The sequence below is a fragment of the Oryza sativa genome, chromosome 2, assembly GCF_034140825.1.
Source record: "Oryza sativa Japonica Group chromosome 2, ASM3414082v1".
Taxonomy (NCBI): domain Eukaryota; kingdom Viridiplantae; phylum Streptophyta; class Magnoliopsida; order Poales; family Poaceae; genus Oryza; species Oryza sativa.
The window spans coordinates 617,083-755,519 of record NC_089036.1 but is presented as its reverse complement, the minus strand read 5'-3'; the positions used below and the strand labels follow the sequence as shown (position 1 = coordinate 755,519).

Here is a 138,437-nt window from a genome sequence, read left to right as displayed (position 1 = left end):
TGTAAAGGGCAAACACATTTAATCTTGTTCTCTGTTGACTGTTAAGTAGCGCTCCATCCAACTGGAGATGTGATGGCGATCTCATGTCATGATGATGTAGTTTAGTAGCCATGGAATGAAATGAAATGAAGCTGAGCCGGTTATAATAGTTGTATATCTCCATCTCTTTCTTGACTTGCATCATGCTGTCTGCTATGTTACAGATGGCTCTGTCTGCTACATTACAAAACGAGACTACGTTTGCTTGCATTGTGTGACCAAAATTATTATTCTTGTACTTATCATCTAATAATAACGAGCTGGCCCTTAACGGCAGAGGCATTTGTATGCATACATATACATGGACTAATATAGACATGCTGCTTCCTTCGTCTTACCAAGGAAGTAGGAAACATAAAAGGAAGAAATGACTCAGGTGGTATTTGGTTGGGGGGACTAAAGTGGGGCTAAACTTTAGTCCCTCTCACAAAAACATAAGTCCCTACCATAGGGATTTGTACTTTTGTGAGAGGCACTAAATTTAGTTCCTAGTTTCCAAACACTCCCTTAGGATTGATATGTAAAAACCAAATCCATTACAGAAAGTAGCAGGTCTTGAACATAACATATTAGCCATTAGGCAGGTAAATCATCCAGCAGAATATCACTGATAAAAAAAAATTAAGCGGCTCGTGAATCGCCCAATCTCTGCAGCTTGTTTCATCTCTTTCCCCCTGGCAGCCTACGTGATTTCTTCTTCTTTTTTCTTTTCTTATTAGACTCCATGGCGCCAGTTCTTACCAGAGTTCCTGTCTCACCTACATCAAACACACAACAGAAAGGGTTACACCTTTTCTTGCTCCCTAATAACTAGGGCAACATAGGGGGTGTTTAGATCCATAGGTGTAAAGTTTTAGCGTGACATATCGAATATACGGATACATATTTAAAGTATTAAAAGTAGATGAATTTATTAAGCCTAATCAATCTGCCATTAGCAAATGTTTACTGTAGCACCACATTGTTAAATCATGAAGCAATTAGGTTTAAAATATTCGTCTCACGATTTACACACAATCTGTGTAATTAGTAATTTTATGTGTCTAAACATTCGATATGACAAGGTGAAAAATTTTACGAGGGGATCTAAACAAGCCCATACAGTACCGGATCATTAAACAGAAACTAGTACATTCTGACAGTAATAGAATTATCTTTTTACCTAGAAAAAAAATACCGTTCGTATGCTTTTCAAATACTGTTTCACTTCAGGTTACTTTTGGTCAGCATCTACTAATTACATAAAGCCTAGAGGAAACTGTTAATCCTAGGGGTGCTCCCTGAAAAACAGTCATGGATGAACTCTCTCCCCTCCCCCCACCCCCAAAAAAAAAAAAAACAAGAGTCATGAATCAAAGTTTGTAACATGTCAACTTCTAACAGTAGTCAAAATGAACCCTTCTCCAAATGAACAAGTCATGAACTATTGAACTTAACTCGAGTATAATAAATACAGCAATACCCCATCAACACAGGTCAACTAGAAATTACCTGTAGCGTTGATGAGATATTTGGAGATCTCACTGGTAATGTAGTAGCGCATGAAGCTGGAATTCTTCCTGTGATCAAGCTCAGTCACACCTTGCAGTGTCTTATCCCTCAGATCAACAGAAATAACCCATCTCTTATCATCACTGTAGCCGATCTTGGACAGGAAAGAGATGACATTGCCATCCATGCCCAATGTGGGGTGACCTGTGAGCAACCTCCTCAATGTTTCCTCTGGATCATTGCAGATCTTTGGCAGCAGCTCACTGTACCTGACATTGTCGACGACGGCGATGTCGGTTACATCCACCGTGCACTCCCTGTGCCAATCCTTCCATGAACCAGCCGGTATCGGCCTGCTCCATATGTTGGCCTTCCAGTAGTAAGCAACATCCTCGTCTGAGCCGTCAGAAGAATCCGAGTCATCAGAATTATGTTCAATCAACCGTCGTCGCCGCCGAGGTGGTGGATCACCGGGGCGTGTCACCATCTCGACGTACTTGATGCAGGAGGGAGCAGAGTCCTGCACGACGACGGTGATGTCACGGTAACCATGTGGGTAGCCTCTGCAGAAGGATTTCCGGTTCCTCCTCGCCGGCTTGGGCAGCGGCAGGTCGCGGAGCACGGGGTGTTCGTCGAGCACGTCGTCGCAGAGCAGGATTCCCCTCCAGAGATCCACCCAGCCGACGGCCATGGCGTGGTCACCGCCGGCGAGCGTGATGACCTTGGTGGTGTAGTGGAAGAGCACCTCGGTGGCAGTGTCCGGGATGGGGAGCACCCTGTCCCTCTCGGCCGGCTCGTCGACGGACACCGCCGTGGAGGTCCAGCGGCCGACGTCGGAGTCGAAGCGCTGAAGCTTGAACTCCATGGGGCACCTGATGGTGGGCATGAGGCCGGCGATGACGTAGCGTGCGCCGCCCGAGCAGCGGACGATGGCGACCGCGTCGCTGCTGAAGGGGGAGGCGTGCGGGTTGGGCAGCAGCCGGAGCGACGGGCGGGGGCTGGCCGTGTAGACGAAGTAGTCGTAGGATCTGATGCCGCGGTAGAGCTCGTCGTTGGGGTGCGGGACGAGGAGGAGGGCTACGTCGGCGTGCGTGCTGATGACTCGGGGATCGACGGTGAACCGGTAGGCCTCGCCGTGGCCGGCGCCGGGGCGGGGGCAGTGGACGCAGAGGTAGGAGAGGCGCGGCGGGCGGGCGAGGCAGAAGGAGACGTGGATGCGTACGCCGGTGGTGGTGGTGGAGACGGCGGTGGTGGCGTTGGAGACGGCGTCGGGGGAGACGTAGGCACTCGCGTCGAGGTACACCCAGCTTGGGGTTGGGCTCACGCCGCCGCCATCATCGTCGTCGGCCGGGAGCGGAGGCGAAAACAGCAATGGCAGGAGGAGATCGTCATCCAAGGGGATGGGCTCATCATCATCCATGGCGAATCACGGAGACGATCCGATCGGAGATCGACGAACGCCTCTTTGGATTGGATTGCGCCCACCCCACACGCATTCCGAGCTCCCGCCTATCTCGCTCGCTAATTGCGATCAGGGTGAAATTTCGGACCGAATTTCTTACGATATTACTTCGACCGAATTTTTTCATGAATTTTGGTAGTATTTGTTCAAATTCAACTAAATTTTGTTCAAAATTTCGGACCGAAATTTCGGTGAGGCCCAATCAAATCCAACGCCGGCACGCGGGTGCCTCCCTCCCTACAGCAGCCGGAGCTCCGCCGCCGTTCCTCGCCAGCCGACGGATAGTCCTCCAGCCAGGGTTTTCCCTTCGGGAAACAAGAAAATTTCGGTGGGCACCGAAATTCCGAAATTTCGGACAAATTCTGATATTTCGAACGAAATTTTTTGAAGAAAAAAAATTCTGATTTCGAATGAAATCTTGCTTTTGAAGAAAACCCAAAAGCAAGAGAGTTCATTACAAAACGAAAGGTAAAACACGAACTCTAACGATGGGGTCGCCAGCTTGACATTTTATTACAGTATAATAACCGAAGAAAATTCCTGAGCATCCATTTCAGGCCAATCATCAGGGGAAGATAGCAGTTTAACTTGGGATAAACAGACGAAAACCAAATCCATTACAGAAAGTAGCATGTCTTGCACAGAACAACTCTGATAATAGCTCATTACAGAAAGTAGCTCATGAATCGCCCAGTCTCTGCAGCTCGTTTCATTTCTTCAACCCAGGTAGCCTACGTGATTCATTAATTAATTCCTACTTCTTCTTTTTTGAGACTCTACTATTAACCCCAGTTTTTACAAGAGTTCCTGCCTCACCTGCATCAAACACACAACATACACAGAGAGGGTTTAAGTGGCACTTCAAAAACAAATCCTAGGAGTGCACTCTGAAAAACACACTCATGAATCAAGTTTCTAACCTGACAACTTGTAAACAGTAGTCAAAATGAAGAAGGTTATGAACTATCCATTAGATTATTTGACTATTATGGTGCAACAGTTATAAAACAAACCTGTAGCCTTGATAAGATATTTGGAGATCTCACTGGTGTTGTAGTAGCGCTTGAAGAGGAAATTCTTCCTCTCATCAAGCTCAGCCACGCCTTGCAGCGTCTTACTCCTCAGATCAACAGAGATAACCCATCCCTTATCATCCAAGCGATTGATCTTGGACAGGAAAGAAATGACATCCCCATCCATACCCAATGTGGGGAAACCTGTGACCAGCCTCCTCAATGTCTCCTCTGGATCATTGCCAATCTTTGGCAGCAGCTCACTGAACCTGACATTGTCGACGGCGATGTCAGTGACATCCACCGTGCACTCCATCTGCCAATCCTCCCATGAACCAACTGGTATCGGCATGCTCCATATGTTAGCCTTCCAGTAGTAAGCAACGTCCTCTTCCTCATCAGAGTCAGAGTCATCAGAATGTTGCGGCGGCTGTCGTTGTCGAGGAGGTGGCCGATCACCGGGGCGGGTCACCATCTCAACGTACTTGATGCAGGTGGGAACAGAGTCCTGCACGACAACGGTGATGTCCCGGTAATGATGCGGCGGCCCTCTGCAGAAGGATTTGCGGTTGCTTCTCGCTGGCTTGGGCAGTGGCACGTCGCGGAGCACCAGGTGTTGGTCAAGCACGTCGTCACACAGCAGGATCCCTCTCCAGAGATCCACCCAGCCGATGGTGCCGCCGAGCGTGATGACCTTGGTGGTGCAGTGGAAGACCATCTGGCTGGCCGTGTCAGGGATGGGGAGCACCCTGTCCCTCTCGACCGGCTCACTGATGGACACAGCTGTGGATTTCCAGCGGCCGACGTCGGAGTCGAAGCGCATAACCTTGAACTCCATGGGGCGCCTGATGGTTGGCATGAGGCAGGCGATGACGTAGCGGGCGCCGCCGGAGCAGCGGACGATGGCGACCTCCTCGTTGCGGAAGGGGGAGACCCGCGGGTTCGGCAGCAGCCGGAGCAAGGAGGCGCCCGGGCCTGGGCGGGCCGTGTAGACGAAGTAGTCGTAGGATTTGATTCCGCGGTGGAGCCCGTCGTTGGGGTGCGGGACGCGGAGGAGGGCTACATCGGTGTGCGTGCCGAGGACTCGGGGATCGACAGTGAACCGGTAGGCGCCCTCGCCGTCGCCGGGGCGGGGGCAGTGGACGCAGAGGTAGGAGAGGCGCGGCGGGCGGGCGAGGCAGAAGGAGACATGGATGCTTACGCCGGTGGTGGTGGTGGAGAAGGCGGTGGTGGAGTTGGAGACGGCATCGGGGGAGACGTAAGCTCTGTCTTCGAGGTACACCCAGCTTGGGCTCACGCCGGCGGTGGCGTCGTCGTCGGCCGGCAGCGGCGGCGGAAACAGCAAGGGTAGTAGCACACCCTCATCCATGACGTAGGGGACGGGCTCATCACCATCATCCATGGCGAAGGCGGCGAGGGATCCGGTCGAATCGAATCCTAATCAGCGATGAGGAGGAGGAGGAGCTAACCCTAAATCGGAGTTGTGCCCCAAGACGAGGAAGAATGGGGAATTTGAGGTTTCCTTTTTTTTTTTTTTCTCTCTTTCCCCCCTCACCCGCCTCGGGAAAGACGGGAGTTGGATTTTCACCTAATCTGAACCGTTGTGTCTTTTTCTACGCATAGGATTAAGCCACGTCTCTCTTCTTGTTCCTTGATCTGTCTCCAGGGAGAAAATGGATATTTAGCCATTCTCAAAACACTGGAATGCTATTCTGAAACCGCGATTGTTAAAATGCCAATATGGACCGCACAACCATAGCCACTTTTCCATTTTCTTTATTTTCGATTTCATTTTCGTTGGGGCAGAGCTTGATGAGACGATTTTGCCCCTCTCCCCACTCTCTTCTCCTCTGCTCGAATCGGAGGGAAGAGAAGAGGTCGCCGCGCAGCGATGCCGTTCTGCAGCTTCTACGCCTCCACCTCCCTCCAGCTTCGACGAGGAGGAAGAAACGGTAGGGCCCCACATGTTCGGCTGGTGCCCGGTGAGGTCACGACCTCGCCACCGCCTGCGCGAGGCGCTGGACCTTCGCGGCGATCCCTGGCGGCTGCGGCCGCTCACGGCCACCGCATGGTTCCCAACGATCCTGCCGGCACTTGTGCTCCGCCGTGGTGGCACCGTCGTTTCCTCCTCGCAAATCAGTCCCCATCTCCCTTTGCTCTTCCTTATTTTTTTTTCAATATCCACATCACCTCGCATGGTTATTGCTCTCTTGTTTGATTGGTGTTTCTTTTGTCTCATTCAAAGAAGCATTCATGTTGGGGATCGATATGAACGGTTGTGCTTGCTTTCTCTGTCCCTGAGATGGATACACGCTTGTACTAGTTTGCAAATCTTGATGGTGCCGGAGGAGTATGTCGGTGTCTTGCAGGTGTTTGGGGTGAATCCTGTCAGGATGCATGCGGTAGTGTGCAGTAGGTCCTTGTGGAGGAGCCGGCGACCCGACGAGGCATGGGACAGCGAGGCGGTGGGACGTGGTCGTCGGCGAGCAGACCAGCGGGTAGGCGTCACTGTAACGCCCTGAAAATCGCCCTAAATTTAAATCGTGCTTTAATGCATTTCTAGAAATTTTAAAAGCCTAAAAGAGCCTCCAACAATTAAAATTCACCAAGATTTATGTCAAATTGGCTTGTGGGTATTTTTAATAAATTCCCCATGCTTAAAAATGTTTAACCAATTTTTACTTGAATTTTCAGAGCATCCTAAATAATTTTAAGGCAACAAAAACAATTAAAGAATTTTACAAAAAGGAAAAGCTAAAAGAAATCATCTTCCTCCTGTTGGGCTGTTTGCAGCCCATCTCTCTCCCCCTCCTCTCAGCCCAGCCCAGCCGCCCCCTCACCCTCCCTCTCTCCCCTCCCCCTCCCTCTCCTTGGGCTGGCTCAACTGCTCCCCATCTCCCTCGGACAAAAGTCTGCTTCACCTCCCCTGCGCGCCCAGCCTGACAGGCGTGCTCCTACTCGATGACAGGTGGGTCCCACTCGTCATCCCTAACCTCCAGCCATCCTCTCTCTCTCCGGCCGAATTCCAAGCGACGGCAACCTCCGATTCGCCTCCTCCACTCGCCGTTTCATCAAATTAATTGAGGGGAATTAATTCCCACCTCATCCTCTCCAATTCCCCCATAATTTCCCACTCAATCCCACATTATTCGTGGTGGATTTTGATGATGCTCATCAATGGTGAGCTCCACCATGCCCCGCGTCGATCTCCCTCCCCGGCGCCTCTCTCCCTCCCCTCCGGCCTATAAAAGGGACCCCCGACTCCCTCCTCTCTCCCCTCACACCGCTGCCCTCTCCCTCCTCTCTCCGCGGCCGCCGCGCCGCTCTCTTCTTGTGCCGCCGCCGTCGCAACTCCGGCCGCCCCTCGCCGGTGGTCGGGACCTCGTCGGAGCCCGGCGTCGCCACCATCCGCTTCGTCGCTTCCTCCTCTTCCCCGTCCACCCCTCCGTCGAGTACAAGGACCGCGGGAACGACGCCGACGCCGACGACCCGAAGCTTCTCGTCGTTTCTTCCTCACCGCCGGCAACACCGTCGACCTCTCGCCGCCGTGTCTGCTCGGTGAGAACCGTCGTCTCCTCCCCTTTCCGTTTTTCCCCTTTCCGCTCTCCGTCGCACTGCCGCCGCGCCGTTGGCCGTCGCCGGCGAGCCGCCTGGCCGGGTGCTGCTCCTGCCCGGCCGTGTCTGTGCCTCGGTGCACCGTGAGCCACCTCGGTGCTCTCGGCTCACAGTGGACCGAGCGGCTGCCAAGTGGGACCCGCCCGTGGACCCCTCTCTCTCTTCTCTGTGCAATAAATCAATTTCCTTTAGAAAAATAATTCACAAAATTGCAAATTTCCATTTAAACAACACCTAAACTTCAAATGGCCATATCTTGACCGTTTGAACTCGGAATCGACCCGTTCAAATCTCTAATTTCTCCTAAAAATGAGTAGAATCCATTTATGTGCTTTATTGCTTCTGTTCATATGGTTTTTATTAGTCCTTTTGTATTTCTTCGCGTTGGTCGTGTAGATCCTGCCGTTCCGGAAGATCAGCTCTTCATCGCCGTTGACGCCGAAGACTTTGTGAGCGATCAAGGCAAGTCATATCTACCTTGAACATGTTGAATCCCATATTGTGAAAATTATGTTGTTTTACTTATATTGCATTGCTTTATAAATTATACCGTTCATTATTAATATTGTTTTATTAGTTATTCCTATGCTCTTGGTTATGGCCATGATGTTGATTTGATATCCATGATCTTTGTGAACCCTAGTAAAATTATAACTTGACTAGTCTAGTACCCTACATGATGGACTGACTAGTTGCTTTAGGTAAATGCTTAGTCATGCTTAGTTCCAACCTAGAACTTTTGGTTAAACTAGACTTTGGTGGTTAACAACTAAAATTGGATTAGTTATGGACTATTGACTGGTTTGTCAATAGATGGGTGATAAAATGATTTGTGCAACTAAAATATATTTTTTTTGGGCTGGGCTTGGGGTGCAAGCTAGTTACTTTGGTAGTCGCACCCCGGCTAATATAAGGACCGGTCTTCGGGCCTCTGTTGCAAGGCATCTTCGTGCAACCACAAGTCTAGTGGGTAAGGCCTGACTGGAAATTTAGATCTTCTCAAAACAGAGACCATTGGTTGGAAGGGTGTGGGGCCAGGATTAAGGCCGTTTTTCACCCGGCGCAAGGGGGGGCCTGACTCGTCCCGGGGGATCCGACAACCTTTACCTTGTCGGGGACCGGCGGGCGGCGAAACCTCAGCGGGTTCTCCTGTTTTGGGTAGACCTAGATGGATAGTCTTGTCACGACCTCTATCCGAGTACCGTGGTGGTACCCGGCGCGTGGCAACGCGTGTTGAGGTTGTGTCTTGTGGGTAAAGTTGTACACCTCTGATCAGAGTTAAAAACTATTCGAATAGCCGCGCCCTCGGTTATGGGCAAGCTGAGCAATGTACCCAAAGTTAGTTTTGTTTTATAAAACATTGGAGGGTGAAATCATGATGGTGTAGTCATGTGGAGATTAGCCTGGGTTAAGGCAGGTTCGCAGGCTCATGCGACCTTGATGATATTAAAATATTGGCTTAGAACAGGATCGTGTTTTAAAATGAGCTTTAACTTGATTAAAATGTTTAAATTATGGCTTTATGCAAAATAAACCCTATTAGGCCATTTCCTTGTTTTCCCTACGCATTATTGTTGCATTTCCGGTGTGACTTGCTGAGTACGGTGGTGGTACTCACTCTTGCTCACAAAAATAATCCAGAGGATGGACCTGAGGAAGGTGAAGGCTTGGATCTCTAGTTCGCTCCGCCGTCGAGTGCCTGTGGCTGCTGCTGTTCCGTAGTCTTCCGCTGTTTTATTTGTTTATCTTTGAGTGTGAGGGCCTAAGTCGCCCATGTAATCAAGTACTCCTTTACGTTTCCGCAAGTGTGGCATGTAATAATCAACAATGTCTATGTGTACCTCGCCTCCTGGGACGAGGATTAATGCACTGAGCGTTTGGAAATGGTGTATATTTCCGGGCGTGACAGTCACGAAACATGCGTGCCGCTGCTCACCGGCTCGCTGCCTCCATCCCGCGCCCCAAGTGAGTCCGAGCAGGCGAGCACCGGTCCGTTTTTAGGAACAGCGCACGTCGGCGTCGGCTGGGGGTGCCTCCTCGCCGTCGAACAGTCGAGGATGGGGTCCTGAAGACAGAGAGCACGGCCGTCGTGAAAGCCAAGGCGGCAGAGGTAGAGGAGCGCCGAGCGGAGCTGGTCGCGGACGCTGCAGGCGAGGGTCTGGGGGCATTTGACGACGACGCGGCGTTAGGTGGTGTCCGGGACGGCGAGGTCGTCGGTGAGGAAGGCGAAGACCGGGCGGAGGTCGGCGCGGACGCTGGCGGTAAAGAACCGCCAGGAGCTCCGTCGGGATGTCTCTGTCGCTGTGGTGACGAAGCAGCAGCAACTGGGTGAGCAGGGGTAATTTGGTCTCATCAAGCCACATTGCAGCAAATATGGAATTGAAAATGGCAAAATGGCTGTGATCACGCGCTTCATATTGGCATTTTAACGAAACACGCTTTTGAGATGTCATTCCTCTCCTCTTGAAGCCAACTCCCACAAGCACATGATCTGAGTGAGTCTTGTGCATACGAAAAAAAAAAAACTTTTTCCACCTGCACCAAGCACCATATCGATTGAACCACGGGTAAAAATGCTCCCTGCTCCTATATTCCATATATTTAAATCCTAATTTCAGCTATTTTTAAATTGTATTTATATATAGACTATGTATTTTTAAATCTGAATTTCAGCTACGGGGAAGAAGAAATGCCTTCCACACGATGTGGCGATGAACGGACTGGCAAAAAATCCTGCGTACAAGTATTAGTAACGTCCGTAATCTATCTATCTATTAATCAGAGAAAAAGAAAAGAAGAGTCCAACTAGAAATACAATTTTAAAATAGCTGAAATTCGAAATTAAAAATAAGCAATATTGAAAGAAGTTTCCATATAAGAACCCAATACGAGATTAATCAAAATTCAAAATAAAAATAAAATAAAATCCAAAATTAGAAAATGAAATGAGAGTCCAAGTAGGAATACAAATTAAAAATAGCTGAAATTCGGAATTAAAAATAACAAATATTAAAAGAAGAGTCCATGTAAGAACCCAATACAAGATTAATTAAAATTCAGAATAAAAATAAAAATAAATCTGAAATTAGAAAAAGAAAATAAAAGAAGAGTTCAAGTAGGAATACAATAAAGAGTAGGCCGCGGACGGGCTATAGAGAGGCATAATGGCATCGTTTAATGGGACTTCTAAAAATTATAAAAAATGAAACTACAAGTCTAATTTTTAAAGGTTTGGAACTTCTAAAAAGTAAAAAAAAAAGCAATGATAATCATGTTCGATATTAAAATCTCAATGACAATAAAGAAGGGAGGCAGCGGGCGAGCTATAGAGGAGTACAATGGCAAAGCCGCTAACGGTTTGGCAGGACTTCTAGAGAGTAAAAATGAACCCAGACAATAATTATGTTCGATTTTTAAAATCTCAATGACAATAAAGAGAAAGACAGTGGATGGACCATAGAGGAGTATAATGGCAACGTTTGACGGGAAATCTAGAAATTATAAAAACGAAACCCAACGTGACAATAAACTCTACAAACTATAAAAATCCAATTTTAAAAGATTTCAAGAAGAATAAGTAGAAATAGTGGTAGATCGAGCAAGCAAATGAAGAAGGAGATGACATAAAGGATAGCAACTGGTGTGACTTAAAACTATATAATTAAAAACACGAGGATGATAAGGTTTGGTCTTTCAAAGTCTTAAGACAATGAGATAGCTATTTAATAAATTTTAAGTAAAATTATACTTAAAAAATATGATTTTGTTTGACACAAAATAAAATAAAATCCGAAATTAGAAAAGAAAAGGAGAGTCCAAGTAGGATTACAATTTAAAAATTACTGAAATTCGGAATTAAAAATAAGGAATATTGAGAGAAGAGTCCATATAAGAACCCGATACGAGATTAATTAATATTCGGAATAAAAATAAAAATAAAATCCGAAACTAGCAAAAAGATAAGAAGAGTTCAAGTAGGAATACAATTTAAAATTAACTGAAATTCGGAATTAAAAAAATAAAAAAATATCCAAAATTAGAAAAATCAAAGAGAGTTTAAGTAGAGATGTAATTTTGAAACAACTGAAATTCAAAAATAAAAAATAAATTTAAAAGAACACTATACTGTATTAATTAAAATTTGAAAAAAATAAATTCTGAAATTAGAAAAAGAAAAAAGATTTCAGTTAGGAATACAATTTGTAAATAATTAAAATTTGTGATAAAAAATAAAGACTATTGAAAGAAAAGACCATCTAAAACACATGACGAGATAAAATAAGTAACATGCCTATACAGGAGTAGAGTGGTGGCGGTTGATCTAATTTTTAAAGGTTTAAAGGAGAATGAATAGAAATAGTGGTAGATCAAGCAATCAAATAAAGAATGATATGATAGAAGTAAGGGATAGCAGCTGGGTGTGACTTTTAAAAACTATATAATTAGAAATACGGGGATCATAATGTTTGGTCTTTCAAATTCTTAAGACAACGAGATAGCTATTTAGTAAATTTTAAGTAAAATCATACTGAAAAAAATATGATTTTGTTTGGGTGCTAGCCGCGCAATTGCGTGGGCCACCCGGCTAGTTATATTATTAACACAGCTCAAAAAGAAGGCACCATATACGCTGTGAGGGCTAGAAATTCACACATTAATTGAAGAAAAAGAAAAGAAGAGTCCAAATAGAAATACAATCTAAAAAAAATTCAAATTCGGAATTAAAAAGAAGAAATATTGAAAGAGTAGTCCATATAAGAACCCAATACGTGATTAATTAAAATTCAGAATAAAAATAAAAAAATTGAAATTAAAAAAGAAAATAAGAGTTTAAGTAGGAATACAATTTTGAAATAACTAATTCGGAATTTAAAATAAGCAATATTGATAGAGGAGTTCATATAAGAACCAAATACATAATTAATTAAAATTCGGAATACTAAATATATAAATTTCTGAAATTAGGAAAGAAAAGAAAAGTTCAAGTAGGAATATATATTTTTAATAATTAAAATTCAGCATAAAAAATATTAAAACAACAATTAATCAATCAATAACATAGCACGAGATTAATTAGAATTCGAAATAAAAAATAAAATAAATTCAGGAATTATAAAAATAAAAAAAGAGTTCAACTAGAAATACAATTTATAAATAATTAAAATTCGCAATAAAAATAAAAATATTAAAATAATAGACCATATAGAACATGTGATGAGATTAACTAAAATTCAAAATAACAAATAAAATAAATTTCAAAAATAGAAAAATAATTATAAGAGTTCAAGTATGAATACAATTTACAAATAAAAAATTATAAAAATGAAAAATATGGATTTTTCGAAAAGAATAGTTCAGACAGCAATATCGACAATGAAGAGGGCGAAAAACAATAAGCCTGCATAGGAGTAAAGTGGTGGCAGTTGGTGGGACATGTAAAAACTATAAACATATAAAGAAAACTCCAAATAGAATCCCAATGACGATTAAGAGATGCGACAACGAACAAACCATTAAGCAACATGATCATGGCAGTTGGCGGGATTCTAGAAAGTAGAAAAATAAATCCCAATAATAATCATGCTCAATTTTTAAATACTCAATGACAATAAAGAGGGGAGGCAACGGGCGGGTCACGCGCAGAGGAGTACAATGATAAAGCCACTGACGGTTTAGCGGGACTTCCAGAAAGTAAAAAAATAAATAAACACAAACAATAATTATGTTTGATTTTTAAAATCCCAATGATAATAAATAGAGGAGGCAGCGGAGGGGCCATAGAGGAGTATAATGGCGGTGTTTGACGTAACTTTAAAAAAATTATAAAAACAAAATTCAAAGACAATGAACTCTAAAAACTAAAAGATCTAATTTTTAAAGGTTTCATGGAAGATATGAATAAAAAAGTGATAGATCGACAAGTAAATAAAGACCTGAGAAATGAGTAAGGGGTAGCGACCGAAGTGACTTTTAAAACCTATAAAATTAGAAACGCGCGGATGATAAAGTTCGGTCTCTCAAAATCCTAAGACAACGAGATAGATATTTAACAAATTTTAAGCAAAATCACATTAAAAAATAAATAATTTTGTATGGGTGCTAGCCGCGCAAGGCCACCCAACTAGTTATTAATGAAATATCAATTGCGGTGATTAATCCCTCTCTCCGTTATCCTCTTTAATTACATTGTAATTCTCCATCATCAACCCTAATGTGGAGTGCTCTTTATCAATCGATTGGACCACAAATGTGAGTGGCCGCGGGCTTTCTTTTTTAAAACTAATGGGTAATACCTGAATTCTACATCTAAATAGATATACGCAGCCAAGGTAAATCGAGTTATCAAGCGTAATGTAACTGCAATATCATCTTTTTCTCCCTCTTTGGTTCTTGCTCACATGTTAGCACTTAGCATCCAGTTTCCGAGCGCAGCATGTGAAATTTCATCTGAGTAAATGTTAGATTTGTTGATGTACAATCAATTATTTTACTACTTCATCCAAGTACTTTCTCGCGGATAGCTACTGCTGGTTGCTTACCTAGCTACCGTACAGTTTCACACTTTTCCTAGCTGAATTTGTATATGTTTTGATTTTTACTATCAGCTCCACACCTCTATAGCTCTCTCTCTTTTGTGGACTTTTGCTAGCATGTAGATGTTACATTAGCTTTATTCTGTATGTATCTTTTCCTTTGGATTACATGTGGTATTGTTTGTTCCAGAAAAAAGATGAATAACACCAATCCTCTAAATTGTTTGACAGACTATCAGCTGGTAACATCAATCTCTTACTATCAGATTTTGTTATGATCATCTCTCAAACTGTGCGTTGAGATTGTTTAGCCAATGGGCTCCTTATGCTATGGATGTTGAGCTAAAATCAGGCAACTATTAAGGTTAAAAAAACCAGGTAACTCTTCTACCACTTCTAAAAGAATTTTTCACTATTACTAACTTGATACTCCTAGAAAAGCATACACCAGCCTTATCAATTAGTACAACAAACAAAATTAGCAAACTTTGAGACATGCACATGCCTATATAAAGTATGAAATAATTATCCCGGTCCATCCCAACTGATTAATTTTGTATTACAATTCACAGGCAATCTATATAAGACCACTTTCACATCTATCGTGATACATTCCTCCAGCCTCCTTTGTTTGGCTAGAGACCCCATAGAATTTTGGCAATTTTGGCCATCTTACCAAAGTATTCTATATTCCATTGATTTAAATTGCTATGGAATTATATCTTTAAGCATTATTTATGGTCCAATAATTAATATTTTATATGCTAATGTAAAAGATCGATATTTCCATGAGGGTAGCATGACAAGAAATAGCCAACAATAAGAAAGGGGATTAAAATAAACATTGCAGACCAACCGACAGAGAACAAACCCCCCAAACAAGGGCTGTAATCCAGGTTATGCTGATTTCCCTAGCAACCTACCAGTCCTCAACAGTCAACACGCTCCAAAATCATCCCCAATGTGCGCGTCTTCCTTCTCTGTTCACCAGCTCCGATCCATACGCACGCCGGGTACCAACTTTACAGGTTAAGCTCAAAAAGACTGAACAACTCCCAAGTCCCAACACATCACACCAAAACTACTCTCCTGGCATAGAACTAACAGTCAGGGGTCCTTACTGGAGAGCGGGGGGTACCTCACCTGGCCCAACCTCAAAACAAGAAAAAGGAAAAAAATATGAAGCATACTACGCCAGTAAGCAGGAAACTCAAAATTCTAACCAAGTTTGGAAGCTAAACACCTACACCACAGACTTCAGCTAACTATGATTACTGAACGAGGCACTCTCAAGTCCTTGACGGCACTTTGAATACAAGATATGCAGTGGTGCCTCTCTTCTCCAACAAGCGTGCTAACCCACCTGCATCAACAGATATAAAAGGATTACTTCTTCCACACCAAGGGCAAGCAGGAATTGGTTGGGGCTGGTGATTTAAGTCTTTGATGCTAAATACGATCGATGTTCCCCACTCCCATATTGCCAATGATATAACCACTATTTTTTGTCAATTCTGATCTTGTAATCTTCTTTGTATTTTTTTAAAAATATTATCCCTATTATGATACAACACATAAAGCTTTGGGCTTGCCAGCAAAGTTCACGAGTATAAACTAAAAAGTCATAGGAAGGAAATGGATCATCGGTTTTTGAACTCAGTGTCTATGGAAAGCAAAATTCAAGAGTACAAGGTTTACGTAGGTTTGGCAATGGCATTCAAACAAATTATTCGCATGTTGGTGCGCTTTATTTTGTTAGATATCTGAAGGGTGAGCTAGTCATACAAATGTTTGTTTCATAGATATGATAACATTGTATCAGTGTAGGTTTCACATGTTGGATGTGAATTGGGATTTCATATAGATGAAGCTTTTGTAGTTGCATTGCTGTTTGTTTCTGTTTTTGGGATGATGGTGTTAAGAAACAGGGTTCAATAATATATATGGTTGAAATTATAACTGGAAGCTGGAGCTATTCATATTCACAACTGATGGCATCAGTTGCTAGGATTATAAACCTTAAAAATTTTATCAGAATTGATCCTTGCCACTAATTCTTTTTAGTTTACTCTTCTTTTTAATATAAACTACCAAGTAACCCCACAGATGATAACCCCACCCCCCGCCTTTGGCATGGAGGCACAGACCATGGCACATCGTAGAATTTTTTTTTTTAAAAAAAAGAAAAAACAACAACTAATTTAATGAAGGCTTTTCAGCACGGATAGATTCAGCAAACCAGAACATGTAAAGTAAACAATTTAAACGATTCCTATCCACATACACATTTGTGCTAATAGTACAGAGTAGTACAATAAGAGATAAGCATAAACCACATATGTAAATGCATTTGTAATACACATCTAGACACATAACACAATTTATTATTCAGGAGTGAAAAGTTTTAACTAAGTACAGGCATAAGGTAGTCCAAAAGATTCAGGCCGATTTCACTCCCTAACTTCTGATTATCCTTAGTGGCTATATGTGTAGGAGTCTCGCCTGCTGTTTTTTGTAAAAAGAAGGGTATAACCACTGTTTTTTCAACTGGGATAAACATATGGTACTCTCCAACTGTTTCACTTAAAGAATCAAGGCAATTGTAGTCGGCAACTATTAACCATAGATAGGACCCAGAGGAAAACTTTTTTATGTCGAGTCTGCTCGGTTATATGATATATCACAGATTTCCAAAGCCTAATATTAGTAGGTTATAGATCCAAATTAGCGTGTTGTCTCTTCTCCACAAGAACAACAAGAAGAAGAAGAACAATATTATAACAACAACAACAACAACTAAAAAGGAGAGTGATCAAGCGCAAGACAAACCAGTGATAAGCTTGATGAGAAAGTGGGGGATCAGAGAAGAGTAGAAAGCGGTGATCAAAAGACAGCAACAGGCACAAGGCAAGGTACTTTGAAGCGTATAGCAAGGGGAGAGGGCAAACAAAGGAGTAAGAGGAATGCTGACTTGATGGAGGTTGAGGTAGAGACAGGGTTGTTAAAGAAAGCAAGAGATGATGGGGAGGATGAAAAAGGAAGAAAACACCACTTTAGAAATTGTAAAGTCTGGGCTGCAGTGACAGGCCAGCAAGCCAAAACGAGGATTAACAGCTTGGAACTGCTGGGAATTGGGGAATGTCCTGGCAGTTGAGGGCTTCTGGACCTCCAGAAGCAAGAGGACCTCAACATTTTATATTACCAGATACTAAACTAAAATAGATGAGAAGAGGACGAGTTGGTTCAAGTACTTGCTGGGAATGTCAAATATTGAAGTGGTGGGCTTGCTCTATTGTGGAAGAAGTGGTGGGCTTGCTCTATTGTGGAAGAAACATGTAAACATTGAGTTCACAATTATTCCAGATATCATATTAATGTGGTGATGGTGGAGCAGGATGGTTCACATGCTCTTATGGGAACCAGAGACAGATAAGAGAGAGTAAGACTTGGAAGCTCTTGAAAATCAACATCAGCAACTTCCATGGCTTTGTGCCAAACACTTCAACAAGGTTCATGATCTTGGTTATTTAGGAGACAAGTACAGACCTGGAGGAAACAACAGCCATGAGGCCAACAAATATGTAAAAGACAGACTTGATAGGGCTGTTGGGTCCCAAAATTGGTGACAAGGTTCCCGTCATATAAGGTGATACTACGAGATCCAAGATACTCAGATCATAAACCTGTGACCATACTAATTGGAGTTACAAGATTTCTGTGATGTCAAGGGGGCAACAGTGGCTTCAGGTTTGAAGCAAAGTGGTTGCAGGAATAATGCTGTGAAGAAATTGTTAATAGTGCACGCATGATTCGTTGCTTCCTTTCAGGTTGAAAATGGTCTGTCACAGAGGCTAAGAAGAAAGTTCATCAACGGAGTATTACACCCCATGGGCCAACACCTGACGGGAGGTTATCTGTTTCTTCAGCATATGAGCTGTTCTTCATGGCCAGGGAGCTCTGTGTCTCCAGTGAGCTGATCTGGACCACCAAGACACCTTCCAAAGTAAGATTTTTCTTGTGGCTGGCTGCAAAGGGTCACTGTTCAACAGCCGACAATCTTGAAAAGAAGGGATGGCCGCACGAGGAACATTGTGTGCTATGTCAGCGTGAAGATGAAAGCTGCTCACATCTGTTGCTCACTTGTGATTACACCCAGAGAGTCTGGCTACTGATGAAAAAATGGATTGGAATCAGCTTCCCCGTGTCTGGACATGAAGAAGAAAACCTAACAGATTGGTGGACGAACGCAAGGAGGTTTTTTCGGACCGGCTACAGGGACATCTTTGACAGTGTTGTCGCCCTAATCTGCTGGTCTCTGTGGAAAGAGCGTAATGTTAGGATCTTCGAGCAGAAAGTGCGCACCCCTGAGCAACTAGTGGAGGATATCAAGGAGGAAATCCTAGTGTGGAAGACCGCAGGAGTTATCCAACCATGTAATAACGATCATCTCTGATTAGAGTTTGCCTTAGGGCATTGTACTTTTTTTTTCCTCTCCAGCTTACGGGATGAGGGCCTAGCCCTTCTCCATCTCGACAGCGTACTGTCGTTGTAAGCTTCTTTGTAATGTTTTCCAAAATCCTTTTCCTTAATGAAATTGGTCGACCGAATCTTTTGGCCGACCTGGCAAAAAAAAAAAAAACCTATGGGCCCTGGGACAGTAAATAGTGTGTAATATGTAAGTAGTGGACTCACAGGATATTGTTATTAGTGCTAGCCACTATTCACGAAATGCAGCGGATTTTCATATATAGTGCGGGTCAAGGTATTGTCGGTGACAGTAATCATTATGCAACTACTTTGTTATAGTAGTAATAAGAAAGTTGACCCGCAGATGCAGAATATGGATACTATGAAATTTACTAGAAGATCAAATGGCAGGAAAATAAGTAAAACTTTATATACCTATTAGGAAGAATTAGAAAACGCATTCCACGGGTCAGAAAACCTGCAATATGGAAAATAATCATTTCAACAAATATATTTCAAGAGAAAACAAATAAACATACAAGAGAAGAAAAAGTACGTGTCTTTTAGCAAGTCACTCTTCACCAAAGCCTTGATAAGGTCTACAACAGCAGCCGAAAGATACTTAGCAATTATCAAGTCAATTTCAACCAAACTCTTGAGTTTTTGCTCCATGTTATCATCCTTAAAGACAAAGTTTTGAACACTTGTCAGGAAATTGAACTTGCACATATATGAAATGAAAGAGAAAATTAAGATTTCATATGCCCGTACTTTCGTGTGATCCGCCCCGTGCTCAGTAACGTGGCGGATAAACACCAGCAAATCTAAAAGATCGCCACTGTATGATCTTTTCTTCTTCTGATCTTGACTGTTGGATGCCTTATCTGCGTCACCTTCCACGATGCCATACTCAGATACTTTTATAAACATTTGGTGCTTGTCTACTTGGTCAAGCCATTTATCTTCTGGAAACATGGATCCTAGAAGGGATATCAAATCCTTCTTTGCAGTTTTCCCAAGTAGCTGGTACGCTCGGAACAAATCCATAAACAGGTGCCTCCTTGACATCGCAGACCTGAGTGCAAGATGCGAACTCAGATACTTATGGAACTTCCTGGTTTTCTCTGAGTTGTACTGCCCGAGCTCTCCTGCGCTCTCTTTTAGTTCAGAAAAAAGCTTAATGAAGTAGCCAGGGACCTGCCCTTGAGCTGTGCGAAAGTGTTTCTCTAGTATCTTTGCCAACTGTTTCAGATCCTTAGCCATTGCTTTACAACTTGCATGGGAAGAAGCTGCCTTCGTGATTCCAAATGTTGATTCATTTCTGACTAGTAGATCATCAATAGAAAATTCACCACACCAACTGCGTCCATCTTTATGCTGATTGATGATATATATGAGGAACCCTAGGAACACTCTCCTTCCCAGCTTAGTACTATCAGCGACTAAGCTACCATTGGGATCATAGATGCGTGCAGTCTCCACAAGTTTGTTATGTGCTTGTCCCAGGAAATATTGAAGTGAAACAATGCTGCATTAAAATGACACAGTTAGTCTTTACTCAAAAGACAAGGCGCATAAGACTTCCTTTTCTCTTTTCTATCTCATGTAGAGAGCAAACCTTCCAGCTGGGGGCAGGGCATCAATATGAATCTTTGGGGGGTCATTTGATATTTCTCTCCATTGATCATCAAGTTCATATTCGGTGATGAATCTTCCTATAGCACTTCGCAAGAAGCCCACGACCCTGTTCAGAATGAACGCACAGTTACAACATTTGCAAAAGATAAAGATCTGTCTATACAACATACGCCATAAATTTGAGGTATAAACTTAACTACACAATCCAAAATAATCTGATAAATTCCAACCACAGTATTTGGCAGAATACATGTTACTGAGATTAGTAAGAACATTTTGACCACAATTGGATTTCCTAAGAAGCATAGGAAATTATTCATACACTTTCAGTTGACATTAAAAGAAAGTTACACTCTCTAGTCATTCATATATTCTCCTGTCTTCAGTCTGCTCTCTATTAACTACTTTTGCTTCTGACTTCCACATGCATGCTCTCTCTATATAATTGTGTCACCATAAATTAACAAATTCGAAAGGTAATGGCAGGAATTTGTAAAGCGATTCATCAATATTTTCAGCTGATATAACATTTGGAAAAAGGCAATGTAAATAAGTAGCAAGTCGCACCTCGCATATGAGTTGGATATTTTTGTACCCAGGTTTGCATATTGTCCTTGGAAGTGCCCATAGTAGACACAAAAAGTTTTGCTGTTCTGATAGACCATACTCTTTAGTTCCCCAGCATAGAAAGGCCCTTCTCTGTGCTCTACTGTGAAGCTGCATGAGACTATAATGTCAAAAAACAAATTTATACATCCTTCAAAAAAATTATAATATGACTAGAAAAAGTGCCCGTGCAGACCCCACATGATCATGAAAAACTATCACGAAGATCATGAAGTTGAAAAATATCATCGTATATGTCATTAACATGTGGGTCCAGACCCCACATGATCATTCTCGTATACGATAGTATTTCACAACTCACTTATATTTATGATGGCATTTTATGAATTTTCTATTGTATGAAATCATTGGGATTTAATTTAGACATATTTGCATTATTGCAGGGAGCAATCCTGACATGTACTCATAAACATGTCCATATTTGTATCAGAGAGCTTAATTGGATGTGCATGTGTAGGATGCTCTCCTACGGTAGTTTCCCTAAAAGAAATGGATTTACATGCATATGCATATGGAGCCATGGAGACGAGCAGACTACATAAATAGCCAATTAGCAGAAGAGCATTGAGGCGATGATACACCCAGCATACATCTTCTTTTCTCAATGGAAGGCCCAAAAAATATCTCAAACCAGTCTTTAAAAAAGAGAGCCCGATTCAGTTCTCTGCTTTAAGCCCATCCCAAAACTCCTATTATGATTACTGGATTTTACGTAGGATCTTCACTTATGTGCACACATGTGTCGGAAGAAGAAACATAGTAGGACAGCTATGTCGTTCGTAATAAGAACTTGATCTGATGAAACACATCTTCAATTTTTATAAATCACATTGGGCTAGTCTTATGCTCTCTAGGATACATCAATCCAAGAAATAGTTGATACCTTCGAAGGAACTGAAGGAAGTTGTAGCCAACTGTTTCATCTTCTCTTTTGTTCACCACTGCAGCTGCATAACTTCGAGGGCTTGGTGTCTGTTGGGACTGGGAGGCCTGCTGCTGCCGCTGGCCGTGTTGGGCTGCCTCGACGACGTCAGTGGGCGAGGCCAACGTTCCCGAGCGCTGCGGCTCGACCGCCGTCCCCACCTCCGCCTCCGCCTCCACCTCCGCCTCCTCCTCGACGCGGACGGCGGGCGAGCTGTCGCCCGACCCGACATTGGCCTCTCCGCGGTCGTCGGTCTTCTTCCGAGGCTTCCCCTTCCCACCCTTGTTCTTCTTCTTCCTACCACCATGATGAGGCATCTTTAGTAGCCTAGCGGGGATGCTTCGCTCTGCGATCCGCGGTGGGGCAAGCCGAGGCAGCGGCGGGAGGTGCGCCCGCGACGTGCTCGACGGAATGCGCACAAGAGGGTGGGAGGGCAGGAGGGGGAGCAGGTGGGAGGGCAATGGGTAAAGTAAAAAACCCCTCGGCCTCATCCGCACTGAGGCCGGCGTGGGTTCTTATATACTTCGGATAGACGTGTTGAACCACAAGCTACTAGTAGTACTAAAGTTGAACCACAAGCTAGGAGTACCGTGTATATAGGAGTATATGGCTGTGTTTAGATCAGTTTGGATCCAAACTTCAGTCCTTTTTCATCACATCAACCTGTCATACACACATAATTTTTCAGTCATATCATCTCCAATTTCAACTAAAATCTAAACTTTACGCTGAACTAAACACACTGTCAAGCAGGTGAGTACGTTGGTCCAAACAAACCACTCCCTTTATTATTTCTACCACATTTTATTATTGTTTTATTTCTTTTTCTTGATTACCCGTCGACAGCAACACGTTCGTGGTAACTTCACCAATATCAAAGATGCACCGACCTAATCTTTTATGGGTACTTATAGGAATAGGGTATACGTGTGTGTATTTATAGAGATAAGTATACGTGTGTTATAGACAACTACGTTTGTACTATGTTTTTATAAATATTAGTAAGAGGGTTTGCGTTTTCTTTATACAGCCGAAAACAACAGCCAGGTGGCTCAATTTGAAAAGATCTAAAGATGCAGTCTCAAAACATTAAATAGCTAATCGGCTGTGTGGTACTGGTAACATATAGTACGTATATAAACTCTTTTTTTTCTCTAAATAAATACTAGTAAATTTACGGTCCTCGATCGAATAGGTATAGAAGGTAAAAATTTCTTATTGCCGATTCAAGTGGTGGCGTTGTAACTCAATCTCACTACTATTTTTTTTTTCTCCCAAGCGTAGAGCCTATACCATAGTTACAACTGGAGTCATATATTGGCCGGTATACTGGTATAGTACAAGGTGTGCAGGTGTTCAGGCCAAAAAAAATTAGGACCACAAGTCTATCATTCGTAGTAATTATCTATACTTAATTAGCATCAAATTACAAGGCTTAGTAAACAGAAGAAAAAAACAAACCATAAAGATTACAAGGCCCATTTACCCAATCCCATTGATGGGTTGTGCTTGATGATTCGTTTCTAATTATGGGAAAGCATGCTTTGGTTAAATTATACTACCTCTATATTTTAATTTATGACACCGTTGATTTTTTTCTAACGTTTGACCATTCGTCTTATTAAAAAAAGGTTATGTAATTGTCATTTATTTTATTGTGACTTAATTCATCATCAAATGTTCTTTAAGCATGACATGAATATTTTCATATTTGCACAAAAATTTTAAATAAAATGAATAGTCAAACATTGGTCAAAAAAGTCAACACCGTCATCCATTAAAATACGGAGTAATATTTAATTTTAGAGTCTCATTATGTGTTTCGCAGTTGGACCTTCAATCCCTAGGTACGATATTAGTTATAACCTCAGTATATTCTAAAGCTGAACATGCACACAAGTTATATCATTACCCAACAATTATTACTGATTTTAAAGCACATACAAACATACAATATTATTTACAAATTAGTGTATAATCTAGATTTTAACATGCAAACGTATCAAAGTCATCATCACCACATCATTTTCACATATTTCAACATATATCGATATACCATTTCTATAATATTTAACATATATTTATCTATATATTTTCATCTAGTTTTTTTTAATGTCATGGAACCATAAACGAGTGGATAAAAAAAGACTCGAATATTAGGAAAGGACCTAATATCAAATAATTAGAAATGGTGAGGCTTTGAACCCAGATCATATAGCCCACCACCTTATGGAGTTAGCCAAAAGACCCCTGGGTATTTCTCGTTAGACGAGTGGATGTCTACATTTTTTTTCTCAACGTAGAATTTTTTCTAATTTCATAGAACGCCGAACAAACAATTAAAGGCTATGTAGACTCTTCTATCAAAACCCCACCATCGTGATGCAGTTATAGAACGTTCGTAACCATGCATGCAAGTGTACGTAGCATCAAATTAAGCCGTGCTAATGCAAGTGGTTTCCCTTTTTAAAACAGAGATACTACACGACCAGGATCAACATCAACTAACCGTGCTAATTAATGCAAGTAGGGGTATAATTTTTGCATGCGTACAAAAGCACAAAAGCACGTATGGTTTCCCTTTTCAAACACAAAGCAGGAATTAATTAGTTATTTGTGGGTAGGGGTGGAAAAAAAGCTTGGGCTCGTGAGCTCAGCTCGGGCTTGGCTCAAGCTCGCTTAGCTCAGCTCGGCTTGAATGCCAAACGAGCCAAGCCCAAGCCTCCTTTTTAGCTCGTTCCTGAAACGAGCCAAGCCCGAGCTAACTCGCGAGCCGCTTGATTTGGCTCGTGAGCTTAGGCCATCATATATTTATATGGATGATTTTATTTTCCAATAGAGTTATTATTTGTCAATATGTAATTTATTATCTATATTCTAATGAATTGAATATATAAAGTTATTTTAATTTTACATGTTGATAATTTGTTATTGTTTTCCTTAATGATTATAAATTATGTAGCTTCAACAGAAGGCTCGCAAGCCAGCTCGAGCTGGCTCGAGCCAGGAAACAAGCCGAGCTGAGTTTATGTTTTAGCTCGTTTCCCTAACCGAGCCGAGTCAAGCCAAACCTACCTTGTTACGAGCCATTGCAAGCCGAGCCGAGCCTGGCTTGGCTCGGCTCGTTTCCAGCCCTATTTGTGGGGCACCACTTAAGTCCTAGCTGCATGCATGCTTAACGACTAACGTGGTATGATCAGCTAGCAATAATTAATACTCCTAGAACAGTAAGCTTTTGCTACATGTACGGAAAAGGATATACTATAGTATTAGAGCAAGTTTAATAGTATAGCAAATTGCTACCTTCAAATTATTTATAGTCAACTTAATAGCTAATTTATACAATAGTTACCTATAAACATATACTACATAATTAATATTTAGTCCCACCTGTCATACACTACACATGTATTTTAAAGTCCGTACTGTAGCTGGCTACAAATCTGTAGCCCGCCGCTATTCTCTCACATCTTCTATCTTCTCAAAATGAGTCTATGGCTAACTTATAGCCTGCTATTGTACCTACTCTATTGTACCTGTTCTTAGGGCATGTGCAATGGTAGTCTCTTAACGTTACTAATTAGAAATGTTTGCTAAATGATAGAGAGAGAGAGAAACAAGGAGAGGCAAACATTATTTTTACTATGGTTAACAACTTTTTAGCGACGACTTTGAACATCTATAAAATGAAAACTTTGCTGCATAAAGATGTGAACAAGGAAATAATAGTAATAAAAAATAATTTTGTAGATTAATGGTTTAGAGTGTTTGCTGTGTTCACCGTTGTAAGGACATGGTATCTAAGTAAACATATGTTACTAAACCCTTAAATACTACCTCCGTCCCAAAATGTAAGTATTTTTAGCTAGTGCCCAGATTCATAGCTAAAAATGCTTATATTTTAGGACGAAGGTAGTATTTAAGCGTTTATATATATATGGGCTCTGATTTGAACATGCCTAACAACGGCTTTTAGCCTTCATACAATGAAAACATAGTTGTATGAGGGTGAAAAAAAAAGGAAACAATGGAAATAAAAGAATCTTATTTTTAATTAATGGTTATATTAGAGCTTTTATCATCTCACTGTTGTAAAGACATGGTTTCTAAATAATCTTATATTGCCTAAGCGACCATACTCGTCTTTACTATTGAACGTGCCTTTACTCTCTCTCTCTCTCGCAATATATTCTTAACTAAAGCAAGTTTAATATATATAAGAGAGCTAGCGGTTGTCTCCAAAGTTGTTCACATCAAAGGTAGGAATTGCTAATATATACAATAACTAGCTATTGGATTACTATACAAAAATTTCCAAAAAATCTATCATCCAACTTTTAAATATAATCAAATTTAGGCCCCCACCACTTTAGGGCTTATTCGATTTTGAGGAATTTGAATCCATAGGAATAGAAAAGGTGCAAGAATAGGAATGTTTGCATACATCAATCCATAGGAATTTTTCCAACATGTTTGAGTGGATGGAAAAATTCCTATGTTTTCTCTATACAACTTGTAGGAAAGGAAACTTTCCTTTGATTTTCCTATACCTCAATCCAACAAATGGAATGACGCTCATAAAAATTAATCTTATGAATCCAAATGCTTTGTTTTTCTCTAAAACGGACAAGCCCTTAATCTGCCTTTTCTCTCACCCACCAAACTAATTTTTCTTCCAACCTATGGAAGGCCATGCAGTCCCACAAATAATGCATGGTATTGGCAGCACCAGCCGCATGCAGGCGCTAAGTACTTTCTCTTTATCTTGTGCTATCGCCTGGCGACTGCATGATTAGGAGTAGATCAAACGGTCGGAAACTAATTGATCCTCTCTAAAACGTTATCATGACAGACACCACTGTGATTTAGTAAAGTGCAGTTTTTAGTTAAGCCCTTAACTAGTCTGTGAATGCAGTCAAAATATCTAATAAACACTTTATTTTTGAAATAATTACTCTCCTGATGGAGTAATAATTACTCTCTCTGTTTTTATTTTTTACGCGTTTAACTTTTGGACGTACGTTTTGATCATTTGTTTTATTAAAATTATGTAATTATTATTTATCTTATTGTTATTTGTTTAATGCCTAAAGAACTTTTAGCAGAATTACATTTTTAATATTTGCATAATATTTTGATAAGACGAATGGTCAAATTATATCCAGCAGTAAACGGCATCAAACATTAAAAATTGAATGGATCATAAGTGGCGCTTCTAGAAATAAAACAGTACTAGCAGAATGATGTTTTTTACAATAACCCTGGGTGACGTACCGTCAAGACCCAGCTGATGCAGTTAAACCAAATCGGCTGCGGCTTTATGATAAACAAGTGACAAACTCTAAATAATCCCTCTGTTTCAGGTTATAAGACGTTTTGACTTTGGTCAAAGTCAAACTACTTTAAGTTTGACTAAGTTTATAAACAAATATAGTAATTTTATAATATCAAATTAGTTTCATTAAATTAATAATTGAATATATTTTCATAATAAATTTGTCTTGTGTTGAAAATGTTATTATTTTTTCTACAAACTTAGTCAAACTTGAAGTAGTTTGACTTTGACCAAAGTCAAAACGTCTTATAACATGAAACCAGGAGAGTAGTAAGTCTTATAACCTGAAACAGATGAAGTATGTCCTATCGGCTACAATACTACTCTCTCCGTTTCAGACTATAACACGTTTTGACTTTGGTCAAAGTCAAACTATTTTAAGTTTGACTAAATTTATATGCAAATAGGAATAAGTTCACTTGAGGTCCCTTAACTTGTTAAGGAATCCGATTTTCGTCCTTCAACCAAAAAGCCAGATACAACGGGTCCCTCAACTATCAAAATCGGTGCAAAGCAGGTCCCTCAGCGGTTTTGATGGTGGTTTTAACTGATGTGGCGCCTACGTGGCCGGTTCGACTTGGTCCTCGTCCTATGTGGCGGTGACGTGGCACTAGAAGCAAAATGTAAAAATATAAAAATTATAAAAATTAAAAAAAAATATGGGGCCCACATGTCAGCTAGATAAATAGGAAAAACAGTGGACCATCCTCTCTATCCACGGACGACGGGAGAGGGGTGATCGGCCGGCACCTCCTACTCTCTCTCCCTCCAGGCCATCCTTCCTCCCCGGCCGGCGCCTTTTTCCCTCTCCGTGCGCGCTCGCCGGCCGGGGAGGAAGGATGGCCGGGAGGGAGAGAGAAGGAGGCGCCGGCCGGTCGGCCCTCTCCCGTCGTCCGTGGATAGGGAGGATGGGGTGGGTCCCACTGTTTTTCCTTTTTGTCTAACTGACACATGGGCCCCACATTTTTGTTTTATTTTTAATTTTGCTTCTAGTGCCACATCATCGCCACGTAGGACAAAGACCAAGTCAAACCGGCCACGTAGGCGTCACATCAGCCAAAACCACCATCAAAACCGCTGAGAGACCTGCTTTGTATCGGTTTTAATAATTGAGGGACCCGTTGTATCTGGTTTTATGGTTGAAGGACGAAAATCAGATTCCCAAGTTAAGGGATCTCAAGCGAACTTATTCCTATGCAAATATAGTAATATTTATAGTCAAAATTAGTTTTATTAAATTAATAATTGAATATATTTTAATAATAAATTTGTCTTGGGTTGAGTACAAATTTGGTCAAACTTGAAACAGTTTGACTTTGATCAAAGTCAAAACATTTTATAACCTGAAATGGAGGGAGTATCTCTTTTGTTTTTATCAATCGCTTCTATACAATATTATAGAAATAGCCGATAATTCAGTATTTAGAGCAATAATAGATACTGTATTGGCTATTACTCCAATACAGACTTATATAAACAACTTAATCGATATAAATACATCAAATAACAGTCGTTCGATCAGGGCGGAATAAGGCGGCGATCCGATCGGAGATCAGCTACGAGGGGGCTTGATTGGATTGAATTTCGTCGTTCGATCCGAACTCCGGCCTATCTCGCTCGCTAATTGTAATTGCCATGACGTCGCGTGAAGCCATTATGCTATTTCCACGGATCGCGGGGCCTCCTCGCCGACGCCGGCCCGCGGGCGCCTCCCTCCCTACAGCAGCCGGAGCTCCGCCGCCGTTCCTCGCCGGCCGACGGATGGTCCTCCAGCCAGGGTTTTCCCTTCGGAGAAGCAAGAAAATTTCGGTGGGCACCGAAATTCCGAAATTTCAGACAAATTCTGATATTTCGAACGAAATTTTTTGAAGAAATTTTTTTGCTGATTTCGAACGAAATCTGGCTTTTGAAGAAAGCCGGAAAGCAAGAGAGTTCATTACAAAACGAAAGGTAAAACACGAACTCTAACGATGGGGTCGCCAGCTTGACATTTTATTATAGTATAATAACTGAACAAAATTCCTGAGTATCCATTTCCGGCCAATCATCAGGGGAAGATACAGTTTAACTCAGGATAGATAGGCGAAAACCAAATCCATTACAGAAAGTAGCATGTCTTGAACAGAACAACTCTGATAAAGTAGCTCATTAATCGCCCAGTCTCTGCAGCTCGTTTCATTTCTTCAACCCAGATAGCCTACGTGATTCATTAATTAATTCCTACTTCTTCTTTCTTGAGACTCTATTAACCCCAGTTTTTACAAGAGTTCCTGCCTCACCTGCATCAAACACACAACATACAGAGAGAGGGTTTAAGTGGCACTTCAAAAACAAATCCTAGGAGTGCACCCTGAAAATTAAACACACTCATATGAATCAAGTTTCTAACCAGACAACTTGTAAACAGTAGTCAAAGTGAAGGTTATGAACTATCCATTAGATTATCGGAGTATTATGGTGCAACAGTTATAAAGCAAACCTGTAGCCTTGATAAGATATTTGGAGATCTCACTGGTGTTGTAGTAGCGCTCGAAGAGGAAATTCTTCCTCTCATCAAGCTCAGCCACGCCTTGCAGCGTCTTACTCCTCAGATCAACAGAGATAACCCATCCCTGATCATCCAAGCGATTGATCTTGGACAGGAAAGAAATGACATCCCCATCCATACCCAATGTGGGGAAACCTGTGACCAGCCTCCTCAATGTCTCCTCTGGATCATTGCCAATCTTTGGCAGCAGCTCACTGAACCTGACATTGTCGACGACGGCGATGTCGGTGACATCCACCGTGCACTCCATCTGCCAATCCCCCCATGAACCAACTGGTATCGGCATGCTCCATATGTTAGCCTTCCAGTAGTAAGCAACGTCCTCTTCCTCATCAGAGTCAGAGTCATCAGAATGTTGCGGCGGCTGTCGTTGTCGAGGAGGTGGCCGATCACCGGGGCGGGTCTCCATCTCGACGTACTTGATGCAGGTGGGAACAGAGTCCTGCACGACGACGGTGATGTCCCGGTAATGATGCGGCGGCCCTCTGCAGAAGGATTTGCGGTTGCTTCTCGCTGGCTTGGGCAGTGGCAGGTCGCGGAGCACCGGGTGTTGGTCAATCACGTCGTCACACAGCAGGATCCCTCTCCAGAGATCCACCCAGCCGATGGTGCCGCCGAGCGTGATGACCTTGGTGGTGCAGTGGAAGACCACCTGGCTGGCCGTGTCAGGGATGGGGAGCACCCTGTCCCTCTCGACCGGCTCGCTGATGGACACCGCCGTGGATTTCCAGCGGCCGACGTCGGAGTCGAAGCGCATAACCTTGAACTCCATGGGGCGCCTGATGGTTGGCATGAGGCAGGCGATGACGTAGCGGGCGCCGCCGGAGCAGCGGACGATGGCGACCTCCTCGTTGCGGAAGGGGGAGACGCGCGGGTTCGGCAGCAGCCGGAGCGAGGTGGCGCCGCCGGCCGTGTAGACGAAGTAGTCGTAGGATTTGATGCCGCGGTGGAGCCCATCGTTGGGGTGCGGGACGCGGAGGAGGGCTACATCGGTGTGCGTGCCGAGGACTTGGGGATCGACAGTGAACCGGTAGGCGCCCTCGCCGTCGCCGGGGCGGGGGCAGTGGACGCAGAGGTAGGAGAGGCGCGGCGGGCGGGCGAGGCAGAAGGAGACATGGATGTTTACGCCGGTGGTGGTGGTGGAGAAGGCGGTGGTGGAGTTGGAGACTGCATCGGGGGAGACGTAAGCTCTGTCTTCGAGGTACACCCAGCTTGGGCTCACGCCGCCGGTGGCGTCGTCGTCGGCCGGCAGCGGCGGCGGAAACAGCAAGGGTAGTAGCACACCCTCATCCATGACATAGGGGACGGGCTCATCACCATCATCCATGGCGAATCAAGCGGCGATCCGATCGGAGATCGGCGACGAGGGGGCTTGTTTGGATTGGATTGCGTCGTTCGATCGATCCGAATTTTTTGGAATCCCCGCCTATGTCGCTCGCTAATTGCGATGATGATGTCGCGCGAAGCCATGACGATGCTATTTCCGCGGATCGCGCGGGCGCCTCGCCGACGCCGGCGGATGGCACCTCCCCTCCAGCAGCCCGAGCTCCGCCGCCGTTACTCGCCGGCCGGCCGATGGTCCTTCTCCAGCCGCCGGAGCTCCAACACGAGTACTGCGTATGATGATGTGTTCCTTCCATGGATTGCTCTCCCTCTCTAGCTTTTTCGGTTTTCAATATGAAAGTCTATTGAATGGGTCAATTTTCCTTACAATCATCACATTGCAGGTTTTGAAATATGAAAACACTGCAAAATTAGTTTGTTTCTGGCGTACAGCTACAACTTACTGCTAACTCCGTCCTAAAATAAGTACCGTTTTACATTGTTTATATCCAACGTTTGACCGTTAGTCTTATTTAAATTTTATTTATTTATTATTATTACATGATAAAATATAAATAATACTTTATGTATGACTAATTTTTTATTTATAAATTATTTAAATAAGACGGATGATCAAACATTAAACACGAATACCCATGACTTTTTAGAACGAAGGTAGTAGAACACAAATCAACCCATCAATTTTATGATTGGCCTGTCAAAATGGTGCACAGAAACTACATGCCCGTCACAACAGTCGAAATCAAGCCCCGAGGGACAGAGAGATAGACTAGAGTGTAATTACGCTGGCGGATTTGCTATAAAATTTCTGTAAGTACTCTTTTCATGTATTTTTGATAGGCATATTTTTAAATCTGAAAAATTTACTTGATAGTTATATTTCAATCCAACCATCTATTCTCTTAATGACTTTCTCGGATTTAATGCGTGACTCTCTATTTTTCAACATAAGATTGGCTACATGGGCATCGAGAAATGTAAATATTAATGAATCGCTTGTTTACGAGGAATAACTAGTAGAATTATACCAAGATGAAATATGACTATCAAAAGTAAATAGATTGAGTATTTTTTTTACCCCTTTTATATTTGTGATCATCGGATCGCCTCAAGATTTGTTTATAAAGAGAAATAATATTATAAAGAAAATTTCACACATGTCACGCGTAAGATCCTGGTGCTAACAAACCAAACCATAGTTGAATACAAGTTTTATATAAGTTATATCATAGTTACAGTGCAGTTACAAAGTGTAACATCCCGATTTTCGCCTCCATTTAAAACCTATTTTAAATACAAAATTTATTTTCAAAATTTGGTACTTATTTGAATTTTGGTTTGTACCGTTAGAGATTTCTACTCCATCATCCAAAGTTCACAAATATAATCCTAGGATTATTAGAGTCCAATGTCCCATTTATAGTACAGTCCATTTACAATTTTCGAAATTCAAATTTCAATCCAATTCAAATCCCCTTCAAATTCCAAATCCCAAATTCCCAGGAAAATACAACGTGATCCTATTCGTTTGGGGTGAAAATTTTCTCCTTTCCCCTCTCTCCGTCAGCCCAGCAACCAGGCCGGCCCATCTCCCTCCCCCAATCCCCGATGGCCCAACCAGCCCAGCTGCCATCTTCTCCTCTAGGCAGCCACTTGTGCGCGCCACCTGCTCGACGAAATGTCGAGCCACCCCGCACCGCTCGCACAACGCCGTGCGCCGCCCCGAGTCGTGCACGCGCCGCTCCGCGACGAATCCCGGACGCGCTGCCTCCTTTTTCGCCGGCAAAACCCGCCGGCCATGTGGGCCCCCGCCGACGACTTTCTCCGCCTCCCTGTACCCGTACCCGGCACAGCGCCGTGCTGTGGCCTCCCGCGGTCCCACGCCGACGCCGTCCAGCCCGTCTCTCCGCTCGACACATCAGTACATCACCCCTGCCTTGCCCTCTTTTTGCTGACGTCCGCGACTCGCCAACACCCGCTACCCTCGGTGCACCGCCTCGCCTACTCGTGCTTCATCGCCTGCGGTCGAGAGTCCACGCCGAAAGCCACACTGCCACCGTCCTCGCTCCCCTGTGCCACCATCACCATGCCCCTTACCTTTGCCTCTGCGCCATCGCTTCCCGGGTGCTCTCGCCGCCAGCACCTCCCCTGCCGCCAACCCGGGGCGCCGCCGCGTGAGCGCCGCATCCACGACCGCCTGCTGCCGGTCTCCCGCCAGTCCGCCGTTTACGCCATCCCTTCCCCCTGCCGTCTCCACCTCCGCCTGGCCGGAATAAAATCAAATATTTATTGATATTTTATAATGGTTAAAGTTGTTTTCTAAAGAATGTGTCATTGTCCAAAACGACACATATTATCGACCTAGAGAAATACTTATAGTGTAAACATACGTGCACACACTTTTATTTGATTTTGCTATATATTTATCAATAAATTATATTGTAACTTACATTATACTAACTCCACACACATACACACACACCCACGTACGTACGTATGTATGCATGCATGTATGTATGTATACTGACTCCACAGTGTCCACACATATAACTTGCATATAACTTTTACATACATATATATATATATATACACACACTGACTCCACACATACACACAGTTCTACCCTTTATTCTCTCTAATAGATTACACACTTAACATATTTAATTATGAGTCAAGTAAGTCCCGGGCCCAAACAAGAAGAATACGGCATCTGATCGATCAGAGCAATCGTCGTCTCTTATATGTAACCATCACTTTACCTTTAGGACCTGGAATGAATTTCTCCCATTCTTCCTCTGGGAAAGGGGAGATCAATTCGAGGTCAAAGTTCCTGAGCAAATGGCTCCATATCACCTTAATTTGCATGTAAGCGAAATCCTCTCCCAAACAAACGTGCCTCCCGGCACTAAACGGTGTGTAGGAGAACTTGCCACCAACTTTGTCCTCCTCTCTACCAGGACCAAATCTACTTGGGTCATATACATTAGGGTCCTTATAGATGTAGGGCAGTCTGTTGCCGACAGTCGTACAGGTGGCCAATGTATGTCCCTTGGGGATTTGATACCTGTGGCCTTGTCTTGTTTGTACGCTGAAGCTCTTGCTTGCGTGGCGTATCAGCAGGTTTGCTGGAGGGTGCAACCGTAGGGCCTCTTTGATGCAGTGAGTCAGTGTGGTCATCTGTAGCAAGATGCCCCAGTTTATGCGATCCCCATGTTGCTGGATGATTCTTTTCTGCTCTTGGATGGCGGCTGCCAAGTAGCTTCGGTGGCCATGGCTGAGCAGGCAAGCTCCTGTCCATGTGCTGGTGCTGGAGCTCGTGTGCTGCGCAGCAAACATCATGCAAATGAGTAGCCCGGCGATCTCATTCTCGGTCATGCAGCGGCCGTTGATGTATTTGGAGTCTAGGAATTTCTGTAGCACATCATCCTCAGCTACGCCTGAATTCCTGCGTGATCTCACTGCCTCGTGGATCATCTCCCCGAGCATAGCACGGGCTTTGTCGCGCCGACGGTGCTGTGGGGTAGGGAGATATGGGAAGAAGAGGCTGATCAAGTGGAAACCGTTGTCGAAGAGCTCATGGAGGAGTGTGGATACTTGTTCCAACTTACTCTCCCCGAACTGTTTTCCAAGCAAGCATCGGTTTGCAATCAGCAGGATCAGGTTCCCCATCTCATACTTTATGTCCACTACGCCATCTTCCCCCCACTGTGCAAAGTAGCCCTACAAATTGCAGTGGCCAATCAATCTAGCTAGGATCAAAATTGAGACATATATAATACGCATGGGACTAGCTCTGGCATCTATACTAAGTCATAACGCAAAATAAAACATATGAAAACTCTCTCTCTCTCTCTCTCTCTCTCTCTCTCTATATATATATATATATATATATATATATATATATATATATATATATATATATATATATATATATATATATATATATATATATATATATATATATATATATATATATATATATATATATATATATATATATATATATATATATATATATATATATATATATATATATATATATATATATATTACTAACCAGCAAATTGCAAAATCGCATATAAATATATAGGAAAAATCAAACCAAAAGTCAAAAGTATGCATGATACCACATAATCAAAGAGGCAGATCTCCTGCCCTGAATTATTCAGTGAGATCATCAAATGGTAAAAGTTCACGCTAGCAAATTAACCTGCTAACAAAGAATGTTGTTCAATCAATAATATAATTAATGTTCATCATCATCTCCTGTTGGACATCACTACACCAGGCATGCCTGCTAGCTTGCTTGCTTATCACATATAGCCAAGGGCGAAGATAGCATCAAAACAAGGGGGTGTGCACTACCATTGAAAATTTATAAAATTTTAATGCAATACTATACATTTTAGTGTTTTCAAGTGAGAAATTATGAATTTAGGGGGGTTCATGTGCACCCTCTAGTTTCAACATGGCTTCGCAACTGCATCTAGCTAGCGCCTATATATATAGATACATGAAGTAGTTCTTCTGGAAGCCGGATCCGTCACACTGGCAAACATTTTGATATATGATCTCTATATATGAATAACATGTACACCAATTGAGTGGAAATATTCAATCCCTTTCTAAATATTTGATGCCGTTAACCTTTTTAAATATATTTGACCATTCGTCTTATTTAAAAAATTTAAGTAATTATTAATTCTTTTCCTATCATTTGATTCATTGTTAAATATACTTATATATATACGTATAGTTTTACATATTCCACAAAATTTTTTGAATAAGACGAACGGTCAAACATGTGGTAAAAAGTTAACGGTGCCAAATATTTAGAAACGGAGGGAGTAATAAGTTAACATGCATGCATGGAAGAAACTAAAAGACCAACCAGCTGGAGGATAACATATAGTGTTTGCATATTGCTCACCTCCACCTCATGAACCATAGAATCAACGTGGCCTCTCAAGTTGATTGGCTTGATCGAGTCGGTACAGAAGCTTATCTGCCTGCTCCTGGTAGCCAAGTCCACGTCGTACAGAACCCCACGGCCGAAAACGGGAACAGTAACTTTGTAGATATTGGACTGCCGGATCTCCGATTCTGAGGCTTGGAAGAAATGAGCCGTCACCAGAAGGGTCACCAGTCTCGAGTGTAGGTCATGGATCACAGCCGGTAGACCCTTGGCTATAAGTGTAGGCAGATATGCAGTCAGTACTGAAACTACGCTCATCACTGGTGGAAGAAGTAGTTCTTCTTCCTTATTCTCCTTTTCGTACAGGCACAGGGTTCTTGGTCTTTGTTGGATCATTTTGGTGGCCACAAACAAAACTGCCATGCTCAGACATGCCGCCACGAGACTAGTGATGGTCAGATCCATCGCCACCGCGCGCGCCGGTCAAGCCTAGCTAACACAAGTGTCAATAGGTAAATTAAGCTAGCTGTACAGTTTGGATGAATTAATGGAGTCAGTCATTCCAGCAAAGAAAAAGAAAAGAGATTCCAAGTATAAGCCACGAGAATGATCGATCCGATCCCTTTGCATTCAGAATGGACTGATCATATCATGACCAAACCTAGCAGAAATTAATGTTTCATGCATGGTAGCTATAGGATTCACGTTCACTAGAAAGAAACAACATAAGGTAGTGTTTCCCACTCGTACGTGTATAACATTGTGTTGTGGCATTATATTTCTGCTAGCTCCTGCGGTGTGATCAACACAAAGGGTTTCTGGCGTCAAATGGAAGGCTTCAAATGGCGTCAACACGTACAAGGGTACGTACCAATTCGCTGACCCTTTCCCCATCCAGTTGGGCCAGATAGATGTTCGACGTACGTAGGTTTCAGGCCAACATATATTTTATTCGGAGCATAAATGATTTCACAATATATGTGGAGCTGTAATGGATCAAACATTTGGAGCGAATTGAAACAAAGTGCGCTTAATCATGCACTACTTAATGTTGAAGTAGACATCGTAGACAATAATTATACTAACTATATGTACCACGTACATGCGGTATGCACACAAATTGGGTGATGTGTCACTACTAGAAAAATGATCTTTACTGAGTCACATAAAAATCACATTAGTCCCGGTTTGAATAAGAACCGGTACTAAAAATATATTTAGTCCCGGTTTAAAAGCCTACATGTACTTCTTTGATATTTAGTTTCGGTTGGTAACCATTTTTAGTCCCGGTTCAAAAACATGTCAAACCCTCATTATCTTTAGCCCCGGTTGAAATTACCAACTGGAACGGTTGTTTATACCAACCGGGATCGAAACTAAAAAAAATCGCGAAAATCTAGCCCCGAGCCCCGCGTGCCATTATCTCCAGTAGTGCTTACTCGTCCTTATCCGATTCTCTCCTCCTCCCTTCTCATCCTCTCCTCCTCCTCCCCTCTCATTTTCTCTCCTCCACCTCCCGGCCATCTCCTCCCCTTCCTCCCCTTCCCATCTCCTCCCCTTCTCCCCTCCTCCGACGACGGCGACGGCAGGTGGCGGCCGGAGGCGACCCGACGGAAGCCGCCGCGGAGGAAACAATGGTGGGATAGGCGGCGGCGCACGGCCGGGCGGCCTCCCCTCCGCCAGATCCGGCGGGAGGGGAAGCCTAGTGGCGGCGGCCGAGAGGCGGCGCGCGGCGGGGTGGCGACGGCCTGGAAGCGGCGCGTGGCTGGCGGCGGCGGCCGTCATGATTTTGTGATCTTTTTAGATGTTTGGAATGATTTGTAAACTTTGTTGTAGTTTATTTTAGATTTTGTGGATGATTTTGTGAATGACTTGTAGATTGTGGATGATTTTGTGGATGGGCATGTGAATTATGGATGATTAATTTGTTGTGCATGATTTGGGAATGGAGTGAAATTAATATGCAAGGAATTAAAAACAATGAAAAAAACTAAAAAACCTACCAATCGGTTGGTGTTACCAACCGAGACTAAAGATGAATTTTTTAGTCCCAATTATTTCACTCGAGATTAAAGATAGTTATCTTTAGTCCTGGATTTATAGCCCGGTTGTATAACGGGGACTATATAGGGTTACGAATCGGGGTTAAAAACCCTTTCTCCAGCAGTGGTTGAATATGTCTAAAATATCCGTCGAACTCTCTCTCTACATATATTATCTTTGAATGGTAGTATATTTGGACAAGGCAGTGTCATTTTCAATGCATGTAATGTGATTGTGATTATGAATGTATATGTCATGGTTCTGTGATTGGGAATGTACGTAATTGTCGATGCAATGTGGGTGTGAATGTGATTGTCACTGCAAGTTAGTGTGAATGTGCTTGTCAAGAGAGCAGTGCGACGTGATTTTGATTGTCTATGCGATTATCACAGGTGGCCATCCTAACCAGCCCGCCTTGAAAAATGTTATCACAAGCGACCATCATAGGAAAAATCATTATTGCATGCAGCGCACTTAAGTCAGCTGCATGTCATAACGATTTTCGCACGCTGACCTGTTAGGACGCCTGCCTATGATCACCACGATAATATATTTTGGCACGTGGTCCGATTGGCCGTCTATAAAAATCCCCATTAATTTACACGTATACTTACAGGTGATCCGACCAGCCGCAGGTAAAAACCGATTCTGGCCAAACCGATTTTATAGCAGTTCTATGTACATACAAAATAAATTTTAATTTCTAACATTAGAATGTCATAATAAGTGTTTATATGTAGGATAAATTTTCAATTTACTATTTCTTTGAACTATGAAAAGTATAACCCATAATTAAAACATTTAAAAATAAATAAGTCATAAGAATAAATTAGAAGCATGAATTCTTATGTTTGATGTCTGGAACAATATATACTAAAAAAATATGCCAAGTTGGTTGCAAATGAAAATTTACAATTTTTATTCTTGGGTTATAATGATTTACCTTTTAATTAAATACCTGGAAAAGTTAGATATCTATCTGGAATATCATCGATGAATCCAAAATCAGCAAAAATGCGTTAAAGCATATAATACTTGCATTATCTTGATGATCTATATTTCTTTGTTAGAAAGAGTCAAGAAAATACAATGGAGCTAAATTCATGTTTGCCTATAGGTTATTATCTATTTCTAAATGGAAACAAGTGATGGTTAAGTAGTTGAAAGAAATGTACTGCTAGCCTATGCAAGAAAGGTTGATAGGATATTCCAAGACGTATGTTAGGATCTTATTGTTACAGGGAGCTAGCATGACATGGATCGTGCTGACCAAAATGTCATAGAATTGTGTGTTCTTAATAATGTAGGGTCAAGTACAAAGGCATGGATTCTCAATGGATTATGATCTGACAACACCTATATTAACGGGCCATTATTGAAAAAGTACCGGAAGTATCACATTTTATAAAATTTGGTACCTTCAAGTATTTGTTATATACCTTGAGGTACCAAAATTTTTAGTGTAAAATCTTGGTACCTTCAGGTATTTTCTTAAGGACTTCTTTATTAACATTTCAGATGAGTATGTTAATATCTATGATTAATTACTTTATTATCCACGTTATATACAAATGAATGTCATAATTCAATTATTCATGAATGTGCCCTTTTAAATGATGGAATTTATTACTAAAATTTATTAACTTTACATAGAGTTTTAAAAATCAATAATATATATAGATTTCCATTTATAAGAACATACTGCAGTTCCATCCCTATATATATATATATATATATATATATATATGACGCGGTTGACTTTTCTCATAATATTTGACCCTTCGTTTTATTTAAAGAATTTAATATAAACATCTAAAAGTATAAGTTAAGATTATAATTTCTTTGATGATAAAACAAGTCATAATAAAATAAATGATATTTATATAATTTTTTTGAATAATGCGAATTGTCAAATGTTATGTGAAAAGTCAACAGCGTTATACATTTTGGAATGGCGAGAGTATTTCAATAATCAAAGAGACTATGCATTATTTTAAATTTGATAGAATCATGCATCATTCTCCGATCTGATTCTGTATATATTTTCAGTCCTGTCAATAAAAACGTTCCTGCCTAAAATCAAAATATTAACAGCCTACGTACATGGCTTGATGGTTAGCATACACTTCCCGTAGTAGTATTACCGAACTAGAATGTGTGTCAGGTATAAAATGTGAGAGAGAGAGGAGAGAGAAGGGGGGGGGGGGGGGAGAGAGAGAGTTACACTTGTTTCTACCTTGATTGAAGCAGGCCGGCCTATGCAACAAGCTAATTAAGATGGGCGAGACTGACCGTGGATGGTATAATGAGCGAGCCACCTTTTATAGGCGCCAGCGCTCGGATTTGTTATTATACTTGGGATTAAATTCTACGGCTTTCGTTCGGTCAAGTACGAAATTTCTGCGGCTACAGTTACTTATAATGCTGCCTTTCAAGAAGGCCAGGTAAGTCTTATACGGAACTGGAGTACCTAATAATTACTTTCTCTGTTTCACAATGTAAGACTTTTTAGCATTACCTATATTTATATAGATGTTAATAAAAATTTAGGCATAACTTCTAAATAAATATGAGCAATACTAGACAGTTTTACAATATGAAACAGAGAGAGTACGAAATTCTTTATGGTCTGGCGACCGGCGGGGGAGTAAAATCGGGTGCTCCCCTCACGAGACGCACGTGCCCCCTGGCCCCACCACGTCTCCCTGCCCACCTGCCACGTGTCTCCACACACATACTCCGTTGCAACAAATCACCCATATATTTTGGAAACCCTCTATTAAAGGAATTCGTTTCATTTTTTTGTTTCACCAAAAATGTTTCACCTAGTGTACTTATAATGTTTCACTACATATGGATCAAATGTTGTAGTGAACTGAAATATTCTTTCGCTATTTGCTGAAACATTGTTTTTATATAAGGTGAAACAGCGTCCGATTTAAACGATTGAAACATTTTCGATCCACTTAGTGAAACAATTCCGATATACTTGGTAGAACAACGTGCAACATTTAAAAATAATTCAATAATAAGCAAAAAAAAAATTTCGTCAGAATATATCTATATGTGGTCTTGTTTCAAAGATTTAATTGCAACGAATTTAATGTTACAATCGAATCATGATTTGGATAAATAATTTAAGAGAAAAAATAATTTAAAGTAGTTTTTGCATGATGACATCAGCATGACGTGGGGGCCCAATTTTCCCACTCCGGATCAAGTACCCAACGTGTAGTTATCTCCTAATAGTTACTAATCAATAACAACTAATCTTAATTAATTACTATAACATCTCCAACGACTATTCTCGTACATGGAAAAAAATTGAAAATTTCATGTACTCATCCGTCACAAACTATAAGTTCTATATTTTTTTACATGATTTTAAATAACATACTCTGACCATTAATTTATTTCATGTTATATTTCTAATAAATATAAAATTAGCACCACATAAAAATACTTAAAAAAATGAATTTAGCGATATATCATACATAATACTTAACATATATAAGGTTAGAGTTTAATTTTTCTTAAAAAGAGTACCCTCTATAATTTGCAACGGAGGGAGTAATCAATAATATTGTACTCTCTCCGTCTCAAAATATAAGAGATTTTAGGTGGACGTGACATATCTAGATTCATAGTCATAGGATATGTCACATCCACACAAATTAATTTCTTACTTTCTCCGCTCTAAAATATTGCTATCTAGCTAGAATGGGATATTTGACTTATCCTATGACAACGAATCTGGACAACAACTTAGCTAGCAACATTTTAGAAAAGAGGAAGTATATTTTAGGTCGGGGGAGTACATGTTTAAACCATGGACGATGCTACCAGCCTACGGTACCATATTAGAAATTTGTCCACGTACGTACGTGTGCATTTACTGATCACATGTGGTATTTTGACTCCCCAGATGCCTGGGCGGCCACTTTCGATCAAAGGAAAACTTCTGGGATGATAAGCTATACTAGAGTCAACGAAAGACCAAGGAAGCAAATTAACGGTCTCGGTTCAGGTTTATTTGGTCACATTTATAGAGGAATTCAACTCGTCCACGCAAGGTACGAAAAGGACATGCTTGGCACAACCACGAGGACATCATGTTAGCGATTGTGACTATAGTTATCGAAACAGCTAAAACCATCACCTATAATATTTTTCCCTCTCTTCCGTGGATTGAAAATACATAAAACCGGTACCTTTAATTAACTTTAGGGGTTAATTCTAAAGAAAAACCGTCACCTATACTATAGATATTGATTTTTTTTAGAAAACCCGACATCTTTATAATAATATATTATAAATGTTAGTTAATTAAAATCGACATCTACAAATAATTATAGATTTGTTGAGCAGATCTGTCGTCGACCTTATCCATACGAATGAGTGAGCATCGGCATTATCGCTATCTCTCTTGCCTCTCTCACTTCTCTTTGTCACGCGCAGCGGCGGCTGCGACCTCCCCTCCGCCAGATCTAGCGAGAGGGGAGGCGGCGGGATGGGAGGCCGCAGCGGCCTCCGGTGATGGGGGCGGCGGCGCCAGCACCCTCTCCTCTGCCATATCTAGCAGGAGGGGAGGCGGCGCACCTCGGCGACGGCAGCGGCGGCGTCTGCGCCTTCCCCTTTGCCGGATCTGGCAGGAGGGGAGGCGGCATGCGGTGGCGCAAGAGAGGAGGTGGCGGACGACAGGCGGCAGGCGACGGCAACGCCCTCCTCTCCCCACCGGCGACGAAGTAGAAGGTGGAGCATGAAGAAGCCCGGTGGCCAGCCCCTTGTCATCCCCTCTCCTCCTCTCCCCAGTCTCAATTGTGGATTCTTTGTAAATGTTTTTGTGAATTTGTGGATGATTTTGTTGTTGAGTATGTTCATTATGTGATGTCAATCGATTTTGGTGATGATTTGTGGATGATTTGGGGATTTTGGGATTTCAATTTGATTTTGGAGTAACTCGCATGGGCGCATGGCGAGGTAACGACGCTTGGTGATTTCGGCTCGATTCGAGCGGGCTCTCTGTTTTTTTGGCTCGAGCAAAACTAAAGGTGCTAGTTCTATTTTCCTCATAGGTGTCAATTGTTTGTATTGGTACCGACCAATTGGCGCCGGATGAAAATCCGCATCTATGGCCCTTTACGAACCGGCACCTATAACTCTTTGTGTAGTAGTGTACCAACCTAAGATATGACATCACCTAATATTATATATCTGAATCTAGTTTTAGGTTTTTCTTTATATTTTGAAATGGAGGGAGTCCTTTAAAGACACAATCGTCCTCCCATCTCCTATCGCGCTAATCCAATCTCATAAAAAGCTAAACTAGGCCAACATCTCCACTTGCGCGCGAGAAAATATGGGTAAAAATGCCGGTGTTGGCTTCATCAATATTTTTGGAAACGGATTGTATTCACAATTTGTTCAGCCGTGAATTATACTGAAAACCGGTATTGTATTCACAATTTGTATTCACTACTGAAAACCGGTCAAGATATATTGGCTCTCACATTGAAGGAGATTTCATCCACCGTTTGCTGCGGTGATACATTTTTTGGAGCTACTTGTAGAAGAAGATTGTAATTAATACATGTAACCTTATCTTTCCTCGTAAAAAATCACTGTAGCTTCAGCCGGGTTTATATCCATTCTATCTTAAAAGAAAATATCTCAATTATTTTTCTAAGTATATAATATATATAATAGAAGTTATCACAGTACTTTAATGTATGACTGCATTAGAAGAGTACACAGAGAGAAGAAAGTGTTTCGGAATGTGAGAGCAAATATTTTGATACAAAATTTTAAATTCTAGAAAGACCGGTAATATGAAATGGAGGGAGTAGCAGCCTCATCTTTTTTACTTATGTTTATATTTATCAGCTAAAATTTAAATTTTTAGCCTTAAATTTAAAGTTGATTTTGAAGTTTTTCTATCGAAGTTTATTTTTCAGTTTTTATTCATAAATTATTTTTTGTTTACAAATATACCGCCGGGGCGCAGTATGTTTTGGTTGGCTGAATGTTCGGACGGGTGCCCAAGAAGCACAGCTAGCTATAGGTGCCCTTGTGCGGTGTGCCGTACTGCCGTGTGCCATGTGTGTGTGCAGCTAGCGTTAGTTCTCCTCTCCCCTGGGCTCGCGATATGGTTCAGCGCAGCGAACGCACGTCGATCGGCGGCGCGGGCGCTGTGGGACTCAGCAGGTCGTGGGTACGCGACAACAGGTCCGGGCTTTAACGCCGTGGCTATGCTGATGCTCGGAAGAGTATCCTCTGATTTACTTGTAACGGTAAAATTTGACAAGCTCCGGAATCGTCATCGGTCTAAAGTATTTGGAATCTTCATCGGCCTAAAGTCAGTATGGTTTCAAAGTCCTAGAATTGATTGATGGGAATTATCAGTTGCCAGCAGTCGGATTAATATCAGTGGATTTGGTTAAGTAAGTTAATCAATTAAAGGAAGTTTATCTAGAAGAGGCCGATCGAGTTCAAGAAGTAAGTGGCATGATAATTTATCTATTAATTAGACAAAGTAAGTTAGTTTTCATTTTATTTTTAGAAAAGATTGTTTGGAGCCCGATCAGAACTTGTAGTATATTTTTACTTTATTTTTAGAAAAGTTTGTGCCATATCCAACAAGAATTATGTAGTATCAACCCATGTGTATAAATATGTACACCCGGGATCATTGTAAAGGACAATTCATCAATAATATAACTTTCGGTGCATCGCCACCCTAGCTTTTCTTTTCGACGAGTTCTTTTTTTTTCTTGAGTTGGGCTGCATCGGTTTTGGTTTTCGATGACAAGATGAGTTCCGTCAACACGCATGTATCGACAGGGCTAGGGTTTCCATCGGTTGGAACCGACACTATGATCCAGTCGATATAAGCGTCATTTATCATATATATTATTTAATCTTAGACAATATTATTGTTTACTGCTATCAGCTGATTCATCTTGCTTAAGCCGTTATCGTGTAAACTGTTTTGTTGTTATAGATTAATCTGTGTATCTTGCGTAAGCGGACTTGTTTAGATCCATCAATTTCAATTATAACTTGGTGTTGCATCATTTAGGTTTGAATCTACTAAGTTGTAATTAAAGCTATAAGAAATATCATGCTCTATAATTGCCGATTGGGATTTTATCAGGGTTTCAGTGTGCTTGCCTGATATGTAACTCTTTTGTTTAAGATTGCATGTTATCTTTGACCTCACCGTTAGGTTCGATCTGCTAAGAACGTGACTTGTTTAATATATTTAACTAAATATGACATTTTCATATAAGATTGTATCAGAGTTCTAGCCGATACATTATCCATATGTAGCTTAAGTAACCTCATCGGCTATTGTCTGAACTCATATAATTATTAATCTATATGATCTTTGTTACCAACAATTAATAATGCCTCGGTAGGTTCTGATCTACTTCCTCCGTTTCATAATGTAAGCCATTCTAGCATTTTTCATATTCATATCGATGTTAATGAATCTAGATATCACAATATAAGTCATTCTAGTATTTCTCACATTCATATATTGATATTGTGAAACGGAGGAAGTATTATAGTTGCTTATATTAAAGCGAAAGATTAGGTCATTAATTGCATGTCGCATCACCTCTGAGCCGATCACAGTTATTTTAAGCCCTGCTCACATATTTGTACACCGGCTAGTTATTTAGATCTTATAATCATATGATAATTAACTTTAGTATTGTCAATAATCTTATACTGTATCGATTAGGTTCGATCTATCAGGATTGATTCTATTAAAGAATTTCTTTTTTATTATATTCAATCTAAATCTAGTCAATGCAAAGTATTCTCAAATATAGCCGATTCTTTTAAGCATCGGCTCATCGTTACGATCTCTAATCGGCTTTGTGGCCGATCGGTTATCATTATCTAACATTTACACATTATTAGTTGTAGAATCAAACTAATTGGTATGTCCTGAACCTGAAAGATTAGGACCGGCACTGAAGTTAAACAGATATTTCAAGTATTCGTTTATTCGTGCGATTTTTCACATCAACATTTACGTCCCTCTAACTTTAAGTTACTGACACGTGGACCCGTTGAGTAGAGGATCATATATCAGTGACCCATGTTAAGATCCCCTTTGAAACAAAGGAAAAATATAGAAATTCCAAAGGATTTATAACCAATAGGAAATAATTCTATGAGACCCTTTGAAATAAGAGCAATTCTACGGTCCTTGAGGAGGTACCATGAGGTACCAAAAATTTAGTGTAAAATTTGGTACCTCATAGTACCTAGGAACCAAATTTACAATAGAAAAGGTGGTACCTCATGATACCTCCTCAAAGACCATAAAATTACTCTTGAAATAAAGGATTGATTCCTACCATTCCTTTAAAATTCCTATGGAATAGACTATTGTAGTGGAATTTTGGAGAAAAATTAGCATGATGTCTTACCTTATGTTTTTTTCCCGTGTCTTGAATTCCTATGTCTTTTCTGTGTGACTATCGAACGGTAGTTTTGAAACTTTATTGTGTTTTTATATCCCGTAGGAATTTCAATAAATATGATATTCTATTTCTACATTTTTTCTATTTCTATGTTTTGACAATCCTATCTTTCAAGGGGGCCCAAGTAAATCAGAGGTTCGCAATCCGATGATGCGCCGGCAGCCCAACAGGCGACAGCCACTAGCGCCGTGGGGACTGGCCGGGTTCGGCGGCATTGTGGCGAGCCGGCGACAACAGCAACAGGCCGGCCAACAGCAAGGATGCACTGATCGATCGCATCAGCAGGCAACATGCCAGCCATACAGGGTCCAGCTTCAGGCGTTAGCTGTGCGGATCCAGCCATCCATGTAAGAGGTGAAACCAATCAGAGTTCGAACTTATAAGAAATATTGAATCGATCGAATCAAATTCAAATATAAGGAGAAACACTTTCTGTCTATAGCAAGGCACCAAATAACGGATCAGAATCAGATTCTACTTCACTTAGCAAGGCATCACATTGATGATGGTGATGGGGTAAACTACAGAATAGAGACAAAGAGTAACTGAGAAATTAAGTAGAAAAAAGTTGCAATTGGTGATGTGTTATTCTTGACCTCTATCTCTGGATACATTTCTGATTATTTAATTAAGACTTTGACCATATCAAATTGAAGTGTTTGATTTGTCTATGTAGAGTACAAGGCGTGCCTACGTGCATTGAATTTGATATGGTCAAAGTCTTGATTTGGTATATATAGCCAAAGTCTTTCAATTTGATAATATAGTCAAGGTGGTGGGCACACCCATCAGAAAAATCCTAATCCGCCAACGTGGGGAAATTGAACTATTTGACACTGGAAATAATTTCTCACCTACAAAAATACATCTTTAAATCTTAACCATTCATTCTCTCTCTTTCATTTAATTTTAACCATTCATTAATTTTCCAATCCTAATCCCAATCCCACCCCCGTTTCCCATTATTCAAACACACCCTAAGAGCAAGTTTAATAGTATAGCCAACTACTAACTCCAATTCATATATAGTCGATCTAATAGTTCATTCATATAATAGTTACATACTGTACACTATTAATATCTGGTCCCACCTATCATACACACACCGCGTCTTGAAATCCGTGCTACAGCTGGCTACAAATCTGTATCCCACTGCTCTTCGCTCTTCTCATTTATCTTTTTAAAATATATTTACAGCTAACTTATAGTCTACTATTATACCTGCTCTAAGGAATCGTCACTCTCAAAAATACCACTTTTTCCAATGCTCCTACAAAATTACTATTGAGGAGAGATTTCTTTCTTAACCATTTGCCACTTTCACTGACTGATCATGCTGCAGCCAGCTGCTTGGATGAGGAGTGTTATGGACTCCCTGCTATCTCTTTTGTCCGTTCCTCCGAGTCGGAGATGCATGGAGACCATCGCCGCCTGCTTGTGTACCCCGACACACACGACTGATCTGAGGCAATCCACAACTACAGTGTGTTGCGTGCAGTGGTGCCGAGGTGACCAACAAGATGGTGCTCTGCGTCGAGGTGGGCCAGACCGTGGCAGCGTCAGGCGGCGTCGGAACGATCGTGATGGATACAACTCTTTCACCCCCTTAGACTGTGTTTAGACTGTGTTTAGTTCCCTTCAAACATCTAAAAATTTTATCATATTAAATATTTAGACATATGTATGGAGCATTAAATGTGGATAAAAAAAATCAATTGCACAATTTAACAATGTGTGCTACTGTAAACATTTGTTAATGATGAATTAATTAGGCTTAATAAATTCGTCAAGCAGTTTACAAACAGAATCTGTAATTTATTTTATTATTAGTCTATATTTAATATTTCAAATGTGTGTTCGTATACTTAAAAGAATTTTGGCTGTGCAACTACACACGGCCTTAGGGCATGTACAATGGTAGCCATAAGCAACTGTGATCTCAAGACGCCACGTAGGATAGAACCACACAAAAGTCACACTACCCACAGTGAAAGCCACTCCAAAACGTTTTTGCATGTCAGCCCCTATCTATTTATATGTCAGCCCTTGTATTATCAAACCTATTGAAACTTTATATTTTGAACCCTATAGTAATCAAAAGAAGTATATGTATACTCCTAAACAACTTGAGACCCACTGTCAGCCTCTTCCCATCCCCTTCTCTTTTTTATTCTCCTCTCTCTCTCTTCGATTTCTTCTCCACCGACGCTCTTCTCCTCTCCCCTCCCCCCACATCGCCGCCCTCTCTTTTCCTTCTCCCCTCCCCTCGCTGCCCTCCCCTCCGGCGGCAGATCTGCGCCGCTCGAGCTCTGACGACGGCGGATCTAGCGAAGGCGGGGAGTAGCGGTGGCGGTGGCGGGGAGCAGCGACGACGACCATGGTGGCTGTGGTGGATCTGGCGAGGCGACGACGACCACGGCACGGGGGACTGGACGAGGCAACGCGCGGGGCGCCGACTCCTCGAACGCAAGGCTTCGGCTTGTGGCTTCGCAGCTCCCCAGCCCAGGCGCAGCATTTGCACCGATTCCTCTGCAAGCTCACTGACAGTCTGCGAGACCACCCAAACTCGTGCCAGCTCGGCTCAGCTCCGACGTGGACCTACGAGACCATAGGCCAGGGTCACGCGTTGTACACATGGCCTTACCTTCACCAACGCGATCATGCTCCCAACGTCGCACGTGAGCTTCAATGACTATGGAGGCATGCATACAGATACCCACACTACCTGCTGCTTATCCAACTGGGGCACGTAAAATATGAGGTAGAGTAGAATTTGGTTTCTTTATCCTGTACCCATTGACGCGAAAAAAAAAGGTTTGGGAGATCTGTTTAGACCGAGTTTAGTTTTAAACTTTTTCTTTAAGTTTTTAACTTTTCTATTATATCAAAACTTTTCTACACTTATAAACTTTTAACTTTTTCGTTACATCGTTTTAATTTTAACCAAACTTTTTAATTTTAATGTGAACTAAACATAACATACCCTTAGCTTCAGTTGTAGTACAGGTTTAAACTTTAATACGATATCAGATATGTAAATTGATGAATAATTAAAGACGACGGCTAGCTGGTGAAGGTGTAGATAATAATAAGAAAAATGAAGAAGCGGTGCACTTGACAAGCCGGATGTACCGGCGACGGCCGAGCTGGACGATGTGGATTGGAACAACAAGATAAGATCGGCGGCGGGCGGTGGCTGCACGTAACGCTGCTAGCTACAAGTTGGTCAACGATAAGAAGAGGTCGGGATGCCGTGCACGTTGATATACAGGAGTACGATCGATACCTGCAGAGATTCGACGGCACGTACGTGCGATACCTGCAGAGGTCGGGGTGCCAACCTGCCGTGCACGTTGATGCTAGCTGCTCCATAAGTCCTGCTCCATCCATCCCGTAAAAAACAAATCTAGAATCGGATTCGGATGTGACATATTCTAGTACGATGAATCTGAACAGATGTATGTCCAGATTCTTAGTACTAGGACGTGTCACATCTGGTACTAGTTTGGTTTTTTATGAAACGAAGGGAGTAAATTATAAGATTTATATTTTTTATACGGTCTTCAAAAACATAGTTTGATCATTAATTAATTTCATGTTACAATCCCAACAAATATAAAATTACCATTATATGAAAGTACTTTAAAATATGAATTTATTGATATAACTTGCATAATATTTAGCATATATATGGTTAGTATGATTATTAGTCAAAAGTTATTGAATTTGATTTTCCTTAAAAAAGGACGCTCTATGATTCAGGACGAAGGGAGTGCCTTTATTTTTCAATGTATGACATCATTAACTTTTCGAGATTATTTCTCTTATAAAAAAATATGTAATTATTATTTATTTTATTGAGATTTGATGTTTTATCATATGTTATTTTAAGTATGATTTAAATATTTTTGTATTTGTAAAAAAAATGAATAAGACGAATGATCAAACGTTGATAAAAAGTTAACGGCGTCATACATTAAAAAATAAAGATAGTGTTGTTAGGGTTATGGATACCACATACCCAATAGTAATCGACTAAGTTCAACGGAGCCCACCACATACCATGTCTTATAAAACAAACCTCGTATATAGAAAGAGTTCCGGATAAGGAATGACAAGTAGAGTTCTATATGAAAATAACAAGGACTACTCAGATCGTATCCATATTTATCTCCCTTATTTTACTTGGACAAGGGGGCATCTATGGGTATAAATACAAGCCCCCTAAGAGGTGAGGGGACATTCCATAAAGCCACAAGATCAATACAAGCCAACATGCCCAACACACGTCGCCGGATATCGATATCAGAGATAAACCTAGACATACCCCATCCGGTACCTACGGGGACCAGCAAAGGGATCTAGCGCCATCTCTGATCTCGCCGAGTGCGGATTCAAGGAGGAAGACTACCCTGTCATCGACCACGAGTTGGTTATCTAGCCGCCAAGTCGATGACAGTTAGATAGGTTATCCCAATTATTATACTGGTGTAATTAAGATGAATAAATGAGCAACACCGGCTTCGGCCAACAGGATATAGGGCTATTACCTATCAGATAAGGGGCTCGAACCTGTATAAAAATCCTTGTCTCCATCTCTTTAACCTCAATCTCGTATATACCCTAGTACCGACGATCCCTATATCATCTAAATAACGTAGTCGTGATATCAAACGTCGATAAGTATATACTACTACCTCTATTCGTAAATATAAGGGATATTCACTATTCCAATCTAACATTTGACCGCTCGTCTTATTAAAAAATTTGTGCAAATATAAAAAACAAAAAGTTGTGCTTAAAGTAATTTGGATAATAAAGTAAGTCACAAATAAAATAAATAATAATTCTAAATTTTTTTAAATAAGACGAATGGTCAAATGGTGTAAGCAAAATGTCAAAACTCCTACTATGGTTGTGTTTGGAATATTCCGCGCGCACGCTTTTCAAACTGCTCAACGGTGTATTTTTTTGCAAAAAGTTTCTATACGAAAGTTGCTTAAAAATCATATTGAACCATTTTTAAAAAACAAATGAGCTAATACTTAATTAATAATGCGCTAATGGATCGCTCAGTTTTTCGTGCGCTGCATGTCGTGAACTGAGAATTCCGAACACAGCCTATATATACCCATGCCATCTCCTCGTGTGTTTCTCCGAGAACGATCAGTGCGCCAGACATTATAAGCGAACTTTCATCTTTATATATGACGACTCCTCATGGCCTCCTCCAGTACTCATCAGGTGCCTTCTCTGATCAGGTGCCAGCTGATGACTCTGCTGAAGAACATGGGTATGATAAGAAATCGCATGGCTAGTAGCTTGAGTGTCAAAACTCTCTACACGATTTTCCCTTTCATTAGCAACTAGTACTGGAACACTACATTAATTTACACTAGTTTTTTGCCTTTTTTTTGCTGATTTATTTATTTATCCTGTTAGGGTTAAGGATCATGCCATGCTTGCACCGTTTACAGCCGCATGGCAGACCGCTATCTCACCACCACTGGTTATTGAGAGATCTGAGGTTTTTACTCAGTTTAATTTTTAATTTCTCTTGTAATCTTATTTTTACTAACCAGAGGATAAGATAATTTTTAACATACAACTTTTAACTCTTACTTTTCATATGAGTAAGAAAAATCTTTATTTTTGTTCATGTGTTGGGATTACTGTGCAACATCTTTAAAACCATAACGGTATATGGTTTCCTTACTGTCTTAATTTCGTAGAAAAAAGGAACGCATGTGAGTCTTGGCGTTTTGGAGAGGTGAGCATGCTCTTAAGGGGCAGGCCTCTTAGAGGGCCATATGTGACATAAAACCTTTGAAGTTCTCGGATGTCCGATTTTTGTATGCGGGTATAGTTACAGCCCACCTATAACCTAGAGAGACCCTCATTTTAAAAAAAAGAATAATTGCAAATTTACCACTACTTTAAATCGTTATTGCAAAACTGCCACTAGAAAATTATAAAAATACCACTAGAACTATCATTCGAGTGGCATCCTTCATCCTTACAATATTAAAAAAACCGGTGGCAAATTTGCAAATGCCCCTTAAAAGAAAATCAAATCTGTAGTAGCGGTGGCTTATTTTGTGATATGTCTTCGAGTGCAACGAAACAATGAGGTGTGTTCTACTGTTATTATATCTATATCCAACAAAAATAAATGACAGTTCTCGAAAGAATAAAATGGTGGCGGGGTGCTAAAATTAATTGAAGGCAAGATCATTGAGCAAGCTTTACTTACATTCTACTTTTTTCCCCTTTTTTTAAGGTAATGGATAGATTTCCAGTGTCAGATCAACATCCTATATTTCGAGGATTATTATTAGAGAAAGTAAACATGGTTTCAAGGACATGTAGTCAAGACATCCCAAAGTACCGATCTACAAATAAAAATAAAAATCTCCAATTATTTGCAGCTTGAATAGTCCTCCCCGCGGCTTGTTTCGTAATGTCAACTCCAAATGAGTCAACTCCGCCTCAACTTGACGGTCTACTTAATTAATGTGGCAAACATGTTTCTGCCTCCTCTCTCTATCCGTGTCAATTTTATGTACGTACACGGTGGGGAATAATTGTATCCCTAAGAATTTTATTTCTCTCACACAAGGAAATTAAGTTTCTTCCGTTATGTTAAAAAATTTTATATACACATATTGGGGGTATATACTACGTCCATCCCAAAATATAACAATCTAATACATGGGATGAGACATATCCTAATAATATGAATCTGAGTACACCCAAATTTATAGTAATATGATGCCTCATCTGGGACCACGTTACTATATTTTAGAACGTAGAGAGTATTTTGCACGGAAAATATAACGATCATATTTTTCATTGGAGCAATCCAAATATATTTTTATGCAAACTAGTAGTAATAGTTAAATTTTAATAATGACATTACATTTTCTAAAGACGTACGTCATCTAACTGATGTACTAGCATTCTTTGAAATATTTTGATCTGTACCCTTCCTTTTATTATAACGTACGTATATATGTGAAGTAACGTATATATGCGCACAGGATCGAGCTATGGAGGGGCTGGCAGGGGCCGGGTCCCCACCCCTCCCCATAAAGTTAAAATGAAACGCTAAAAAAACTTGCAGTGAAATTTATTTAAATTTGCGCTCTGATATCTAACGATATTTTGCATCGTATTGCTTGGACCTGATATGCAGGGATGTTACGTTTACGATGTCAACGGGACCAAGTATCTAGATGCACTTGCAGGATTGTTGTCTACAGCTTTAGGTATGTGTATAAGATGTTTTAATAGGAAAATGTCTAATTAACTACCAGCTAACAATCTACTTTGTCCGTTCAACTTCTAACAAAAAAAAAAGTTGGACGAGTCTACCGGGTCGGGCGTCCGATCAGTTTGGAGAAAAATCGGGCGTTGACGTCAACATGCCCGATTTACGTGCAAAACTACTTTAAACTGATTTTTCTCTTAAATTACTTATCGAAATCATGATCCGATTACACCATTAAATTTGTTGCAATTAAATCTTCAAAACAAGACCACACATATGGATATATTCCGATGAAAAAAAATTAGCTTATTATTGAATTATTTTTAAATGTTGCACGATGTCTCACCTGGTATATCAGAATTGTTTCACTTAGTAGATCGAAAATGTTTCATTCGTTTAAATTGGATGTTGTTTCACCTTATATAAAAACAATATTTCAGCAAATAGCGAATCAAATGTTTCAGTTCACTGCAACATTTGATCCATACATAGTGAAATATTATAATACACTAGTTAAAATATTTTGTGGTGGAACAAAAAATAAAACGAATTCGCTTAATAGGGGTTTCTAAAATATGTGGGGTTTTTTTTTGCAATGGAATATCCTTAATAGAAGGTTTCCAAAATATGTGGGTAATTTATTGCAATAGAGTTTTGTGTGTGGATAAGTGACGGGTGGGGACGGGGACATGTGGTGAGGGCCCAGAGAGGCTGCTGGTGCCATGCGATGAGGGGAAGGGGGAGCTAGCAACCGATTTTTTTTCTCTCCCCCGCGCGACCGAGAAGGAGCATTCTTGCTCACTTGGACGAGTATTATTCCCTAATGAGATTTGTCTTTTTTTCCTCACCAGCAAGTTGAGTGTTCAGTTCAAGTTTCGTGGGATAACAACATACTCCCTCCGTCCAAAAAAAAAGACAAACCTTGATTTCCGTGCCCAACGTTTGACCGTCCGTCTTATTTGAAAAAATTATGAAAAAAAAAGTAAAAAGACAAGTCACGCATAAAATATTAATCATGTTTTATCATTTAACAACAATGAAAATACAAATTATAAAAAAATTTCATATAAGACGGACAGTCAAAGTTAGACACGGAAACCCAGGGTTTGTCTTTTTTTGGGACGGAGGGAGTACACTCTGTTTTAAAAGGCCATGCCTACTCCACCTAGATGGTGCCTAGGCGGTAGGTGGAGCATCACTGCCTCGCTTAGCAACTACTCACTCTATTCTATAAAAACCCAATCTAATATTGGATGTAAAATATTTTAATGTATGACGCTATTTATTTTTTATACCATTCGTCTTGTTCAATTTTTTTTTTGTAAAATATAAAAATATTTATGTAATTCTTAAAGAACATTTAATGATAAATCAAGTCAAAATAAAATAAATAATAATTACATAAATTTTTTGAATAAGATGAATGGTCAAATGTTGGCTAAAAAGGTGTGTCATATTCAGTTCTAGATTCTGTTTTTTTTTTATGGAGGGAGTAAGCATTTTGTGTATAGGCGTGTTTTTCTCACCTGGAGCATTTTAAGGTTTGGTTTATACATAAAAGTTGGAGAATATTAAAGATGGAATATGATGAATTATGGTCATAGAACTCATGGATGGCCTATAATGTTAAATTCTTTGTTTCAGCGTGTCAAATTCTTCCATTTAACATGACATAACTCTACCCATCAAGAAAATAAATTGTCTAGGCGTCGTCTACGCACGCTGGCATTAGGCGAAGCGTCACCGCGTGCCTAGCACCTAGCGCTAGAAAAATACCTTAAAAGTTCTTCACCATTATTTTCATTTAATTGTGTATACCTAGCTAGGGTTCATCTAGTATATAGATTACCTAACCTATGAAAATATTCATGAAAAAAAAACCTTCAATACAATTTTCAAACATATGCTATGGTTGTGTTTAGTTCACTAAAATTAGAAGTTTGGTTGAAGTTGGAACGATGTGACGGAAAAGTTGGAAGTTTATGTGTGTAGGAAAGTTTCGATGTGATGGAAAAGTTGGTAGTTTGAAGAATTATTTTGGAACTTCACACGGCCTATATATATATATGCTGTTCTTTGCTACCATGAAAATTCTGAACTTCAAATTCACCTTGTACGGGGAGGGGAAAAAAGGCAAATCTCATCAGGGTAGATGTCACACCCCAATCTGGTACCGCCGTACAACGGCACCTGACAGGAGCGTGTCGTAGAAAAACGGCTTGAACCGCGTCCTACGAAACTGCGATCTCAGTACCAGTCCCAGGACATAGCGCTGGTACCCACGGTGACAAACATGAATCATTACAAATCCTTATAATTAATAGAGGACTTATTTACCTTAACTTAGGTTGCAGCTTAGACAGCCCCAGAATGCAACCGGCGACACAGACGAGGCAAACACCAACAACAGCAGCGGCAGCGGAACCAACCAACGGACTAACACCCAACGCCACAGGCAACGACAGGGAACTAGGACGAAACCCTAATCTTCACTTCACTTCAACTTCATCTTCGGAGCTGGCAGAACTATATTTATATAGAGAGCAAGGGTGAGTACTTACGTACTCAGCAAGCCAGGGGAACTTAGGTGGTTAATGCAGGCTTCAAGGGAAGGCTGTTATTTTGCAAACAGTTTTGTTTTCAAGTTTTCAACAATCTAAGTGTGTGCTTTCCACAACCAGAGCGAGACAAGTCTCAGCTCGGTCGGGAGGTGAGAAGTAACAAATTTATTTATCAAGATTTGCACAACTCCCAGAGTTGGCTTCAAATCTGGTTTTTCCCAAACCAAACCAATTTTCCAAACTTCCCGATAATAGTGGTCCCCAAACGACCAATTACTTCCAGGGACACCCGGTCCCGCTGTCCCCCGGACAGCTAATTGCTTCCCAAGCATTAGGTTTCCCAAACCTTAACACCCTTTTCATAAAACAGGGTAAAACAAAAACTACGCTAAGGAATCACCTCACATCCGCCCATGACCGTGGGCACGGCTGTTCGAACAGTTTGTTAACCTCTGCAGAGGGGGTACACTTTACCCACACGACATTACTAACCCGAATCACCCAGCCCGTATAGAACGGCCACGTCTGGTGACCTAAGGGCTTTCATTACAAGGCATTTCGAGAGCAGACACAGGGTTGCCATATGCCGACGAGAGGGGTCCCAGACCAACAACAGGTTAGGTCCCAGACCATACTGTGCTAGGAAGCCCGGGGGTTCTCCCCGACACCACCCCGTTGAATTCACATGTCTCTCGGCATCAAGGCTCCCCCAATTAGCAATTTACTCAGCTAGGGGCGTCCCATTCCACCCGTGTGGTCGCACTATTGTATGCTCGAATGTAATTCCAAAGGAATCGGTCCTTAGATGCGACCGCACAAGTATTCCGCCTAGGAATGGCCTTGTGTCGCGAGTTTTATTTTTAAAACTCATTTTCTTTCACAAGGCACCGACCCAGGCGTCGGGTTTTCCGAAGCTTTTGTAAACCAAGTTTTACCCAAGAAGTTACTCATATTTTAAGTTTGAAGGCGACCGTCGATACTCGCACAGAGTGCACGAATATCGAGGCGCAGCTAGATGGTTACAAGGGAACATGATATAACAATTAACAATGTAAGGATCAGATGCAACAAGTTGGGTAGGCCCACCGGTCTGCCTTGCAGACGGTGCAAACAGATTAAGTGCAATCCTATCAATGCATAATATTTTGCGAGCAATATAATTAAGTTCAAATATAGGCTCAATATGTTCAAAGGTGGCTTGCCTTGCTCAAGGTCTTCACTGAGCTTCACGAATCTTCGAGAAATCCACGATCGACGAAAATCCGGTAACCGCAACTATGCGCAAACAAACAAAAACCTAAACAAGAGACCAAGAAAAAGACCCTATTTAGACTAAATAATAGTGCCATTAAATAGATCTCGATTTTACGGAAATACTGGAAGTGGAACGGGGTCAATCGGACGATTGGATCGAGAGATACGAATTTTGGAAGTTTAATTGGAATTTCTGGCGAAGGAAGATATTTGTGGAACAAGGGGAGATTGATTCATGAAATTTATAGAAATAATATTCTCAAGAATATTATTGACCGTCTCTGACGTGCGGGACCAAAGGAAATGATTTATAAGGAAATGATTCATGAAATTTTGGAATAGAGAATTGATTTATGGGATCAAGGGAAAAAAGATTTATTAACTCACGAAATAAGATAAAATGATTTACTGAATTTATAGAAGAGAGAAATATTTGTGGAATATTGGAAAAGACATTCTCAAGATTATCTTTGACTCATTGACGAGTGGGGCCAATAAGAAGGTGAGAGAGAGAGGAGCAATTGGAGGGAGCAATTGCGGACTTTTAGCTCTTCGGTGTGTGGGCACCGGACTCGGAAGAGGGAGTAAAAGTAAACTTCCTTTGTTTTGTTAGGCCGAGGAGGAAGGCTGGCCAATGGGCCAAGCCCACGAGCCAGGGGAGAAAGGGGGAGGGGGACGGCTGACCGGCTGACTGGGCAGGGGCAGGCCCGGTCAACGCCACGTGGGCAGCCACGTCGGATGGGGAGAGAAAATGGGGGGGGGGGGGGCGGGAATGGCATCGGACGGCTCACGGTGCGCGGTGGAATCCGGCGAACGGCGGCGAGCCGAAGCGAGCGACGAACACCGGTGGCTAGAGGAGGTCAAGGCGAACCGATTCCACGGCTCGGATTGGGAAGACAACGCGCGACGACGGCCGGCGGCGGCGGCGAAGCTCGCCGGGATGCCGACGTGGATGCGCGATGGGAAGGGATGCGGCTCGCGCGCTCAGGCTTAGTGGACGCGGTATGGGGTTGCAGCGCACACGCGGTGACGCGGGACCCGATGGTCGCCGGGCTGTGGCTCGCGGCGGCGCCTTGCGGCGGCGGGAGGGGCGGCACGGCGCGGGAGCGAGGAGGAAGGTCGGCGGCCAGGGGGAGGGGTTGGGGAGGTCGAGGGGGGGCCCGAGGAAGGTGGCGGCGCCGGGAATCAAGGAGAGGAGGGAGGCCGACGGCAGGGGAGGCACAGCGGAGGTGGCCGAGCGCGGCAGCAGCGAATCGGGCGACGCAACGCGAGGGCGAGAGGGGAGGCCGGCGGCTGAAACAGCGGCTTGGGGAGGTAGAGAGGGAACTCAAGAACGGCGGTGGCTAGAGGAGTCGCCGAGAGGGAGGCCAACGGCGGCTCTCGATTGCGCATGGCGGCGGAAACAGAGCACGCGCGACGCGAGCTACGCGAGTGCTGGGACAGCGGAAAAGGGAGGTGAGGAGCTCACCGACGGGAGGTAACGGCGTTGGCGGCGAGTTGAGGATGGGAAGGCCGATGGCGGCGCATGGACGAGCAGCGGCGCACGGCGACGAACGTGATGCCGAGGCGGCATCGTGTCACGGTGGGCGTGCCGGGGAAGGGAACGGAGGCGTGCGGTGGCGCCCTTGGTCGCGGCGGTGGCGATGCTCCGGGGTTGGCCGCGCGACGGCGACCGAGGTTGAGGGAGGAGGCGGCAGAGGACGGACCGTGCGACGGCGAGATGTCGCCGGACATGGAGCTCGACGCGACGGCGAGGAGTTCCCATGGCGGCAGGGCTCCGCCGCTTGGGGGGGGAACGAAGCAAGGAAGGGAGGAAGCACAGGGGGTGGGTTTTATAGAGACAGAGTGGGAGCGGCAAGGTCGGTTCGAGGTGGCCGCGGTTTTCTTGGCGCTCGGCTGGTGTTCATGGGCGCCGCGAGAACGAGCGACGGCAAGGATGCAAAGGGTGGTGGAGGCGGTGGATCGTGTGGTGGGAAATCGAACCGCGAGCACGGGAGGATTGGCGCGGGGCGAGCGGGTGCGGTCAAGGTGGGGGCGGCGAGGCGCTGCAGCGGCGTCAGCGGCTCTGCCTTTTGAACAAGAAGCCAAGGAGTGGAGGCAGGGAGCTCGCTACCCGGGAGGGGAAAAAGCGAAAGGAGGAGGAGGAGGAAAGGGAGCTTTGCTCCTTCCGTTTTGGGAGGAAAGGGATGAGAACGAGCCGCGCCTCACGGTTTTGGATGCATGCGGCATGGGGCGCCGGGCCCGAGAGGATGACGCCGGCGACGACTGCAAAAGGACGGGGACGGTTTGAAGGCAAGCGCGGACACGGTGGTCATCGGGGCAGGCGACAACCGAGGGTGGCGATGGCGGCGCCCAGGCGGTCAGCCACGCGCACGGGCGCGCGGGAATCGAAGGCGGCGGCCGGAATTTTGGGCAGCGTCGGCGGGAAGCGACGCCGAGAGAGAGAGAGAGAGAGAGAGAGAGAGAGAGGGCGCTCTCTGAGGGAGTCACGTGCGGCGCACGTGCGATGGAGAGGCTGGCGAAAGAAGAGGATGGGCCGAGGATGGTTTCGGCCCGAGCGAGTTGGAGGGAGGCAAAATAGACTTTTACTGGAAGGTTTGATTTGGAGAGAAATTTGATGTGGAGATTGAATTTGAATTCAATTTGTATATTTGTACACGAGGGTTCAAGGTGGATCCAAGGGAGGGGTCAAGGAAGGGCTTCAAAAGCGGGAATTTTGATATTTTTGGGATAGATTTATATTTGGCGGCACGAAGGATTATTTCAGAGGATTTCAAAAAGGGAAGATCATTATTCAAAAATGGAACAAGGGAGATAGCGGTAGAATGCCATGGATAGATAGATAGACAGAAAGGTAGGTTGATAGGTAGAGGGACGGATAGACAGATGGATTGACAGATGGATAGATAAACAGATAGATAGGTATAGTAGATAGATAGATGGATCGATCGAAAGATAGATAGATCGAGACTCACAGAGAGATGGGATGGAAGAGAAGGAAGAGGTGGACCGGAAAAAGGAAGAAGGAATCCAACCTATGAGGGAGGTTAAATAGACTTTCATAGAGAGATTTAATTGGGAGGTTTTAGGGTTGGGGTCTGGATTCGAGTTTCGAGGTTGATACTCGGTCTCGGGAGAATAGGAAGGAGTCAAGGAAGGGAACAATATTCAGAGACGAGTCAAAGTGAGATGGATAATTTAGAGAAAGAGAGTGTAACTTGGGAGTTTGAGTTTGACTACTCAACGAGATATGTGGGTAAGGATTTTGGAGGGAAGTCTAAATAGAAGGGTTCGGACTTCGAGATTATTTCGGAACGGAAATCATTTTGGGGAGAACTCAAGGCGAAAGGGATTGAATCTTGGGGTTTAGAGTTCAAGGGTGGAAGTGATCTCGATTTGCATATTCAGACTTGGGTCAGAAGTTCGAGAAAGAAAACAAGGGTAGATTGACGAACCAATACAGAGAGAAATATAGATGAAACAAAACCTGAGAGGTTGAATTCGAATTTGAGAATCGGTTTGAAGGAACCAAGGAGAGAGTTTATGACGCGAAGGTGAATCCTTGGACGGAGTTAGGGTTCGGGCATTTGACAAAGTTCACGGATGGGGTTCCATGAGGGGATTCCGAATAGAAGGAATCGAGCTTCGGGACTATATTGGGATGGAAACTTTGAGGAGACGATCTTTGATAGCACAAAGATGGACCAAAGGAGGGATGTAAATTGAGATCTTTGGCACAACTTAGACTTCAACACTCAAAGAACGAAATTTTCGCAATTAGGATTTTCAGTAAATTAGCTTTTAACGTCTCGCGAAAAGCGGGGCGTTACAGTAGATTAAACCGGTTGAAATGTTTTAGTGGAGTAAATTCAGACGAAGTTTTGTCAGGAGGCTTGCTAAGTGGATAAATTGAATTGTTCCAGGTAGTAAATCCAGCCGAAGTTTTAAATATGAATCCAATGTAGTACCATTTTATCTTGTAATCGACGTATTGATATTGAACTAATTCCATTGTTAAAAAATGATATTGAACTAATTATTGATCAAGGGTAGAGGGAGCAGTGAAGTGATCAATAACTGATTATAAACGCTGATGCATTAACCACTCATGCATGCTATTTTCAGGTGGTAGTGAGCCTCGTTTAGTCAAAGCTGCTACGGAGCAATTAAACAAGTTACCCTTCTACCACTCCTTTTGGAACCATACAACCAGGCCTTCTTTGGTACATATGTATTCTGCATCTTTAATTCATCAATCGTTGTTTTATTTGTATTGTTTCTTTTTTTTCAGATATTAATACTACATGAGAAAATGTTATAGTGACTGACTTAGTCATTCTGCAAACAAAAAAAAAACTTGTAAATACTGATGATTGGAGGTTTGCTGCTACTTGCAGGATCTTGCGAAAGAACTTATTAGCATGTTTACTGCCAGGGAAATGGGCAAAGTGTTCTTTACGAACAGTGGTTCAGAAGCAAATGACTCTCAGGTAATATTATTGTTAAAGTACCAGCCATTTCCTGCAGTTTGCACCGTGAAAAATTATATCAGTTAAAAGAAAGATCAGAATGCAAGGGTTAAAGTCTGATACTTTTGCGGTTCAAATTCGAATTTTTGTGAAAAATATAATCCATATTAGTGTCAAGTATATATGGTAGAAATTATGTAGGTTGTTAAATATATGTGAATTAGTAGTTAAAATGTGGGATATGTGCTTGCACAAATTTTAAAATGAACATTAATATGCAGTGGGCCCAACCAGGACGCGTCTAGGTAGAGTGCAGTAGCGTGTTAGTCTTAAATCGAGACCTCTCACTTTTTCAATTTCATCTGTTACTTTACAGACCCCACATACTTTCTAGGGAAAATTTGAAATTTTAAATAAAATTTTCTCTTAAATTATTTATCTGATCTATGATCTGATTACACATATGATCTATTTACACCATTGTGTTCGTTACAATTAAATCTTTCTAGCAATCTTACATAATTATATTATGATAAAAAATAATTAGGTTGTAAATTATATATGTAAGTTAATTTTATCATATATATATATATAAACTACTTTTAGATATGATTAAATTAGTTTTTAGACATTCAGTGAACAATTATTTATTGGTTAGTTCTATAATATATTGATTAAATTTAATTTCTAGATAGACTTATGTTTTTACCCCCACAATAGATTTACTTTTAATGTCATGACAAGTTACTTTCTTTTATTTTAAGTTACTTCTATAATATATGTAAATTACTTTTAAGCTTTATTGAATTCACTTTTATATGTCTAAGAAGTAATTTGATGAAATCTAAAAATTATTTAGATATATTAAAAAAGTAATTTGTAATTTTTCATCAACAAATATAATCAAGTGAGATCATGTTGTAAAGATTTAATTGTTACGAACACAATAATATAATCGGATCGTACATCGAATGAGTAACTTAAAAGAAAATTCTATTTAACGCATAGGTGGTAGGAATTTTTTTTTACTGGCTTGATGTACTAGTATTATGCTTAAGTATGACTCTTCCAGTTATGTGATGTCATCGCTAGTTACAACTAAAACGAGAGGCTCTCGATTGAGATTTTACGTTACATTATTGATGGTGTGAATTGTTTCTTCCAAAAGTACTACTGATAGTATGTCTCTCTTATTGATACCCGTATACATAAAGTACAAATTAAATCCTTGAAAGTTTTATTAATGTTCCATACAATGAAAGAGGGAATGATGCATGACCTTTGTGATCTCAAGGATTGGAATACATAACAGTAGATAGGGAAGATTGTAAATTAAGTAAATTTTACATTGTGTTGCACATAGTTCGAACATCATCATGTTTACATGATGGTAATGTTTCCCTCGGCTCATAACGAAGTGATGTTTCTAATTGCTCGGTATATAAAACTAATTGTCGTAGGTCAATTTGGTTGTCCAAAACATCGACTAAATCCGGCTGGAGGTAGTATATCAGAAGAGTATCTACTATATTATTACTGCTTGGTTAATTTGTTGGTTGAACTTTTTTATGGGATGTCAGTGCATATCTAATTTCTTTCCTTCATCATGTTTATGCCCTTTGTATAGTTGTGTTGGATTGAAGAGTCACAATAAACACATAGATTAATCTTGACTGATATATTTTGTTCTTTTTCTTGATTTGTTACTCTTCTGCCATTGTTTTCCACACGTAGAATATAATGCTTATTTCGAATTCTTTTGCAGGTTAAGATAGTATGGTATTATAACAATGCATTGGGGAGGCCAAAGAAGAAAAATATCATTTCACGGACACAATCGTAAGCTACATATATACTCGTGTTCCTTAAAACAAGAAATGCCTAGCTAGTTTCACCCTATATATTCTAGATCTATTGGCATGTTTTTTCCCGTTTACTTTCTCCATGTTACAAATCCATGGCTAGCTACTTTCAATTAACTCTCTCTAGATAGCAATGTTCATAGACACCAAATAAATCCAGGGGCGGATTCACAATGGGGGCGGAGGGGTCTCGAGACCCCACTACCGCCCCCAGGACAGTGGAGACCCCCTAAGCCCCCGCTAAATTTTTTTTTTCTATAGATCCATAGGATGTGGGGACTGGAGGTTCGATTTATGCTGATGTAGTTTATTCAGCCTCCACTACTATTTTTTTCTAGATCCGTCACTGAATAAATCCATCCCAGCTAACTTCTATAAAAGAGTGATTTTACGATACTTGTACCTATGGTATTAGGAGGTACTAAAATTTTGGTATACCTCTCACGGACTGTAAAATTTATCTCTACAAAATCACTTTTAATGGCATGCTTAATTCTTACTGCAGATATCATGGAACAACATTCATATCAGCTAGTCTATCAGGGTGAGTATAGTCCTATTGAAAAATCAGCCAGCAAATTTATCCACTGGAAATTTAACTACTGAAATGACTAGTTCATATTTGAAGTCACATTTGCTAATCCCTTCTGCATCTTTAGTCTTCCTACCTTGCATCAGGATTTTGATCTGCCAGGACGTTTTGTTCTGCACACAGACTGCCCTCACTACTGGCGCTTCCATCTCCCTGGTATACTTATTTTTTTATTTATGATTAACAGAGTGCATTTTTCGATGAAATTAATGATTTTTGTGGGAGACAGGTGAGACAGAAGAAGAATTTGCAACTAGACTTGCCGATAATTTAGAGAATCTTATCCTCAAACAAGGACCAGAAACGGTATACCTCTCTTGACACACCTCAAAACTTATAATATACCGGAGTTTACCGACCTAATCTATTTCCTTTTCCCCTTAGATCGCTGCCTTCATTGCTGAACCTGTGATTGGTGCTGGTGGTGTTATCCTTCCTCCAAAGACATATTTTGAGAAGGTGGATGGATTGGCATACTATAAATTAAAGTTGCATTTCCATTTAGAAAACCTAAGGGACTGTTTAGTTGGTGAAATAAAAATTTTTGAGTGTCACATCGAACATTTGACCGGATGTCGGAAGGGGTTTTCGGACACGAATGAAAAAACTAATTTCATAACTCGCCTGGAAACCACGAGACGAATCTTTTGAGCCTAATTAAGCCATCATTAGCACGTGTGGGTTACTGTAGCACTTATAGCTAATCATGGACTAATTAGGCTTAAAAGATTCGTCTCGCGATTTACATGCAAACTGTGCAATTAATTTTTCTTTTTATCTATATTTAATGCTCCATACATGTGTCCAAAGATTCGATGTGATGTTTTTTGAAAAGTTTTTGGGGAACTAAACAGGGACTAACTGTATTCATTTACTTCATGCATTCTGGAATACAGTAATATTGAGCTAAGATATATTACCCATATGTGGAACTTTTGATAGTTGCTCGATCACTCTGAAATTTTTGTACTTCATTACACTCTAGCAGTTCCACAAAACTGTAGTGGTTTACTGAGTTGCTAGTGTTCATGTATTACTATTCGCTGAACAACAAAATTGTAGTTATGCATGTTCATTGTGTGCTATTTTGTTGTCTGTCAACAGATTCAAGCAGTGGTTAAGAAGTATGACATCCTTTTTATTGTAGATGAGGTATGCTTTCATTATTATTTTTTATGAGGTATGTTTACATTATATCTTACCAAGACAAGAAATTTTGCTGTCCTTGAAAAAGTACATGTAGGTAAATTTATCTATTATCTGAAGGTAGCAAGTTTTACATAAAAAATGTGGTACCTTCTCAAAGATGATAAAATTACTCCCGAGACAAACATAAAATGGGGAAACAACAATTAACTTTTTAGGGCAAAAGTTTTGAACTTACGGTCCATTCTAGGTTATTACTGGATTTGGAAGGTTGGGAACCATGTTCGGATCTGATTTGTATAACATCAAACCAGATCTTGTCTCCTTGGCCAAGGTGTGCTATCTAGTACCAAATTACAAGTACTACTTAACATTTGTTACATGATACAAGATGACTGATCATCTTAATTTACCATGATATAGGCTCTTTCTTCTGCCTATGCTCCCATTGGAGCGATACTTGTTAGCCCGGAAATATCAGATGTGATTCATTCTCATAGTAACAAGCTCGGTAAGTTAAATGCTACTATACGAACCGATCCTATTGTTTGTGGGTAAAAATTTTGGTACCCACAGCTACTCTCTCATTGTTTGTAGTCCAAAAACAAAGACATGATGAAGTTGTTGTCTTTTGTCACAGGTACATTTGCTCATGGCTTTACATATTCTGGCCATCCTGTTTCCTGTGCTGTTGCTTTAGAGGCGCTGAAAATTTATCGGTACACTCACTTTTCTATTCCCGAAACATAGCCATTAATTGTAGGTACATAGGTTTTATTTGTTTCTGATGAATGTTTCACAAAATTACTGGTACCAGGGAAAGAGATATTCCTGGTCATGTCACACATGTTGCTCAAAGGTTCCAGGAGGGAATCAAGGCCTTTGCAGCTGGAAGTCCAATTGTTGGGGAGGTATTAATCTGTTTAGATTTTTGAAATATTTCCATGTTTCTCCTGGTGCTCTGGTACCACAGGCACGATTTTGGTCTCTTATTTGAACACATAAACAGCATAGCTTATGTGTGCTCTTGTATGCAGACACGTGGTGTAGGATTGCTGATAGCAACTGAGTTCACCGATAACAAATCACCATATGAGTTATTCCCTTTTGAGTGGGGTAAGTAACACTAGTGACTACAAGCACTTATAATTAAGTAATTTAATTATCAGCATTACACCAATGTTACCCACTACGCTTTAATTAGCACGACAAAAAACTAGGAACAACTAGGGCCCTGTTTAGTTCCATGGGCTAATTATTAGCTCCCACCTTTTAGGCCTGAATTAGCCCTCAAGTATATATCCAAACATGTGGGCTAATTTGAGGCTAACGTGAATTAGCCCCTCTCAAAATATTAGCCCCTCCAAGGGGTATTAATGGGGCTAATTTTGTGTGGGGACCATCAAAAAGCAGCTATCTCTCTCCTCTCTTTTTACTCTCTCTCCACCTTTTAGCCTTGAATTAGCCCATGGATCCAAACATACCACCCTAGGCTAATGTTTAGCCTACCGATTCATGACTAAACATTAGCTCTCAAAATTAGCCCTGGGCTAATCTTTCAAATAGGGCCTAAGATTAGGGTAGGAAATATGTTATGTGTGTTACCTAAATAATAATTTTTTTTACTAAGTCACCTGGGGGGAGTTTCCCCACCTCCTGAATATATTGCGTCAAACAAAAGTACACAGGGCAGGCTTTACCTGCGCAAGCGCAGGAGCCCTGAAAGATAGTAGCAGAAGATACACGGGGAGTACAAAGAAGAGAATACAAAAGAGAGGCGACCCTCTGAAGATAACAATTGACGTTTATCATCTATAAAAGACCCAGCCAAACCAAAACAACCTAAAGCTAACACCCTAGCTCGTCAACAACCAATTCCTCATGCAGACTTGGAAACACCATGACTCCACACCAATGGGCCTTTTTGCCACGAGCATGCTGGGTTGGAGTTATAATGACCAAAAGACTGTGGAAGTCAAGACCACCCGCATCAAGCCGTCATGAATCAAACATTGACTTGTTGCAACTTGGATCAGTGCCCGCCAACGCCCTTTGGGGGAAAGAAGCCCCAGAGGAGGGAGAGCCACTGAAGGTTGCAGCCATCGCCACACGCATAATAATCAAATAATTGTGTTCTGTGTTAAAACCTAACTGTGTTCTGTGTTTTGCAAACAAAAAACAACGTAATGGCATGGAGAAGATGAAAAAGGAGAATAGGGATGAAAGAAAGAGATAAGGGTAATTTGGTTGGAAAAAAATAGAAAATGGTTTGAAGGGGTAAGCGGTGGCATATATCGAATAACTGTTAAATTACAATGGTATGATTTCAAATAGTTGAGTAATATTGGCATATTTCAAAGCCATAAAAATTATAATGGCATGAATCTAATTAACCCTTTATCTTTTGGTATGTGCACATGTATATGATCAATAGCATATTCACTTCCATATAATGGTCTATCACTGCCGATTCAGCGAGCATTGATAGTGATAAAGTATCGCTGTCGGTTCTACACTTTCTTGCGCCCAATCCCGTCCAAAATCCAAAGAACAATATCACTACCAGCTCGTGTCACGATCCGATCCTGCAATGATACAACAGTGCCGATTCGTGGCACGAACCGGCAGTGATAGTAGGTATCACTGCGGCTTCATGCCACGAACCGGCAGTGATATGGGGACCTCAATTATTAGTTTGGGGCCACGGTGATGCGGTGATTTCGGAAGTAAGTATCACTGCTGGTTCATGCCACGAGCCGTCCGTCCCGTGCCTTGACCGCCCGACTGTATTTTTTTTTTAATTTGTAGGCGGGCTTTCAGTGTCGGTTCTTGACACCTATCAACAGTGATAAGCAGTGTCCAAACGGTGCCGGGTAGGACTATCAATTCCGAACTAACAATGATATCCATTTGAGATTTGTTTCAGTCCAACAAAAAGTACCTCGAGGTACCGGTACCTCACGGTACCAAATCATTTCTGATCGTTGGATGGTACCGTGAGGTACCGATACCGAGGTACTTTTTATTGGACCGAAACAAAACTCTACATTATCACTGCATGTGAAAAAACCGACAGTGTTACTCGCAGCCAACACTGTCGCCAGCCCACTGCTGGCAGGGAATCCGGCAGTGATAGGCCCCACGAACCGATAGTGTTAGCCGGTTTTGGGGCTATTGGTGTTGGTGTTACCGAATGGAATGGTGGCTTATATAGTCCTAATTTCCAATATACATGAGATTTATAACATAGTCAGATTTAGTCCCTATATTTGTAGGGGTATTCCCTCAAAAAAAAATATTTGTATGGGTAGCACTAGATGCTGCATTTTGTTCATCTGAATACGTGAATGGAAGTCAATTATTAAGGCCGTGATGTACCAATGAGCCTTGCTAGAATTGCATTGGGTGGGTTAAGGTATGTGCTGACAAAGTAAAAGTTCTAATGATTTTTTATGGCGTTTTTCAGGTGTTGGTGAAATATTTGGACAGGAGTGTAAGAAACGTGGCATGATGGTTAAGGTTCTTGGAAACTTGATAGCGATGTCCCCACCACTGATAATAACCCGTGAAGAAATTGATAAAGTAATTAAGAACAAATCACAGCATAACCTTTCTCCCTCTTTTCTGGTTGTAGATGAAAGCAACGCTGTTATGTCATGACTCATAGTACTCTATTGCTTTTCAGCTGGTGAGCATATATGGAGAAGCTCTGAAGGCAACAGAGGAAAGAGTGGCAGAGCTAAAATCCAAGAAGAATTAGTCAACATATGTCATCTATGGCAATGGCGGCAAAGGTTGAAGGCAATGATGTGGTCCCTGCACCGAATAAATTCCACTGGTGCTTGTTGTTCGATAATTTGTTGAAATATTACTGATGTTGTGTTAAAAGACAATTATTAGCTTTCCACTAAATCTCGGAGTACTTGTTCTTTCTGATAGTACGAAATCGTACTGCCACACCTTAAGTACATTATGTGTAACCCGCAGCGGCACCCGGAGACGCGCCGATGCAGGGGAGGCACATCCCCCCCTCCCGGCGCGCGCGCGGAACAATCACCCGGGAGATAGCCTGGTATCATAAACGGCACTGTTCTTGCTTCATGTTGATGTAGATTAGCGACGCTCCAATACATAAACGAGTGGCGTTAATCTCGACAAAGAGACAAGAGAGAGGGCACCACGGATGAACGACATATTGTCATCTTGGCACGGCGGAGAGGAAACATCACGGATGGACAGCATCACATCACCGTTGGTGTAGCGGGGAGAAGGCATCACAGACGGATAGCATCTCATCATGTTGGTGTAGCGAAAATGGGTGTCACAGACGGACGGCATCTATCTCAGCGTGACAGAGAGGAGACGTCACGGATGGACGGCACCAATCTTGGCATGACGAAGAGAGAGTGCACCATGGACTGATGGTATGGCTACTCCGGGGTGACGAAGAGAAGGCCTCACTGGCGGCTGGAATCGATCTCGACAAAGACTTGCGAGTGGTGCCAACAGATTGGTTGGCACGGCGACTCCGGCATGATGGAGAGAGTGCACCTGTTGATAAAAAAACACACACTGATCTGAGAGATTTACTTTACTCTAGTGCAGGTTCAAAGATTAATTTGCTTTCGGGTTCAGGGTGTGCCAGTTGATTTGATCTTACAACCAACAAAAAAACAAAGAAAACAAAGTTAAATCTATAAACGATAGCCGATCGGACGGATTGCCAATGACGTATCGTTTAATATTAAGACGATGTATCATGCATCAGATCGGCAGTGAAGTATATAACAAAGAAATAATTAGATCTACTTGATCGGCTAAAGATATCAATAATATACAATCTATGCTTCGAAATATGTTTAAACCAAGTGATTGGGATAGATCGGACAGTACGCCGAGACAGTATAAATCACTTATGATTAAAAGTACTTTAGAACAAAGATTATATATATTCATAGCATAGCCGATATTCCTTATTTTTTAATTCAAATTTCAGCTATTTCTAAATTGTACTTTTATATGGACTATGTTTTTCTTTTTCTCCGATTAATATGAAAATTTTTATATGCCGAGAGCGAATGTGGAGACTCATTTTTCTATTACTCTAATAAGTTAATAGATAGATTTGACGGTCTCACTTACACGGTACACTGCATGCATGCAGTACGTACTGATCTCCCAGTTCCTCCTTGGTTTGCCCTCATACATGCATACGCATATATATATTAACCAAACATGCATGTGTATATAGCTGGGCACACACATATTTGCATGCCTCATGCATCACACGTAAGCCAACAAACTAGCTAGTTTCACATATTAATACATGTGGCTGTCATTTTGCTTGTTTTGGCCAACATCCATATTCTCTATTTGAACAAGATAGCAAAATGCCCTCAAACAACGAGTGCTCCGGCGAGATCAATGATGGGCCTGTTTGCATCATAATTTGGCGGGAAAAAGTACACCGAAGTTCCCTCAACTTGTCATCGAGTTACAAAATCATCCCCCAACCGTAAAACCAAGTATCTAGCATCCCTCAACTATCAAAACAGGCCACAATAGGTTCTTCGGTGGTTTTGACCCCGGTTTTATCCTACGTGGGCCCCACATGTCAGGCTGCCACATCAGCTTCTCTCTCCCTCTCTTTCCCCCTCTTCTCTCCCTTCCTCATCTCTCTCTCTCCCTTCTCTGACTCAGCCAGCGGGAGGAGGAGGGCGTCAGCGGCCGGTGAGGGGCGACGCGGCGGCGGTGATGGCGGCGGCGGGCGACGCAGCGGTGGTGGGGGGAGAAGCTGCGGGTGGGCGGCGAGGAGCAGCGCGCGGGCGGCGGGGGGAGGAGTGGCGCGCGGGCTCCCCCGTCTGCCCCTGCCCACGAGGCTCACGTCGTACAAGTCCTTCCCGTCGGCACTGCCCAGCGTGAACTCGGCGAGGGTGACGGGCGGCGCGCCACCGAGGGAGCAGCTCACAACGCCGCCGAAGTCCCCCGTGGCACAGGCGAGGGACGCGGTGCCGGAGGGTGCACAGTCCGTGCGCGCCCACAAGCGGCCGGACCAACCATCCGGGGCTGGGAACGAGACATTGGCACCGAGCGACAGCTCGAAGCCGCCACCCCCGATGGCCACCGCGGTGTTTCCGGACAAGGTGGTCGGCCAGACGGTGTAGGTGCAGTTGTTGCGCAGCGTGAAGACCGTCGTGCCAGCTGACTCAGCGCCGAACTGCAGCTGTGACCATAGGAACCCTACATTGAGACACAACATTGTTGAAGAATGAGTCGGGTGCAAGTGGCTGGGCGTTCGACAGCAGCGGCTGTGGTGGTGGTGACCACGACTGCGGTCACCGGAGGCATGACGGCCTCGGACGGCTAGCCGAGGGCGTGGGAAACAGCTGCTTCTGGCCGGCACGGCATCGTTCGATGAAGGGGTCGGAGACTGGCTTGGCACAGAGAGGCGTAGCCGATGGCAGCGGAGGCCGGCTCGGCGCGAGAGGCGCGGGCGGCGGAGATGGAGGCCGGCTTGGCGCGAGAGGCGTGGCCGGCAGTGGAGGAGGCGACCTAGGTGAGAGGAGGAGCTGCCGGTGGATATGGCGTGGTCTTCGGCGCACGAAGGCTGGCCGGCGGGGGACGTCGGTGCAGGGGTCCCACATGTCGGCAGAGCTTGTGTGGTGGTGGCGCATCGGTGCGTCAGCCGTGGATTCGCAGCCGGTGAGCGGCGGGTGAAAACCCAGTGCGGCCTTGGCCGAACCGACAACGATCCTCCTGAGGGTGTTGTTGTGCTGTCTCACCCCTCAAGGGTGATAGCCGGGCGAAAGCCCAGTCTTGGCTCTTTTGAGTCCCGACGGACGGGCGGTGGTTTTTCCGTCGCTTCTCTTCTTGAAGACGTTGTTTTGGCATCCCCTAGGGGGCGATCTCGTCTGTGTCCCTTTGTTGGTCTAGGTGACGGTCGGTGTCACATCCTGATTTTTGTTTCAGGATTTATAAATTATTTAATAAATTATTATTAGAATTTATATTAAATGTTCATTAATTTACAAGTGAAGTTAAATGTGGGAAATAAAATTTCCTAAATATAAAGCATGGATGGATTTAATTTTTATTAAATTCTCCATGATTAAGTATACTCTCTGAAATTTTCTCGAATTTTTCGAAGCTCAATTCCTAAATGATACAAAGAACAGTTCAGTAATTATTTGATCATTAATGATCTAATTATAATTGTTAAGAGCTTTTCTTGTTTAAAAATCCTTAAATTATAAATTGTTGTTTAAAAGGAATTATTAGAAATGATCTTAAAAGCCTAAAAGAGAAGATTTTTTTTAATTTGCTAAATCTCAATATAAAATTGGGCGAGATAAAATTTTGTTAAATACTTCTCTTGAATCTTTAGTTCCTAGATTTTTCTGGATTTATTTGAGCCAAGAAAGTATTTTTAATAAATGGAATTGCATTTCATGAATAATTTAAATTGAAAAAGGTTTTTAAAAAGTCTCTTTTGGCTTTGGGCCGAAAGCCGGCCCAAAACCTCTCTCTTTCTCTCTCCCTCCCCGGCCCAGTCGGCCCAGCCCGTCGTCGCTTCCTTCTCTCTCGGTGCCGCTGACAGGTGGGGCCTACCTGTTAGGGCTGTCTTCCTCCTCCAGCCGTCGCCTGGCCGAACCCTAGCCGAGCTGCGCCGCCGCCGCTTCCCTTCCAAATTCCGCCGCCCCTCTCTATTTCCGGTCAAATTGATTGAGGGCAAATGATCCTTGAGATCTCCTCTTCCTTTCCTCTTTTGGAATCATCGCCTAATTCGGTTTGGAAACTTGTGGATTCGATCTCGAATCGGATTCATCTCTCTCCCCTAACCCTAGACTTTCCTTCTCGTCGCCGGTCGCCGTGGGCCTTCGCCGCCGCCTTCCAACCCCTATATAAGGATCCCCAAGCTCTCCTCTACCCGCCGCCACCCTCGCCTTCGTCTCTCGCCGTCGGTAGCGCCCTAGCGCCGTGTAACCTCGAGCCGCCGTCGTTGCCGCCGCTCCAGCCGTGCTTCGCCATCGTTTCAGTCGTCGCCGTCGCTCGGGAAGGTCGCCATCGTGGTCGCCGTCGCGTCGCCGTCCTCGTCCGCCCCTTCGCCGTCGCTGTAGACCGCCGGAGCATCGCCGTCGTCGTCAAGCCGAAGGACTCCGCCGCCTTTTCCTCGACGCCGCCGCCGTCCGTTCATCTTCCGCCGCTTCTTTGGTCATCGGTGAGTTCGCCGCGTCGCTCTCTACGTGCTGGTGCCCTCCGTTCGTGCCGTAGTGCCGTCGTTCGCCGGCGAGCAAGTGCGCCCGAGCCGCCGCCGGAGGTGACATCACCGCTGACGTCGTCGTCATCGACTCTCGTGGCCCGGTCGTGGACCGTTCGATCTCGGCCGTCCGTTTTGGATAGGATCGATCTCGGCCGTTCGTTCCCGTGAGCCGCCGCCGTGCACCCGGTTCACCGCAAACCCTAGCCGATGACGCAATAATTCCCTTTTTCTTTTCAAAAATAATTCATTATTGCGTCATAATTCAATTAAAATCCATATAAGTGTTTTAACCCGATTTAATCTTTAAAAATTCATAACTAATTCATTGTAACTCAGTTTAATGTAGTTCAAGTTACAAAAGTTGTGTAAAATAAAGATCTACATATTAAAATTATCCATAAATTGAATTAAATTTATTTAATTCTTTTTAAATGGGCTTTAATTAGATTTAATCTTGTAAAATTCATAATAAATTCATATGAAGTCAGAATGAGGCCGTTCAAGTCTCATAATTCATCTAAAATTATGATCTACATGTTTGTTTACTTTATATGTATTGTTTATTTGGTTTTTATTAGTCTTTTTCTTCGTTTTGCGTGTTAGCTTGTCGTTTCCGTCGTTGCGAAGGTTCGTGAGTGCGTCGGGAGTGTTCAGAAGATTAATTGAAGACCGATTATTGCAAGGCAAGTCACACAGATCCTAAACACAATCCTTTGAGCATGTTGATCCTATATTTAAATTCTCTATTTATTTCAACTGTGCATTTACTTTCGAATGTCACTGGGTGGTGTGAATCTATTCCTTTGTTATGGCCTGTTTGCATTGATTACTTTATTACTTGATACCTTGGGTTATTATAACTTGACTAGTTGAGCTTTATATATTGGTTTAGCTAGATATTAGATATGATTGCTTAGCCATGCTTAGAAATATTAGCACACTATTGGGATAACTTATGACTCACTATTATTTAATGATGGCTTAATGATAGTTCACGATGGTCAATCGTGATTGGTTAATTAATTACTTGCCAACTCAAACTTGATAATGGTGGGTTGTGAGCACATGGTTTTGAGAATCGTGCTCATGGCAATTAAGGACCGGTTCGCGAGCTACTGTTGTGAAATATTAACCGTGCCAACCACAAGCCAGCGTGGGCAACGGCTTTACCTTTTGTATAACATGATTCATTGCGGAGCACCAGACTGAGAAGTGGCGGAGATAAGCCCACGGAGGTCGCTGGGGAGTCCATGCCTTGTTTTATAAGGGGGTGATTATGATCCAGGAATGGTGCACTGTGGTGAGTTGTGTTGTGCAGAGGGTATTGTCACAGCCTCTATTCGGGTACTTTCCAGTATCGCGACGCATGGTAGACATGATGTTGAGGCTGTGTCTTGTGGGTACAGTGGTACACCTCTGGCCAGAGTAAAACTATTCGAATAGCCGTGCCCGCGGTTATGGGCGGGTTGAGCAATGTTTTTCGTGATTAGTCTCACACCTCTCACAATAATTATGGATGTTATACCTGGTAATAATTTGCTTAGCTCCTGGTTTGGAGTTAGATCTGTACAGCCGGGTATGGTTGTTCAGAATGGTTGGGCCTGAGCAGCATGGGCGTGTTGTTCAGTGTTGATTAAAATTAATGATTAAAGTACTCTACTGTTTTATTACTCTTAAATGTTTGCTAAATGCTGCTTTTGCAAATGAGCCTATATTATGCCATCCTTTGGTATCCTTGTGCACTTGCATATTTGCTGTGTGGCTTGTTGAGTATGTCATATGCTCATTCTTGCAATAATTAATCAACCTCAGTTGAAGAAAAAGGATCCAGAAGGAGAAGACGTTTGGCTTATACCCCAGTTGAGCTGCCTGTGGGAGTGGAGCTGAAGCCATCGCTAGACCGTTATTCCGCTGCTGTTTTCTTTTCTTTTGTAAGTGTGTAACGTTATTATTATGATGGATTTGTATATTAAATTGTCAGTTTGTGTACCTCGGCTGATTCCTGGACGAGGATTTTATGCACAAATAAGTTCGGAAATTACTAGTGAATTTTCGGGCGTGACAGTCGGTCACGCTTAGCGGCGGTCGGTCACACTTAGCGGCGGCCGCTCCGGTGCTAGCCTTCTCTTGGACGCTTGTGTTGGCGATGTCGGTGTGTGAGTGGTGGTATTCTTTTTTTTCCCTGGTTACGATCCTCCAGGGTTGTAATCTTTATTTTTTTTCCTGCTCTATCAATAGAACTTCACACCGTCGTGTGCGAGTCGTTAAAAAAAAAAGAAGAATGAAGAAGATGTGTGCTAACAGCCTAAAGTTAACCGGCCTGAAAGTTTCTCGGACTTACCAACAAGGAGTAGAAGGGCTGGAGATCGTCCGAATTCCATTGATCGAAATGGTTTAGCTCGAATGAGAAAAAGGTGAATATATTTTTTTGGAATTGAGGAGAGAAATGGCAGTTGAACAATGCACGTACTCAAAGCGTGCGAGCTGCAGCTAAGATAGTAGAAGAGGAAATGCACAAATGGTGAAGTAGCAGCAGCAATAATTTGCCTGGTGATTATCTTGTTTATATGGACGTTGGTGATATCCTCAGTAATTTGCCGTGTCGTTGCCGCCTCCTCCTCTGCCTCGTGGGCCTCGTGGGCTCGTCGCCGCCCGCGCGCCGCCCCTCCCCGCCGCCCACTCGCAGCTTCTCCCCCACCGCCGCCGCGTCGCCTCTCGCCGACACCCTCCTCCTCCCGCCAGCTAAGTCAGAGAAGGGAGAGAGATAAAGAAGGGAGATAAGAGGGGAAAAGAGAGAGAAGAGGTGGGTTATATGACAGCATGACATGTGGGTCCCACTCTGACTTAGCCGTCACGTAAGACAAAACCAGGATCAAAACTACCTAAGGATCTATTGTGACCGGTTTTGATAGTTGAGGGATGCTGGATACCTGATTTTACGGTTGGGGGACGATTTTGTAACTCGATGACAAGTTGAGGGACCTTCGGTGCACTTTTTCCTAATTTGGCGTCAACAGGGCCCTGCACCGCGGCCTACGGGACTGTCTATCCATTTGTCGGGTGATTTCTAACCAAAAATTACCCAGATTTTTTTTACTCTTAGATTTACATCTAACGGACTACAAAAGAATATACAAATACATATTTACTTACACATTATTTTTATCAAAATTACAGTGCACTTATATGCCATATCAACTGAATTTACAAATGTAATTTTAGGTATATAGGACAGTAATTTTATATTTTAAAGAAAATAACAAATATATATTTACTTACATATTATTTTTATTAAAATTACAGTGCACTTACATGCCATATCAACTGAATTTACAAATGTAATTTTAGTTATGTATGACTGTAACTTTATATTTCACGACGACGACGAGAGTGGCCGTACTGCCGGCGGCCAGCTCAATCAGAGGCCACCTTGGCACCGTGCTTCTCCATCATCACGCGCGCGGGGGTAGCTAGGTAACACAGGCCGACGTGCCAGCCGGCCGGCGAGCTGCATGGAACATCGATCTTGCAAATTGCCGCTCGCATCGCAAGCTGCATGGAGGCCAAAACAAAGTGTCAAATGCCAGAAAAAAATCACACGGAGATGGATAGCAAAATCGTTTTCATATAAAAATGAGATTGCGACTCTTTGAGTCTCCTCCTGCTACCGAGGATGTAACACTCACTCTCCTTATGCAATATTAATTCAAGTGTTATATAAAAAGCTTGGAGAATCCATCCCCGTGTCCCTGGAAAAGCCAACACCAACCTTTCAACGGGCCCAAATGTTGCTCCTGCACTAATTAATCACTTTAATTACAGCTACGCAGAGCATTTTGGCTAACTTGAACTCGTTTAAGAATAAATCTAAAGCAAAAAAAAGTCACCTGTCACTCTTGATGTGTCATTGTACAGCTGGAAGTCAGACACTGCGAGCTCTCTTCAGAAAATGTATTTGCACGGTCAACTCTTTGATGCACATTATATGGACTCTGCTGAAAGCTTGAAATTGCAACAAATTACTGCTTTGATTGATAAGGCCTGGTTTATGGCTAGCTTCTCAGATTGGGACAATGCTTACATGGATCCTTGTGTGTGCTGATCCAATTAGGCAAATACTGAGCCAAAGTACTAGCATCTTCTTTAATTTTAAGTTAAGTCAAACTTCATTATGGCATCTGGGGCAATAGCAACATGCCAACTTGTTAATTTCCATACCAAACCATGCATGATGGAAGGAAAGCATCAGTGCCAAGTAACCATGCAATTCACACTTCTGAATCCATCATACATTCATTGTATTGACACTTTTAAAAAAAGAGAGATTTGCTCTGGTACGACAAAAAGTAACTCGAGGTACCGATACCTCATGATGCTAAATCGTTTTCGATCGTTGGATCTAACAATGCACATCATGTCCAGCTAGATTCAACGATAAGAAACGATTTGGTACCGTGAGGTACCGGTACCTCGAGATACTTTTTGTTGAATTGGAGCAAATTTCTTTAAAAAATACCTGCAGGTGCTCTAGTTCAACTGAAGGGCCAGATTTAGCAATATCTGAGTCCTTCAAATAAATTCATCAACTAACAAACTTCAACCGAAGCTATATATAAACAAAATCAAAAACCGTGATAGAATAACGGTATATATTTGACCAGAACATCGAAAACGAAACAGGGAAATGTACAAAATTGGAAAGAAAAAGGGTGAAATAACTTATGGAACATACCAAAGGTTGGGGGTGTTGACATATCCACACAAATTAAACTATAATCTGAAGACCTCCAACTCCAAGTTGTCAAGACAAATAACCGAGCACGCGAGCGCGGTTCATATGATGTGTATGGGAATTGGGATGCTGAAAACAAATGCAACTGGACACATATCTGCAACTTGTAAATAACTTTTATTTCTTTTAATGGAAAAAATGTGCCTCTCGCGTATTCCGGAAAAGAACATTCTGTCCTATACATGACATCCTGATATGTTGTAAACATGATAAATAACTGGTAAGTTGCCTGAAATCTCTATCAAGGTTAAAGTCGGCCGAAGAATTGCAGGGAGACAGATGAACTGATGAGTAAGAGACAGCAAAGACCTGATGAACACAAGAGGGTCATATGTCCCCTTGCTGTCAGTGTCAGGGTTGGCATATTTGCAAGCCGGTGTGCAAAGTCAGATTGATAACGCATGCAATGGCCGTTGGATCGCTGCAAAAGATGTAGGTTAGATAGAACCGAAGCCGTGAACATGATACTAGTAGCTAACAACAACTTTTGTTGTTGATCCTGACACGCCGTTGCTTTGCTTCAGGCCGTCATGAAAAAAAACCAGTGCATATCTCATGGCAAGAAGAAGTGCAGGTTGTGAACTGAAACTGCAAACATGAAGAGAAAATACAGAAGTTTATGAAGAAGCTCCCATCAATCCAAGCAAAGTTTTTTTTTTCTTGTTATTTAATAGAACAAAGTTACAATGCCAGAGTAAACAGTGCTGAGCCACAATTCTTGGAATCTCATTTTACTCTGAACACTGAAGGATTCTGTGGACAGATACAGAACATAACATAACAGAACAGAACAGAAAAGGAAGAGAAATTAATTAATCGGCAAGCAACAGATCGATTCTGCGCACGCATCTGATGGGATATTCTGATCCTTGGTGGATCCCATGGGATAAAGGGCAGTCTTCTCCGGAGATGCGGCGCCGAGGTTATCTCCTTTATCAATTCATTTCAGCTTAATTTAAACGGTTCTTTGCTTTCCTGTAATATACATGCAATGTAGTTTCAGAGATCAGAGTCGAGACTGTCAACGCTAGCTAGCTGCCTCTAATTTTGTTGTTTTAAATTCAGACCAATAATGCACCCATTGTTAATTCAGAAAGAAATCGGTAAGCCCAGAGAGTTCAGACTTCAGAGAGCTGACAGCGTGTTCAGGCCGTTCGATTTTGGTGAGGCCATTGCACCAGCACGAATCACGAGGCAGATATTACAACTTGAGCTCTCTATAAATAGCCCCAGCGATGCGCGATCCAAAGCAAGCAACAGCAGCAGAAGTGCACTTTTGCATTCTATTTCCAATCAATCCAAGAGGCTAGAGCTAGCGGCCAAGATCATCGTCACCGGCGGCATGGACTCGTCGACGGTGGGCGCTCCGGGGAGCTCGCTGCACGGCGTGACGGGGCGCGAGCCGGCGTTCGCGTTCTCGACGGAGGTGGGCGGCGAGGACGCGGCGGCGGCGAGCAAGTTCGACTTGCCGGTGGACTCGGAGCACAAGGCGAAGACGATCAGGTTGCTGTCGTTCGCGAACCCGCATATGAGGACGTTCCACCTATCATGGATCTCCTTCTTCTCCTGCTTCGTCTCCACCTTCGCCGCCGCCCCTCTCGTCCCCATCATCCGCGACAACCTCAACCTCACCAAGGCCGACATCGGCAACGCCGGCGTCGCCTCCGTCTCCGGCTCCATCTTCTCCAGGCTCGCCATGGGCGCCATCTGCGACATGCTCGGCCCGCGCTACGGCTGCGCCTTCCTCATCATGCTCGCCGCGCCCACCGTCTTCTGCATGTCGCTCATCGACTCCGCCGCGGGGTACATCGCCGTGCGCTTCCTCATCGGCTTCTCCCTCGCCACCTTCGTGTCATGCCAGTACTGGATGAGCACCATGTTCAACAGCAAGATCATCGGCCTCGTCAACGGCCTCGCCGCCGGGTGGGGAAACATGGGCGGCGGCGCGACGCAGCTCATCATGCCGCTCGTCTACGACGTGATCCGCAAGTGCGGCGCGACGCCGTTCACGGCGTGGAGGCTGGCCTACTTCGTGCCGGGGACGCTGCACGTGGTGATGGGCGTGCTGGTGCTGACGCTGGGGCAGGACCTCCCCGACGGCAACCTGCGCAGCCTGCAGAAGAAGGGTGACGTCAACAGGGACAGCTTCTCCAGGGTGCTCTGGTACGCCGTCACCAACTACCGCACCTGGATCTTCGTCCTCCTCTACGGCTACTCCATGGGCGTCGAGCTCACCACCGACAACGTCATCGCCGAGTACTTCTACGATCGCTTCGACCTCGACCTCCGCGTCGCCGGCATCATCGCCGCATCCTTCGGCATGGCCAACATCGTCGCGCGCCCCACCGGCGGCCTCCTCTCGGACCTCGGCGCGCGCTACTTCGGCATGCGCGCCCGCCTCTGGAACATTTGGATCCTCCAGACCGCCGGCGGCGCGTTCTGCCTCCTGCTCGGCCGCGCATCCACCCTCCCCACCTCCGTCGTCTGCATGGTCCTCTTCTCCTTCTGCGCGCAGGCCGCCTGCGGCGCCATCTTCGGCGTCATCCCCTTCGTCTCCCGCCGCTCGCTCGGCATCATCTCCGGCATGACCGGCGCCGGCGGCAACTTCGGCGCCGGGCTCACGCAGCTGCTCTTCTTCACGTCGTCGAGGTACTCCACGGGCACGGGGCTGGAGTACATGGGCATCATGATCATGGCGTGCACGCTGCCGGTGGTGCTCGTCCATTTCCCGCAGTGGGGCTCCATGTTCCTCCCGCCCAACGCCGGCGCCGAGGAGGAGCACTACTACGGCTCCGAGTGGAGCGAACAGGAGAAGAGCAAGGGCCTCCACGGTGCAAGTCTCAAGTTCGCCGAGAACTCCCGCTCCGAGCGTGGCCGCCGCAACGTCATCAACGCCGCCGCCGCCGCCGCCACGCCGCCCAACAACTCGCCGGAGCACGCCTAATTAAGAGGCCAAGTTAATTAATTATGCATGCATGTATAAACTGTTGAACGTTTTGTTACCGTTTTCTTTATACTATCTAGAGTATGTCGTCATGGAGAAAGGCCTTTGTATTACTTGCTTCGAAAAGCGTTTAAATGAAAAGAAAAAAGTTAAGAAATTTTTGTGATAAACCAACAAAACTACCCCCAAAGTTTGCACCATTGCGTTGATTTTTTTTCTTAAAAAAAAATGGAGGCAAAAGCTTTGCTTTGACTATACCATTGCGTTCAGTTATTACAGATCTTATTTGAAAGTAGAATTGCATACGAGGGAGACTACGTAACAATATACCATTGCAACAGAATAATTACCGTCAATATGGTACCATATGTACCATTTATGGTATCTTCGGTATCAGATATGACACCCCGTATGTATCAGATCCGGTACATAGGTACTATGTACATGACATAAAAGCAAGCGTGGTGCATCTTTTAGCTCTGTGTTTTATAAATAAAACCACATTTGTACACATCTTCAGTGGTTAATTAATCTCTACCCATTTATAATCTGGATCCACCATTGACCATTGTAACATAAATCGGCAACAACCAAAGCCAAGAGAAAGAACCATGATGGCCTCATGGCCAGATCACTGTTGGGGGGTGACTATACCGAATGGTTATTTAGGAGGTGTCTAGGATTATTAGCTGTTCAGCCAGGGTTATCTTTTCAGTAAGAGCATCTCCAACAGATGTACAAAATTCGAACCCCAAAAATCCTCTATTGGGGATAGCCAAAAAAGAATTTGGCCTAAAATACACCCCCCTTCAAGAGGTGTCCCAAAATGTTAAAATTTGCCACATAATCATTTGTGGGTCCTTCTCAACTAATTTTACAGCAACCAGTGATTGATCGAGTCGTCTCCGTAGTGTTGCTGCATGCGTGCAACAAAGACAGAAGATTACTGCAGCAGGATGAGGGAATTACCCAAGTACTGAATAGACACAATTCTGAATATAAATAGTTTGTATTGCACAGACGTAGTAAACCACCTAATCTAGACACAACAGACACAATTCTGAATATAAATAGTTTGCATTGCACAGACTTAATAAACCTAGGTAAATTTCTAACGAATCTTCACTAATCTGAACTCCAAGTACGATTGCCACCAAATATTGCCATCTCCTTCCCTCCCACTCTCTGATCTGGTGGTTTCCCTGTTGATAGTAATGAGATGGAGTTAAAATGAATCAGAATACATGTACAGATTATACAGCTGCCAATTTTTCCAATATATTGTAATTAATAATCTGAACAATTCTGGACATCTATGAACATTTCTGATATAATCTAAACAAATATTTCTGAACATTTCTGAATTGCCAGCTAGCACAACATTCTGAACGTTTCTAAAATAAATCTGAACAAATACAGTAGTCTTTGATGCTAGAAATCTACATCCAGATCAACTCAATCGAAGGTAATACAGCTGAAAATGCAATGCAGTATGTTAAATCTTTTGGCCTCAAAGACCAAAATTCAGACCAAGATTTGGCAGTGCATCATGCAGCATATTTAAAAATATATGCAGCCCCATGTATCAGTGGATCGAATCAGATGGTGTAGTGCAGCTGTGCAAAGGCAGCATTTCAACAAGATGGAGACAAGAACAAGTATATGCATGGACAGGGGCACTCAACTGAATGTAAACTGTTATGAGACACAAACCTATCAACCGGAACTGTTCATGCGACGAGCGATGATCTCATTTTGTAAACTCTTGTAGAACTGCTGCTGTTAGAGAGGCTTGGAAGAAATGTCCAGTTGAAAAATCTAACATAGTAGAGATTTGGACTGAGGAAGTGTACCTGGACGTAGAAGAGGAGGCACCTTGGAAGGGGAAGACGGTGGCCGGCGCTGCCCTCAATGGAGGACCAGCGACGCCCTAGATGCAGGGTCGCCACGCACCAGAAGAGGGGCTGCCGGCGCGCTGGATGAAGGGCCGCCGCCCACCGGTACGAGGGCCGCCGGCGCTGTGGATGGAGGATTGGAGGCGGCCTGTGGAAACCCTCGGAGGTGAACTGCGGCGGCGTGCGCCTAGCTCGAGAAAGAAACGGCGCGAGAGAAGGGTAGAAAAGAACCGGGCACCTGGCGGAAGAAAAAAAAGACGCGGGTGTGAAAAAAGTGGCGCGAGATGTTGATTGGGAGGGCGTATATGTTCCCAAAATCTAGGGGTTTGGCACTGGTTTTAGGCGTGGGTAAATTTTGGGATCTTGATTAGGAATCTGTTGGAGGGCTGTTTTTTATGAAAATCCTAAAATTTAATTTTTAGGAACCTTTTTAGCCCTCTCTTGGAGATGCCCTAATGAAAGTGGAACTATCAAAAGGTGTCAACTGTCAACCAGAAGAAGCAATATTATTTGAAAGGAAAAAAAAAACAGCTAAATACTTGGCAACTTAGCAACAATTTGTGCATGTCCAAAGTTCATGGAAGTGCATTAGACAAACATGAAGGACAGCTCAGGTACTTGTTGGACCTTATTAATGTCCACAACAAATGGCTTATCTCACCATCTTCAAATTTATAATCGAGTAAGATTATGACATGAAATGTGCACATCTTTGGAAATGGTCTACTGATCCAATGTCAACTTAGAAAACAATATATTAGATGCACCTGTATAGTTGTGTGTGTGAACTTAATTGGTATTGTGATTTTTTGAGGTTTGCTCAAAGAAGGAAGCAAAGGGTGTCCTTCCTCTCAAAAAAGAAAGAAAGAAAAAGGTGGCAAGAGTCAGATTAGGCAAACTCCCAAGTGCCAAGTGTGAACTGACAGAAAAGGGGAGAAATTTGGACTTTTAGCAAAATTTATAAATTCAAAATTCGGTTGGAACTTTCAAACAAAATATTTGATCAAATTTTAAATTTGAAAAAAATAATGTGCAAATCTAACCTAAATTTTAAGAGATGAGCTTTAACCAATTATGGAATATGACGTGTCCAGCAACCCTCCGCCATCTCTCATGCTTGTTTGCAAATCGAGATGCCATCGCCCCCTTGCACCATGAGATGTTAGAGCAGGTACAACAGCAGACTATAAGCCATCTATAAACACATATCGAGAAGATAAAATATGAGAGAGAAGAGCAGTGGGGTACAGATTTGTAGCCAGCTGTAGCACGGACTCCACGACACAATGTGTGTATGATAGATGGGACCATGTAAGTATATGTTTATAGGTAACTATTATATGAATTGGCTATTAAGTTGACTATAGATGATTTGGAGCTACTAGTTGGTTATACTATTAAACTTGCTCTTAAGGAGCCATCGTATCATTTTCAACCTAACAGAATACTCCCTCCATCCCAAAATATAACAACTTTTAGCCCTTAGGATTTGTCCCAAAATATAACTTCTCTACCAACATTCTCTTTCCAACCAATCACAACCCTCTACTATTCACTTTTCCCACCTACCTCCACTACTCGTCCAATCACAATCTTCCAACATTCACTTGTACCTACTTTCTTAATAACCATATCCAACTTGTCGGAGAATGAACTCCTCCACCAGGGAACCGTGAGGCCCCCCTTTGTGAGTTCGGCCGGGGGCAGCGGGTGAGATTCGAGGGCTTGGTGAGCGAAGCTGTGTAATCTTGAGGAGGTTCAATCCCCCAAAGACGATGAAACAAAAGGGGTTTATACATGTTCGGGCCGCTAAGAAGCGTAATACCCTACTCTTGTGCTTGATTGATTGAGTAGAGAACACCAGTGTTTGGGGTTGCGAGACCCAAGAGCCAGTTCGCTCGGAAGTCCCCCCCCTCTCCACCACTAGGCCTGGACCTCCTTTTATACCTCAAGAGGTTACCACATGGGCCCAACAACCTAACCTAGCTCCGGTGGAGAAGTATTATAATCTTTGCATTAAATGCATGTCTTGTCTCTTGACTTGGGAAGCCAAGCGCATGTCATCTTGATGATGGGGCCTGTCAAATCTTGCCGCCTGACATGGGGGGTGCCCCTGTTAGTCACCATTTAATGGGTGAAGACTTCTGGGCTCCTATTACACCGGGAAACGGGAGCCTTGCTTTGACCAGAGCGAGAGGACCGACTCCGGCTGGGATAAGAGGATGATAACCTGTCACCATCATTATTTGATGGGATATGTCGGGTTGCACGTCGCCTGACACACGCGATGGTGCGCCTGACATCCTGGGTCCCATCAGTCATTCGACCGGTCACAGACCGGTTGAGTGCACTGCACACCACATTAAATGCGGCGTGGCGCGACCGCTCGGGTCGCTATAAATGCGGGTAGGTGGGCACCTGGAGGTGGATACCTAACCCACCGTACGTGGTGACCTAGAGAGGGGGTTGGGGGAGCCCGACCCCTAGTTACGGGAGGGGACGGCCGCCGCCCGACCTCGGGCCCGATCCCCCCTCGGGGGGAGCCACGTGGCGCCTGGGGCGGCCTTCTCCCTCTAGTCTCGGCCAGGGAGTGGCCGCCGCCCTTTCTCGGGCCCGACCCCCCTCGGGGGAGGGCCACGTGGCATTGGAGGGCAGCCTCCTCCATCCAGTCTCTGGGAAGGAGTGGCCGCCACCCCACCTCGGGCCTAACTCCCCTTGAGGGAGGGCCACGTGGCATCGGGGGCAGCCTCCTCCGACTAGTCTTTGGGAAGGAGTGGCCGCCGTCCTAACTCGGGCCTGACTCCCCTCGGGGGAGGGCCACGTGGCATCGGGGGGCAGCCTCCTCCGACTAGTCTTTGGGAAGGAGTGGCCGCCGCCCTACCTTGAGCCCGACCCCCCTCGGGGGAGGGCCACGTGGTATCGGGGGGCAGCCTCCTCCATCCAGTCTCTGGGAAGGAGTGGCCGCCGCCCCACCTCGGGCCCGACCCCCCTCGGGGGAGGGCCACGTGGCATCGGGAGGACAGCCTCCTCCGACTAGTCTTTGGGGAAGGAGTTTCCGCCACCCCACCTCGGGCCTGACTCCCCTCGGGGGAGGGCCACGTGGCATCGGGGGGCAGCCTTCTCCGACTAGTCTTTGGGGAAGGAGTGACCGCCACCCCACCTCGTGTAACGCTCCGCTTCTCGTGAGACGTTAAAAACTAATTCGGTAAAATCCTAATTGCGAAAATTTTGTTCTTTGTGTGCGAGTTTAAGTCGTGCCATGGATCTCAATTCAATCCCGTTGTTCCCTCTCATCGAAATCAAAAATCCTCCACCTCAAGATTTCCTATCCAAAATTCAAGTCTCCGAAATCAAATTCCGAAAGTCAATCCCTTCCTTTGAATCCTTGCCGAACATTCGCTCCGACTACAAAAAAAAATATCCAAGTTTCCGTTTTGAATCTCTTTCTTGACTTCTCCTCGAGTCTCCCTTGATTCCTCCCTAAACCATCGAGTTCGAATGTCAAATTTGAATTCAAATCCAAAACCCCAATTCGAATCCACTCCAAATCAGTCTTCTCTACAAAAGTCTATTTTACCTCCCTCGGGTATTGTGGGCCGTTTTCCCCCTTAGCCCACCTCCCTCCCTCAGCCGTTTCACCTCCCTCTTGGTCGTTGGGCCGTTTTTCCCTTTTCCAGCCCATCTTCTCCTCTCGGCCGCTCCTCCTCCTCCCCGCACGTGCGCTGCACGCGCCGAGCGAGAGAAGCAGCGCCTCTCTTGTCTCCTTCCTCTCTCTCTCTCTCTCTCGTCGAACTCCTCTCCCCGGCGCCGATTCCCGCCGCCGCCGTTTGAATTCGCCGGTCGCCCTTCCCGCGCGCGCGCTCGCCACCCGGTCGCCGCCGCCATCAGCCCTTGCGCCGCTGACGCCACGCGCTGCCGCCTTGCCCCCGCTCCATGCCAAACCGACCGCCACCGTCATTGCCGACGTCATCCATGGCCCCCGCCACTCCACGCCGCATCTACCAAGAATAGGAGAAGCAGCTGCTCCCCCTCTCCTCAATATGGCAAAGGACCAACCCCCTTTCCCCCTTCTTTTTCCTTTTCCCCGACCACCGCCGGCGTCACCACCTCTGCGCCGCTTGACCGCTCGCGCCATCCGCCTCATCTCCTTGACCGCCCCAAGGTCAGTTCTCCCAAACCGACATCGCCACCTATAAAACCCACACCCCCCCTCCCATACCTCTCACTTCCTCTCCTCCATCACACCACTGCCGCCTCGCCGTTCGTCGTCGTTCTCGCCCTCCTCTGCCGTTGTGCGTGTCGGGGAGCTAGCGAGCACGAGGAGTCGACGAGGAGCTCCGCGCCGCCCCCATCCTCGCGCCTCTCCATCTCTTCTTCCCCGGCCGCGCCGCCCCGCCGTCGCGTCCGCCTCGCCACGACTCCATCCGCGCCGCCGACACCGTTTCTCTCGTCGGTGAGCTCCCCACTGAACCCCTTTTCCCCTGTCGCACGCTGCGCCGCGCCCGCCGCCATTCGTCACATCTCGCCGCGCGCCCTTGCTCTGTCCCGGGCGTCGCTCGCCGTCGCCGGCCTCTCTCGGCGTCGCCCGTGCCCTCTCGACCGATGGAATGAGCTCGCGACCTCGCGTAGATGCTCCAGCTCCAACGAATCGAACCCCCGTTGCCCTGGTGAAGTTTTCCCCCTTTGCTCGCCGCCGACGATCGCCGTCAAAATCCGCCGCCGTCGGCTCCCCTCTTGTCAATCCCTCTCGCCACCACGCTCCCGGGGATCCCCTTGATCTCCCCCTTGTTGCCCCATGGCCGCCGGCCTCCCCTCTCGCTCTCGCGCCGTGCCGCCCCTTCCGCCACCGCTTAGCGCCGCCGCCTGTGCGTCGCCGGTGACCTTCGGGTCCCGCGTCACCGTGTGCGCGTCGCAACCCCCTTTCCGCGACAGCTGAGCCCGAGACCGCGCGCCCTTCGCTCTTTCCACGCGCGGCCACATCAGCGTGTCGGCGAGATTGGCCACCGCCGTCGGCCGCCGTCGTTCTTCCCCCGGCTAATCCGCTCCGTTGAATCGATTCCCCTTGGCCTCCTCTCTCTTCCGGTGCTAACCCCCCAATCCACCTCGCCGCCGTTCGCCGGTTTGCGTCGCTCGTCGCCGGCCATCGGATCAGCCTGCCCGGCCTCCTCTACCTCCCCATCCGACGTGGCTTCCACGTGGACGCCACCTCAGCCCTGGGCCCGCTTGACCGAGTCAAGCCGGCGCCCAGTCAGCCCCCCTCCTCCCTCTCCCCGCTCGTGGGCTTGGCCCATCAACCATCCCCCCTTCTCGGCCTAGGGGAAAATGAAAAGTCTACTTTTACTCCCTCTGTCCAAGCCCAGTGCCCACACACATGAACAAAAGTCCACTTAATCCCCCCCATGTACAGTACACCCTTGGCCCCGCACGTCAGTGACTGTCAATAATATTCTTGAGAATATTATTTCTATAAATTCCATAAACCATTTCTCGTCTTCCAGAAATTCTAATTGAACTTCCAAAATTCATATCTTCCCAACCGCTCTTCTGATTGACTCCGTTCAACTTCCAGTAATTCCGTAAAATTGAGATCTATTTAATGGCACTATTATTTAGTCTAAATAGGGTTTTTTTCTTGGTCTTTTGTTTAGGTTTTTGTTTGTTTGCGTATAGTTGTGGTTACCGGATTTTCGCCGATCGCGGGTTTTCTCGAAGATTCGTGAAGCTCCGTGAAGACCTTGAGCAAGGCAAGTCACCCTTTGATCAATTGCCCCTATAATTGGAAAATCATTATTATTTTGTTTGCAACTTGCATTATTAGAATCACACATAACTTGCTTGGCCTCGATTTGCGTGCCAAACCGACGGACCTACCCAGTAGTCGCACTAATTCCTGTAGGCTGTACTATCATGATTCCTTGTCGCTCCACCCTTGTGGTACTTCGGTATTCGTGCTCTCTGAGCGCGTATACCAAATATCTCACATACATCGTTGATTGTCGAAAACTTGGGAAATGGGTTTGAGAAGCCTTGAAAACCCGACATGTGGTGTCGGTGTGTTTAAAAATAAAATGAATTGTGAAAACTCGCGATGCGGGGGTTGTGCCTGCGTGGCACTGTCCCGTGTTCGCATATAAGGACCGATTCCTGTGGGAAACTCATCGAGCATAATCAAAGTGCAACCACAAGGTGGAATGGGACACCCTGGCTAAGTAATTAGTCGGTTCAGGGAAACCTCGCATGCCAATAGTTGGGGAACGCTGGGGCGGGGTCGGTTGGAGCCAAACCGGGTTCCTGGTAAGCAAGGAATAGGAGCTTGCTGAATTACCGATCGAGGTGGTTGGAGTTTGATTTGTGAAAACTAAAATGGCATATATTTATGTGAGGATTTGATCCTTCTATGTGGCATGAGGTAACCCTGGGCCGGCTTAGGAAAGGCCTTGTTGCGAACCTCCGACACCGACGGGTGTTCGGAATAAGTTCGTATCTTGTGGGTAAAGTGTACCCCTCTGCAGAGGTTAACTAACTGTTTGAACAGCCGTGCCCACGGTCATGGGCGGATGTGAGGTGGTTCCCGTTGCGTAGATTTGTTTGCCTGTGCTTTGTGAAAAGTTGTTGTGGGATGGGAATCGTAACCAGAATCAGCCTATGTGGCAGATGGATGACCTGAGTGGTCAGAAACGAATCTGTGTGATTCGGGATGTCTACGGGCATCATAGACTAGGCTTCCCGAGTGGAAGCGGAATGTTGTGCTGCTGGGCAGCTGGACTCTGGGAGTCCGAGAAAATGAGAAAGGCTCTGGGAGCCGATTAATCAAGTGAAATAGCTCTGGGAGCCGAGAGGTAATGATCTGACCCGGGAGGTCGATACATTACCAATTGAGTTGTTGAAAAATATCTCTTAAGTCGATTTGAGACGCAAGTCTCTTTTCGGCCCAAACTTAACAAGAAGTAAATCACTTAGTGATTTCAAACAAAGGATTTGCAAAACAACCTTGCCCCTCTTCCAAGCTTGCATTAAACACCTAAATTCCAGTGACTTGCTGAGTACGAAAGTACTCACCCTTGCTCTATATAAATATATATAGTTCCTCCGTCCTGAAGTTGAAGATGAAGTAAAGTGAAGATTAAGGGTTTTGTCCTGGTTCCCAGCCGTCGCCTGTGGTATTGGGTGTTAGACCGTTGGTTCCGCTGCTGCTGCTGTTGTTGGTGTTTGCCTCGTCCGTGTCGTCGGTTGCATTCTTAGGCTGTCTGAGCTGCAACCTAAGTTAAGGTAAATAAGTCCTCTATTTATTTTAAGGATTGCAATGATTCATATTTGTCACCGTGGGTACCAGCGCTATGTCCTGGGACTGGTACTGAGATCGCGGTTTCGTAGGGAGCGGTTTGCACCGTTTTTCCTACGACACGCTCCTATCAGGTGCCGTTGTACGACGGTGCCAGATTGGGGTGTGACACCTCGGGCTTGACTCCCCTCGGGGGAGGACCACGTGGCATCGGGGGGCAGCCTCCTCCGACTAGTCTTTGGGAAGGAGTGGCCGCCGCCCTACCTCGGGCCCGACCCCCCTCAGGGGAGGGCCACGTGGCATCGGGGGGCAGCCTCCTCCATCCAGTCTCTGGGAAGGAGTGGCCGCCGTCCCACCTCGAGCCTGACTCCCCTCGGGGGAGGGGCACGTGGCATCGGGGGGTAGCCTCCTCTGACTAGTCTTTGGGGAAAGAGTGGCCGCCACCCCACCTCGGGCCTGACTCCCCTTGGGGGAGGGCCACGCGGCATCGGGGGGCAGCCTCCTCCCTCTAAACCTGATACATACCCCCGGGCCTATATCACCGACATAACTCTAAAACTTCTTATATTATGGGATAGAAGGAATAGAAAGGAGAGCAGTGCCAATGTCGCACACTTTATGCCGTCAGTACTCCTTTCAAACGCATGAATTTTATTGGATTTTAATACGAAGAAAGCATAGAAAGGAGCTTAGGACAGGTTAATTTTTTTTTACCAAAGTTACTGGCCTGGTGACTAACTGGACCCACCTAGCGGCTCAAATTTTAACCCCGGCCCTGATCATAAGATGTAACTAACGAATTTCTCAACTATGTATTGCTCGCCGCTTTTTTGAAATTTGTATGCAAAATAATTGCGTAGTTCAACCACAGGACAGTACTCCTATTATTTTCAGCTGGAGTGTCAATATGACAACATCAATATGGAATACACTGTAAATTCAAAAAAGTGTAACATGTACATAGGTATAAATGCCTCTCCCTTATTATACCTCCGTTTGTATCGGAGAAATTCCAAAGGAATTAATTTCAAAGGATTCAATTCCTAAGGAAATATTTCACTCTTAATTTCATCACCGTTTGCAACAAGGACGTGCTCCGGCGTGTTATCATCGAGTCGAACTCCAGCGTATTGCTGGTCTCGGTCGCAGAATTGTTTACGCCTTAGGCGTGCTCCGGCGAGTTGTTGGGCGGCGTGGCGGCGGCGGCGGCGGCGTTGATGACGTTGCGGCGGCCACGCTCGGAGCGGGAGTTCTCGGCGAACTTGAGACTTGCACCGTGGAGGCCCTTGCTCTTCTCCTGTTCGCTCCACTCGGAGCCGTAGTAGTGCTCCTCCTCGGCGCCGGCGTTGGGCGGGAGGAACATGGAGCCCCACTGCGGGAAATGGACGAGCACCACCGGCAGCGTGCACGCCATGATCATGATGCCCATGTACTCCAGCCCCGTGCCCGTGGAGTACCTCGACGACGTGAAGAAGAGCAGCTGCGTGAGCCCGGCGCCGAAGTTGCCGCCGGCGCCGGTCATGCCGGAGATGATGCCGAGCGAGCGGCGGGAGACGAAGGGGATGACGCCGAAGATGGCGCCGCAGGCGGCCTGCGCGCAGAAGGAGAAGAGGACCATGCAGACGACGGAGGTGGGGAGGGTGGATGCGCGGCCGAGCAGGAGGCAGAACGCGCCGCCGGCGGTCTGGAGGATCCAAATGTTCCAGAGGCGGGCGCGCATGCCGAAGTAGCGCGCGCCGAGGTCCGAGAGGAGGCCGCCGGTGGGGCGCGCGACGATGTTGGCCATGCCGAAGGATGCGGCGATGATGCCGGCGACGCGGAGGTCGAGGTCGAAGCGATCGTAGAAGTACTCGGCGATGACGTTGTCGGTGGTGAGCTCGACGCCCATGGAGTAGCCGTAGAGGAGGACGAAGATCCAGGTGCGGTAGTTGGTGACGGCGTACCAGAGCACCCTGGAGAAGCTGTCCCTGTTGACGTCACCCTTCTTCTGCAGGCTGCGCAGGTTGCCGTCGGGGAGGTCCTGCCCCAGCGTCAGCACCAGCACGCCCATCACCACGTGCAGCGTCCCCGGCACGAAGTAGGCCAGCCTCCACGCCGTGAACGGCGTCGCGCCGCACTTGCGGATCACGTCGTAGACGAGCGGCATGATGAGCTGCGTCGCGCCGCCGCCCATGTTTCCCCACCCGGCGGCGAGGCCGTTGACGAGGCCGATGATCTTGCTGTTGAACATGGTGCTCATCCAGTACTGGCATGACACGAAGGTGGCGAGGGAGAAGCCGATGAGGAAGCGCACGGCGATGTACCCCGCGGCGGAGTCGATGAGCGACATGCAGAAGACGGTGGGCGCGGCGAGCATGATGAGGAAGGCGCAGCCGTAGCGCGGGCCGAGCATGTCGCAGATGGCGCCCATGGCGAGCCTGGAGAAGATGGAGCCGGAGACGGAGGCGACGCCGGCGTTGCCGATGTCGGCCTTGGTGAGGTTGAGGTTGTCGCGGATGATGGGGACGAGAGGGGCGGCGGCGAAGGTGGAGACGAAGCAGGAGAAGAAGGAGATCCATGATAGGTGGAACGTCCTCATATGCGGGTTCGCGAACGACAGCAACCTGATCGTCTTCGCCTTGTGCTCCGAGTCCACCGGCAAGTCGAACTTGCTCGCCGCCGCCGCGTCCTCGCCGCCCACCTCCGTCGAGAACGCGAACGCCGGCTCGCGCCCCGTCACGCCGTGCAGCGAGCTCCCCGGAGCGCCCACCGTCGACGAGTCCATGGCAACTACTAGCTGCTGCTAGCCGCTGCTTCTTGGAGATGGAATCGATCGAATCGCTGGTTGCAAGAGAGAAGCTAGGTGAGCTCGGATGCAATTGCTGGCTTTGCTGGTGGCTTGGGAGTTGGGATCACGCATCGCCCAGCTATTTATAGAGCTTCAGGTGCGCGGGAATTGGCACGCTCTCGTTGGCGCCATCCTTATGGCATTTGCCTTAAGATTCGTGCTGGTGCAAAATGGCCTCATCGTCTCCGTTCTCTCACCTGATAATATCGACAGACCTGGACACGTTCTCTGAACTCTGAAGTTTATTGCTGAATTAACAAGAGTGGATTTTTAATTATGTGATTATACGATTATTACGTTACGAGCGATAAGGGGGCAGCAAGCGTTGACAATATCAGCTGTGAACTCTGAAAATATAGTACTACTAGTAGCATGATATAAGAGGAAGTCATGTGAGATTAATTAAGGAGATAACCTCGGCGCCGCATCTCCGGAGCAGAGTGGCCTTTATCCCATGGAATCCTCCAAGGATCAGAATATGCAACGCCAATATGGGACCCACCTGATGCATGCGCAGAATCGATCTGTTCATCTGTTGTTCCTCAGCTGGTTGCCACTTCACAATTTCACACAGAAAAAAATAACAGATATAGCTGTAAATGCAAGTATGCATAGACGTAGCCAGAGGTGAGTAAAAAAAAAATTTTGAACGAATCGGTAAGCTGCCAATTTCATTGAATAGAGAAAGAGTAAACTTTACAAGTAAGAAAAACCAGGCCCAGGACCTTCGGTCCTACTGAGCTAAAAATAAGAAGCAAGCCAGCTACCAAGATGCCTCGCCCCCGCCCGAGACCATGTTTTGGCCTCCTTTTTAATTTTGGCCAACAGACTTCCGGTAGATAACTCTTTGTGCTGAAAAATTCTACGATTTCTCTCATTCCAGATTTCCCAGTTGACCAGAAGTGTTAACGTGTGAAGTGCTTTCTTTGGGGCTTCCTTCAAGTTGGCGGTGGCCTCCCACCACTCTAACACCGATTGAGCTAGTTGCCATTGACCGGGATTTAGTTGACCACACCCAGTCCAATCAGATAACGCCGCCCAGATTTTCTTGGTGTATCTGCATTCTGCAAGAAGGTGGAGAGCAGTTTCTTGGGTGTGTCTACATAAGGGGCAGAAATAATCGTTCTGCCAACCTCTGGTTGCCAGTCTGTCGGAGGTCCAAACTCTATTTTGGATAATCAACTAGGCAAAGGTCTTGCACTTGCGTGGTGCCCACGGCTTCCATATTATGATGTTGAAGTTGGTGGCTGTAGTACCTAAGAGCTGCGCTTTGTAGGCCGACGTCACCGTATATTCACCATGGCCAGTGAGCTTCCACACTATCTTGTCCTCCTCATTTTCTGTGAAATGTACGTTGTGTACCGCACTCCAGACATTGATTAGCTGGCTGACCAGCTCCGTTGTCCAGCCTAAGGCTGGAGGAAGGTCCAGATCGAGCAGCCACTGGTCTATAGTTGAGGCCTATTGTAGTTCTTTTTCTTGGAGGGAGGTGAGTAAAATTATTTTGTGTTAATGTGCACTTTGCAGTTCTTTTTCATATGATTCGAAAGAAATAAAAATTAGCCTTTGGATTCGGTTTAGGCGCCCAGCTAGTAGCATTTTCAACTTCAGCTAATTTTTCTACCTGAAATTTTGATATCTTTGTGAATATATGCTTTTCCTAGAAATGCCAATAGAAAATCATTTACAGCATATCTGTTACATGCACCAATTTGACTTTCAAATCATTTCCTGATCGATACAAATTTCGATGCCGACTTTAATTTCAAATCATCAAAACCCCGAGTCGGCCAGCTGAAGTAGATCGAGCAGTAAACATCAGTAGTGACAGACAACAGCGACGTCGAGTAGTAACCATGAACACGGCTTCGTCCTAGTAGTAAATCGCATCTTTTGCAGCAATCGAACGGCCATCGCATTGCATCATTTGCTCTGACTATGCAAATCATGTAATTTTGTCAACCGCTGACACTGACAGCAAGGGACAAATGACCTCTAGTGTTCTTCCTTCAGGTCTTTGCTGCCTTTTACACTTGTACCAAAGGCATATTTTTTTTCCACCAAATTTAATTCTGCAAATACGACTTTGGACTTGGATATTATTGCTGCGACTCTGCAAATCGGTTGTTACAACTTACAATTAACACTTGCCTAACTAATTCGATATTTCGATTGCTGAATTCTTGCTTGCTCCAACACTGTGACGACAGGGGACAGAAAGGCAGTCTAGAATCAATGCTACAACTGATCGAAGGGGACAAGTGAAATGAGCTATTGACGTCTCGGCGGGACAAATAGCATCCAGTTCATTGTTCTACACCGTCATCCATATATTCTCATTTCTCAATTTAGGGCAATTTCTCGGTTACGGTGACATGGTCTCCTGCCTTGTAGAATCTAACTATTGGGAAATCAATCATGAAAGCTGCCATGTGGCCGGTTCTAGTACAAATATGTGTACCTGTGTACTCCACTTACACTTGCGTCCTACTACGTTGTATGTTACTTGAGATCGACCGCTCGATATTTTTCATCCATAAATATGTGCATTTAATGTAATGAAGAAGAATACATTTAATGTGTAAAATTAGGGAATCTCCACCCGTTTCTGTAAGGCTTTCTTTTCCTTTTCAATGTGTTGTTTGATTACCTTCATCAGTTTTTCTCAATTGAAAAAAGCTCAAAGAGACGTGCACATGAAATCTGGCCTTTTGGACTTATCAGGGCTGCGCGCCGTGCTATATGCATGATAAGTTATGATCAAGCCAGTTAAGTGACATCAAGTGATGCATCATTGAGTCTTGAGGGAAAAAAAAAGAATTGCTTGTAAATTTCAGAGGCATTTGACTTTGTAGGAGCTGGTACAGCAGCCGTACAAGGGCCCACGATCTATACAGACTCTTCTTAATTAACCCCCCCCCCAAAAGGTTATCTTTTATAATCATGCTGAATTGATCTATTTTCCTCGTAATCTTTAATCATCAGATCAATCAATACCGATTGTTCATCATGCCATGAATCTCCAAACGCTTCATTTTTTGTTGGGCCGAAAGCTTTCGACCTGGCTGACACGTGCTGAACTCTATCATGGGCCTGGAGACATACGGCCCACGCATTCAATCCTCTCTCCTGGGCCTTGGCCCACTAGGCAGTCCTGAACTGAACTCTGATGATATCTTGTTCTTATCTGAAAAGATCGCCACATCGATCACATGGCCAACTCATCGAGCGGCGCGATGCTAATCAATCTAATACTGATACACTACACTAATCATGTGTTGCATTGGCGTTTGTTAATCACCATCTTGGTCGTCGTCGTCGTCAATCGTCATCGCTGAGCATCTTTGTATTGTACATTACTAATACGAGCAGCGATCGTGATCAGTAAAAACAACAACGTGGTCAGTCCAGCCCCCTTGGATTAGTTACACTAATTAATTAATTAATTAATTAATTAATTAATACTCCTCTCTTCCAGGTGTATACCCAGTAAACGACACAAGCTGCAATTAGCCGAAATCCTCCGTATATTTCACCAAGCCCTAACACGGACAAAACCATCCAGATGTGCCTGCAATTTTCTTTCTTAACTGCGTGACGTGTTCGATTCCTCGCCCTCGAATGGACACTGCCACGTACCAAACTTAAGATTCATCTGAGCTTGCAGATCGAACATGGTCGATCTGTGAATCTATAATTATTCCTCCTCCTCCTTCACATGCGTATGTATGTATACCAGTATGTGGATCAACTGGCGTAATTAAAATGAGTAAATTAACAACAATTAGTATGCAGCTGATGGATTCCATCTTAGCTAGCTAGATTCTCCGATCCCTGAAACAAATCGGCAGCACTGGACAGATCATGCATTGCATGTATATATATGACCAACCATTTCAGCTAACGAGTAGCTATCCAGCATATGTTTGCTAGTTTCAGTTCAGTGATCGAGTGAGCGAGCTATAGTAATTAAGGCCTTAAGTGAGGAGTGATTAATTGCAGTTGATATGGGGCACAGTGGTGGCGTTGAGGCTGCGTGCAGAGTGCTACCCATCATCGACGAGGAGTCGGAGTCGGAAATGGACGAGGGGTCGCCGGAGAGGAAGGTCGTCGACGACCGCCGGAAGGCCATCGTGTCCAGGATGAGGGAGCTGCTCCGGCGAGCGGCCGCTCAGTCGTCGGCGCAGTCCAAGCTCCGGTCCACCGTGCTTGTCAGTGCCAAGAAATGGAAGGTAAGCCAAAATCCATTCGATCTCTGACTAATTTATGCATATGAATTCAGTTGCATTTCTGTGTTGAACCTCTGAAATTTAACTTGTTTTTGTGCTAATTGATGTTGTCAGAGGGTGGTGGTGAGCCTGCAGAACAGCAGGAGGAAGCAGGAGCAGCAGCAGCAGCAACTGACGACGACGAGCCGGCAGAGCGACGGCGGCATGAGCTCGTCGCCGGTCTCCAGCAAGAGCGACAGCTTCAGCTGGGACATCGCCACAGCAGAGAGCTGCTCGTCCTCGCCAGCGCAGTCGCCGCTGTGGCCGGCGGCGCTGCGTCAGTTCTCACCGTCGCCGGCGACGAAGCACGGCATGAGGCTCCGGCGAGACAGCTCGGGGTCAGCAGCTGACGATGACAGGATGAGCAGCATGTCGTGCAGTGGCAGCCCGGATGACGACGACTATGGCGGCAGCAGCAGGCTGTGTCAGTGGATCACCACGGATTCTGACTGTAAGTGATTGCTCATCATCTCGATCTCGCGTTCACGCATAAGACAATTAATTCAGGTTGCTGATGAACGGATCAATTTTGCAGTTGTGGTTTTGGAGCTGTAGAAGTTGAGATGGCGCGAGTTCTTTGGTGGAAACCGGTCAGAGATGTGGGCTGAAATGGAAGGAAAGCAGCCCAGTAATCTGAATTCTGAAAGTCCTGTTCATCGGAGAAATTCAGAGATGAGGCCAACGTTATCATGCGAGCTTCAGAGCTGTCTCATTGTCTGTGTACATGTGTGTCTGTGTGTCTGAGAGTTTAGCACTGCAGTTACATCTCTTCCATTGGCAAACCCAGATGATATTTTTGGTGCCAAATGTTCTCCAGTTCTCCCCATACGTTGAAATTAACGCTTCAGAGAGAGAGAGCCTTCAGTTTCAGGCAAAGAAAGAGAACATGCCACTCTTCTTTTGTGCCGGGTAGGCCGAAAGGTTCGGTCGACCAATTTCATTAAGATTAGGAGTAAAATAAACGAAAATTGTTTGCTTACAACGACAGAACCCTGTCGCAGCGGCAGTGAGGTAGAGCCTCCCTACTAACAAGCGAGAAAACTCCCGCCATCTTCCAGATCATTAGTTCCTCCTTTATGTCATGCACTAGCTGTTCAGGTGCTCTTGATCTGTGCTCGAAAATCCTCCCGTTACGCTCTTTCCAGATGAACCAGCATGTGAGCATGAAAACAGTGTCGAAGAGCTCCCTGTAGCCCGTCCGAAAATGCTGTCTAGCTTCCAAACTCGCCCTGTAAACTGACATGAGACAAATAGGTGCTGGCAGTCCTCCTGTTCTCACTGACAGAGAGCACAGCTCTCCTCATGTGGCCATCCCCTCTTCACCAAATTATCAGCCATTAGGCATAAACAGGCCACTTTTCTGACGAGCTGAATGATCAAGGAAATTAGTTTCAGAATTCAGACACACTAGCTATCTGTTCTAGGACATCACAGAAACTAGGCCTGACCAATAAAATATTTCTTGTTATTGTACACAAAAAACAACTCCATCTAAATTTGTAAAGCAGTACACTGAATTCGTACAGAACACACAGCCACTGCTACTTGAGGGCCTTGCGGCCACTGAACAAGAGTTAACTGAAACAGGAGCTCACCAAGGCCACAACTACAAGTATGCACTAGCAATAGACTATAGTTGTAATACTCCTATCAAAGAAAAAAATTTGTAATACTAGTAGGATTAGAGAAGCCTCAAGTAATAATAGGCCCAAAAATAATGATGAGTCTACTAAAAACAGAAGATAAAAATATAAGCATCACTGCAGCATCGGAGTATCAGACTGACTGCAAAAATATTAACGACTAGTGTAAAAATACTAAAATACATCATAGCGATAAAAGGATACGCAAATTTTGTTCGGTACTACCATTTGCATTTTGCAGTGTCCTACACTACAACCAAATATTCGCTAACATTATTTTCCACTCAAGTTCTATTGGCACCTATAACAAACACGTTAGTTGGTGCTACATCCAAATATATCTTGTACTAGGTCATTTGCACTTCAGCTCTGGTAACAACCATCTATGGCTTCAAAATACAACTTTTCATACTGAATTACGCCCTTGAGAAGAAAAATTGAAGCTTCCTTGTCCAAATCCCTATTGTAATCACTGCATGCAAATGATTGGATGCAATTTGGACACCCATCAGAGTTGGTGCAGCTGCATGATGAAACAAGCTCTAAAGCAGCAACCAGAAGCTCACCAAAGAGCAGCTTGGCCTGTGATGCTAAGCCGATGCCACCGGGATGTTTGTCGTACAACAGAATTCTGTCTGCAGTTTCAGAATTTTCTTGAGGCTCTGCACATTGTGTTCCTAGATCAGAACCACTGCACATCATGTGCAGAGGTATTATACTTAGAAGCGCATGAGAAGCAGCGTGTACACCACCACAGAGCTGATATTCCATCTGCTCCATAGTCGTCCTTACTGACACAGGAATCTGTACCCAAACGGCTTGAGTTTCAAAGGAGTATGGAGGTAGATGATCAAGGTTAATGCTGTCGGATTTCTGGTTGTTTGACTTCAATATCCGATCAAAGCCAACCCATTTGGTTGTCACCCTGCAGTCATTTGCTTGAGCTGTTGTCCTCCTGATGTCAGGTTTACACTCACTCGCAGGATGTTCATCAACATCACCTCCAATGAAACTGATTTCAGTGTAGTCCTGAACTTTGGTGTAGTAGTTCAGATCAAACACCTTGCAGTAAGCTATCCTTGATGTCAGATCAAGCTTATCAACCAAGTAGCTGACACCTTGGTGCATGTAGACAGCACCATCATACACCTGAAAGAAAGCCTTGCTTTCCTCAATCTCTTCAAGAACTCGATTGCTTCTCCTGTCGATCACCTTGTACCTGTGATGCTCAATTGCCCGTATGCTTACACTATGAGAAGGTTTTTTATCAGGTCCAATATACTTCCACACGCCTGAATCTCCTCCAGATGGATTGTTCATGAGACAGCCCTTATCTTTCAGTGTCATCAAAACACTGTTCATGCTAAAACCAAAGTAGCTCTCGTCATGTTCCTGACGCAGTGGATATTCAGAAGCGGCGCAAGCGAGATGCTGTTCAAGAACCTTGCGGTTTTGTGAATCAACCTGGCAGTGCTCAATGGGCTTGCCAAACAGCTTGTGTGGTGATCTCATGAAGTACTGGTCAAGAGCACCCTCAAAGGCTACATAAACAGCTATGGACTGCTTTGCTCTTCTCCCTGATCTCCCTGCCTGCTGCCAGAAGCTAGCCATGCTTCCAGGAAATCCCAGGTGCAGCGTCGCATCGATGTGCCCGACATCGATCCCCAGCTCAAGAGCATTGGTAGCCGCGACGCCGCGAAGAATTCCACCGAAGAGATCAGCCTCGATCTTCCTCCTGTCACTCGCAACATAGCCACCACGGTAGACACAGATAGAATTCACCAATTCTGCAGCTGTCTCCTTAAGAATCTGACGCGTCTGCATTAGCACCTGCTCACACATCTTCCTCGTCTTGCAGAAGGCGATGGCACGAAGCCCATGCTGAACCATCTCGGCGAACAGATAGGAAACCTCTAGTACTGGGTTTGGTCTTCTGTCTTCTGCTTTCGCCAATTGCAATGGCGGATTCCACAGGAGGAAGTTCTTTGAGCCGCAAGGACTCGTGTCATTATCAACCAGCACGACTCGATCAAGATTTGCCAGCTCCATGACATGCTCCCTCGGATTGGCCAATGTCGCGGTGCAGAATATGAATGTTGGATTGCTTCCATAAACATATGAACAGATGCGCTTTAATCTTCTCAGAATCAACGCAGCGTGGCAGCCAAATGCGCCCTTGTAGGAATGCGCCTCGTCGATGACAATGTACTTGAGGTTGAAGAGGACCCTCTTGAACTGAGCATGGCATGGCAAGATCGACATGTGGAGCATGTCAGGGTTGGTGATCAGCAGCCTCGCGGTGTTCCTGATCCTTGTCCGGTCTTTCATGGCGGTGTCGCCGTCGTAGATGCTGACGTCGAAGTCTGAGCGGAACGCCGGCTTCATCTCGAGCAGTGTCTTGAGCTGGTCTTGGGCCAGAGCCTTGGTGGGGAAGATGTAGAGCGCGCATGGCGCGGAGCTCTGGGAGATGGACTCGAGGACGGGGATGTTGTAGCACAGCGACTTGCCGCTCGACGTCGAGGTGGACACCACGACGTGCTCGCCGGAGACGGCGGATTGCACGGCCTGCGCCTGGTGGGCGTACAGCTTGGTGACGCCGATGCTTCTCAGCGCGTCCCTCATGGAGGACGAGAGGTGGCCGGGGAGTTCGGCGAACGTCGCCTCCCTTCCCGGGATCTCCTCGACATGGGTGATCTGTCCGGCCTTCCCGAGCCCTTGCCTGAGATGCTCCACCATTTGGGTAGGGTCGAGAGGTTGGGTGCCATGGCAGGAGAGCGGCCTCGGCGGCGCTGGGTTCGTCGGCTTCTTGGCGTAGATGTCTTCGCCGCCGCCGTCGTGCCAAGAAAACTTGCGTTTCCTCCATGGATTCGGCGCGCTCGACGACGGAGGGTGCGGCGGCGCTGACTTGGCGTTGACCGGGATGAAAGAGATGGACTCGCCGGGGCCGACGGGGAGGTTGCCGACCTTGGCGTCGGCGATGAGCTTGGTGCCCTTGAGGAAGAGGTGGAAGTCGGGGGAAACCAGCGCGGGAGCGAAGGAGGAACGGAGCGCCGTCCTGAGGTCGCTGACGGTGGCGGAGGCGGCGATCGTGACGGTGGTGGAGCGCCCGTCGTGGGCGCGCACCCGGATGACTCTCGGCTGCGCCATTGCCGTCGCCGTTGCGGAGGAAGGAAATCCGCGGCGGATTTATAGCCAAATTACGCGCAATGCCGCATCGGAATCGGATCTGCTGCGATACTCCACATAGAAACCAACTCCGATGCTGTGAAGTTTGAACGTGGCCGACATCGCCGGTGGCGTGCTGCCGCCGTTTAGCCGGCGCCGCGCACTCATCACTCCTCCATGGGGCTTGGGCTGACTTTACCACGCCGGCTGCGTCGATGAGATTGAGAATTTGAGGCCCATTCCAATTTATTCCCGCACGGTAAACCTGGTAAATTTTGGCCCGTTTTCATGCTCGAGAGAAAGGCCCATACGCATAAATAGGCCGCACGTATAATTTGGCCCAATTTGTGTGGGCTGCACAAAAGTCAGAATCTCGTCCCGGCCTAACATGGGCTGCGAACGTAAAAACCCAATCCCGTTATTGGGCCATTACGGTAAGTGTCGGCCCATATGTGGTCCAAACTGAGAAGGAAACGGCCATGTGAGCTCTACGGCCCAGAACGGGTTGTCGTCTCCCCGTCCGGCGGGGGCGCGGGGCGCCGCCAGTCTCAGGAGCCCGCCGGCCGCCGCAGGAGAGGGAGAGCACCCACCGAGACCGAGTCGACGCTAGTGCCTACTGCCGCCATTCTCAGGAACCCGCCGCCTGCGCCTGGTTCCCTGCAACCGCATCTTCCGCCCGCCACCACCACCAACAACGAACGACGGCTGCACTCAAGGTGTTCGATCGTGGGTTTGCCCCGGAGTGGCCAGAAGCGGCGGCATCATCTTGATGCACACTGATATCTATTCTCGTCTCCGGAGGAGCTCGCCTCGCCGGCAATCCACGACGTGGCGGTTCCAATCCGGGAAGCGTCTACGATGACAACGGTCGTACGTTACCTTGTCTTGCCAACGACGCTGCCTGTGGCTACGAGGACGTCGATGTACATGTACGTGAGTTCAGCACGCCCCCACTGCAATTTCTTTCTTCACTACGATTAATATCTGGTCTCTACACACACCTGTGAATATTGGTTTAGTTCCAACGGATTGTGCGCTTTACTCTGACAGAAAATTCCAGAATTGTTTTGATTTTCTTCTATGTGCTTCAATGTGAAAAAAAAAAGTGTGTTTAGCTTTTTTGTTCTTAGGCTATGTACATAAGTTCAGTTTGCGGTCTGAAATTTGTTCAGAATACTGGGCTCAGTCATTTAATTCCTCTTTTGTTTTTCATGTCAAATTTTTTTTTCATCTGTTTTCGGACTTAGGATCTATGGCTCAGTAGTCCAGAAAACTTATATTCTGCATTGTTTTCTAAAAAATTATATTCACTAATATCGATCCTAGCTAGCTTCTAGACTACTAATTTCCCTTTGGTAGTGTGCTTAACATTGTAAAGGAGTACATCATTTGAGAAGAATAACAACACTTGATGGACAGACCATATATACTTTTATTCTTCCATCCGTTATGGTTACCATTGCGTGTTTGCATGTTGCCGGCCACCGCAGCAGAACTAACCAAAATGCTGCAGCCGCCACCTGCCTCTCATGAATGATTAGCTTCCAACTCGATCCCCAACTTCCAAAAGGTACATCAAAATGGCCCTCACATGCTCTCACCGAATGCATCACTAGAAGAAGAGAAAAAGGATGCAAAAGAAAATTACTTCATAAGATTAGATTAGATTCATTGGAGAGAAAATTATATATTAGTACCCTCATTTGCATTATTATTAGTTGAGCTCACCCTCTGCAGTTCATGCTCAATAATGGTGAAATCATCTCCATTATCCTCTACCTGTCTACCCTGACACTCTAGGAACCCCTCACTGACGCCTGGGTCCAACCCGTTTGGTCCCACATGGAAGTGGGTGTCATAAGAGGCACTGGAATGTCATGTGAAAGAATACTGATAACAAAAGGGTTAACATATACTTTGGAAGCTGCTTAGTAAGAGGGCTTCACATGGCCAGCCTCAGTTTAATGGAGTCCGTCTATCAATGGGCCACATGTGTGCATGTGCCTGCTTAGCTAGGGTGGTGAGGCTGTTTAGCCAACTAAACATATTCCCCTATCCATGATTAATCTGCATGTTTCTCCATGATTAGTTTTGCATGTTAAATGATTCTTTTATTATATGTTATAAAATATCATTTTCTTGATTTCCTATACTCCGTAATTATTTTCAATTGGTCTGTACACTTATACTGCCCTCTAATCCACTCAGTTTCTTTTAGATTTTCTTTAAGATTTATAGGTGGCAAGAAGTAAACCTAAATCTCACAAATTATTTTCCTTGATGTTTAGGAAATGTTTCTTCAAAATCAAGCTTATGATCTGATCCTGTAATCCTGTATGCTGTAATTTTATCTTACTTTTACTTATTCATCATTACTCTCTTTTTTTTCACTTAAAATGCACTATATATACACTATTCAAGGTATTTGTAAGTTTTAAAATACCAATTTAACAATAATTTGATATATACCCAACTATTATTTATTCAACTTCATGTACCCAATTTCAACTTTGGTATGAAGTAACCTGAACCTGATAAAGTAGACACCAGGGATGGGATGTTAGGTTCCATCCTTCCCTTCTCCAGTATTGAGCAACAAAACATAACATGGGAAGATTCTCAGGGCAAGGCAAGGCTGGGAAAATGCCACCCAATTGACCCATTTGCAACATGCAACGCAATGTAACCTCACCAATTGTTCATCGGAATTTATTTCTTTATCTTCGTTACGTTAGGTCCGGTGGATCTGCCGGCCTGGAGCTTATGAATGGTATGATAGGAGAGATAGACGACAAGAGGGGATAGAAAGTAAGCAAGGTTAAGGAATTCTTCTACTTGTTCTTTGTTTGTGATTTTTTTTCCTATGCTAGGACAGGGGTCGTGCATGTTAGCTTTATTTGTACTGTAGAAGACTCTGTCACTCAAGTTGAGATAAACCGCTAAAGACAGTGACATCTCAATGGTAGACATTGTTTATTGTCATCTTGTCGGTTAAACAACAAGTTGACGTGTCTGTCAAAATTATTCCATCTAGTTGTAGATAGCAGTGCACGTAGTTGCCCTAACGGTGCAGCTTACCTGAAGTTCTTTTAGCAGGATAGGTAGTAACACGACATGGCAACTTATCGTAATCTGAACACTGAAGCTATGCTGCATGCCATTAGTTCAGCAAGCTAAGCTTGATGCTTTATGATTCCACAACAAGCTGGAACAGAATGATTGTGGAAGCGAAGAAAAGGCTAATAATCATCAAGAGAATGTCACAGGCTAGCATAGCTAACTTTGTGTCTTTTTTCTCTATCTTTATATTTCCTACACCAAACTCATGGTTGCATGATTAAGTTTGGTTGGTGCAAACATTTGCTTAAATAGCACCACACGCCCAACATTTGATCATCTCTTGAGTACGTCAGTTCGCAGCCTGCAAAGTTTCTCTGCACAAATTTCGAAACTCTGCTTAGGCTCCTACGAACTAGATTAGGCTAGATAGATGGAATTTTCAGGTATTAATTGAGATGCATGTGTTTGTATCCATTTTGTTGTTTGTGGCACATTTGGAGCTTGCCGTTCTGATTTGTGCCAGATACATCAAATTGGACTGTAAGCACATATGAACATCATTTGATGCTTTGATGCAACTTATGTTATTTTTTTTGGGGAATACGCAAAGCGCGTAGCTTTGTATTAAGATTGAGGGTAAGACCTTTTACAAGAGCATCTCAGTTATGTCCAAAATGCAACTTCTGTTATTGGTTGTCTTGAATTCATTCTTCACTGAGAAACAGGAGGTTAGTGAGTACAATGCAACTATATATGCAAGAACCAGTATGTATTATTGTTGTTGCATGAAAGTGCTCTTGATTGTTCTCATTTTCCCATTTCCTGACCAAACTTTTGCTTCACATTTTGGCTGCATGCTATGAGTTATCTTGACATTTTGGTTATTTTCTTGTGTTTATCATCGTGATTTGTCTAACTTAGTTGCCGCTGAATATGTCAATCATTTTGTATAGTCTCCGTCAATTTCAGAAAACTATAGAATGCAACATACTTCAATATGTTCTAGAGTTTTATACCCTATGTACATATGTAAACCTACTATAATGAGAGATTATGAATGTTGCTAGATGGCAATGTGAAGTACAGCAAATTAGGAAAGAACTATTAAGGAGGATGGTGTAATATCGTTATTGGTATAAAGACAATACATCAACTTGGTAGAAAATTTTGTGAGGATTAAGAATTTGATTTGTTTTGGTATTCCTACAGTTTATTGTAAGAAATATCCATCTGCACTTTTCAGCATTCATAATATGCACCACTAAACATCTCCTCTATATGTTCATAGTCCTACTCTGTTAGAAGGTTCTGCAGACTGTCAAGAAGCTTTAGTTGCTACTGGGCACTCCCTTACTACCACTTATTTGCTGTACAAATTTTTCCCTTTTTAGGAGCAAGGATCATCTCTGTAAAAAAAGAACAAGGAATCATTCCTTGAAATTCTTCTAATGCCTGAGTCTAATTCTAGAATATAGAATGAAGTGCTTCTTTCCCTAATGCACCTGTTGTAGCTTGTAAGCATTTGATCAGGCATGGAAGAATGCATGGGGCAACCCAGCAGTCCAAATTTATTACTGCTCTTGATAGTTTTGTCAGCCTTAGTTGTGTCAGCTCTGCTAGTTAACCCATTTAATTACTTGCTTTTGTTGTCTTAATCTGATGTGGTACTAGCTGTGACATTCTACTGGGGACATGTGCCAAGCAAAGAACCAATAATCCCCTTGTCAGAACAGAGCAGTAACAGCAGCAGCTACTGCCCACTGTCACAGGAATGATTAGCACAAATTTTATTTTAACGAGGTCAACTTAGGCAGGGCTCAACACATGCAACCACTGTACATATGCCTCACTCAGGGTAAACTTTCTTTAATTTTTATGCAGGACATGTGTACAGATCTTAGGGTGCTAGTTGCATCAGGACAACACCAAGAGGCAAGAACATACCCTATTGTCTCTCTTTGGGTTAATTTATATTCATTTTCACCTGCAAAGTGCTAAGGTATGTCCTGTTTTACAGACACTTAAAAAACATATTAGCAGTATTTCTTCCCTCAAAATTAGGAGCAGCTCTTCACATCCTTCTACTCTTCTAGCTTCCTACATGGAGAAATTCAGCTAGCTTCTAGTACTTAGTTTATTATCAGATCAATTCAATTGTTGGACTCACACCTACACAAACTGTATGAGTAAATTAGTTCTCTTTGTAGAAAATAAGATGGTAGGAGTAAATCTGACGAAAGCAGAAGGTTCCAAAGAATAAACCGTACGAACTCCCAATTACAGTAGGTCTCTGTATAGTGGTACTACTACTAGTATTTGGGGGTCTAAAAGCTAGAGCTAATCTACTGTCTGCAACTCTGCACAGATAGGGAATGTAAAATAAACATGTATTAATTAGTCCAATCTAACGTTGGGTGGGATAAAGTAAAATAATAAAGAATGGTATATTGCTCAAAAGCAGATTAGAAAAGCCATGACTTTAAAACACATTCCCTCCATGTTCCATGTTCTCATGCCTCCCCCTTCTCCTTGTTTCTTCCTCCTCTCCTCCAGCTCCCCAACCCCAGCCTGTTAAACCCTTAATCTAATCCTGATTAACACCTCACATTTGCTCACTATGTTGAGGTGTAGAGTAGAGCTAGTACTAATCTAGATCAAAGTTGCATGTTAAAAAATGCCAAGAAGATTTATATTAGTATATGCTCCTTCTCTAACCAATCTTCTCATCACCATCATATATATGACTTTTCTGCCTTGTTGTGATCTCTAGCTTGCTAGCTGCTGCAGCCTCTGCTCTTCCTGCAGATGCAATCAGTGCAGTAAACTAAATTAAGCAGAGCAGACACTGCACTGACATGGCACAGCACTAGAAGCAGCAGAGGCAGAGCAAGCAGAGGAAGCAGAGCTAGTGCTCTCCAAGCTCAGCAAAGGTGCTTCCATTTTTGTTCCAATTTCCAATGGAAGCTACAGTGCCAGTGCTGCTGCTAGTGACAGTGCTGTCTTTGATCTTGCCCTCCGGCATTGGCGCCGCCGCCGCCGGCGACGAGCGGTCGGCGCTTCTCGCCTTGAAGGCGGGCTTCGTCGACACGGTGAGCGCGCTCGCCGACTGGACCGACGGCGGCAAGGCGTCGCCGCATTGCAAGTGGACCGGCGTCGGGTGCAACGCCGCCGGCCTCGTCGATCGGCTCGAGCTCTCCGGCAAGAACCTGAGCGGCAAGGTCGCCGACGACGTGTTCCGGCTGCCGGCGCTCGCGGTGCTCAACATCTCCAACAACGCCTTCGCCACCACGCTGCCCAAGTCCCTGCCGTCGCTGCCCAGTCTCAAGGTGTTCGACGTGAGCCAGAACTCCTTCGAGGGCGGCTTCCCCGCCGGCCTCGGCGGCTGCGCTGACCTCGTCGCCGTCAACGCCTCCGGCAACAACTTCGCCGGTCCCCTCCCCGAGGACCTCGCCAATGCCACGTCCCTGGAGACCATCGACATGCGTGGGAGCTTCTTCGGCGGCGCCATCCCCGCGGCTTACCGGAGCCTCACCAAGCTCAAGTTCTTGGGACTCTCCGGCAACAACATCACCGGCAAGATCCCGCCGGAGATCGGCGAGATGGAGTCCCTCGAGAGCCTCATCATTGGGTACAATGAGCTCGAGGGTGGCATCCCGCCGGAGCTCGGTAACCTCGCCAATCTCCAGTACCTCGACCTCGCCGTCGGCAACCTCGACGGGCCCATCCCGCCGGAGCTAGGGAAGCTTCCGGCGCTCACCTCCCTCTACCTCTACAAGAACAACCTCGAGGGCAAGATACCACCGGAGCTCGGCAACATCTCGACGCTGGTCTTCCTCGACCTCTCCGACAACGCGTTCACCGGCGCGATACCCGACGAGGTGGCGCAGCTGAGCCACCTCCGGCTGCTCAACCTCATGTGCAACCACCTCGACGGCGTCGTGCCGGCGGCCATCGGAGACATGCCGAAGCTGGAGGTGCTCGAGCTGTGGAACAACTCGTTGACGGGGTCGCTCCCGGCGTCGCTCGGCCGGAGCTCGCCGCTGCAGTGGGTGGACGTGTCGTCGAACGGATTCACCGGCGGCATCCCGGCCGGGATCTGCGACGGCAAGGCGCTCATCAAGCTGATCATGTTCAACAACGGCTTCACCGGCGGCATCCCGGCCGGGCTCGCGTCGTGCGCGTCGCTGGTGCGGGTGCGCGTGCACGGCAACCGGCTCAACGGCACGATCCCCGTCGGGTTCGGGAAGCTGCCGCTGCTGCAGCGGCTCGAGCTCGCCGGCAACGACCTATCCGGCGAGATCCCCGGCGACCTCGCGTCGTCGGCGTCGCTGTCGTTCATCGACGTGTCGCGCAACCACCTCCAGTACTCCATCCCCTCGAGCCTCTTCACCATCCCGACCTTGCAGAGCTTCCTCGCGTCGGACAACATGATCTCCGGCGAGCTCCCCGACCAGTTCCAGGACTGCCCGGCGCTCGCCGCGCTGGACCTGTCCAACAACCGGCTCGCCGGCGCGATCCCGTCCAGCCTGGCCTCGTGCCAGAGGCTGGTCAAGCTCAACCTGCGGCGGAACAAGCTCGCCGGCGAGATACCTCGCTCGCTCGCCAACATGCCGGCGCTCGCCATTCTTGATCTATCGAGCAACGTTCTCACCGGCGGCATACCGGAGAATTTCGGGAGCTCGCCGGCGCTCGAGACGCTCAACCTGGCGTACAACAACCTAACCGGGCCCGTGCCGGGCAACGGCGTGCTGCGCTCGATCAACCCCGACGAGCTGGCCGGCAATGCCGGGCTGTGCGGCGGCGTGCTCCCGCCGTGCTCCGGCAGCCGTTCCACCGCCGCCGGGCCGCGCTCTCGCGGCAGCGCCCGGCTCAGGCACATCGCGGTGGGGTGGCTGGTCGGCATGGTCGCCGTCGTGGCCGCGTTCGCGGCGCTGTTCGGCGGGCACTACGCGTACCGGCGGTGGTACGTGGACGGCGCGGGTTGCTGCGACGACGAGAACCTCGGCGGCGAGTCGGGGGCGTGGCCGTGGCGACTGACGGCGTTCCAGCGGCTGGGGTTCACGTGCGCCGAGGTGCTCGCGTGCGTGAAGGAGGCGAACGTGGTGGGCATGGGCGCCACCGGCGTCGTCTACAAGGCCGAGCTCCCCCGCGCGCGCGCCGTGATCGCCGTGAAGAAGCTATGGCGACCAGCCGCCGCCGCCGAGGCCGCCGCCGCCGCGCCGGAGCTGACGGCGGAGGTGCTGAAGGAGGTGGGCCTCCTCGGCCGGCTCCGGCACCGGAACATCGTGCGCCTCCTCGGCTACATGCACAACGAGGCCGACGCCATGATGCTGTACGAGTTCATGCCCAATGGCAGCCTATGGGAGGCGCTGCACGGGCCGCCGGAGCGGCGCACGCTGGTGGACTGGGTGTCGCGCTACGACGTGGCCGCCGGCGTGGCGCAGGGGCTCGCCTACCTCCACCACGACTGCCACCCTCCGGTGATCCACCGCGACATCAAGTCCAACAACATCCTCCTCGACGCCAACATGGAGGCGCGCATCGCCGACTTCGGGCTGGCGCGTGCGCTGGGGCGCGCCGGCGAGTCGGTGTCGGTGGTGGCCGGGTCGTACGGGTACATCGCGCCGGAGTACGGGTACACGATGAAGGTGGACCAGAAGAGCGACACGTACAGCTACGGCGTGGTGCTGATGGAGCTCATCACCGGGAGGAGGGCGGTGGAGGCGGCGTTCGGCGAGGGGCAGGACATCGTCGGCTGGGTGCGCAACAAGATCCGGAGCAACACGGTGGAGGACCACCTCGACGGCCAGCTCGTCGGCGCCGGCTGCCCGCACGTCAGGGAGGAGATGCTGCTGGTGCTCCGCATCGCCGTGCTCTGCACCGCCAGGTTGCCGCGCGACAGGCCGTCCATGCGCGACGTCATCACCATGCTCGGCGAGGCCAAGCCGCGCCGCAAGAGCGGCAGCTCCACCGGCAGCGCCAGCGCCAAAGCCCCCACTCCGGCGCCGCCGGCGGTGGCGGCGGTGGTGGACAAGGACAAGCCGGTGTTCACCACGACGCCGGACTCCGACTACGCTTAGCTGTGTCCATTTTCTTTCTTCCTTTTTTTTTTCTTCGGTGCATGTTAATGATTTGTTCATGTATGTAGATTATTCTAAAAAAATTGTAAGAATTTTGAGCTTGTAACAAACCAACAACCATTTTCTGTAAGGATTAGACATAGATCATGTAGCTTAATGTAAGCAATTGAAAGCAGGTGAATAATTATAAACCCACTCGGTTAATTACTCTTGTTATTTATCCGAGTAGAAATAATCAGAATGAGAAAGATGAACAAGATTAAAATCAAGCTTTCCATGTGAATATGCATTCTCCTATCCAATATTGCAGCTCCTATTTCTGGGCCATCTAACTTAAGCAGCTTGATGGCCATGAATAGCTAGCTAGATCGCCACCCAAATCCTGACAAATCGAATCAGGATATAACAGCGCGCGGCAAGAAGATTGTTTTTCATCTGGATCTACACTACTAGCAGCAGCAGCACCGCGCCGCCTAGTACACTACAACACGGCCCATTGGTTTATAGACCGAATTTCTTGGCAGTGACAGGCTAGGCCCGTGGGCCGTGTGCTAAGTGCTAGTAGTAACCATCAATCAGGGGAGTGCCTAATCTTTTCTTGTGAGAAGACAGAACGCGGTGGCCGGTGCCGGCACTACCACCACCGGTAGCCAGTGATGGATCCGCCGTCCAGACAGGCATCCATCCATCTGAATATATCACTCGACTGAGCAGTGAAGCAAAGCCTGGCTGAAGCTGCGTGCCTAACCAAATTGCTTGCATTTTATGCGCCTTCGACCTCTGTTTCATGTTTCCTTCGACTAACTTGATTGTAACAAACATATGCATTTGTTTGCTCGAAGATTCCGAAATGTTGTCACGCTGAACAACCTTCCACATATGTGAAAACAGTTTATCGTATGACTTTTTTAGCTTCAGCCAAACTGTATTTTACTCCAAGTCAGTTTTAGCTGATAACTGTATTTCACATGCTAGATGTAGTTGAGTCCTTAGGTAAGTTCTAAGTACTTCCGAATACACATTCAACTAATGAACCCGACACTTACCAAAGCAACTTTATTAGGTAAATTACATTATAAAACTAGTACAATTGGGTCCAGTTCAAGTGCAAATTGAGGATGGTAGCCAGGTTTTACATACCGTTTCGAGATGAAAACCAGTAAACGTCGGCTTTTAACAAAAATAAATAAATAAATGACTTTCAAACTGATCGCAATTGTGAACCCCGGTGGCAGCTCATTTCGACCAAACAGAAGCATTTCCCAAAACTGGTTGAATGGCAGCACGAAACAAGCGGAGACACCACGGAACAAAATAAAACACCACCGTTACCATGGACGCTAAGAGAATCATGAACATTGTATGAAACAAAAATACGAGAGGTTCAACTGACTGAAATTTCAGAGGTCAAGTTTTAAAGCATCATAACAAATAAAACAAGATAAGTACATCATACTATAGGAAAGATGGCTCAATCCAGGCAAAAGTTCTTAAATTCTAGTTTCATAGCTGCTTTGACAGCAAAACAGGATCTAGTTGGCTGCGGCAGCTCTCTTCCTTGGGGTAGCCTCAGTACCTGAATCGATAGAGCAAAAGGAACATAATGAATCCAAACAGCTTTACTATTTTGAACGCAATTAACATTTCCCATGAGATTTAAAACATAAGAAAAGTTCCAGGCACCTTCTCTGAAGTTGCTCTTGAACCTCCTAGGCACATGTCGCATGTACCTCATCCTTCCAGTTCCTGTGGTCTTGCGCCTAATGGCCTTCACGCTCCAGTTGTCTGAAATGACATCGCAGAAATTAAAACTAAGCAAATCCAAAAAAAAAGAAATTCAACCACAGAATCTAACTAGAGATTTAAAGGCTAACCACAAACAATATAACTCAAATCAGGTATGTTTTCATTTAATGTGTATTTGGCATTAAATGAACAATGCGAGGAAACAGATGTGCAATGATACGAATTTAAATGGTTACATTATTACAAACCAAACAACTCAACTAAGTACTGCTACCATACATTAAACAAGGCAGCAGCAGGAGCAGGTAGACATAACGGTGAACAGAGTGACAAATAGAATTGCCATATGTTTGAACTGAAGGTTGAAAAAGAGCAAATATAATAAAATTGCCTGATCTGAGAAAAGAAAAGAAACAGAATAAATAAAATCTCAGGTTAGAGGATCAGTCGAAAGAAAACATAAGACAAGGGAAAATTGAGTACTTATAGAAAAAACTGTGTGCATTGGGTACATCAGAGACTTAAATACTTAGGAATCACAGGAGTATAGCTCCCATCATATTGTTGCAGTTTTTCACTCATCACTTGAGCCTGCCTCACAACAGAAGCAGGCAACACAGAAATATATAATAAACACAATGAAGGTACAAAACTTCAAAGTGTTACAAATGTTCAAAAATCTAAATAATCACTGCACAAATCATCTAATCAAATGTGATAGCCAGAATAAAATATAAGCTCAGAAAATGAAAACATCTTCTCATTAATGCCATGGCATCTCTGAAGTCTGACATGCGAACGTTTTCATGATTCCTAATTGCTTTTTTTTGTAGGACAGCAAAACCATTTGGAAAATCAAATGCAAAGAAAAAAATATATTTGTGATCAATCACGACATGAGAACTATCAGTGCTTGAATTTTGTACGTTAATACTGACAGTTTTCATTAGCCTTTCAAAGGGAAAATATGTTGGAAGGATCATCAGAGACTTAAATACATAGGAATCACAGGAGCAAAGCTCCCATCATATTGTTGCAGTTAAAACCTCATCGCTTGAACCTCACAAACAGAATTAAGTTTTCATATGAAACTGGTCATCCTTATGTTTTCCAAGAAAGCATTTTAGCTTATAATCATTTGTGGAAAAAAAACATATGTACAAACAACACATTAATTTTTATTCGGTTAAGATCAACGCAGCTGAGCAGGTAAATCAGTTCTCAGGACCACAGATAGAACGAGATTGGATAATGTCCGAGACAATAAACATGACAGGGATCAGTTTAGAAAACATGGCTATCAGTCACGGGTTATCAGAAACACGGACCAATGTTTTCTTCATCATTTCCATCAAAACATCAGGTTCTACAAAGAGAAGGTTCGTGCAGGACAACGCATCTCAGCTAATCAAGAAAAGATGAACCACTAACACCCCAGTTTCTAAACATTACTTGGTTAATCTAGGCGCAATATAATCATCAAATCTACATGAAACCGAGAAGCACATGTACAAATCTAGAGGAGGCTTACACTTGCGGATGCGGGCGGCGGGGTAGCCGCAGGAGGAGCAGGTGCTCTTCTGGAGGTGGAAGCTGCGGCGGCCGCAGCGGACGCAGAGCGTGTGCGTCTTGTTCCGGCGCTTGCCGAAGCTGCCCGTACCCTTCCCCTGCGAGCCACAAGAAGATCACCATGTTAGAGCTAGGAGTAGACGAGGAAGAAGCAATGAGGCGGCGGCGGCGCGAAGGTTACCATTGCTTGGTCTGCTCCTCTCGGCTAGGGTTGGAGAGTGGGGCGGCGGCGGCGGAGATGGGGGAAGTGGCGTAAAACCCTAGCTATTTATAGGGAGCACGGGAGCAGCAATAGTGGGCTTCCATGGGCCATTCATAACCAACGCAATTGATTGGGCCGATATTAGGAACCAATAGTTACGATTCCGTTCTGGGCCAATATAATGGAACATGGGCTGTTCCATTCACCTTCAGCCAGCGACGTCGGCCCGTCAACGAAAGTTGGGTCGCTCCGAATGGCCGAAGCCTGCATATGATGATCACATTGTTTTAGTAATTTTAAATCCAGATTCACCGTAAACAAAACAAAAGGATTATGCACAAACAAGCTATCTACAATTTGTTGTTCATTATTTTTGGAGTGATAGCCTGATAGGAGATGTTACATTCATAGCATTCTCTTATGTTTATCTTATTAGCAACTAAAACTTAATTTGTATATAAAACTTCTATATATATGTTTTCGGATATTCAAAAGCAAATGGTGTAAAATAAATTAGAAAAAAACTCCCTAAGTCAACTTTAAAATTAAATTTTAAAATTTAAATCCTACCTATAAACATAAGTAAAACAACGACGCTCTTTCGGACGAAAGATATCACACAAAGGCAACGACTTGACCCAATTAGACCTACAGTACTAAAGTCCTGAAAATTGACTCGTAACCTTCGCGAAGCGCGTCTTGCCGTCGTCCTTCAATAGCGATCCGCCTTCAAGTACTTCACGGCAAAACGCAAGTCTACGAGTCTTCCAAAATTCAGTTTGTTTGTATCCGCGTAGATGCCAAATAGCATCACGCAACGCGTGGAAATAGCATGAATCTCAAGACCAGTTCAGCATTATTGTTAGCTCGTCCCTACCCGTTCGGCATTGATACTGGTTGCTTCTACAAAGAAGGTTTCGACGTTTCATGTGAGTATAACCGCACTTTTATGCATAACTCCACAAGCCGAGTGGAGATCTACAACATCAGTCTGCTTGAAGGGTAGGCTCGAGTTAGCACCTTGATCGCTAGGACACGGAAACTCATGGTTATGTTTAAAATGGAATGGAGGGAGTACTCCTTCCGCTCTAATATAAATACAATATAATATAGATGTGATCACATTTATATTAGGTTGTACTTATAGGACAGAGAGAGCACACTATGCTCAATTTCTTTACAATCGGCAAGCGGGATCAACTTGTGGTCAAAAGTTGCTCTATCAATTGGCGTCAATGTCTATCACTAGCACTTAGTACGAGCCCTCTCTTTAATCATCGATGCCAATGGTCATCAGTCTCCCTCTTTTGGATTCTTCTTCCCATGACTTGACCCAATCGAAGGCAACATGGATACCATTGGGTCCGGCAAATCTCTCCGGCCCTGTTTAGCATATTGGACGAAAGAACGGAACGATATATTTGCAAATTAAAAATAATTTATGAATAAAATTTTTATATACTTTTCTTAACGAGCTAAATACAAATGTTGAAAAATAAATTATGGTGAAAATCTTATAATCAACTCTAAGTTTAAGGTTGAAAATTTAAATTTTGACCAATAAGGATAAGTGAAAACATAAGACTGCTCGTCTCACCATCCTGTTTCGCACCCGCAGCTCAAGCTCAATGGCTTGACCCAACACGTGATTTTTACGGTAAACAGCTCTCTCTATATTTTTCTGTAGAAAACTGGTAGTAAAATAGTTTCGGTGTTTCAGAAACTGAAAAAGGGCCCAAGCGTTAGGGAGGCACACTGATATACTGCAGTACTGCTGTATCTCGGTGGCTTTTCTGTTTGAGATTTGCCAGTACTAGTATTGTGTGTGATCATTTCATAACATCGATGCGGCGTATTGGCTTCGCATGATCTTCATTTCATAACATTCAGTTCTGTAAATGTGATTCTCAGGGAGTAGACATGGCAAGTCACAAATTTAAGGCTTGAGCCTTGAGGTTAGAGTGGAGTCATTAGCACAATTAATTGAATACTATTAATTGTTATAAATTTGAAAAATAGATTTATTTGATTTTTTAACAAACTCCTACACTATTTTTTTCACAATACTCTTTAGCAGTTCGAAAAATATGCTAACGATAGACTAAATGGAACGGGTTGACCAACTAAAGTTGATGAAGTAAACGATACTATAGATAGACCAAACGGAACGGGTTAACCGATTAAAGTTGACGAAGTAAACGATACTATAGAAGCCGTCCTTGTAGCCGACGGGGCAAAACATGCAAATTGACCAATGGTACGTGACAGACAGGGAAAATCATGTGTTGCCAATTTCAATCTTACAAAATTTTGGCAATTCAAAATTTGGATAAGTTTTGACATTTCTAAATTTTGGTAGCGTTAAATGTATTTAGTTTGATGCCTATCCAAAATTTGGTAGTGTTTTTCTAAGAGCAAAAATCAAGAACTACCAAATTTTTGTATGATGGAATTGGTAATATTATATTTAATTTGTTTTCCGACCAAAATTTAGTAATATCAATGTGGCAATGAAGTGAATAGGTCGGCCCACAATAATTTTAGCTTTTCTCTTCTTCTCTTTTTGCCAGGAAATAATTTGAGATATTAATAATTAATGTACCTGGAAACCACTAGTTGTTCTGACCGAGTCTGCTCTGAATGGATGCAATCAAGCAATAGCACCATACGTCCATATTAAAAGCACCAGTAGGGTGGTGTTTGGATCCATGAACTTAATTTTAGTCTTAATATTTAGACACTAATTTAGAGTATTAAATATAAACTACTTACAAAACTAATTACATAAATGAAAGCTAATTTGCGAGATAAATTTTTTAAGCCTAATTAATTTATAATTAGAGTATGTTTATTGTAGCATCACATAGGCTAATCATGGATTAATTAGGCTCAATAGATTCGTCTCGCGAATTAGTCCAAGATTATGGATGGATTTTTATTAATAGCCTACGTTTAATATTTATAATTAGTGTCTAAACATCTGATGTGATAGGGATTTAAAACTTTTAGTCCCATCTAAATAGGGTCTAAGGACTGGACCTCCAGAGGCTTGCTTCATTATATAAGCATAGCTCAGTTAGAAGAGAACTAGAACCTATAGGAGAATCATAATACAAGACATACAGAGAGATGACTGGAGTAGTACCATGGATGATCCTTGCAACCACCCTACTGCTAGCAACCATCAGCTTCAGTGCAGCATCCAGGATGGCTAAGCCTAGATGCAGAGGAACATGCGGCAACCTCACCATTCCCTACCCCTTCGGCATCGGTGCTGGTTGCTTCTACACTGATGGGTTCGACGTTTCATGCGAGGAGAACCGCACCTACATGCATAACTCAAGCAGCAACATGGAGATCTACAGCCTCAATCTGATTGGAGGGCAGGCTCAAGTCAGCACCTTCATCGCCGACAAGTGCTCCAACAACACAGATGGCACTTCAACAGATGGTTGGGTATCAACATCTACTGCTCCTTTTTTCACATTATCCAGCAGGGCTAACAAGTTAACGGTGGTTGGATGCAATACCCTTGCATTCCTGGGGGGCTACAACGAGGAAGAACAGAACGTTGGGGCTGGGTGCTTCTCGATGTGCCCCGACAAGCAGAGTGTGGACAGTAGCGGCCAGTGCTCCGGCATGGGCTGTTGCCAGACATCTATTGCACCAAATCTCACCTCCTTAAACGTGACATTCGACAGCAGGTTCAACAATTCTGAGGTGAACAGCTTCAACCCATGCAGTTATGCCTTCGTTGCCGAGCAAGACTGGTTCAGGTTTGAGCCTGATTACCTAGAAGGTCACAAGTTCACAGACAAGTACAAAGGGGTTCCCACTGTGCTTGATTGGGTTGCTGGAAGAGAATCATGTGCCCAAGCGCCCAAGAACAGGACATCATATGCCTGTGTTAGCACGAACAGCAGCTGCATCAACTCACCAAATGCTACCGGGTATCTCTGTGCCTGCAACAATGGGTTTGCAGGCAACCCGTACCTGGAAGGAGGGTGCCAAGGTAACCAACTCACTGCAATTCACTTCTATTTTTCAAGTTCACCTTATGTCCATCTGTGCATTGATCTTCAGTTGTTTTGCTACTTTTCCATGGCGTCAACAGATATCAACGAGTGCGAATCTCCGGGTCAGTACTGCCATGGAATCTGCGACAACACAATTGGGGGCTACCATTGCTACTGCGGGCCTGGGACTCAAAGTACAGATCCAAAGAGAGAGCCCTGCAATCCAATAACAGCTTCAGAAAGAGCTAGACTAACAAAAACGTTTATAGGTAATTCCCAATACTCCAAAGTCCTAATATTTCATGAAGGAATAACATATAAAAGGTACTGTGCAGTAGACTCCTGACATTTCCCGCTTGGTAGAATTGTCTACTTCATTCCCCTTAGCTAGAAGCCAGACAGATAGGCAAAATACATATATTACAGTAAGCATTCTATTGCAAAATGTTTCACTATCTGTAACTAACTTGAGAAATATTATAGGAGAATTATCTCCAGCCATAGGTTCAATTATATAGCAATCTTACACAAGGATACAGTATTATAATGCTAATTCAGCAATAAATACCCACAGAAAATTTCTCCTCGACTTCTGGTAACTAAAAAAAGGTTTTTCTTCACAGGCATTTCGGTATGCGCTATTATACTGCTTAGTTGCACTTTTGCACTACTGATCGAATGCCAGAAAAGAAAGCTGATGAAAGAAAAAGAAAGGTTCTTTCAACAAAATGGGGGTATGCTGCTGTATGAGCAAATCCGGTCAAAGCAAGTTGATACTGTGAGAATATTCACAAAAGAAGAACTAGAGAATGCAACAGACAATTTTGACTCAAGCAAAGAACTAGGAAGAGGCGGTCATGGCACTGTATACAAGGGGATCCTCAAAGACAACAGAATAGTAGCCATAAAGCGCTCAAAGATTATGAATATGGTTCAGAAAGATGAATTTGTGCAAGAGATGATTATACTTTCACAGATCAACCACAGGAATGTGGTAAGGCTTCTAGGTTGTTGCTTAGAAGTGGAAGTTCCAATGCTGGTCTATGAATTCATCCCAAATGGCACTTTGTTCGAGCATATACATGGTAAATACAGAACAACCTCCATTTCACTGGATGCTCGTCTACGGATTGCTCAGGAATCTGCAGAAGCACTAGCATATCTACATTCATCAGCATCCCCTCCAATAGTTCATGGTGATGTCAAATCTCCCAACATTCTCCTAGGTGACAACTACATAACAAAAGTGACTGACTTTGGAGCATCAAGGATGCTTCCAAAAGATGAAATACAGTTTATGACAATGGTACAGGGGACTCTAGGCTACCTAGACCCAGAATACTTACAAGAGCGCCAGCTAACACAGAAAAGTGATGTTTATAGCTTTGGAGTTGTGCTTCTAGAACTAATAACAGGAAAGACTGCAATTTATTCTGAAAATACTGAAGAAAAGAAAAGCCTTGCATCATCCTTCCTTCTGGCACTGAAAGAGAACAGACTTGAGTCCATCTTGGACAGGAACATATTAGGTGTTGGAACAGAGCTGTTCCAAGATGTTGCTCAACTGGCAAAATGCTGCTTGAGTACAAAGGGGGAAGAACGGCCATTAATGACAGAAGTAGCTGAAAGGTTAAAAGCAATAAGAAGCACCTGGCGTGAGCAATTGATTGAGGGTGCTAATGAAGAAACTGTATGTTTGCTTGAAAATTCATCACAGTATGACCCTTCTACCACTGGACGACACGGAAGCTTGATGGCGCTAGATATAGAAACTGGTAGATGATGAGTATGCAAGTATCAATAAATGGTTTTAGCAGAGTTTCGATTAGCATCTCCTGACATAAATATCTTGTAAAAATATTTGTGTTCAAGAATAAAAACTGCAGGAAATCAATGAAAACTTATATGTGACATGATTTTATGAGGTTCAGTATGTCAGCAACAACAATGTGCCATGGAATGGTCTGTCCTACCTTCTTTGTTTTTTACCAGGTGGTTTGTCCTACTTTCACCATGGAAGTTGCCGCCAATACATCGACATAGAATCGCATCATAAAGGATGGGAAAAATTCTCTCTCTCAAAATAAAGGCCCAAGTTACAGATCATTTATTGAATGACAAATTAAAGAAGGCCAAAACATGATTAGAAATTGTTAGACAAGATAGTAGACTAACGAAGTAACAGGCCTTTTCTGCCACAGCAATCACAATACATTCATCCGTGAATAAACTACAACTGATGACTGAAGGTCTCTATCAACCTTGAAGTGGGAGTGAAAAAATCTCCTAGCCTGCCAACCAGGACACATGTCATGATGTTAATGGACAGGAAAGATTAAGAATACAAGAGATAATATATTAATTATCACGTCATACACAGCCAATCATGCAATGTAATGCAACCTATCCATCATGTTTTAAGACAGCTAGTTCACAAATTGTAACTACAATAAAACTATTAACTACCTGAGTGCAACAAACAATAACCTGATTTTATTTTGCCATCGATTGCAAGCAATGCAGAGCTTGTGTCAGATGCTCACCTTACAAACTGATGGCAATTCTTGCTAGGAGGACTACTCACAAAAGGGAATTTAATTATACTGGTTTCTAGGACACGTAGTTCTTGATATTAGGACACTAGGGTTGGTACACCCACAATGTTACCGCAAAATATGTCATTATCATAGTCATCTGATCGTGCATAGCCAATACTACAACATGAGAGGAGGCGTGCATCCACGCGAGAGAGAGAAGGGGGGGGGGCACAAACTTAAAAATGTGGCCCATCCTTTGTGTTTTAGACATTTCTTTATGAACCAACTTGAACAATACCTTTGATTTTTTTTTCTTTTTAGAAGTAATCAGTTCCATTTGGACATCAGCTGCAATGTCTGACTTCAATATCAATTTATATGCATATGCTAGTGCAAAATTATATTGCAAATCTAATGATAAAAATTTCAACATGACCAATTTACAAGGCATTGAGTAAGAAAAGTTTAAGCACAAGTTTCTAAAACATCATATAAATAAAGACTACTAAGTATATGCATTTTTTTTAGACTGCAGGTAAACTTCATTACCCGGCTTTCGAAAGAAAGCCTAAAACAAACTGACAAGGTCTTACAAAAGGGAAATCTAAACTACCAAACAGAAAAAAGGTATATGCATATGCCTATTAAACTGAGGGAAGAAGAGATTTTAAGATTCAACATGGTTTTACCTCTCTAAAAGAATTGTGCAGAAGCAACTTGAGATGCCTTTCTTCAGACTCAAATAATACAATGTGACTGAAAGAAGATAAATTTCCAAAAACCTTGCCCACAAAATCTGATGGGTTCATGAGGAAACGATCTGACTCATCCAAGGTCCCTTTGTTTTTCGCTGGTAACAAGCACGCTAAGTCAGGATAATTGGCTAAATCAGGTACAACATAGTAAAATGAAATGCTATATCTACTGCACTAGAAAAAAGTGAAGGCATAATCACCTAGGAGTACAGTCCAAAAAGCGCATAGGCAGGTTGTAATGTAATGTAGAGTAATAAGGTGTTGAATGGCAAGGCATAAGGAAGAGGACACTCTTTACTCTTCCATCTTGGGCTTCTCGTGACAGGTAAAACATAACATCTTCAGTTCCTCTCTGACAAAGTGAAAATGTACACATAAGAGCAGTTAAGGAATTTTGAAAAGAAAAGCTAACTAGGCGCAAATAGAAAACAACAAAATTTACCTAAGGAACAACATAGATAAAGAATATGTTTACTTAAAAGTAGAACTTACCTGATGGTACAAGGACATATATAAAGCCATTGGAACATTTGTTAAGATAAGCAGAATGACAGAAAGCTGAAACCTTGAAAGGTGGCCTTTCTCACTGCGACCTTTTCCCTTGAATTGTGCCATTGCAGCTAAGTTGTATCCTGAGAACATAAACATCAAAGGAAGCACCGGGAGAACAAACCTGTTGTATTCGATCCATTTATATCAGGGCATGTGCACTTGTGTAGTGAGAAGAGATTGAACATTACAAACTTGTGAGAAGAGATAAGTACCTGAATTCTTTATGTCCAAGTATGCTATAAACTGCTAATACCCAGACAATAAGACCTGCAAGCCTCCATTCTCGAGACTTCATAATTCCAGAAATTGAAAACGGTAAGAAAGTCCAAATCATCGATGGAAAACCTTGGCTGAAGTACCAATGGAACACATGTGTTCCATAGTAGTCGCCTCCCGAAGAGAAGAGATTAAATTTCAAAAAATTAAGTGGCGGCACTATGACCTGGGAACCATACATCCAACAATCAAGAAATGTTGTCACAGCAAGGACAAAGACCCTGCAGAAAAATTAAAAGGCATAAGGTTTATAGAGGTATTCCTCAATTTTGACAAAGAGAACAAATGACCTTACAAGAAAAGCAATCCTTAAATCATCATTTTTTTGGACAATAAGGCGATCGCAATTTTAACAAAAGAAACTGAAGGGGTCAAGAGATCTGATCTCAGAAATGATATACATAATGCTGATGACACGACAGACAATTGCATATCGCACATAGGATTGTAACAATCTAGCCCACATGCCCTAAAGCTGGTGTTTGTGCATAACTTATCTTACCCACAACTATATAGTAATCGACCATGCAACCTTTGTTTTGCTACCATTTAGCATGGTGGACAGTAATGCCGATCCCTCCTGAACAATGTGAATGACTTCCATATGTTCAGTTTGTTTTTTTCAGAAGACCGACCAGCGAGCATTCTTCCCATGGGAAACATCCTATATATACATCAGCATAATATATATGCGATACAAAAAAAATTAAGAAATAAAAGACAAAATCCATCAGCATTATGATGCAAAAATTCAAGAAATAACAGAGAAAAGACATTATGAAAATTTACCATAAACAACATCCTAAATTCATCCAATTTATACACATCCAGTGCACAAATCCAAGAAAGAAATATACTGAAACCATAAGTTCGATGCAAATTTTAAAATAATTTCTTACCCTAGTGGAATAACCTCGAGAAAGAGAAACCGGGATTTCGATTTCGTCTGAATAAAATCCAAAAGACCAACATATAGCCATGTTATGGCACTTGTTGGCCGAATAGCACAAGCTAAGGCAGCTATGAGTAGAGCCATTTTTCTTGATGGAGGGCTTTGCTTGCTAGCAGGCTTCTGCCTTGGAACAACCAAAGTTCCTTTCGAAGACTCTATTGCAACAAACCAATAGTAAAGTCCAGTAATAGTCAAAACTGTCTCCATGCTGTTTGAGAGAGTACACGTGATACAGAAGAGCATGAACCAGTTAACCAGCTGCGAAAATAACTGGAAATGAGTTGTTAAGGTCACCATTCACCAGGAAAATGGACTTCCTTTATTCATGAAAAAGAAAATCGTATATACAGAAATGAGCTCAAGGATACGGCCCACTGGGCAACATGATTATTGAAAATGAGTTTCGAAAGTTTATATAAGTAGAGATGCCCAAAAGATGCAAAGACTGCTTGTAGAAGACGTGGAGCCATAACCTGTGGGGGAAAACAAAGAAATAATAAGAAAATGTTGCTTCTCAGTGCGTGGAAAAAATAAGGCCATGCAGAGTGGAGTGATATCTGATTAACATATAGGTTTATTTGCTTAGAATTGAGACTGAACATAGAACAGGGTACACATTCTGCATGGTTAGAATTAAGAACCCATTTGTAAGCTATCCCAACAAAGAATCTAGCTACAGGAGAAATTGTTGATACTGAGCACTTGTGATCCCCTTTCATATAACTGAACTTGTGTTAATAGAAAGTTGAAGCACCACATGACATTGACCAGAATTATCACTTGCAATCTTCGCCCAGAGAAATACCTAATGAGTTTTTGGCATGATTTGCTAGAGTAATTACCATAAACCATGGGGTATCCAAGTGGAGCAGGGCCAGAATCTTGTAAAGCGCAGCAAAGACCAACGGATGGAGGTAACTTCGGAGACCCCTCTTCCACTCCCAAGTAAGGTGGTCATACCTGCAGTGAACAGAAAATGCGGCAGTTCAAGTATCCCACTCCCTTTGAGAGTGTCAGCTGGATTCTATTTCGATTTCAAGCGACTTACAAGCAGACTAAAAGCCGGCGCACAACAGCCAGCGGCGGCGGCGGCGGCGGCGGCGGCGAGTTTTACCCGAAGACGATGCGGTGGGCGACCTCGAGGCACTGCCAGTGCTCGTCGGGGTTGAAGTAGGTGCGCACCAGCAGCGCGTTCGCCGCGCGGAAGGCCAGCGCCAGCGCAAGCACCCTTCGCTCCGATCCCAACACGGACGGCGGATCCGGCCTCTCCTTCTCCGTCGACGAGGCTTGTGCGGTGGATGAGTCGCCGACGCCCTCAGGAGGCGGCGGGCCGGTGGCATTAGATCGCCTCCGGTGGCTCATCGCGGCGGCGACGGCGAGGCAGCCAGCCCCTTCCAGGCTTGCTTAGCACAAGGCTCATAGACAGTGGCAGCACAACCACCTTCTTGTCTCCTAAAGTGGTCCACAAAGCACACCTGGACATTTCTAATCATGAACCAATTCCAGTCACCATAGCTAATGGGGGTACCTTATTTACTGAAGCTCAATGTGTTGATCAGCCATATGAGATCCAAGGTGTTCAGTTTGTATCTACTTTCAAAGTACTGGACATTAAAGGTTATGATGTAATCTTTGGTTGTGACTGGATTCTCCAACACAGCCCCCTCTCCCTTGATTTGAAAAACAGGCAGCTATCTCTACTTCTTAATGGTACCCAAGAAGTTACCCTGTCAGATGTCTCTCTCTCTCATGGCAAACTCTTGGTTGACACTCACCAATTATCCAAGTTAATATCACAAGGGGCTGTTGGAGCACTTTTCATGGTTCAGCCACTCACATGTGCTGCTGCAGAACTTAGTTCCACTCACTCTCCTGTAATTTCCAAGGTCTTGGCAGATTTTGCAGATGTCTTTGCTGAGCCTCAAGATTTACCCCCATCCAGAGACTGTGACCATACTATTCCATTGCTTTCTGATGCTAAACCTGTCAATGTGCGACCTTATCGGTTACCACATCATAAGAAGAATGCACTTGAAGATCTGGTCCAACAGTTGCTTTCTTCTAACACCATTAGACCCAGTGTGAGTCCTTTTTCTTCCCCAGCAATACTTGTCAAAAAGAAGGATGGTTCTTGGCGCTTATGTATTGACTATCGTCAACTGAATGCTCAAACAATTAAGAACAAATACCCTATTCCTGTGATTGAGGACTTGCTTGATGAACTACATGGTGCTGCCTATTTTTCCAAGATTGACTTAAGGTCAGGATACCATCAAATTCGCATGCATCCTTCAGATATTTATAAAACTGCTTTTAGCACTCATCTTGGTCATTTTGAGTACATCGTCATGCCCTTCGGATTAACAAATGCACCAGCCACCTTCCAAGCTCTTATGAACAAAATCTTGGCCAAATACTTGCGCAAATTTGTCCTAGTATTTTTTGATGACATTCTAATATTCAGTCGAACGTTGGACGACCATGCTCTCCATTTGCAACTCGTGCTGCAGTTACTTCGAGACAACAACTTGTTTGCCAAACCATCCAAGTGTGTTTTTGGACAACAACATGTGGAATACCTGGGCTATATTATCTCTGCACAAGGGGTGGCTACAGATCCTGAAAAAATAGCAGCAGTTCAAAACTGGCCTATTCCTACTACGGTTACACAGTTGAGGGGTTTTCTGGGTCTGGCTGGCTATTATCGCCGTTTTATCAAACACTTTGGCATTATTTGTCGACCCATGTTTAATGTCCTGAAGAAGAATGAGTTCCAATGGGGGCCTGATCAGCAACAAGCCTTTGAAGCTCTCAAACTTAAACTTTCGCAGGCCCCAGTTTTAGCTCTCCCAGATTTTACTCAACCCTTTGTGTTGGAAACTGATGCAAGTGGGTATGGCATTGGAGCTGTTCTTATGCAAGGAGGTCAGCCTTTAGCCTACTTCAGCAAGTCTCTGGGAATCAAAGCTGCTGCCTTTTCCACATATGACAAAGAAGCTTTAGCCATATTAGAAGCATTGAAGAAATGGAAACATTACTTTTTGGGTTCTTCTCTCTTAATTCGAACTGATCAAGCAAGCCTCAAATATATCAATGAACAACGTATCACAGATGGCATTCAGCACAAATTACTCATTAAATTAATGAGTTTTGATTACAAAATAGAATACAGAAAAGGTAAGGAAAACAAGGCAGCAGATGCTCTCTCTCGAATGGCCCCACCTCACAACATTCAGGCACTCAATGTTGTTGTTCCTGAATGGATAACACAAGTACTGGCCAGCTACAACCTCGATGACAAGTGTAAACTTCTCCTTACCAAACTCAGTGTGAATGCCCAAGCTCAACCCCCTTTTTCATTACAAGGAGGCTTACTTCGTTATAAGGACAGATTATACATTGGCAAAGATCTTGTTCTGCAGCATCAGTTAATGGAGACCTTTCATGCTTCTCCTTTGGGTGGCCATTCTGGTGAAAGAGGCACTTATCACCGTTTGAAATTGATTTTCTATTGGCCAGGAATGAAATCAGCTGTGATTAACTTCATTAAAGAATGTCCTGTGTGTCAAAAGAACAAGACTGAACATGTTCACATCCCAGGTCTCCTTCAACCCTTGCCTATTCCTGAGCTAGCATGGACACATATTACTATGGATTTCATAGAGGGCTTACCAAAATCTGACAACAAGGATGTAATCTGGGTCATTGTCGATAGATTGACAAAATATGCCCATTTCATTGCCTTAAGTCACCCCTTCACTTCTGAACATATTGTTGATCTCTTCAAGACACACTTTTACAGATTACATGGATTACCAACTGTTATTATTAGTGATAGAGATCGCCTCTTTACTTCCAACACTTGGAAACAAGTCTTCAATGCTGCTGGAGTCAAGTTAAACTTTAGCAGTGCATACCACCCTCAAACTGATGGCCAATCGGAGCGAGTAAACCAATGCTTGGAGACTTACTTGCGCTGTCTTACCTTCACCAAACCCAGAAAGTGGAGCTCATTACTTGATCAAGCTGAATGGTGGTACAACACCAATTTCCACACTTCGCTCAATATGACACCATATCAGGCTCTCTATGGCCAGAAACCTCCAATGATAGGGGAAGCCCTACTACCATCCACTTTGTTAGAAGGTTTCAGAAATCGCCAGCAAGCAAAAGATGCCTTATTAGACACAGTCAAAGCTAGCCTAGACAAGGCACAAGCTCGGATGAAGCACTATGCTGATGCTAACCGCACTGAACGAACTCTAGAAGTGGGTAATATGGCATACCTCAAGATGCAACCATATCGCCACAATTCTTTGGGTCTACATTCCTCTCTCAAATTACACTCTCGCTATTATGGGCCATTCCGTGTGATTGAAAAAATTGGGTCAGTCGCTTACAAATTACTATTGCCATAACATTCTCAAATCCATCCCGTGTTTCATGTCAGCCAATTGAAGCGCCATGCAGGACGCAAAGCTATCCCTGAACCTGGACTGCCCCTAATTGATTCTTATGGTAATATACTCACTGCCCCTGTTGCTGTGTTGGAACGACGATTGATTCCTCGCAACAACGCCCCTGTTGTTCAGTGGAAAATTCAATGGGAAAATCTTCCATCTGAGGCTGCCACCTGGGAAGATGCATCCTTCATCACTAAAGTGTTTCCTAATTTCACCCCATGAGGGCATGGGTCTTTCAGGGGGGAGTCTTGTCAGATCCTGCTACTCTGAAATTGCTGAACATTCTGAATGTGTGGTGACAACAGAACAGAAACAGGGGAGTTGCGGAAATGAACGGCGCTGATGAGCCGATACCGTTTCGCTAATGAAAATCCAACGATGCGGGTGGCTTCCAGTAATTACTGTTTTTTTTTGCTAATTGTATTGTCTTTGTCGGCTTAAAGCCTTGGTTAGTGAGCTGGCATGTATCCTCGCGGCGGCGAACTCCTTATAAGCCGTCTCGATCCAGTTATGAGAATCATCAAGAGAAAAAGTATCTAAACCCTAGCTTTCCTGTGTCTTGCGGCGACCTCTACTTTCTCTTGCAATTTTCTTCAGAATTATCTTGTTCTTCCTGTTTTTCCGGTAGGGATCCCTGATAGGTAGCTACTTAGCCCCAAAAATCTCTGAAATCGTGCAGGATTCTGGGAAGTTTGGCCCCGGATCTTGACAAAGGAGGAGGAGGAGGAGGAGGCGCGCCGCCGTCGCCGTCGCCGTCGCCGTCGCCGGAGTCGCGAAGGAGGAGCCGAGGAGGCATATGTTCTTCCTATGGTTTGGGACTTTTGGGCTGGGAAATTCTCTCCAGGCCTATTTAGGGCCCCTTTGAATAGCAGGAATGTAAAAACATAGGAATAGAAAAAACGCAGAATTTTAATAGGAATGTAAGTGTAAAACAGAGGATTGCAAAACACAGGAAAAATAAAGAAATGGTCGTTTGATTGGACCGCAGGAAAAACGCAATAATTAGAGGAGAGATAAAGACTCAAAGGAAAGTTTCCAAGAGGTTTTACCTCATGTTAGAATTCCTCCAAAACTTGCATGGCATTAGACAATCCATAGGAATTTCATATGATTCCATAAGATCTATTCCTTTAATTAAAAGGGCTATATAGAAAAAAATTCTATAGGAATGAAATCCTCTAAAAATTTCTATGAATTTTCTTTGAATCAAAGGGGCCTTAAACTGCGTTTTCGGCCTGCAATGGAACAACCACCTCATGGGCCCGGATCCGGTCCAGACAAACAAAGGCCTCCGAGGGGGAAGGTCAGGAGAAGGGCCATGGGAAACTGACATGTGGGACCGGGAGAGAACTAAGAGCAAAAGAAGATACGTCGGTTGGGCCATAATCTCTAATACCGAATCCTATATAACTATACGAATCATCCCCACTATCATATTTTCCTGTCTTGTGGTGAAGCCACGTCATCTGAATTATCTTAGAGCGTTAGATCAGAGTTGAACGGAGATTAGATCGATTCATCCCTTCAGTTGAGTCCGTTGGATTCTTACCAGCACAAGGCCAATCAACGGATGATCAGATGTGCCTTCTCGGCTTCACCACGCACTATTGACTGCGTCCCACACATATCCCATCCATTGAGTTCCCTGTCCCCACCCACGTTGACATGCATGACTGATCACCTGCTTCATGTAAGGCCAGTCACAATGGCTAGTGTCATTGCACGGCTACCCAAAATATTATACCATCTTCTCTCAAATGAAATCTTTTATGAAACAATCCCCACAGTGGAGGGGTTTCACTTTGACGTTTCCAAGACTAAGCAAAGCATTTAATTGATACAAGTTGCTGGGATCATTTGTACCCAAAATCCGGCGCGGCGCGGGAGAATGCGGAGGTCGCACGGCGGAGGCGGACGCAAGAGATCCGGTGAATGAAACGAATCGGCCTCAACGGGGGTTTCACTCTGTTACCGAGGACTTGGAAACGACGCTGACGAGTTTCACCAGGATGAAACTCTTTCCTTCTCTCTCATCCCCATTTCATGCAAATAATCATTTTTTATTCAGTCTTACCCCTATTAAATGTGCATGACACACCAGTGAAACCCCCATTGTGACTGGCCTAATGCATGCAAAAGTAGAAACCGACGCATGCTATTGAAGAGCCTCTGAATCTCTTATCCCGGGCTCTATTGAAGAGCCTCTGAATCTCTTATCCCGGGCTTTATTCACTTAGGGCCTGTTTGGTACAACTCCAACTCCTAAATATAACTCCAGGAGTTGAGTCTGGAGTGGAGTTGTGAAGCTGCCTAAACCCAGCTCCACAACTCTAGTACATTTTGTGAGAGAGCTCCACCCAACTCTACTCCCAGTTTTGGTGGAGCTGAAACTGTTTGGCTGAGCTCCAGCTCCAGGAGGGGTGGAGCTGGAGCTGGAGCTGTGCCAAATAGGGCCTTATATGCGCTGGGAATCCTATTCAGAGCTTCTCTTGTTTGGAGTTCTTCGTGATCGTTCAATCCAACCAAATCTATTTTAACCAGCACCTCCTCGTCACCTCAAACAATGGATGTTGCATGTGTTGGAGAGCTTCAAATAGCTGATTCATCTCTCGAAAATCGGAAGATGCAGGTGAGTCGGTGCCACCGTTTGGGGTCTCTCGCCTGTCACCGTTATCCTCTCGCAAGCGGGCAGTTCTTTCCTCTCTTTTATTTTTTTCTCATTCTTCCTGTTGTTGATTTTGAAAACAGATATCTGGCTCGAGTGATCTAACTACATGTCCGCTTCTCCTCCCTAATGACAAGATTATTTTATATCCTGTTTTTTATCTTCAAGTTCCAAATTTCATTCGATTTATCCTATGAGGATTCGGTTCAATATCTAAGAAAAAAAAGAATCCAGTCTCCATTCCCTATCCCTATTAAGAAGGTGGTTTCTGATAATTTCTGGCCTATAATTGTTTTCTCATTTTCCTCGCCGTAATACCACCAAGTGATTTTAGGATGAAATAGCATATCAACTGATTTGGTCTACCGCTTGCCATTTGCAGTTATGCCTGGAATTCGATCTACTCACCTTCTTATGATCAGATTTCCAAATTAACCATCATCTGGTAAGTTTATTGATATTGTTCTCCTTAACTTCTGTTTAATTATGCTACAAATTGGATTCTTCCTTTTTTTTTCTAAAAGTATCCATCAAACATCACATTTTTGTTTAGTTCGCTCTAAAAGTAAATATGTATACGTGTTAGGGGAAAAATCAACTATGTGTTGGTGAACAAAAGTGCAAGTATGGTTCTGCGGTATGAGATAAAACTGAACCCTTCAAATATTTTCATTGAATCTTACTTTATTTTGTCAAAATATTGGTTGCCTCTATTCTCTACGGTTGCAGACACATATTTCTTGGGACATCTTGCCATGGTGTTTACTCTGTGAGCTTGTCACGTCCTCTGTACAGTTGCTCTAGAGACTGGCTAGAGCTCAAAAGAGGCATGCAGTTTAATCGGGTAATTAATCCACTCAGATAGATCGGATTTAAGAAGATGATCAGAAATGAGTGTCTTTTAGAGAGCAAACAAGCTGACGAGGAATTCTATTATTCTAGACTAAAAATGTATTTACAATCTACTGTAACAAAACCATCTATTGGTGTGTTCGGCTGCATGTTGCAGCCGCTGCAACGCAGCCACACAGCTGCTTGCAGTGACACAAATTACTGTGTAATATGGCTGTGTCACAGCTGAAATAGGGCTGCCGAACACAACCTATATCTGCTATACTTACAACCATAGTGTCACTGTTTGTTCGCATCCTAGAATGATATATCAATGCTTCATACTATCATATAACATTCCTAAAATATATTAATCATGCATTTTGTTGTTATTATATTATGATTCCGTTGATATATTTGCAACTATATTTTATACATACATATCCCGCAGCAACGCGCGGGGTATCATCTAGTGCTGGAAGGATTCGGGTCCAAAAAAAAAAACCCCACCACGTGGCACCATGCAGTTCCAGCTTTCTCCCCCCTCCGGCAGCCGTACGATCACGGATCTACGGTGAGAGATCACTGCTATGGATATAGTTGTAATATGCAAAGTTACAGGGGTTTATATCTCTATCTCTATTATTATAAAAATTAAAAATGTTTTTACCGGTACTTTGTTACGTCATCCGTATTTGAATCGGTTTTAATTTTATGTTTTTAGTTTTAATCTCTATCTCTACTTAAAAAAGAACAAGAAATTTCCATAGTCGGTAAAAAAGAAAAAAAAAGTCCGACTAAAAAGGATTTAAAAAAGCTTCTGTCGTCAGTAAAAAAATCGACTAAAAAGGTAGAAAAAAAGGAAAAATAAAGTCCGACTCAGAAAACGATAAAAAAAAGCTTGTCGTGAAAAAAAAATCGTCCGACTCCGGTAAAAAAGGAAAAAAAAGTCAGTTTGTTTTTTTTCACGCGAAAGAGTTTTTTTCTACGCACGTGCTATTGGTTTTTTTTCCAGATTTTTAAATCCGATCTTTCACCGCGCACCTCCCAGAGCTTTTGGTTTTTTCGTCAATTTTTTTTCACCAGTTTTTTATCCCATGCGCTTTTGGTTTTTCTCGTTACTTAATTATGACTCTCCAAAATTAAGTGTATAATCCTCCATTTTACACTTACATTTCTATCAAAATCCTACGTTTTTCCTATTCCTACGTTTTCTCAATCCTGTGATTTAAAGGGCCCTTAAGAATTTGAAGGACAATTTACTAAGGGAGTCACCTCTGGTAAATAGTTTGTTGTCTTTATACCAAAAAAACGAAAATCCTTAGCTGGCAGAAAAACATTCTACCTTACTACCTTCTTACCAACAGTTTACTGCATGTTCAACACAAATACAGCAGTACTTTCATGACGTTTTGGCTAATATTGCACGATTTTAGTGCATGTTCTTTCATGATGTACAATATATTTCTTCCCGATAGTTCCTAGTCACTTATAACTATGGATTTCAGCAGTACATGTGAATTATATATATATTTTCTTTGTTGGTAAAATAGGGTCTGCTTAATAAACTTGCTTTTAGTGGAGGGCTGATAGATATGCCGAGATTATCCAATCTGCATAGATGTTTGAGATAATAACAATGCTAATTATTTGAATCACCACAGAGTTCATATTTTGTGTAAGCTCATATTATAGTAGATTTTGTGCCAAAATTTTGTTTTTCCAAAATATGCATTGTACGTGCACGATTACTAGTCTCAATTAAAGTGAAACGTGCAAATTGCATCAAGTTCTATGGATTTTTTTTAGTGCTTATCACTCCTGAAATTGGCTAACTTGTACCAAACTTTCAGATTTTGAGGCTTGTGTGATCTTTGTAAAGTGGAGGTCTAAATTGTGACTGAGGGGAAAGTTTAAATTAATTGGTAGAGCGTCAACCTTTTCATCTGATTTGGCTTTTAACTTTCTAGGTCTTCATTTAGAATTAATTGCAAAATCAGATCACGTTGATTGTTTCCAAATAGCTGACTTGGTTTGGCAGTTGGAACCCTGTGTTGCCATTGATCTGAGTTGTCTGGAGCAGAGTTTTTGGGCTCGCAATAACATCCCACTATAATTTTCTCTGAAACATGTTTATTTCCACCAGATGATTTTGATAAGAAGTTCTTAGCCATTGGTCACGAATGACTTTCACTCAATCCGACATTTGATTGCCGGTGGCCTGCTGGTAGAGCAGCCACTGACCTCACCTCATATGGAAGCCATTATGAGTCTTTTGTTTTGGGTGCAAATTGTGCTTTTTGGTTGAGCAATGGAAATAGAAACCTTTTACAAATTATGTACACTTAATATTTGAAAAACTCTATGAATGTTGGTAACATCGACAGTGTAAATGTGTAATTTGACATCCAAAATCACTCACGGATCATGGAATCCCTCGGTCCATACGATAGCCGATTGTCCATGCTAAAGTTGGTAGGTTAGAAATTTCACTCATTTGCAATTCAATTGGATCGTCCACTTTGCTTTTAGGATGGAGATAGACCTTATCGATATTACAGCTTCACCCACTATTATACATGTTTGTGATTAGCGTTATTTGTAGTAACATGAGACTTACTATAGGATTGAATCTATACAACACACGGCTACTTTGCTAGTATACACTACACGAATATATGAATGATTAAAATAATAACACCGGTTTAGAAGTAGGTGCCAATTAAAATGAAGAGAATCATCATGATGTATTAATATATATTGACATTTATAATCATCAACAAATACAAACCGCCAAAGATAAACAATAATATCATCATTAAAGAAGTAAAACATCACCGTCTCCACATTACCAGAGGAGTAGTGAGTAATTCCATCCATTATAGTAGTATTAAGTAAGAAAAGATGTATTAGTCTTGTATAGCGAGAGACAATGATGAATCATCCATCCACAATACAAGACATTACTAACTAGTACCAATAAGTAGCTACTCGATCCATACTGAAAAACATTCTTCAAAATTACTGGTATGTGGACCCGGAGATTAATTAGTAGTTAACGACGGCGGCGGGACAATGACGACCTCGCCACGGTTGGCAATCTTGACCTCCACCTCCGCTTCGATGGCCTTGAGGTTGTGGAAGCCGGAGATGATACAGCCGAAGACGACGTAGTTGCCATCGAACCAGGGCACGCGGGTAAAGAACTGTGAGATGTTGTTTTCGGCGGAGCCGTTGGGTAACCACGGGCGGTCGTGTGGAAGTAGGAAATTCTCATTGGGAAGGTGTCGCCGCAAATGAACTCGCCGCCGGTGCCATGGTCCTTGACGAAGTCGCCGCCCTTCCACATGTATCCTGGGATAATGCTGTGAAAGACAAAGCCCTTTGTAGTGGAGCGGCTTCTTGGTGTAGAGGGCGCGGAAGTTCTCCGCGGTGAGGGGGACCAGGTCCGCGTACAGCTCCATCTCGTTTGCAATAATGGCGATCGAGTTAGCTTACGTGCTGCTGAACAGTAAATAACACCTCGACGAACTAAAGGGTCCGGTGACAGTAGGTGCTGAGGTAGAGTGCGAACAAGCAGTCGTGGCAACTCGAGATAAAACTGAATAATGAGTAACTCTATAAATCATGCATGGGTGGATATGAGACCCTAATGATCACATAATATATGACGCACTGCAAACGCCGACGCCGGTGAGGTGAGATAAGCGAGGGTCGATGTGGTACAGTACAGTAGCATATTTAGGATTTTATAATTGATGTTCGATGAACTAATATATTTATAAAACAACAAATTATCTTATTATTATATAATATTGTAAAAAAATATAATATTATTAGTTATTGTATTACTTTTATATATACATAAAACTTAACTACATATTTCTTTTCTTATTATTTATATTATATATAAACTAATTTTGTATAAAATTATTTATTTATTGTTATAAATTAAAAAAATATATAACACTAACACCGTTATCGTTAGATCTAAGCACTACAACATAATATAAGACATTGAGAAAATCCCTTTTATACCCCTACAATTTTAACTAATCCCTTCTATGCCCCTGAATTTTGCTTACTTCCTTAGATGCCCCTAAAATTTGATGGGTTATATAAAGGATTGGGTAAATTTCATGGGTGTAAAAGGGATTGAGTTAGTTTTTAAGGGTATATATGGAATTTTCTCTAAGATATTTGTATTTATCTAAACTATACTCCCTTCCCCTTTTGAAAAAAAACTCTTCCCCTTGAGAAAAAGGAAAAAAAAAAAATCAATAGTAAATTTGTTCTATTTCTTCATGAAAAATTGACCCCCTCTGAAAGACTATCACTAGAAAACCTCTCTAAAATGTAAAAAAAAATATAACACACACTAAAAATTAGTATAAAAACAAACTAAATCATATTTCTATATCTAGATCTCATTATAATGCATGTGCAAATAGTGAAAGTCACAACTCATTTAAACAACATATATAGCACACTATAATAATTGGATTCGCAACAAGTGTCAGTCTTTAATTTATCTTTTATATATATATATATATATATATATATATATATATATATATATATATATATATATATATATATATATATATATATATATATATATATATATTAGAGAGAGAGAGAGAGCTACTATATGGCGCTCTTGGTGCTACGTACTATATGGCACCTGACACACACAAACTACACCCATGCACACTCAATTTAAACAAACCACATAGTTAATTTTTAACTCAGCGACCCACCACCCCACGCACACCCCACGCGAACTGATCTGGTGCAAGCTACACATTGAGTTATTTTTTAACTGTTAGCGAGATAGTCAATGTGTGTCTTGTGATCCAACAGTGTTTTGCACATTGAGTTATTTTTTAACTCGACGTACTGAGTTTATCTGGTATATATATTACGGATTCCCATTGTAGAAACCGTCCACCCACTCTTTCCTCTCCCTCTCCACGTTTTACGAATCAGCGACGGATTGTGGTTCCTCGTGGAGAGAAGAGGAACGGCGACGGCGGTTAGGGGATGAGAAGTGGCGGCGAGGCGGTTCCGGTGACGGCTTGGCGACGAGGAGGAGCAGCGGCGGCGGCGGTTCGGGGACGAGGAGAACCGGCATCAAGGAGGAGCGGCGGTGGCACGCCAGGCCTGATGGTGTCACATCCATGGTGGGTGCGGCATCGGCGGGCGTGAGGCGGATCCGGCACGGCACGGCATGGCTGCGGGCGTGGCGTTGGCGGGCGGGAGGTGCGGCGGCTCCACCTCTACAGCCGAGCGGCGGCGGGCGCAACGTTGGCGGATTCGGCACAGCACGGTTGCGGCCGAGGCGACGACGGACGACTGCGGGCTGGAGACGCAGCGGCTCGACCTCTATCGCTGATCTGGCGTGACGGTGGGCACGACGTCGGCGGATCTGGCGCGGCACGACTGCGAGCGCTGCGGCGACGGGCGACTACGGGTGGGAGGCGAGGAGGTGGCGCATGCGGCCGCCGCTCCGCGCCCCACGCGCACGAATCTGGCGTGGATCTTGCACGGGTGACGGCGGGCGCGGCCGTGATGGGCAACTGCGGGCAGGAGGCAAGGCGGTGGCGGATCCGGCCGCCACTCCGCCCCCATGCGCACGACGCGACCTCCGCAGCGGCGAGCTCGGACTTTGATGGATATGGAGGAGCAGCGGTGGCGGCCTCCATGGCGCGCCGCCGTCGATGTCTGGAGCAAGCGCCAATAAAAATTTAACCTATGCTATAGATTGTGAGGATGTATATGTTGAGTCAAAGTATTGTTGTCATACCAAGTTTGTTTGGTGCTCCATGGTGCCCGGGCACCACGATTGAAATTGAGTATATACCCAATTCAAATGTGTATGAAACTTTTTTAAATGTTTAGGTATATACATGCGTGTATGTGTGGCTATATATACCGTTGAATATTATCTAATACATGCGTGTATGTGTGTCATTTAGGTACATGAACTCTCAAAATTTATTTTCGAGTCTTT

General features: G+C 43.9%; 17 protein-coding genes, 2 long non-coding RNA genes and 3 other non-coding genes across 25 annotated transcripts in view; 8 read left to right on the top strand and 14 right to left on the bottom strand.

Annotated features, from left to right (window-relative positions):
* LOC4328058 (ATP-dependent helicase BRM) overlaps positions 1-154 on the top strand; it is a 10,753-nt gene extending 10,599 nt beyond the window's left edge. The window contains exon 14 of the mRNA XM_015769788.3: positions 1-154. This exon is cut by the window's left edge and continues 926 nt beyond it. The gene's annotated coding sequence lies outside the window, so the exon portion shown is untranslated.
* A 377-nt stretch (positions 155-531) lies between these two features.
* Positions 532-3,095, bottom strand: LOC9270025 (uncharacterized). Its single transcript, XM_015769322.3, has 2 exons — positions 1,531-3,095; positions 532-797 (listed from the first exon to the last, which is right to left on the bottom strand). Exons 1-2 carry the CDS (start codon positions 2,948-2,950, stop codon positions 700-702), a joined length of 1,518 nt encoding a protein of 505 aa, XP_015624808.1. The 5' UTR covers positions 2,951-3,095; the 3' UTR covers positions 532-699.
* A 462-nt stretch (positions 3,096-3,557) lies between these two features.
* Positions 3,558-5,510, bottom strand: LOC4328057 (uncharacterized). Its single transcript, XM_015772080.3, has 2 exons — positions 4,006-5,510; positions 3,558-3,808 (listed from the first exon to the last, which is right to left on the bottom strand). Exons 1-2 carry the CDS (start codon positions 5,405-5,407, stop codon positions 3,747-3,749), a joined length of 1,464 nt encoding a protein of 487 aa, XP_015627566.1. The 5' UTR covers positions 5,408-5,510; the 3' UTR covers positions 3,558-3,746.
* Positions 5,511-6,975: 1,465 nt separating this feature from the next.
* On the top strand, positions 6,976-9,511 carry LOC136355046 (uncharacterized). The gene is made up of 3 exons (XR_010739097.1): positions 6,976-7,563; positions 8,017-8,082; positions 9,262-9,511. It is a non-coding gene; the product is annotated as an uncharacterized lncRNA (long non-coding RNA).
* A 5,452-nt stretch (positions 9,512-14,963) lies between these two features.
* LOC4328056 (uncharacterized) lies at positions 14,964-22,296 on the bottom strand. The gene is made up of 7 exons (XM_015769338.3): positions 21,769-22,296; positions 20,826-20,975; positions 20,239-20,364; positions 19,392-20,148; positions 19,177-19,301; positions 19,056-19,098; positions 14,964-15,516 (listed from the first exon to the last, which is right to left on the bottom strand). The coding sequence occupies exons 1-6, from the start codon at positions 22,122-22,124 to the stop codon at positions 19,059-19,061; spliced, it is 1,554 nt and encodes a 517-aa protein (XP_015624824.3). The 5' UTR covers positions 22,125-22,296; the 3' UTR covers positions 14,964-15,516; positions 19,056-19,058.
* Positions 22,297-29,095: 6,799 nt separating this feature from the next.
* Positions 29,096-31,268, bottom strand: LOC4328055 (uncharacterized). The gene is made up of 2 exons (XM_015768743.3): positions 29,622-31,268; positions 29,096-29,421 (listed from the first exon to the last, which is right to left on the bottom strand). Exons 1-2 carry the CDS (start codon positions 31,015-31,017, stop codon positions 29,363-29,365), a joined length of 1,455 nt encoding a protein of 484 aa, XP_015624229.1. The 5' UTR covers positions 31,018-31,268; the 3' UTR covers positions 29,096-29,362.
* A 2,166-nt stretch (positions 31,269-33,434) lies between these two features.
* LOC4328054 (obtusifoliol 14-alpha demethylase) lies at positions 33,435-40,292 on the bottom strand. 2 transcript variants are annotated; one of them, XM_026022786.2, is made up of 3 exons: positions 40,229-40,292; positions 35,965-36,438; positions 33,435-34,754 (listed from the first exon to the last, which is right to left on the bottom strand). In XM_026022786.2, the coding sequence occupies exons 2-3, from the start codon at positions 36,412-36,414 to the stop codon at positions 33,753-33,755; spliced, it is 1,452 nt and encodes a 483-aa protein (XP_025878571.2). In that variant the 5' UTR covers positions 36,415-36,438; positions 40,229-40,292; the 3' UTR covers positions 33,435-33,752. The 2 variants fall into 2 exon arrangements, with proteins under 2 accessions (XP_025878571.2, XP_066163312.1); XM_066307215.1 differs by having other exon boundaries at positions 35,965-36,442; positions 40,229-40,287.
* Positions 40,293-51,642: 11,350 nt separating this feature from the next.
* Positions 51,643-69,582, top strand: LOC4328053 (probable gamma-aminobutyrate transaminase 4). Of its 2 annotated transcripts, NM_001401746.1 has the most exons (18): positions 51,649-51,783; positions 51,933-52,017; positions 53,686-53,758; positions 61,701-61,798; positions 61,973-62,065; positions 63,810-63,883; positions 64,412-64,450; positions 64,566-64,654; positions 64,728-64,804; positions 64,883-64,957; positions 65,603-65,650; positions 65,895-65,978; positions 66,068-66,155; positions 66,285-66,363; positions 66,462-66,555; positions 66,682-66,760; positions 69,111-69,226; positions 69,330-69,549. In NM_001401746.1, the coding sequence occupies exons 1-18, from the start codon at positions 51,698-51,700 to the stop codon at positions 69,402-69,404; spliced, it is 1,452 nt and encodes a 483-aa protein (NP_001388675.1). In that variant the 5' UTR covers positions 51,649-51,697; the 3' UTR covers positions 69,405-69,549. The 2 variants fall into 2 exon arrangements, with proteins under 2 accessions (XP_066163073.1, NP_001388675.1); XM_066306976.1 differs by lacking the exons at positions 51,933-52,017; positions 53,686-53,758 and having other exon boundaries at positions 51,643-51,783; positions 69,330-69,582.
* Positions 69,583-71,258: 1,676 nt separating this feature from the next.
* LOC107279956 (pathogenesis-related thaumatin-like protein 3.5) lies at positions 71,259-76,523 on the bottom strand. Its single transcript, XM_015768820.3, has 2 exons — positions 76,246-76,523; positions 71,259-71,884 (listed from the first exon to the last, which is right to left on the bottom strand). The coding sequence occupies exons 1-2, from the start codon at positions 76,283-76,285 to the stop codon at positions 71,259-71,261; spliced, it is 666 nt and encodes a 221-aa protein (XP_015624306.2). The 5' UTR covers positions 76,286-76,523.
* A 3,424-nt stretch (positions 76,524-79,947) lies between these two features.
* Positions 79,948-81,807, top strand: LOC4328052 (high-affinity nitrate transporter 2.1-like). Its single transcript, NM_001401745.1, has one exon. It carries the CDS (start codon positions 80,039-80,041, stop codon positions 81,638-81,640), a length of 1,602 nt encoding a protein of 533 aa, NP_001388674.1. The 5' UTR covers positions 79,948-80,038; the 3' UTR covers positions 81,641-81,807.
* Positions 81,808-91,674: 9,867 nt separating this feature from the next.
* LOC4328051 (high-affinity nitrate transporter 2.1) lies at positions 91,675-93,691 on the bottom strand. Its single transcript, NM_001401744.1, has one exon. It carries the CDS (start codon positions 93,579-93,581, stop codon positions 91,980-91,982), a length of 1,602 nt encoding a protein of 533 aa, NP_001388673.1. The 5' UTR covers positions 93,582-93,691; the 3' UTR covers positions 91,675-91,979.
* A 3,855-nt stretch (positions 93,692-97,546) lies between these two features.
* Positions 97,547-98,962, top strand: LOC9271337 (uncharacterized). The gene is made up of 3 exons (XM_015769253.3): positions 97,547-97,876; positions 97,988-98,363; positions 98,448-98,962. The coding sequence occupies exons 1-3, from the start codon at positions 97,652-97,654 to the stop codon at positions 98,465-98,467; spliced, it is 621 nt and encodes a 206-aa protein (XP_015624739.1). The 5' UTR covers positions 97,547-97,651; the 3' UTR covers positions 98,468-98,962.
* LOC4328050 (uncharacterized) lies at positions 98,814-102,925 on the bottom strand. Its single transcript, XM_066307209.1, has 2 exons — positions 99,760-102,925; positions 98,814-99,280 (listed from the first exon to the last, which is right to left on the bottom strand). The coding sequence occupies exon 1, from the start codon at positions 102,700-102,702 to the stop codon at positions 99,919-99,921; it is 2,784 nt and encodes a 927-aa protein (XP_066163306.1). The 5' UTR covers positions 102,703-102,925; the 3' UTR covers positions 98,814-99,280; positions 99,760-99,918.
* Positions 102,926-108,554: 5,629 nt separating this feature from the next.
* Positions 108,555-112,064, top strand: LOC4328049 (MDIS1-interacting receptor like kinase 1). The gene has a single exon (XM_026023195.2). The coding sequence runs from the start codon at positions 108,738-108,740 to the stop codon at positions 111,858-111,860; it is 3,123 nt and encodes a 1,040-aa protein (XP_025878980.1). The 5' UTR covers positions 108,555-108,737; the 3' UTR covers positions 111,861-112,064.
* Positions 112,065-113,167: 1,103 nt separating this feature from the next.
* Positions 113,168-115,415, bottom strand: LOC4328048 (large ribosomal subunit protein eL37z). Its single transcript, XM_015771502.3, has 4 exons — positions 115,357-115,415; positions 115,138-115,273; positions 113,544-113,645; positions 113,168-113,436 (listed from the first exon to the last, which is right to left on the bottom strand). The coding sequence occupies exons 1-4, from the start codon at positions 115,357-115,359 to the stop codon at positions 113,393-113,395; spliced, it is 285 nt and encodes a 94-aa protein (XP_015626988.1). The 5' UTR covers positions 115,360-115,415; the 3' UTR covers positions 113,168-113,392.
* LOC112938083 (small nucleolar RNA Z199) lies at positions 114,114-114,198 on the bottom strand. The gene has a single exon (XR_003241133.1). It is a non-coding gene; the product is annotated as a small nucleolar RNA Z199 (small nucleolar RNA).
* LOC112938012 (small nucleolar RNA R64/Z200 family) lies at positions 114,339-114,432 on the bottom strand. The gene has a single exon (XR_003241060.1). It is a non-coding gene; the product is annotated as a small nucleolar RNA R64/Z200 family (small nucleolar RNA).
* LOC112938082 (small nucleolar RNA Z199) lies at positions 114,584-114,667 on the bottom strand. Its single transcript, XR_003241132.1, has one exon. It is a non-coding gene; the product is annotated as a small nucleolar RNA Z199 (small nucleolar RNA).
* Positions 115,416-118,466: 3,051 nt separating the features above from the next.
* LOC4328047 (wall-associated receptor kinase 5) lies at positions 118,467-121,323 on the top strand. The gene is made up of 3 exons (XM_015771660.3): positions 118,467-119,389; positions 119,492-119,662; positions 120,017-121,323. Exons 1-3 carry the CDS (start codon positions 118,507-118,509, stop codon positions 121,174-121,176), a joined length of 2,214 nt encoding a protein of 737 aa, XP_015627146.1. The 5' UTR covers positions 118,467-118,506; the 3' UTR covers positions 121,177-121,323.
* Positions 121,324-121,446: 123 nt separating this feature from the next.
* Positions 121,447-125,919, bottom strand: LOC4328046 (mannosyltransferase APTG1). 2 transcript variants are annotated; one of them, XM_066307152.1, is made up of 9 exons: positions 125,514-125,919; positions 125,308-125,425; positions 124,834-124,938; positions 124,413-124,735; positions 123,450-123,734; positions 123,178-123,358; positions 122,886-123,037; positions 122,620-122,780; positions 121,447-121,684 (listed from the first exon to the last, which is right to left on the bottom strand). In XM_066307152.1, exons 2-8 carry the CDS (start codon positions 125,308-125,310, stop codon positions 122,756-122,758), a joined length of 1,074 nt encoding a protein of 357 aa, XP_066163249.1. In that variant the 5' UTR covers positions 125,311-125,425; positions 125,514-125,919; the 3' UTR covers positions 121,447-121,684; positions 122,620-122,755. The 2 variants fall into 2 exon arrangements, with proteins under 2 accessions (XP_066163249.1, XP_015627147.1); XM_015771661.3 differs by having other exon boundaries at positions 125,580-125,919.
* A 5,641-nt stretch (positions 125,920-131,560) lies between these two features.
* LOC107280108 (uncharacterized) lies at positions 131,561-132,771 on the top strand. The gene is made up of 4 exons (XR_001543172.3): positions 131,561-131,854; positions 131,976-132,038; positions 132,180-132,230; positions 132,323-132,771. It is a non-coding gene; the product is annotated as an uncharacterized lncRNA (long non-coding RNA).
* Positions 132,772-135,468: 2,697 nt separating this feature from the next.
* On the bottom strand, positions 135,469-135,888 carry LOC107275439 (peptidyl-prolyl cis-trans isomerase B). The gene has a single exon (XM_015768819.1). It carries the CDS (start codon positions 135,886-135,888, stop codon positions 135,469-135,471), a length of 420 nt encoding a protein of 139 aa, XP_015624305.1.
* Positions 135,889-138,437: the final 2,549 nt, after the last annotated feature.

What these genes read in the sequence shown, in the direction of transcription:
- LOC9270025 (XM_015769322.3), bottom strand. Translation starts at nt 2,950, where the DNA reads ATGGATGATGATGAGCCCATCCCCTTGGATGACGATCTCCTCCTGCCA. An exon ending in ATATCTCATCAACGCTACAG is followed by an intron (nt 798 to 1,530) that starts GTAATTTCTAGT and finishes TGTTTGATGTAG; the next exon opens with GTGAGACAGGAACTCTGGTA.
- LOC4328057 (XM_015772080.3), bottom strand. Translation starts at nt 5,407, where the DNA reads ATGGATGATGGTGATGAGCCCGTCCCCTACGTCATGGATGAGGGTGTG. An exon ending in ATATCTTATCAAGGCTACAG is followed by an intron (nt 3,809 to 4,005) that starts GTTTGTTTTATA and finishes TGTTTGATGCAG; the next exon opens with GTGAGGCAGGAACTCTTGTA.
- LOC4328056 (XM_015769338.3), bottom strand. Translation starts at nt 22,124, where the DNA reads ATGCCTCATCATGGTGGTAGGAAGAAGAAGAACAAGGGTGGGAAGGGG. An exon ending in TTCCTTCAGTTCCTTCGAAG is followed by an intron (nt 20,976 to 21,768) that starts GTATCAACTATT and finishes AGTCTCATGCAG; the next exon opens with CTTCACAGTAGAGCACAGAG. An exon ending in ACGGGGCGGATCACACGAAA is followed by an intron (nt 19,302 to 19,391) that starts GTACGGGCATAT and finishes TTTGTCTTTAAG; the next exon opens with GATGATAACATGGAGCAAAA.
- LOC4328055 (XM_015768743.3), bottom strand. Translation starts at nt 31,017, where the DNA reads ATGGATGATGGTGATGAGCCCGTCCCCTATGTCATGGATGAGGGTGTG. An exon ending in ATATCTTATCAAGGCTACAG is followed by an intron (nt 29,422 to 29,621) that starts GTTTGCTTTATA and finishes TGTTTGATGCAG; the next exon opens with GTGAGGCAGGAACTCTTGTA.
- LOC4328054 (XM_026022786.2), bottom strand. Translation starts at nt 36,414, where the DNA reads ATGGATCTGACCATCACTAGTCTCGTGGCGGCATGTCTGAGCATGGCA. An exon ending in CTATGGTTCATGAGGTGGAG is followed by an intron (nt 34,755 to 35,964) that starts GTGAGCAATATG and finishes TGCAATTTGTAG; the next exon opens with GGCTACTTTGCACAGTGGGG.
- LOC4328053 (NM_001401746.1), top strand. Translation starts at nt 51,698, where the DNA reads ATGACGACTCCTCATGGCCTCCTCCAGTACTCATCAGGTGCCTTCTCT. An exon ending in CAGAAGCAAATGACTCTCAG is followed by an intron (nt 62,066 to 63,809) that starts GTAATATTATTG and finishes ATTCTTTTGCAG; the next exon opens with GTTAAGATAGTATGGTATTA. An exon ending in TTCTCATAGTAACAAGCTCG is followed by an intron (nt 66,156 to 66,284) that starts GTAAGTTAAATG and finishes CTTTTGTCACAG; the next exon opens with GTACATTTGCTCATGGCTTT.
- LOC107279956 (XM_015768820.3), bottom strand. Translation starts at nt 76,285, where the DNA reads ATGGAATTCGGACGATCTCCAGCCCTTCTACTCCTTGTTG. An exon ending in AGCCCTTCTACTCCTTGTTG is followed by an intron (nt 71,885 to 76,245) that starts GTAAGTCCGAGA and finishes GTCTCAATGTAG; the next exon opens with GGTTCCTATGGTCACAGCTG.
- LOC4328052 (NM_001401745.1), top strand. Translation starts at nt 80,039, where the DNA reads ATGGACTCGTCGACGGTGGGCGCTCCGGGGAGCTCGCTGCACGGCGTG.
- LOC4328051 (NM_001401744.1), bottom strand. Translation starts at nt 93,581, where the DNA reads ATGGACTCGTCGACGGTGGGCGCTCCGGGGAGCTCGCTGCACGGCGTG.
- LOC9271337 (XM_015769253.3), top strand. Translation starts at nt 97,652, where the DNA reads ATGGGGCACAGTGGTGGCGTTGAGGCTGCGTGCAGAGTGCTACCCATC. An exon ending in TCAGTGCCAAGAAATGGAAG is followed by an intron (nt 97,877 to 97,987) that starts GTAAGCCAAAAT and finishes TGATGTTGTCAG; the next exon opens with AGGGTGGTGGTGAGCCTGCA. An exon ending in GATCACCACGGATTCTGACT is followed by an intron (nt 98,364 to 98,447) that starts GTAAGTGATTGC and finishes TCAATTTTGCAG; the next exon opens with TTGTGGTTTTGGAGCTGTAG.
- LOC4328050 (XM_066307209.1), bottom strand. Translation starts at nt 102,702, where the DNA reads ATGGCGCAGCCGAGAGTCATCCGGGTGCGCGCCCACGACGGGCGCTCC.
- LOC4328049 (XM_026023195.2), top strand. Translation starts at nt 108,738, where the DNA reads ATGGAAGCTACAGTGCCAGTGCTGCTGCTAGTGACAGTGCTGTCTTTG.
- LOC4328048 (XM_015771502.3), bottom strand. An exon ending in CGCCGCCCGCATCCGCAAGT is followed by an intron (nt 113,646 to 115,137) that starts GTAAGCCTCCTC and finishes ATGTCATTTCAG; the next exon opens with ACAACTGGAGCGTGAAGGCC. An exon ending in CAAGAGCAACTTCAGAGAAG is followed by an intron (nt 113,437 to 113,543) that starts GTGCCTGGAACT and finishes CTATCGATTCAG; the next exon opens with GTACTGAGGCTACCCCAAGG.
- LOC4328047 (XM_015771660.3), top strand. Translation starts at nt 118,507, where the DNA reads ATGACTGGAGTAGTACCATGGATGATCCTTGCAACCACCCTACTGCTA. An exon ending in CCTGGAAGGAGGGTGCCAAG is followed by an intron (nt 119,390 to 119,491) that starts GTAACCAACTCA and finishes TGGCGTCAACAG; the next exon opens with ATATCAACGAGTGCGAATCT. An exon ending in ACTAACAAAAACGTTTATAG is followed by an intron (nt 119,663 to 120,016) that starts GTAATTCCCAAT and finishes TTTTCTTCACAG; the next exon opens with GCATTTCGGTATGCGCTATT.
- LOC4328046 (XM_015771661.3), bottom strand. Translation starts at nt 125,827, where the DNA reads ATGAGCCACCGGAGGCGATCTAATGCCACCGGCCCGCCGCCTCCTGAG. An exon ending in ATCATGTTGCCCAGTGGGCC is followed by an intron (nt 124,736 to 124,833) that starts GTATCCTTGAGC and finishes ACTCATTTCCAG; the next exon opens with TTATTTTCGCAGCTGGTTAA. An exon ending in CTCGAGGTTATTCCACTAGG is followed by an intron (nt 123,735 to 124,412) that starts GTAAGAAATTAT and finishes ATTTTTCTGCAG; the next exon opens with GGTCTTTGTCCTTGCTGTGA.
- LOC107275439 (XM_015768819.1), bottom strand. Translation starts at nt 135,888, where the DNA reads ATGGAGCTGTACGCGGACCTGGTCCCCCTCACCGCGGAGAACTTCCGC.